The following is a 143,774-nucleotide window of genomic DNA, read 5'->3' on the forward strand; positions in this document are numbered from 1 at the left end:
CTCTCAGTGATATCATTGTTGTAGGAACAGGCTAAACTTTTCACATGGTCGGCGTGGGATGCTCAGTTTCAGAGTTCATGTTGTACTAACAGAAGACATAGAAGGTTTTTTTGTTCATTGTCTACAACCAAATGATGGAGCCAATGTCCCCTGTGTCTCACTGTCACAGCTGTGTCTCCTGTGTGTGCGTCTTTGAGCAGGATTCCTCGTCTGGTCCCATCTGAACTTACTAGAGGGTAAAGAGGCTCCCGCTTTGTTCCTGTTTCACAATTGCCTTCCTTATAGACAAAATTGTCTGCTGCCTGCACTACCCTCCTATATAATTGTCAACCAACACAAATGTGTGGCCATGGTTCCCTCTTGGTGAAAAACAAATGTTTGAGGTGTTTCTATTCCTGGACCTTCAGAGTTATAAACGATGGTGTCCTGTCTCTCCTCTCTGTGCATGTCATTTCCTCTGTTTATTCATTTTATGACTGTAATGAATCATTCATTGCATCCTGTATCAGTTAGGTGAAAGAAACACAATGAGTCACATTGGCTTCAGCAGTAATGAAAGCGATTGGTGTCAAATTACTCATAATTCTTAAAAATGTTTTAAGTTGTTGTTACAACTTTAGATTATAGTTAAATATTGAATTCCAACGTGATCACCGTGTTGGTACTCTGACAAATAGAGATAATAATAGTCTCATAAATATTATAATATAATTTAAAATTTTGACAGATTACAGCTTCTTCTCAGCCAGGCATAAGACCTCCTCGAGGATAGATTTCCTTTTCTCCTCAGCGCAGTTGTTTCAGAATGTGAATAATGCCACTCTTCTTCCTATAGCTCTCTCGGATCATAAGGGGGTTTTGGGTCATGTGTTAATTGGTTGTCTATCTAAAAAAGCGATTAGATGGCGCTTTAACTCTACATTATTGGAGAATGAGGCTTACAAATTACAGTTTAATGCTCAATTACGAGACTTTCTGGACATTAATGTGGGCTCGGTAGGAGATCCAAGAGTTCTTTGGAACACCGTTAAAGGGTTTATTAGGGATAATACCACACTATTTTCATCAAACATGCGCAAGGCTAGGGCTGCTACATTACAACATTTAGAGGCAGACTTCGTTAGGTTGGATTCGTTATTGCAAACAAATTACTCCAGACCGGTAGAGACGCAGCGGGACATTGTTAAGAAGGAAATAAACAACATTCTGAAACAACAGTCGGAGTTCTTAATACACAGGACTAGACAGCGTTATTATTTTCATGGTTCGAGACCAAGTCATCTTTTGGCGTCTAGAATCAGAACCAGTGAATCCTTTGCGGATATCCCATCCATCAGATCTAATGTGGGTAACGTCACAACTGATCCTAAATTAATCAATGAAACCTTCAGAACCTTTTATTCTGACTTGTATCGATCAGAGGTTCAACCTGACAGTGTTAAATGCAGTAACTTCCTTGACCAGGTGGACCTACCAAGGCTTTTGGAAGGTGATGCTGTAAATCTAGATGCTCCAATCTCATTGGATGAACTGAAGGGGGCAGCGTTGGCCATGCCAATCTCCGGGCTTTGATGGGATACCTCCTGAGTTTTATGTTACGTTTTGGGATAAACTTGGCCCGCTAATGTTGGATATGGTAAGGACATCGTTGGACAAAGGAGGTTTTTCCAGAGATGTTAACATTGCACTAATCTCTCTCTTACTGAAGAAGGACAAGGATCCCGTTGAGTGTTCTAGCTATAGGCCTCTGAGTTTGTTAAACGCGGACCTTAAGATATATTCAAAAATGCTTGCCAGACGTATTCAAGATCACATGCCTACATTAGTTCATTGCGATCAGACAGGTTTTATCAAGTCTAGATCAGCTGCCGATAATGTTAGACGCCTTCTGCATATAGTGGATGCCGCAGCGGGTAAGGACGCAGTTCTTTCGTTGGACGCTATGAAAGCCTTTGACAGGCTTGAATGGTCCTTTTTGTGGTCTGTATTGGAGAAAATGGGGTTTGGTAGGAACTTTGTACATATGGTCAAGGTTCTGTACTCTGAGCCTTCTGCTCAGGTTCTTACTGGTCAATTGTCATCTGCTTTGTTCCCTGTCTCTAGGTCCTCCCGGCAAGGTTGCCCCTTGAGCCCGGCGCTGTTCGCACTCTCCTTAGAACCCTTGGCCCAATTTATTCGCCACTCTGCCGACATGCAGCCCATTTCAGTTGGCCGTACCTCTCACCATCTGGCGTTGTACGCAGATGATTTGGTGGTGTTTATGGAAAATCCGCTTCAGTCGCTTCCCAGTCTGCTCTCCATATGTAGTGAGTTTGGTGATATATCCGGCTTCAAAATTAATTGGGATAAGTCTTCTTTGTTACCACTTAATGATGCAGCTAAGAAACTACAGTTCCCACCTAATATTCCAGCTTGTACAACAGTTTAGATATCTTGGAGTCCAAATCTTCCCCTCCCTTAACCGCATTGTTTCCCACAACTACTTAGAAATCTGGAATAAAGTGAAATCCGATTTAAATAGATGGACCAGCCTTCCCAACTCTCTTCGAGCCCGTATCTCTATTGTGAAGATGAATGTTTTACCTAGAATCAATTTTGTGTCCTCTATGATTCCCCTTGCGCCCCCTGTCAATTATTGGAAGGAAATTCAGTCTAGTATCTCAAAATTCATTTGGAATAGAAAGCGTCCTCGGTTAAAAATGGCAACCTTGCAGAGACACAGGGCAGATGGAGGATTGGCAGTTCCCAATTTTAGGTTATATTTTTACTCTTTTGTGCTTAGACCTCTTTTTGTGTGGGTTAATGCTGATATATCTGTATCTTGGCGGGGATTGGAGGAAGATATTGTTCGTCCAATGACATTGCAAGGGGTCCTTTTCTCCAACATGGCGTTTTGGCCCAATAGTTTCCTTCCTTATACAAACCTGGCGCACAGTTGAATCCCTTTCTAAAATATCCTGTAAATGGCACACATTCTCTCCAGTGTTCCACAACGAGAGGCTTATGATTGGGAGTAGACCAATCGTGGCATCTCCTTGGAGTAACAGTAATATCCGCTATTTAGGTGATATTTTTAGTGGTTCAGGTTTAGGTTCTTTTCAGGACCTGCGAGTCAATTTTGCCTTACCGGCCTTTTCTTTTTTCTTTTATTTACAACTTCGACATGCTCTTAGTGCACACAGCATTTCGCTACAGCAGGCTCTACCTGTTCATCCTCTTTATAGATTGGTTACTGCACGGACAGATAATAGGGGCTTGGTTTCAGAATTATACTCATTTTTCCTGGAATCTTCTTATTCTGACCTAGTGCTGGATAGGCTATGGAGGAGTGATCACCCTGATCTAGATCCAGATTTTGACTGGGAACAGGTGTGGACGAATATCAGGGAGGCTTCCCGCAACCCGGACCACCAACAAATTAATTTCAATTATGTCCATAGAACTTATCTCACACCACGTAGACTGCATGCTATGAAACTGATAAATGATCCGTCTTGCAGCCTCTGCAATTTAAATTCCCCTGGTACGTTCATTCATTTGGTGTGGGAGTGTCCACCGGTCGAACAGTTTTGGATTAGGGTGGCCTCTAAACTATCAGATCTGACCTCTGTAGCTGTTCCAGCTACTATACCTGTCCTGCTACTGACTGACTTATCTGGACTTGGTCTATCGAGGGCTGTGAGGCGGGTTGTGCTTGCTGGTATTACAGCCGCTAAGAAGCTGGTCGCACTGCGGTGGAAGCCTCCCCACTCTCTTGTCATTAGACACTGGATGTTGAGTTTTTTGGATGTTGTGTATCTGGCGATGTCAACTGCCAGAATAAATGGTGCGAAGGAATCTACACTGAATGATTGGCGAGCTGTGGCCAACTCATTGAAAGATTTATTACAATGATCATGTCCTGAACCTGTGCAATTCTTAATGTTTTCTGTATGTGCATGTGGTTGCAGGATTCCTCTCTTTACTATTTTGCATGAATATAACTGAGGGGGTGGGGGGTGGCACCTTTTGTGTTTTATTTTATTTTATTTTATTTTGTGTCTGTTCTTCTTTTGATGTTTTGAATTCAGCGGCTGATGAGACCAGTAAATGTTGAAGGTCTTAGATTTTGTGTAATATTGTGCTTATGATAGATATTACGGTAATATGTGCTGCTGAATCTTAACACTTTGTTGTATGTTATGTCTTTGTTGTTATTATCTGTTGTGTTATGCTAAATGTGTTAAATTCTGTCACATTTCAGTTAATCAATAAAAAAAATATTTGATCACAAAAAAAAAATATAATTTAAAATTGAAATCAGCTAAAAAAAAGTTAATATAACACTTTGTCAAAAAAAATATTGTTCACTTTTACTACTATAAAAGAATAATAAAAAAAGGATGATTTCCTGAGCCTTTTAAGTCCTAAATTCTTGGCCTTTAATAAACTGTGAACTATCTGAAACTTTCTAATCTGATTGAAAGTACTGAATCATGAATTGAATATACTTTGAAGCCTTACTTTCACAGCACAGATTGTTGCCTTTGAAATTTCAGCCTGATATATCTTCTGCTTAAAGAGCCGAATTTGAACATGATCCCTCCCCTCTGGACATCTCTCGTTCTTCTCTCATGCGTACATGACACCGCAGTATTAGAAAAGATCATGTCTGTTGTCTCGATCTATACTCAGCATCAATCATAGGATCTAACACAGATGAACAGAAAATAAAAGGTTTCTGTATCTTTATTCATTCGTTCAAGGATAGAGTGGACCACAAGTGCTTTGAAGCTGTTTTCTTATTGTGCACCTCTCTCTTCCCCTCTCCTCCTTCCTGTTCTTTCTGTCTCTCTGCTGGGGATGTTTGTTCAGCTTGTCACTTTGTCATCGCTCGGTGTCTGTTGCTGAGTGGTCTTCTGTTCCATCCTCTTGCTCTGTTAATCCCCTTTTTGGATGCACAGAGCAGAACCTCAAAAATATGCAAGGGTTTCCAGCAGTAGTTATGGTTATTGTTTACTCTCCCTCTCCTTTTCCTCTCCTTTCTCTTATTCCTGCAAAATACATTTTAATCAGAGGTTTTCGTCCACAAAAATGTGGCTCTAGATCACATACAGATGGAGCACAGTAGCCATGTTTTTCTGAAAGGAGAACTCCAGTGATTATATTGTCAGCGAACTCACAAGAGACAGATTAAAGGAAGAACAAATGGAATTTATGTTGTTCTATAAAGTTGTGTACCTGGTGCCTTCCTTCAGCATCTAGAAACCATAGAGGATAACAATTTAGCAAGCTAGCAGCTGTAGTAGATGTAGTCAATACAAAGGCACAATGACAGAGGACAAAGATGAGGTCCTTGGGAATATCAACCTTTTGTCAGTCATATATTGAAATGAAATTTCAAATAAAAGAAGAGACCCAGTAGAGCATATATCTCTGCCAAGGCCCCATAAATTCACACAAGCTACAAGAAATTGTACACACTCATAGATATAAGCCCGTTTACTAATCCAGCTTTTTTCATCATTATTTCTAGAGAAATTCCAAACTATTTGTAAAAACAGCACACCTCATAAAGAAAGTAAAAAATTCCCATGATCTGTTCCATTAATTGAATCAGCTCCAAAAGTAACAAGGTTCTTCCTTGGCCAGTGCTCCTCCCTTCGACTAAGTTTTAGTTGAGTCGGTTGCATATTCCTGTTAACAGACAATTGGCAATGAAAACATAACCTCCTGTCACATGTCGAGAAATCAAGATATCAGAGAAGTCTTAGGTCAAAGGTTGTTTAACGCCACAAGATGGGGGAGTTCATATGGACTTGAGGGCAGAATGTGGGATGTGATTGGGCAACAGCTCTGGTCTGGAGAAATGTAGATGAGAAAAAGGGGCAAATACACAGCTGTTAAAACTGAGCTGTTCACTTGCAGTGACAACTTTTTCCTACATTAACTTGCAGTTTCAGAAACCACTCTGCCTCTGTCGGTTCCTTGTGTCCGTGTTGTGCTCTTTCAAAAAGATGAGACGCATCTGCACCCCTCCCACAAGCTAGCTGATTAGCATTAGCATGGTCACAATTCACCCATGGGGCATCCTACCAGCGTGAGCGTCAACACTGGCATCATTACCAGCGAGATCTCCGCTCAGAGCCGTCTCTCTCCGACAGCACCTCTCTCCAGCTAAGCTGCGGAGCGTTGCTCGAGTGGACATCAGCCCTCTTCATCAGCAGGCCTCATTTGCACCCAGCTTAATATTCATTGTATAATTTGATCTGCTTTCACTGACCTGGATTATTGCTCATCTAACAGGATTCACTTATTATTTTTTAACCGTGCCTCTGTGGCCGTCTGTAATAGGATGAGGACGATATTAGAAATTATAAATAGATATATGGCTTATAAAATCGGTCTCTATTTCTGTGCGGGATTTGATCTGACCCAGGGCAACTCATCTCCATGTTTGGCTCATCCCCAGTAGAGGTCACTCCATGACACAGTATGATTAAGGCAATATACAGGCAGATTTGCAGAGATATTAAGAAGCCAGAAATACAACAGAACATATAAAGAGGCAGTGGGATTTGAATATAAAAGACGGAGTGAAGTGAAATGTGAAAGTGCTTGTTAGATAAGTGGATTATTGGAGATGTTTAGTTAACAGCTGCTGTGCTCCTGTCATTTAGAAGGCTGTTGCTTCCACTTTACCTTCACATGCAACAGTATAATTCCTGGCTTTCACGCAATCTCACTTCCTGTCTTTTACAGATAGTTGAGTAATTAAAGGGAAAAACCTGATTAAATGAGTGAAGCTCCACTGGAACCAGTTGGAGTGATGAATGGCAACGGGGCACTGCCGGTGGCCCACAGAGCAGACAGTAAACAGAGCGCGGGAGGGGAAAGAAAGAGGAGGGACGTATTAAGAAAGGGGAATGAAGAGCAAGAATAACACAAGGAGGAATGGTGTGGGGGGTGAGGGTCTTGCCACAAAGGACGAACACTAAAGGTCAAAAGATGTGCAGGGCCGTCTCCAGCAGGGGCTTATCTATTTTTGAATATCTGGATTAAAAAGCCGACTGGTGAAATCTGATTTGTCTTTACAGATTTGGGGAATTTCTCCTCTTCCGTGGTTTACAAAGACAGCCTCCTGCAGCTCTGAAATGAACACATTTTCTATGGATGACTTTACAGGATGAAGTGTGTAGTGCCCAGTTGTGTGCTTGTCATGTTGACCTCCCGCTCCTATCTGTTGAAAACGACTAAAGAGCATCTGTTCACCTCGCAGAGGAGGCCAGACACAGACCCACAGAGTAACAGCATCTTTCATCATCATGCAAAGTGCATCAGTGTCTGTCAACATGTTGATGCACTCTATCAAGTACTAGTCAACAACACTCTCACTCTCAGATATGCCGATTCTCGTGTTGTGTGAAATATTAAAAATGCATTAGGCGCTAAAGCAATTATGCTAGCTTTTGAATAATTTATACAGTATGTAATGAAGAGTTATACAGATTATTACAAACAGTTTAGTTGCATTTTGAAACCAAAAGACCCCACATGTATGGACAGGGTCACAAGGAAAGGATAACCACATTAACTTTCACATGTCCAGGTGGGCCTCTGGACATGTGACCACAGAGGACGCCTCATGGGAGACATGGCAGCAGTTTGACTTTGGTGATATTTACAGAGCATCCTTTGGGACTTTTATTTTTTTAAGTTGCCATTGCTTGATACTTACATAAGACTCTATCGTTATCCTTGCCCCTTTTCTTTATCTCTCCCTGTCTCAGTAAATCGTTTCCCCAGGGCCAGTCATTAGCATCATCTGAAGTTGCCATGTCTAACATCACTGTTTCGATGTGCCAATCAAGAGAGACAGTATCGCTTTGAGAATCCCCGCAGCCCTACTGGGAGAAAAGAAAAAGAAAAAGAAGACAGAGAAAGGAAACAAATTGTCATTGTTTACAGAGGATGCAGTTGACATTGCAGGGACTTTGTGTTGGGCGCTGGAGCAGGTGATAGTTGCGCTGAACCACACACACACACACACACAAACACACACGGCACACATTCACCCACACATAAACGGTGTCTTGTCGCCACCTCAGCCATCACTCTGAATGATGTCAGTCAAATTAATTGCTGTTCCCTTCCCGTGGCACGCTTGAGGAGGTTTCACAGAGGCAAGGACAGTCCGGGGCCCAGAGAAAGCAGGCTTTAAAGGACAACCCTGTGTGTTTTTGAGTGACTGTGTTTGCATCTGGGTGTGTGTGCGAGAGAGATAAAGAGAGGGAGAGAAATTGTCATCGTCACAGTATTTAGTTTGTCATATTTATCATGAGAATTAAGCAAATTTGATTTAAAGATCCATCATCGAAATCGTCTTGAGACTTGCTGCTCTATTCACTCTAAAATGTCCGCCCGGCTATTATGAATCAAAGTCAGATTTTATGCTCACTGAAGACCAGAAATGTCGACAGAGATAATCATTATCTTTAATAAGCAAAAGTTTTATGTCAAATCAGTTTCCATTTTCATTTATCATTTAAGAAACAGAGGACAGATCCGGGAGGGAATGTTCAACTGCTTCTCTTAAAATGAAATCCATGACATGTCCTTGTCTGCTCTCACTTCAACTACCTCACGCTCCTTTTCTCAATCTGAATACATGAGAGTGTGTACGTTTATGTGACAGGTGAAATCTTCATGTTGAAAAAGTTTATAAACCCTTGAAAACTGAAATGTAGAGTCCCCTCTGTCTCATCGTTTCAGTTATGACCCAAAATGGATCAATTATTTAAAGGTCTAAAAAAATCTTTAATCCAACAAATAAAAGAAACAAAACAGGCAGTGACTTGATTGTTGTTGTTCTGGGTTTGTACCCTCATGGTTGAATGCACTTATTGTAAGTCTCTACATATAAAAGCATTCGCTAAATGAAATGTAATGTAATGTAAAAGCAGTAGGAATAAAGAGGTGTCACAGTGGCTGCTCTACTTTATTGTACCAGGCTATTCACCACAGACTGGGCCTTTCACTTTGCTAATGATGGTAATATATAACCAGACTGAACACACACACACACACACATGTGAACACCAGAGTTTTGTGAGAGTGAAATTTTGAATGTGAGACTCAGCTGGTCCGATCGGGGTTTTACCCTTTCGATTCTGGTGTGAAATGTGCTTGAGGAAGTTTGATGTGTGGAGGTCAAAGCTGCACCGTCATACACACACACACACACACACACACACACACACACACACACACACACACACACACACACACACACACACACACACAGCGGACGTCATGAAACCGGACAAGTACACTTTTATTAAGCTGTCCACTGACATATTTCATCATGGCTGAAGCACACACTGTCATCTGAAGTTGTAATGAAAATAATATCAATGCACTGGCCACACCTCTATAACAACTGAATACTCTAAAGAGATTGTTTACAGTCACGTACACACGCCATCTTTTGTTTATGTCATTAATGCTCACTGTAGCTATACAAGATTAAGTCAGTACTTTAAACAAAACACAGTACAAACCAATCAGAGGTAATGGTTGATAACGATGTCCTTGCTTCTTGTTCACATTCCACGATGATACTTGTCTTGAGAGGATCATTCCTGGGTCTTATTTTCAGGGTTTCAACAGAAATTTGATGATATTACAGAGTTAGATGAGAAGTTTGATACCAGTGATTAGCTTCACATTAGCTTTGGCTGTGCTCTGTCAAAAGGTTTGATAAAAATGTACCAGCACCGCTAAAGCTTACTAATAAACATGTCCCAAATGATTGAAGTATAAATAGTAAGTGGTGATTTTAAGATATGTTTTTTGTGGGAAGATTTCCTTGACCAGGTGAAGTGATTTCCTGGAGACTTGTCACTATGAGGCAACATATTGTCCTCAATGTTAAAACCTTATTTTAGACCTGGGACCTTGGAACACATGACATCACTAAAAGAAAATAAAAACTCACAATATCAGTTACCAGCAGTCAGACAATCGGGATCCCAGGTTTCAAACTAACAAAATAAAAGCAACTGAACATTCATTCAACCAAATTAGTTTGTATTTCATTTTTTCCTTTTGCTTTCAAGGATTATTTGTGAAAAATACAGGACACAACGTAATAGGAGACACTCATCAATAAAACACTTCATAGCAGTGAAACAAATAATTGAGTCTGTTGAGGACAGTTGATTTAAAATTATACTGATAACATCTCATTTTGATGAGATATAAATAACAACTCTGAGACATAAATAACAGTTGCTTGTGGATGGAATTAACCCTACATGTACCTCTCTGTGAAAATATGATTTGGTTTGATGCTTTACCAAAGGGAACCCTTGCAGAGCCCCGGATGTTAACAAAATGATTACAAATATTTCCAGGTGCTGTCGTATAATTTGTCGTAGTATTCATGCTGAGTGCTGCAACTACACTGTATTTAGAGGGGCATGTTTTGACGCTGTTTGTGTTTGGGTACGTGTGCGTGATGGTATTGAAGAGAGCAGTGTCTGACAGCATTAGGGAGTGTGCTGCCCAGTCATGGGATTATCTATCCCAGAGGCATGTCAGCACCGCTGTACTCCCTGGCACAGCAGCGGAGAGTCTTAATCTCAACACCCCAAATCCCTCTGCTCTTCCTGGAGCTTCTACAATTTGAAGACGGTGTAGCGACCGTAATGAACATGGAAAGCTCCATCTGACTGTCTGCACAAAGGTGGGCTTCTCGCCGGATGCAAACACGGGTACATGGAGGGTCACCGTATCCTCCAGTCACGCAAAGAGTTCGCACAGAGAGCAGTGTCCTCGTTTGAAGTTGATAAGACCGGCCTCAACAGGAATGCTTGGACTCTTAGCATTGAGGATGAGTCAGTGCTGTGAGAGAGTCATGAGTCATTTCTTGTTTAGACTGACCGTCTCTATATTGTGGCCTCCTGGATACAGTCTGTGGCAGCCCAGCAGGATGGAAAAGGCCTTGCGGAAATCTGCATTGAAGGCGTAGATGATGGGGTTGAGGGAGGAATTAGCCCAGCCGAACCACACGAACACGTCAAACGTGGTGGAGTTGATGCAGGGAAAAGCCTCCCCTCCACTCGACTGCTCGCAGAAGGGCACCATGCAATTTAGGATGAAGAACGGAAGCCAGCAGCACACAAACACCCCCATGATGACCGACAAAGTCTTCAGCACCTTGGTCTCCCTCTTGAATGTCATTTTGAAAGAGCTCTCGGACTCTGCGATGCTGGATCCTCCGCCCATGCTATCATGTCTGTTTTTGGCACTTTCGGCTGCCCGCTCCAGGGCAGATATCCTCCTAATTTGTCTGTGGGCAATTCGGTAGATCTGGGTGTATGTTGCCACCATTATGGCGACAGGAATGTAAAAGCTTATCAAGGACGTTGAGATGGCGTAGGTTCTGTTAAGGCTCGAGTCACAGTTCTCCGGGCTGTGGTAAGTTGTAGCATTTAAACCTGAAGAGCCAGACGACCCGGTGATAGCTTTGTAAGATTCAGTTTGGGCCTTGTGCCAGTTGAGCTGCACTGGGATGAAGGAAATGAGGACAGACAGCGTCCAGGCTACACTTATCATCACATAGGCGACTCTGGGTGTCATCTTCCTTTCGTAGCGAAAGGGGCTAGAGATGGCCCAGTAGCGGTCCAAGCTTATCACACAAAGGTTCAAAATGGACGCTGTGGAGCACATAATGTCAAAAGCCACCCAGGTGTCGCAAAAGGAGCCAAATGGCCAGAACCCAGCAATTTCTGTCACCGCCTTCCACGGCATCACCAAGATGGCAACCAAGAGGTCTGACACAGCCAGGGAGATCACAAAAAAGTTGGTCACTTTTGTGCGAAGGTGTCGAAATTTGGTGACAGCCGCACAAACTAGAGTGTTTCCAAGCAAGGTGGTGAGGATGAGCAGCGAGAGGAAGCAGCCGGTTAGGACGCGTCTTGAGGGTGCCTCATCCAAAAACCCACTGTCGATGACAGCTGTGAAGTTCTTGAGATCCATCCCTGAACATGTGCAGGTTGGCGAGAGTTCCTTCAAGTCATACTGCGGAGTTGTGCTACATTATAACCACTCGCTTACAATCTAGAAGGCTGGTGTGTTGCAGCCTCGCGCAAAAATCACCATCCCTGCACGATGCATGCTGAAAGATTAGATGTTTGAGGCAAACAAATCCTGGGTTGGACATTTGGCCCCTGGCATTGTAAATTAGATATGACATCATTTGAGCTGCAGTGTTGAAGAGGTAGCAGTAACTTAATTCCTCAGTGTCTCAGTAGCTCCCATTTCTGCCCTGTTTGTAGGTCCCAAACAGCTGTAATTTGAGGTAACGGCTATTTAAAGCCAACAGCAGCTCTGTGGATTAAAGAAAGAAATGTGTTAAAATAGGGTTAGGGTTACCATTTGTATTGTAGTTTCTTGTTTATGTAAGACCTGATATGCATAGGCCACTTTTAAAGCCGATTTCATCGTGTAGTGACCATGATCCATTTTTAAATCCCATATTGTCTATTACTGTCACAGCAGGATCTTCCAACGGGCACATTGTAATTATTAAGACATGCCTCTAATCAAGTGTCACGCCTCCTGATTTCCATTACACGCCTTAAATGCAGTTAGTGGCTTGTTTAATCTTCATCATCAAACTCACCTCTTACTCACAGCCGAAGCCGGGTGTATTATTTCAAAATAAATGTTCCGATCGCCTCCATACAGTAACAACTTCACAGCGCAAAGTCCGTCCAAAGGGCACTCCAGGCTCCATGTTCGAGAGAAACAAAACCAAAGAGCAGTCCGACTCTGTCCTCGACGGGTTGCACATCGCCGACTGCTGTGCACGAATAAATAATACAAACACGAGGATTCAAATGTCACTCAGCCATCACCGCTCCCGATGCGTCCTCTTGCAGCCTCGGTGCGCGTCTGCGGCCGGAGACCGTGCGCTCCGTCGGCTCACAGTCTCACACGCACCGGCGCTCTGACGTTATGCTCCGTTCCAGAGGGCAAAAAAGAAGAAGAAGTGGTGAGAGCATGTGAATGTAGCCCCCCAGACGACCACTTCTCCCACACTGCTTTACGCACAGCATGCTCGTCTGCCTCTTACGCAGAGAGGTTGGGAAAATGCCACACAGTTCCAGGTATACCCGCCTGTCGTCAGCGGGGATTTCTCCTAAAATTTGACCTTATAAAATCTTCACTTTTAGTTCGACGAAATTAAGATGCTGGTTATAAAACTGAATCAGTGCAAGGGCCAAACACGCAGGGAAGTGGGTTAATGAGGCCACCTAATGGAGAAGGAGAACAATTGCGTCAGGAGAGGGAAATACAGTTGGATTCACTTATGTTCAGGAATATATTTAAATGAAAGAAATAGAAATTAAATAAGAAGACAGGTTTACGCCCAGGACAGGATATTATAACAAACACTCTCATTCTTCATCCACAAAAGTGCTATTTGTTTTCATGTGCAGAGCGGTGTCACCTTCAGCAACAGTCCTCTTTTCTGTCCTCTCTGACTGATGAATTGTGCACAGATTGTAAAAATCCTGGCAATATCTGTCAGCACATACCCCTAGTGGGTTTTTTGCAGCTCAAGCTGGTATCTCGCATGCGGAGCATCATGGGAAGCATGCCAGCTGTCACCTTACAGTGATGTAAGTACTTCTGACAGGAGGAAAAGAAGCAGCTTTTCCCCTTTTCCATCACAAACATCCACTCTATATGACATTCAATAGATGGGTTGGACCCACGAGACTCAAGAACTGATACAAAGAAGGAACTGACATGTATGTTCACTCAATGAACTCCCCTTTACCATATTTATTCCCACAACAAACAAGTAGAGGGGTCTAGAGCTATTTGTAAGTCCATAAAATCATACGTTTACTAGTTGTATAGATACAATATTCACAAATTACAATTAGCCTCATAGGGATTAATAAAGTGTGACATCCTCTGTCCTTTACCCCTCGACGAGAGTAAGGGAAAATTATCCCCAAAAATGCCATATTATAAAAGACACAAGGGAAATAGATGTTGTGTGAAAACATAGCACATAAACAAAATATCAATATTTACAGCATTTATGAGAAAAGACAGCATCTAACATAAATGGAGAGGTGCATCAATGTTTAAAGTATTTATTTAAAAGAAAATGTGTGACAGAGATGAAGGAGCAGTACCAACAATTGTAAAGATAGTGCAGGCAAAGTGGTGTAGCCAACATGTGGGCAGGCATATTGTATATCTAATAAATCTAGTTGTAATCATAATCCACGATCAGATGTCACCATGATCCACGATGTGGCAGCAGCTGTGATCCTGGATCTGCAATGATGGACTTTTACTTCTTGACTTCTTGACGAGTTTGCCTCTTTCATTTTGGTTCCAAACGTCGAGGGAACAACATCAATTTACCACCACCTTTACGACTAGCAGTGTTGTGCAAGTTCACACCTCTCATGAAGTAGTTCAAAGTTCAGTTCATAGAAGTAAACATGAATAGTTCACGTTCATAGTTCACCATTTAAATTCTGAACTAGTTCATAGTTCAGTTCATTTCATAGTTTTAAGGTGGAAAGTGAGAATGAAAGACTTAATCACTACCCCTTGCCTTTACTGTCGGAATCTTTATCAGACAGTGTGTAAAAACCCCTCAGATAATAATAAGGTGCATCGGATGTAGTTGCTGAGTCTGCGTCTCTTCTTTCTCTTGCCATCTGTATATGAGACCGAGAGCTGTTGTATTGCAGGTATGGCCTGACTCTTTAAGGAAAGTTTGTAGTGTGTGACATAGTGCACCTGGGTATTGTGGGAAAAAACGCTAAATGTGTGCGTATAATGAGAAGTGACGGAGCACCTAGAGGGGATGCGAGTGTTGCTCCTGCTGTATATCCGAGAAATAAAGTGGCCTTCACGATGCGGTCCGGACAGCTGGTTACCGGCCAGACAGCGAGCCAAGATAACCAGTGACAGGGGCGGCTCCTGGTACAGGCGACATAGGTGGTTGCCGTGAGGGCGGCACAGGAGACTGATCTATCATGACGTGACACATGCAATGTAAAACAATACAGTGACGTCAGACCATCATCCTCTAACCTCGGGACGCACCGGAGGTAGAAGCGCCGCGAAAAGCGGTCCACCTCCTTTCCTCGCCTGTTGTGAAATACTTGGGCTGTTCGCACCGGCAGCGTAGTGCCGGGAAGAACCGGGCTCACACACACAAGCACATAATCTCCTGTGGGGGGGCTACAGGCTTGCGTCCCCTGTGAAGAACAGCATCATTTACCCCTGAACCAGCCAGGAGAAATGATGATGATAATGAAAAATTGAATATAAAAAAACGCACATCCTGCGCAGTGGGAACAGTCAGGCGGCGGCTCGCACAGGATTTGCGCTTCCGCCTCAGGTGTGTCCCTGACGTACACGCTGCGGTGATAGACTGCGGTTAGAGTCAAAGATTAATAAAAAAAAGATTAAATTATCAGGCGCACAATTCAGAAAGCACCACAAAGTAGTCGAGGAGAAGAAAGACCAATAGAGGTAAGAATCAGCCCGATTGTGGACCTCATTAATGTTTATTTGTGTCTACATGACATGATATGCTATCAGTACAGGACTCTTTTGATATTTTTATTATACAATTTGTCTGCCTGTGTGTGCATCTGTATACAGTCCAAAAGTTTTTGTGGATGCATGACAGTTTGTGTGTGTATGTTGGGGGGCTCAAATATGAAATCTAGCCTAGGGCGCCAACATTGCCAGGGCCGGCCCTGACCAGTGAGCTGAGCTCCCAACTCGGAGCCGAGACACTGGCCAGAGAAGAAAACACTTGTGTGCCATGAGTGATGGGTAATGTAGGGCGAAGTCGAGTTGGTTTAGGTTAGTATTCCTTGAACCAAACGTGTGAGGCTCAATGAGAACATATAAAGAAGTGGCTCAGAAAAACTGGCAGCGTAAGAGAGAGCTGAAGTGAATCAACGTCCATTTGGTCTGTACTACCCACTTGGGGAACACCAAGATCTGACACGTTTTTCTGTATAGGAAAGTATTGAAATGTCCTGAGGGTCAGTGAACAGGTAGGGGTGTGGCACGTGACAGTTCTAGGCCAATGGCTGTAGGGTTTTGTGGGATGGCAGGCTCTCATTGGCTGATGAGTCGGCGTATCAGGGTGAATGAGGAAGGGGAGTGAAGAATACAGTGGTGGATGATAGAAGTTTCGGAGTTATGAACGAGAAGGGTGTCGTATTCGCTGGACTTAAATAAAGTTACACACAAAGAGAGAAGTTTCCTGTCGTCTATACGCGAGGACGCTACAATATGAACGTGTTCACCTTTCAAATTCATTATTTGTCATTGAGTTGCGTTCAGTTCATCGTTCTCATAAAAGTGAACGTGTTCAATGAACGCGTTCGTTTATGCACAACACTGACGACTAGTACTGTAATATGTAATTTGTTCATATATAATCCACACAGAAATCAAAAGCTTAAAAGGTTCATTAGCCGACTGCTATAGCCTTGTTGTGAATGGACGTGTGCTCTCCCTAAATGTATAAAGCTATAACCTCAACTTCAAACTGACTGTCTCCCAATCATAGTGTTCTGCTCACATCTTTTCTCCAAAAATCATCTCAAAGTGGCCTAAAAACCAGCAAATTAGTAACATATCAGCAGTTCTGATTTAAAATGAGTGTTTGATAATTGATTTTCATGATTTAATAAGATGACAGTTTGTTCTTGTCCTTTCCCTGGTATACAAGTCTTGGCCGCCAGTAAGGGTCCAGAGTTCAAAGGCCAGAGGTGAGACCAGGTATAGAAGAGCGACCTGCATTGCATTGTGGACCTTCTACAGAGCGTCTCTCCCCACTTGTCTCCTGTCTCTCTACACTTGTCAATGTTCAAAGCTACAGCTGCTGCTCCTCTGACTCACGTCCAGTGCGGTTCAAAGGCTCTCGTGCCAGACAGAGCCTGCTGCTGCTGCATGTACTGTTAGTTCCAGTTTCTTGAAAATACAGGTTGTCTAATAATCTTACTCTTCCAACAATGTGATGAGTCACTGAGTCACTTCTGCTATTCAGACAAGTGAAATGTGATGTAACAGATCTAATCTACTCCGACGCTTGTAAACGTTTTAATATTAGGGGGACATGTTTTGGCTTGTGGGCGTCGTCAAGGTCGTCGCCGCGTTTCGACATGTTTGTGTTTGTTCTGTGCATGGCAGGTGTTGCTCGAGTGACTTTGCTTTATGCACCTTGAAAGTGAAGTTCAAGTTTTGCCTCAATTCTGCTTCTTCTGTGAGATGTGACAAACAATGAGTGGGCGAATCTGTACCTGGAGAAATTTTCTTTTCACATCATCTCTCAGACACCACATGCGATCGTGCGGACTTGATCTGATAGGGATTTGAATCCTCGCAGATTCTCTGCGTAGATGTTCAAGTCATAAGAGAACTCTTGAGGGTTTTTGCCCTGATGCAGGATGATAGGTACCCAGCCAAAACACACAAGTTCTATGGAGAGGAAAACAGGCTGTATCACAAGCCCAAGCGTTTCAAAGCCTTGGCCCTCTCTCTCTCTGTGCTGCTGTGTTTGTGTGAGTGCACATGTGTAGCCTCATATAAGTTTGTGTTTTTTTCGTGTGCTGGCAGGCAAACGTGTCAGAACTTGATGTTCCCCAAGTGGGTAGTACAGACCAAATGGACGTTGATTCACTTCAGCTCTCTCTTACGCTGCCAGTCTCTATATGTTCTCATTGAGCCTCACACATTTGGTTCAAACAGGTGGTGGGGAACCTTGAGCCACTTCACATAGTGTCCACCTCACTTCCAAGACCTCTGCCTCCATCTTCCCTCTCACCTAGGCAGTAGACTCTGTAAGTATCGGAAGGCTATTACGATTTCAGTCATGAATATTTTTTTTTAAAAAGATGCATTATTGCTCTATTTAATGTGTCTTGTGTACTATTTATTGATTTTCTACTTTATATAACTTCTTCCTACTTGCTGGACCTTTTTTACCTTTATAATCCAAACAAAACTTAGCAGCAAGTCGATAGGATTTGAAATTCAAGAGGACTTACAAGCATTCCGTGAAAAGTGATTTATTTATTTCAAGAAGGCAGCACAATATTTCCAGAACAGAAATAATGTTTTTCACATAGTGACAATTAACGGGTCCGACTCAGAGTACATCCTATTAGATTCTTGATTAAAAAAGTTGCATATAAATAAATAAATACATTAATGAATAAAAATATAAATAATACTGATAAATAAATGAAGGACATTTTTTTAATTTAAAACTGCATAAACATGTGTATTGAATACATTCACTGGTCACCTTAATTTACGAGAAGGCTCTTATTAACAAGTGATGTTGAAGAGCTGAAAACAGACGAGAACCTTCATCTTTTCTTTTGGTTGTTGAGTGTCTTGAGGAAAGAAATGTACCACGCGAAGACCCTCGTACTGTTTACGTTCGTTGTGTTACAGTTGCTGTCAATCTGGAAAAAGAACAGAAAGAGGTTTGGAGTTACGTCTCATGTGGATACCCAGTATTGATGCAACATTCAGAGCTCTGTAACTTCTTTAAATTGGGGTTTTGGTTGGCTCACCTGTTGTTGTGGTTTCAGCTCCTTCAGGTTTGCCTCAAGTTCTTTGAGAACTGTGTAGTCCTCAAACACGTCAACATTGTTGAGCAGGTCCTTCAGCAGACTGGTGAACAAGCCCACACAGGAAGACTGAGGTGGACAAATCACAGGACATCGTTAACAGGGTGCATGCCTCCTGAATCGAACTCAACTCGAGTTAAGGTACAACACTCACCACATTTCTTGGCACTGGCACTACTAGTGGGCCAGACTGTAGGAACAGAATTTAATATCATTAGTGTACTTAGTAATGGTGACAACTTTAATTGACAGAAGATGAATTGAAGAGTCATGAAGAATGAATAATTAAACAGAAGATACATGAGAGCGTTAAATCAAATGAAGTGTGGATACTTACAGATGTGAAATTGATTTTTTTTTCTTTGTTGAGTTTATGGAGTTTCTTCAGTCTATCCATTATCTCCCTGTTCAGGTTGAGGTTTGACTCAGCGATGTAGCATAAATGCAACAGGATAACAAGGGCAAACACAGACTTAATCATACTGCAGGGATCTCAATATCTCTCTCTTTCTCTCTCTCTTTCTCTCTCTTTCTCTCTCTCTTTCTCTCTCTCTCTCGCGTTCTCTCTCTCTCTCTCTTCCTTCACAGCTTCTTTTGGTCGTCTTAAGTGTGACTACTGATGTGATGTGTCTCTGCCCATTCTTTATATGCACAGAAAAAGGAAGTCACTGATGTCAGCATCCTCCACCTACCTGGAAATACAAATGATCAGTCAAACATTTGACTGCTATCTAATGTTCAATTGTACATGAGACCATTTGAAATGTTCTTAAAATCTCAAATTTTATGGTAAATGATTTCCAACAAGCTTCGCTTTATTCTTCAATAAGATCTGACAGTAACATCATCTACATAAGTTGTTTCTAGAAAGATATTAAGCCTTTGTATTGGAGTTTTTACAAGAGACAAAGACAAACAACTTCAGGGGGGGTCTTTGACCAGACGAACCACAATCAAGAGCAAAGTAAATAGAAAGTACAGAGACCCCTCTCTACCTCATCCCCTCCTTAACTCAGAAAACATTTTCACAAGTCAGTATCTGTGGTCAAGAAATATTTTGTCATGGTTTCGTATAAAAGTACAACGTAATTATTAACTAAGGGTGAGCTCATAGTTTCTGATTTGAAACAGTGGACTAAAATATACGTATGATGAAATAGTTTATTTTTATTTGGTCAATCTTTGCATGTTGGGATATCCCCCTGCTCAAACTGTGGTCAGTGATGAGAGAAGTAAAGTACGTTCAATGAAACTTAATGAGGGAAAATAACCTTAGCCACAGGCCATGTCACACTGTATAATATCAGCTTGAAGCGCGTCTGATTGAGCAATAATGTGATGAATTGAGTCTCTGCAATGCCGATAGAAAAAAAGACCTTAGTGATTTTGAAAGGCAAAACAACAAAAACATAAAAAATAGCACTGACGTTTGTTATTATGGGTGATTATTATTTTTTTTTATTTAGGGTGTATCCCCTTTGGGAGACAGATGGTTGCCGTCCTATTTGAAGTTGCTATACGTTGTCTAAGCTAATTCAAGTCATTGAATTCGATTTTTCATGCAGATATAGGTCAAATAGTATGTCTTGCTGTGCAGTTAATTGTCCTTACAGAGAATCCTTTATATTCAATTCAATTTTCAAATCACAAAATACATTGTCTCAAGTCACCTTAGACACAAAGTGCAAGCACTTAATCTTCATGTTACTGGCATCTTAGGGATGGTAGGAGGGTAAAAATGGGGCTGGACAGAAGAGGGGGCCACAACATCTGTTAATTCAACTGCTAATGAACTAACATTTGTTTAGGTTTCTAGCCAGAAACCCAGCTGGGCTAACGATGCTAAAAGGAGGTTATGCTTGTTGTGTGTCGTAGTTGGCATGAACTGGACAAAACATAATGGAGAAACCCCAAGTTTGTGCCTAAAATAAGGCCAAATTCAAAAGCGGGGGGCATTGTAAACTTCAAACAGTTACAGAACAGCTTTGGGTCAGCGATCAAAGCCTGAAGGATGCTGGAGGTGAAACTGGTGTAGATCCTCCTCCATCATTTAAACCAGCCTGATGCCTCTGACCTCCCCATGGCGTTGCCACCACAGTGGACAATGAGGACATTTGCTGCTGCTCTTCCTCGCAGAGAGGGGAAAGTGGCGTTTTCGTTGCAGTCCACCCGGCCAAACAAACAGATGAGGCAGGCTGAGGTAAAAAAACATAAGGTCTCTGCAGCTCTCTGGGCACCAGGCCACACATAGCCGTCACCAGTGATCCACAAAATAACTAGGAGAGGAAAATAAATTTGCGTGATAAATTCCCACGGTAATGAAAAGTCTAAAGTTTACTGACAGACGTTAAATACTACTTTGCCCATTGAAGACAGATAATGTTACATCTGTTCACTAAAGTCAAGCAGCTAAGAGTAGGATTTAAAGTATATGCAGTGTGCAGCAGGTGGAAACATCTGACCTCAACAAGAACTGATGGACTGAAAGAAAAAAAACACTTGTACCACATATAAAAGGGGCTTTCTTTCTCAACAGCCATTCAGCGGCCAAATTCAGTCCACCACAGACTTGTATCAGTGTCAAAACCATTAATCTGCAGTGTTTGCAGCAGCAGTGTGGGACTGCTCTGAGGACAGGGCTGCGGATATTTGAATTTCTTGAATAGTAAAATAATTGCTTAATAGGTTGAAAAAAGGCCAGTATCCAAACATTTATGGCAATGATACAACGTTACTGTTTAATATAACATAGCTTATTAAATCAGACTCAATGAAATTGTTAATTAAGGGACATCTGACTGAACAACTCAACAACAATACAAACGCTACTATCACGTACATTCTGAGCCAGAGTCGTGGGAGATGGGATTGGAATGCAGTGGAAAAAATGAGCAACAACCTCTTGTCTGTAACCCCATCAGTGGATGAGGAGTTAGATAAGTGTGCAGAGGAATGAGGAAAACATCGCTATTCCTGTGGGCAAAACAGAGGACTTTTTTCACAAAGTCCTAAAACGGAAGAAATAATATATCTCCGCTCTGCCGTGACAATTCCAGGACTAAGTTCTACAGTTTAATCTCAGTCAATTAGTTTAGTTGATTTTACGTGTAGCCAAGACAGGGTGTGGAGGTTCCTTCTCGTTAAAAAGGAGGTTTGTCTTTCCACTGTCTCCCAGCATTTGCTCATTGTGTGAATTGCTGGCTTTCTCCCATAGTATTATATGGTCTCAACCTTGCAAAGTCCAGATACTGTATGTCGAAATTTGGCATGATGAAAATAAATTGATACTGAACTGAACCTCAACACAAGATATAATTAATACAGGTTATTTATTTTAAAAAATGTGCATTTCTTGTAGAAGCGATCTGCTCTATCTCTTACGATCTTTGTAGAGCTTTGACTTCCTGACTCACGCTGCATCATAATGTGTGACTGTGGTTAAAACAGTGTGTATCTGTCATCATGGAAGTTGCTGGGGTGCTCTTGTCTCTAACACCATCAGTAGATGTGCAATCAGATGAGTCTGCAGGTGTTACTCTGTGGACGACTGAGAGGAACATCACTGTTGCTCACGGGAAAAGCTGGGGAATCTTTTCATAGAGAGAAAGTCCCGGGAGGGCAGAAAGAATATATCTGTTCATATGTCAGCTGTGACGATTCCGAGACCAAGTTCCACATTTTAATCTTGACTTAGTTTAGTAGATTTAGACAATTTTACTACTGCCGAAAGGAGAGCCGCTAAAGCCTGGACCTGTCTGCACAAGAGTCGCTCTGTTCCGTTCATTTTGAAGGGCATGAGAGATGATGGGCCCCTGGACATTGTGGCCTCACAGACTCTCCGTCCTTACATTCCCCAAGAAACACACAATTCATGAAGTTGTCACAATCATTTCTATGTTGTGACTTCTTCAAACTGCAAATGTTTTGACGGAAAATGTAACTCTCCAGTATATTATATGACGCAGAGGTTCAGGTGTAGAGACCCTGTGACCTCAAGGGCCCATTCAGCAGTCCATTTTTGGTTCAGACTGTGGACAGTGGTTGTGACATCATCTCCCCAAACTGATGATTAATGCGGTTAGACGTTCTGCTCAGATGGGAAATGTTTTACCTCAGTGTGTGGTAGAGAGAGACAGAAAAAGACCTCTGCCGTGATGTGTGCAGACAGTATCGACTCGTGGAAAGCCTTGTATGTCTCGGTGTGTGATCTCTCAGAGCAATGCAACGTGGGTGAACCTGAGACTGCTGACTGGGCGAAAACTTTGGTCAACTTGGAAGAGATCGTGTTTGATAAAACATGAATCTTACATTTCCGTTGAGCTTGCCACATTCAAATCTTGTTTGCTCCACATCTTACCTGCGTGTTGTTTCAGAGTGCATACTGTGTACTGTGTGTTAGTGTGTCAGTGTGAGTCAGTGTGAGTCAGTGTGAGTCAGAAAGTACTTTTTGGGAATATTTGGCATAAACGAGTTTTAGCTGATTAAGCTGATTTTAGGGTATCATGTTCAAGAAAAAAATAAAACATACTTTGTGACAAAACCTTGACCTTTGACCCCCAGAATAGAATCAATTTATTCTTGATTCCATATGAGTATTTGTAACAAATTTAAGGAACATTCCCTCTAGGTTTACTTTAGATATCACGTTCCCGTGAATGGGACGGACAACCTGAAAATATTATGCCTCCTGCCACTGGCTGTTTTCGGCGCAGAGGCATAAAATATAATGGATATAAGAAGATGTGGAAAATGATCTTCTGGACATAGGTATAGTAATAGTATAACATTATATTGCGTGTTCCCCCCATGATGCATTTGTATCAGTGTGAAGGTGTTGTTTATCCTGGGATAACTCATGGAGGAAACAAATTATGATTTCCATCAAAACGGAAGTAGCAGTTCAGATGAACTGTTTTGTGTATGTTCAAATAAAAACAAAAAAAAAACTGTCACAGTTATTATATTGATCAATTTGCATCGGCATTGTTTCTTCCAGTAATAAAATTATAAAGAAAAAGGTTTATTGGCAACGTACACTTGAATTAAGTGATAAAGTAACAGGTATTCAGCTTTTGAGGCCAAAACAACAAAAACAGTTTTTTTTAATTAGTTACATTTTTGTTCATTGTATACACATACCTGTACTATAGAGTCCACTTTCCTATTTTTTTCCTCATATTATGGGTAATATGAGCTCCATTTACCACATACTTCTTTCAAAGTCATAACCACATGAATGTTTGTGCTCTTATCTCATTTTGATCCAAAGATGGAAAAGAAAAGTAGTTTCAGTCAAATGTGCAGCAACAGATAACAAACTCTGGATACGAAAATTGAGAGAATACAGTACATGCAGTATGAAGAATTGAAACATATATAAATAATACTTTTTGGAATCAAATTAAATATTTGGAAGTCCTGTTAATCTGTAAATGATATTTGATATCCTTGTGATTGCAGCAACTAGTAGCTTATGCTGCTATTACATCACTTCTCATGATGCAAGACAGAAACTGCTTTCAGGAGTATTTATGTCACTAAACAGCTGCAATGAGCTAAACTTCTGTTTTAACGTCATGCACAAAAGAGAAAGCCCCATGTCTTTCCTGTTTCTCTGTATTTCAGATGGTGCTCCACTGTGATGGGAGATTTTTAAAGCTGTAGTGATGTTGTCAGCCATTTTCCTTCAGTGCTTTCAGTGTAATGGTCAGTCCTCCAGCATCACAGAGCTGAAACTCGTCCACTCCATCATCATGTGGCTGCTGATGAGCCAAAGCTGGGGCTGGTTCTGCTTCATCCCCATCATCTTCCCTCTCCTCATCTTCCTCAAAGTCATCTGGATAGTCAGCTTGTTCTGAAATGTCAGGAACCTCCTGAAAGGCTGAGAGAGAAAGAGCCTGCTGAGTGATTGCCACTGTCAAACCAGAAAAAAAGATACCAAGACTGAAGGCTTTTGTGGTTGATCATAAAACAGTTTTTAGAAGAAACATATTGACAAACTACCAAATGTTGATAAAAGGGCACAAATGTGAATAACAAAATAATAAATAGGCTTGTGGCCTACACACGGATACTACAGAGCCCCTTAAGTCCCAAACGGGGATATTTTTCATCCCCTGCACCAAAGATATTTTACTAGAAATTTTGCAACTTCAGATGCACACAGTTACTGTGATGGAGAGCACTCAGCAAATCAAGTTTTATTATTACCTTGAAACAAAGTTATTTATCTTGTGATAAGGATAAAAAAATAAAAAATTTAAAGTGACCCTGTCAGGACCTTGGTGCTTTGTGATACAGCACATTTTATATAATTTTGGAATGCTTTATACTGTGTGATGCTTAAGTTTTATTTTAAGTTAGAAACTTTATAGCAGATTTTGATATATTTCATTTAGCTGACGCTTTTATCCAAAGCGATTTACAATAAGTGCATTCAACCATGAGGGTACAAACCTAGAACAATCCAGAACAAGAAACAAGAAAGTACAATTTCTTCAAAAAAGCAGAACTACAAAGGGCTATAATTAAGTGCCATTTAAGTGGCGCTAAACTGCACAAGAGGTGTTTGCTTTTAGTTTGCGGCGAAAGATGTGTCAACTTTCTGCTGTCCGTTTGTCAATGGGGATCTCATTCCACCATTTAGGAGCCAGGACAGCAAACAGTCGTGATTTTGAGTGTATAGCTCGCAGTGAGGGAGCAACAAGCTGATTGGCAGAAGCAGAGCGGAGTGAACGGGCTGGAGTGTAACATTTGACCATGTCCTGAAAGTAGACTGGACCAATCCATTCGCAGCACGGTAGGCAAGTACTGATGTTTTGATACGGATGCGGGTAGCCACTGGTAACCAGTGAAGGGAGCGGAGCAGCAGAGTAGTGTGAGTGAATTTAGGTTAAAGACCAGTCGAGCTGCTGCATTCTGGGTGAGCTGCAGAGGTCAGATGGCACTTGCAGGTAGACTTGTCAGGAGGGAGTTACAGTAGTCTAGGGGTGAGATGACAAGGGCCTGGACCAGAACCTGCGCCGCCTTCTGGGTGAGAAGGGGATGTATTCTCCTGACGTTGTGCAGCATGAATCTACAGGAACATGTTGTCACAGTTATGTTGGCAGTAAGGGAGAGTTGACTGTCGTTGCTTATAAGTAAACTACATTGTTAAAGATTAAACAAGTTGTTTCCTAGTTCTTTGGCCTGTGATCCCTGACAAAACGCTTTATTTTCTTAAATTTGACTTCAAAACGTATTTGTTGGTTTAATTTAAAGGCTCACATAAGTAAAAATATAATTTCACAGATAAGCAAATGACTGGGGAGGATCAAAACCTTCAAATGATTTCAGAATTACACATGAGACTGTTGTTTTTCATCTTTCCTAAAACATTAATCATCTCCCAAATTTATCATGTGACCCTTTGGAAGGGGGTGACCCAGGCTTGGGAATCACTGGAGTGAAAAACTCCAGAGCTGTGTGTATAGGGGTGTTACTGGCTCCATTTTGACAAGCTACAACTGTGAAAGGATACTTATGCTCTGGTGCATTAATAAAATACAATCTAATTGTGTAATATATAATAATAATTATAATGTGACGGATCCCTCTCTGTGGAGATCCCTAACTTGTGACTCACGCTGAGGTTTCTGCGTTTTCTTTCCTCACCCAATGACGCAAATGCCCGAGTGAGAACCTTATTCTAGACTCTCTCTAGATAATATCCAAATGAGCCCATGAGAGAACACAGCAGGAGATCCTCTGGAGGATTAACTGGAAGTGAGTTGATGATATTTTTCGAACACATGACCGATGAAAAACTGAAAAAAGAAAACAAATATCTCAGGATCAGAAAGTGGTGCTGCTCACAGACATGAGCGAATATGTCAATAGAGCTTTTGGCGATAAGTGCCGACACTGCTGTGGATGTGTTGTAAAAAAAAAAATGTGATCCCCACAGCGAAATGTATAGATTACCTGCTGCGTGTCTCATATGTAAAATGCAAACTCTGAAAAAAGCCGGACCTGTCCAAGCCTCAAAACAGCTTCAATCGCTTTTTACAGAGCCCAGAAAAGTCACCTTGTGTGGCTGCAGAGGGCGAGGTTGCTCAGTAAAAGTGAAGTAGTGTTGCTTTAATAGTACAGTATATTTTAACACTGTGGTACTGGCACTTAAATTTAAAGCAATAAACTGACTTTAACCACGTTTAAAAGATGTTTCAGTGTATGTGTCCAGCACTACATTACCAGTGGGCTCGGCAGAATCGCTCCTCATCAGAGACCCTGAGTCTCCGCTGCAGTCCTCTACAGAGGACAAACTGTCATCTTCATCAAAGTCCTCAGGATAGTGGCAGTCACAGTGGTTCTTTCCTTCGACACACAAATCATCACAATTCGCCTCCTCATCACTGATAGTGTGTTCTTTCTCTTCCCATAAGAGTGGTTGGCTGAGGATCTGTGACCCGAGTGAGGAGTTTTTTCCACCTGTATTAATGTCACAGCTCTTCCCCACAGGAGCAGAGTCAGTCTCTGTGTCTTTGATGTTTTCTTGGTGAATCTTCACATAGGCGCTGCTAAGTACACAGCCAGCACTCGGCCTGCTTTCTGGGTCAAGGCTGAGCATCCCTTTTATCAGAGAGGAGATGTCATCTGAGAACACGTCAGGCACGGGGTCATACTCCCCTCTGGTGATCTTGTATAACAGACTCATGAGGTTTGAGGCTGCAAATGGAGGCCTGAGAGCACAGAGCTCGTACAGCAGACAGCCGAGAGCCCAGATATCGGACTTGGAGCTGTAGGGGACATCCTGACAGAGCTCAGGACTGAGGTAGCTGGGCGTCCCGACACATGTGGAGGCCAGATCAGCTGTGTTGGTCAGTACTCTGGATATCCCGAAGTCCCCTAACTTTACTACACCTTGCTTTGTCAGCAGTACATTTGAGGTTTTGATGTCCCTGTGTAGTATTTTAGCCATGTGTATAAAATGTACAGCCGTGGTCACCTGCACAAACCACCCCATCGCAGTGTCCTCTGTGAATAGCTCCCCTGGTTTCCTCTCTTTTATTTTGTCATCTAACGTCCCGGCATCACAGTAAGTCATCACAATGTAAATGAATCCACCGTCGGGGCTCACAAAGGCGTCGCTGCATGTCACTATGTTAGGGTGCTCCAGCTTCCTGATGATGTCAGCCTCTTGGAAAACAGCCCTCTGGGTTTTAGCCTCTCTCGTCTCCTCCACTTTCACCCTCTTCACTGCGTGCAGGCTCTTCCGCTCCACATGCCTCATCAGGAACACATCAGCTGCTCCACCATGGCCCAAACACAGGACCTGCTCGTACTGCTCCATGTTTTGTCCGAAACCGTCGAACAAAGTTCCATGTTAAACAAGTAAAAACCATGTAGAGGTTATACAGGGCTCTACATGACACAGGAAAGCAGCTGTCCACGGACGTTACGTAACTGTTTGTGTTGAGTACAGTTGCCGTGGTAACCACCACTCTCTAACCAACAGTTAGAGAGTAAAGCTGTTCTGCTTTTGTGTTTTCTAAAAAGATATTTATCAGTAGCTCACAACTGTTTCAAGGTTACAGATAAATGTAAATGATAATAAGCAGAATATCATTATGGTTCCTTAGTTTAAGACTATATTTTGAAAAAAATACATATTTCTTTTGTCTTTCATGCTGGTCTTACATTTTGTATAATTTGTGTTAAATACGAATTTGCATCTTGTTTAGTGCTTTACACAACCTTTAATTTGTACAAGCATTACTGTCTTATCTCCTGATATAATATTCATCCCTATCTGTTATTTACTTACTTAAATGTAATTATGGTTTGGCTGTTATTTTGGTTACTACACAGTACACACATTGTTTATTATATGCATTTCAAAATTGTAAGAACTGTAACAACATTGTAAAATACAAAGCATTGTAAAGGTACAATAAAACTTGTAGACAAATCTCCTTTTTGTACAAATGCCTGCAGCTGACTCCCTTTCTTTTGATTCTCCTCAAAGTCCAGACTCTGCAGCTTTATTTATCAACCAGCAAAACATTATAATAATAGTTATAGGTACTAAAACCAAACCATTCAGAAACACTGCTACCAAGCCGGCCTTGTAAAACTTAGTTAAATTAAACCATTCATATTTTTCAGAAGGGGCGAGCTATATTGATCAATAAACAAGAAATAGTATATGAATGTGGTTATTATAAAAACAGTAATAACAATGTTTGTGTTAATAATGAAAATAATCGAACATAAAAAACCTTTGAATATTTCAAGGTTTGGTGGGCCCTGATACAATACACCATTTTCAGCAGTATTAATTGATGCTGAAAAAGTAATGTTACGTGCCTGCTAAATGAATCAATAAAGAAAAGCATTTAAAGTTGGCCACTCACATTAAAAAGACAGTCACAAATATATGACTGCGATATTATAGGCTGGCGTTGACCTTGAAATGAACTTGAATGTAGAAAGAATATAATTTAAAGATATTTTTCCTTAATTAGAGGTGAGCTGCCATCTTTACTTTTAATTATAATGTGATAATAAACTTTATTCATTTATCACTTTTCAAAACACAGTTACAAAGTGCTTCACAATTGAACAGATAACAAAAAAGAAAAGAACAAACATTAAAACAGCCCAGATAATATAGAAAGGCTTTCTCATATAGTACGTTTCACGGTGCTTCTAACGATATGAGTCCAATAATGAACAACATAAAGAATCTGGTATTTAAACATTACCTTTAAATTCACCACTTACTGAACTGCAGTATGGATGAATGACACTAGATGGCGATGTGTACATTATTTTACTGTAATCTACCAGTAATTCGCTGAAGAAGGAGAGTGGTTTGCGCTCTCTGCGCAGGTACCTGCGCATGTGACAACAGAGACAGAGTGAATGGTGGTCTTTCTCTGTGTCATAGCTCTGTGAATTACTCTTAATTAAGAGTAAAATGCCTCCAAAGGGTAAAGGTGGTAAAAGTGAGAAAGGTGAGTGAATATTCACTGTGTTTGTGTTTCCTACGTTCAAATCCAGCAACATGTATACGCTTGTAGCGTAAACCTGTCACACATGTTTCCAGTGAATGATGCCGTGTTGCTTGTTTGAACGTGACTGTGTTGTCGCTGTGGCTGAACTGTGTGTTGTGTAGGAGCAGCTGCAAAAAGCGCAGACGTGGATAAGAAAGACAAAGCAGCCAAAGGAGGCACCGCTGTGAAGGTAACGTTTGATTTTAGAGGTTTCGTGTGAGAGGAGGGATTTCCCCCTCCTCCTCTCTCCGCACAGTTCCTATTACACAGTGGCAGTGAGCTGACTGGAAGCAGGCGACAGTGTGAATGTGTGGTCGAGTTGAGTGTCGGTGCACTTGACACCTCAGGCAATTCTAATCTATAGATCTCCCACCCAGCACCGGACGAGAGAAACTGCACGTCGACACGACCACGTCACATTCCACTGTGGCCATGTGTTCCGATATTTGTGAAACCCCGGCCGCGCCAGTGTTTAACATGAGAACGTTATGGGTGCCGTAAGGAAGAAGAAGCCAACCTCGAGATATTCTGCACTAAAATCTTCTGAAACGTGACATTCAGACAGTGGGGGTCACCATGAACAAGAGTGACGTGAAATATCTGTGTCACCTCTCAAGGATTATAAAAAGCATGTATTTCATGAAAGCAGCTTATCAGTGTCAAAGCAAACGGCCATAATAAGTGTCTTTACACTTTCAAGGACTTTTACCGTAAGACTACAAATAGACGAGCATCCATTTTATTGATGTCCCCCCCCCCCCTTCTTAACGTTGTAAGGGGTGGTTATCAATCAATCAATACAGTTTTAGTCGTGTAGCCATATTCACAAATCAAAATGTTTCTCATATGATGTTAACAAGGTGTGACACCCTATTATCTGTGTAACCACTGCCTTTAAATCATCCGCACCAATTACTTCTATTAATATCAAAACTGTTCATCTGACACAAACAATCACATCATGGCCAAAGCCACTGAGGTCATATTTGTCCCCTATGCTGATGTTTTGATGTGAACATTAACTACCGGCCTGTATCGGCGTAATCATGTTTTTATGCCTTGCACTGATGCAATGTTCTGCAGTATATAATTGATAAGCTGAACATCTCCATTGATATTTAAAAGCTAAAGTTATTGTCTCCTACCTGTTGTTTAATCCTGCAGGTCTCTCTGTGCTCTAACCGTGTGTGTTCCTAGGTCCGACACATCCTTTGTGAAAAACATGGGAAATGTATGGAGGCGATGGAGAAGCTGAAAGCCGGCGTCCGTTTCAGTGAAGTGGCATCACAGTACAGTGAAGACAAAGCAAGACAAGGAGTGAGAACATGCTCTTATAATTAGTTGTTCAGTTTTACCCAGGTTCAAACCAGTTAATGCATGTATTATACCATCAAGAACTTCACAGTGATGTTCTTCTGTAATTCTATTTTTTTTATCATGTTCCATAGTATGTATGTGTTTAGTCGTTTATCCTGGGAGCTGAATTCAGACACTGTCTTTTGCTGAAGTCTGCTCTTCAAAACTACTGACATCTTCAATGGTGGTTATAATTATACCTATGGGATTGGAGATGCTGTTTATGATATACAGACAGAAACCTCAGTATGAGTCCTGAAGGGTAATAAATTCAAGACTGATGATTATTACTTTTTTTACAAACCGTGTTCATGGTTAGGCATTCCAATATGTTTTATTTTGAAACATCTCTGCACCAAACCTACATTAATGAATTCTCAGGCACTGGAAAACAGTTTTCAGTGCAGTTAAACATTTGTTGCTCATGTTCAGTCACTTAATTTCTGGATTGATACTCATATCAGGTACATATCAGGAGTAACTGACTGTTATTACGATGACAGGGTGATCTGGGATGGATGACGCGTGGATCGATGGTTGGACCGTTCCAGGATGCAGCATTTGCCCTGGCTGTCAGCTCCATGGATAAACCTGTCTACACAGACCCTCCTGTCAAGACTAAGTTTGGCTACCACATCATTATGGTTGAGGGGAAAAAGTGACTCAACGGTGGATATTGGAACACAGATTCTGTATTTTCAAATTATATTTTCTGATTTTCACCTCCCTACATTTTGCTAAATGTTAAATAACGATAACAATTCAAAACAGATGTTTGTAATTATTTTTTCCTCTGGGAAATGTACAGACAACTCATAATTACCTGGGTTTTTCTTTTCAGTTTTGATAATGTTTGCGGAACTTAAACCACAAATGGGCAAATAAATTAATTTTCACTCATGCAGTACAGAATGTGTAAGGTTTGTGTGTGTGGGTGTGTGAGAAAGAGCGGCAGAGAGACTTGGTGGAGGAAGTTTCGGCCTGCACAACTTCTGCTTTAAAGTCTTTCAGAGAGAGTTAAGAATTATACATCAAACCTTTTTTGTACAACCAATATTTGAAATGATGGCAGAGCCAGGACTGTTGATAAGATCATGTTTCTGTTTTGATTTGTTAAATAAGAGATAACAAAGAAAACTAACATTAAACATGGAAAGTTGTTCAAAATACTGAATAGGTTGGAGCCAATAATTATTTTTATTATCAATCAGCTGACTATATTCTCAATATCTCCATCAGTGGGACTGAGTACAAAATGTTGAGAAAGGTGATGTCATTAAATTGATAGTTTAGATATTCAGATCCCTGTTGTATAAAGACAAAGGAGACAAATTATTTAACAAAAACAGCAGATTATTTTTCTGTTGATCAACTGATTGATTAATCAGATAATTGTTTCAGCACATTTACCGACTGTTCAACGTAGCATTAAGTAGTTTTCTCATTTCATGTATTTCAACTACAATTCAAAAAGTTAATATACAATACATTTTGACTCATTGTGTGTGTACAATGATTTTAATATTATAATTGAATTATCTGGTTTCCCTAACTATATTACTGTCCCTATTAAGTCCCTGGTTATAAGTCCTGATCAGTTCGCCCTAACATTGGCAGGCGTGGTGACATCCAGACCTCCAGGTGGCGGTAGCGCTCAGAGGCCCCGGCAGCAGGGCCCGCACCGGGAAAAGGCAGCTGACGTTGTTACGACTTGCTGGATGATTGGTGAGGTAAGATGGCGGCGCCAGAGGAGCCAGAATTATCCCAGGCTCAGACTGAAAAACTCCTCCAGTTTCAGGTAGACAGCCTCAACACAACACTAACACGCGTCTGTTGGAAACTTCTCATGCCAACACTGTCCCGTTGACTCGATGTTAATGTGAACAGGATAATTTGTGCGTGTTAAAGCGCTTTTCGGTCAGTCAACTTCGGCACCGTTACCCCCAAACCATAACCGTCTCCTGGAGCCAGGGCTAACGTTAGCGGAGTTAGCTAGCATTAGCAAAGGTAGCTAACAAGTTAGCACAGTTTAAGGGCCATGGATGGATTTACAAAACGCACCGTCGTGTGTCCTACTCACATATATACAGCCTCTTCAACTTGGTTCATCAGCATCACTCGTGGTGCGTGTTGTTGATATTGTTTGACTTGACGTCAACTTGGCTAACGTTAGCTCTCCACTGACGCTTCCTGAAACAGTTGCTGAGTTCACACTAGCACAGCAGTCATGGTGGAGCTGTCACTGAAGTTTCCCAGCTGTTTTTGGACCTGTTCATTCAAACCATCATGTATATGCCGATGTGAATGATGCAACTTTCCTGTCGTTTGACTCAGTAGCTGTTGTAAAGCTCTCGAAGTCTCCGATTAAATAGATGGTCGACTTTTCAGCGCTAGCTAGCATGAGCCTTCTTGGGTTAAACATGTTTACTGTGTTTATTTTACGTTAGATTTGAGATAAGGTAGCTGTGTTACTATAAGGTAGCTAATCAACCATACAAATGACCCGATTCAACTTCATTTTTCACATCTTTGCCTTTCTGAGCAACCTGAGCCCTTGCTTAAATCATACTTTTTTCATGTTTAACAGGACCTAACTGGGTTGGAGTCAATGGACCAATGTCGCCGAACATTAGAGCAGCATAATTGGAACATAGAGGTAAAGTCTCAGATGCATTTCCGTGCATCAGTATTACATCTTTATTCTTAATATATAATGGGAACTGTGCTTTCTTGCTCTGATTATTTTTTCCTTGGCTTAATCATGATGTGTTTCAGGCTGCAGTACAAGACAGACTCAATGAGCAGGAAGGAGTTCCCAGTGTGTTTAACCCTCCACCATCCAGACCATTACAGGTCAATACAGCAGACCATAGAGTATATAGTTACATAGTGTCAAGGCCACAACCCAGGGTAGGTCTGCACACTTTCTCTTCGGTTCTTTAGATTTGTTTCACCTCTGAGTCATTTCTTTATTTCTAATTTATTGTTATTACACTAAACCTAGGAAATACCTGATATCTCACAATTTCTCTTTTAAAAAACTGCATTGACTGTTCTTTTCAGGGATTACTAGGATGGAGTTACTACTTGATAATGCTACCATTCAGATTTACATATTACACACTTCTGGACATATTCAGGTAATTCAAGCATATTGAGATATACATGTAGCTGCTTGATAGAGGATGGTAATTGACCGTCCAAGTGTCTTTACCCCGAAGGTTTGCCCTGCGGTTCGTCAGGCCAGATCCGCGTGGTCGCGTGACAGACCCTGTCGGAGACGTTGTGTCCTTCATTCATAGTTTTGAGGAGAGGTATGGTCGGGCCCACCCTGTATTTTACCAGGGGACATACAGCCAGGTACGTTCAGAGATATGTTGGCAGAAACACACACTTTGAATCAAGTTCAGTCATACAGCAAAGATAAAACTGCAGCATGTTGTGATTTTGTTCACTGTGATATGTGCAGGCACTGAATGATGCCAAACGGGAGCTCCGCTACCTATTAGTGTACCTTCATGGAGATGATCATCAAGACACTAATGAGTTTTGCTGGTATAATTCTTTTTTAACTACTATGACCTGAAGTGTTTCATTTTACCGGATGTCTGTTTTGTACAGTTGTGCATTTTGGTTTTTACTCATAGCACATTCTGCTGGTTAAATAGTTTAGCACATAAACTCTAAATTGTGTATATATTCACATAATTCCATTTTTTTCCCTAGCCATGTGCAGATAAAAAAGTTGTTATGATGTTATCTGTAAAAATATTTGTGCTGCTGATCTGTTTCTCCATAGCTCGACCTTATGTACAGAAGAGGTCGTTACCTTCCTCAACACACAAATGCTCTTTTGGGCGTGCTCAACCAGCAAGCCTGAGGGCTTCAGAGGTACGCAAATGTACTTATTGAACTTGTCATTTTTCTAGATCAGCTGTTACTGTGAAATTGTGTAATGTGATCAGGAAAAATATGCCTAGTAGCAATCAGACATGTTGGTGCATGCACACATGTATCTACTGTATGAAAGAGGGGTGAGACAACTCAAACTTTTCTTCGACCTAATGACAGAAAATCAAAGGTGAACAGATGATTATTTGTTTGTTGGAGAACAAAAATTGAAACATTAAACTGAAACTTTTTGCATCTAATGATATGAATTCCTTGAATGGCGCTATACAAATTATTATAATAAATATGTGACTTTATTTGTATGTGTAAGTGAACTGATCGTCTATAGTAATAAACTGCGTTATAACAGTTATATCTTGGTGTGTTTCAGTGTCCCAAGCATTGCGGGAGAACACCTATCCATTCCTGGCCATGATTATGCTGAAAGATCGCAAGATGACAGTGGTGGGAAGGCTCGAGGGCCTGATTCAGCCAGAGGACTTCATCAACCAGCTCACCTTCATCATGGATGCCAACCAAACATATCTGATGTCAGAGCGTCTTGAACGGTAAGAGAAGTCAGTGATGGATAATAAGTGACTGCTTTCCTTTTATACATTTCATCTAATGCAAGGCAAACTGGGAGCTTGATGTTTTAATTGAAGTTAAAATGTTTGACTTTCTTGATCAACTGACTTAATTCTCATTGTGAAGTTTAAACCCAAGAACAGTTTGTTTAATGTCACACTGCCCGAGTACCAGATTCATTTATTAGTTTGGAAAAAAATGTTTTGATACTTTTTAATTTGTCTTTTATATACCACATAAAATGCTAACCATGCCACTGTCTGGTAATTTTTTTTCCAGCACAATGTTACCTTTATTCCCAGACAGACCCTTTGAAATAGCATATTTGACACAAACAACTAAATCCAATATAGAAAATTATGTGGGGTTATTTTACATTAAAAACACAGACATGCTCAACGGAGCATCTTTTAAGGTGAAAAATTCAGGTTGGCAAACAGAGCGGATTCGTGTGCAGTTAATGACTAATGTTTTATATCAGGGAGGAGAGGAACCAGACACAAGTGCTACGGCAGCAGCAGGATGAGGCCTATCTGGCCTCCCTCCAAGCTGACCAGGAGAAGGACAGAAAGAAAAGGGAAGAGCAGGAGCAGCTCAGGCAAGAGGAGGAGAAGGTTCTACAGACTGCTCTTGCTGAGGAGCGGAGACGAAGAGTGGGTCTTATTTTCTTTTTACGTTGAAGATGCCTATACACATATAGACTTATAGATATAGATTTTTGATTTATAAATCTTTTCTGATTCATGTTGTCTCATTTTGTTGCGACTCCAGACACTTGAAGAGGAGAAGGAGAGGAAGTCAGAATGTCTTCCTCCTGAGCCGCCTGCAGATGATCCAGAGAGTGTCAAAATAGTGTTCAAGTTGCCCAATGACACACGAGTAGAGAGACGATTCCTGTTTGGGCAGTCTCTGACGGTGAGTACCACAGTCATCAAGACTCAGACAGCCCTGGACCATTTTTCTCATACAGTAGTTTTCTGCAGGTTCCCAATGAAATAAGATTTTGTCAAAGCTAAAACTGATTTTATTTCCAACCTTAATAATGTTGATACTGGTCAAAGGTGGTTTGACACCTTTTAATTTGAAGTTTTTTTTCATCTGACACAGACTTGGCTCACATGTGAATTAAGTATTTTCTTCTCAGATACTGTTCTTCGGTGAATGGTTTCTTTTTTTCTTTTTCAGGTAATATACGACTTCCTTTTTTCGTTGAAAGAAACCCCAGAGAAGTTTCAGATAGTTACAAACTTCCCTCGCCGAGTCTTGCCCTGCCTCCCGACTGAGGAGCAACCCAACCCGCCTACACTGAAAGAGGCAGGACTCAGCCGCTCTGAGGTCCTTTTTGTTCAGGACCTTACGGATGATTAATAGATGACATACCTCCTCTACCTGGAAACACATTTTCCTTCGATGCCCAACCGCCCTCTGCCCTTTTCTCATTTTACTTTTGTCAAATGGCCATATGCACAAGGGGGTTATTGAGATAAAATCATTACCTGGACTAATCAAAACCACCCAGCATCCAGTCCTTGTTTGGTTGTGTTTACAGGGTTCCCAGTAGCCTGGAAAATCTTGAATTTTATCAAATAAATATTTCTTCAAGTCCTTCCTTGAACTCATCTTTATATCCCTGGGGAGACAGAGGTGTGTTTTCCATCATCTGTACTAGTTAACAGTTAATTGTCTTTCCATACCAGTTAATGTCACAGCAAATGAATTAATCACCTACTTAAATGGTAGCATAGCTTTGTCAAAACCACAACAATTTTCCTAAATTAGTCCATGTCAACCGGGAAACTGAGGAAGGCAGGTTGTATTAACTACGGATACACACAGGATGCAACAGGAAGTTATAGACTTCTATGATGGCGTGAATCCCTTTTCTTTTCTTGATGTTTGCTCCATTTTGTCCTAATTCATCAACCTCTTTGCCTAAAGTTTACACACGCCTCCTTCAGTGGATGACGAGCACAGACCTGGTTTTGGTTCGGTACTGCTGTGATAAATCAATGTGGTCTGGAGAGCTAATGTACTACTTCAGGGAACAGGTTAATGGATTGGGACATGAAGGAAATATGGGAACCCTGTTTTAAATGAGCCATGACCTGTACATAAGTTAGATATTTAAATCCTCCAAAACTTACCAGACTTTTTTTCTTTGTTTTTTGACTCATCTGTCATATAATGACCAAATGCAGGTTGGTAACTATGTAAAGCAGACTGCCTCAAGCTGATGAAGTTTAAAAAGACAATATTTAACAAAGGCCACAGCTTTTACATGTGGCTTTATCTAGCATAGTACAAGTCTGCCCATAGTGTGCCTGTGGTTACTCATAAATGCCTGTTTTGCCTGTAACATCTGAATGGGCTCATGTAAAGATGTAATTTTCCAACTATAAATTAAAAACATTTTAAAAACATGGGTTTATTGAGAATGTACAAATTGCTTGATGTAAGGAGATCTATTGGAAAAGCTGCTTATTTTTTGGTCTGTGTGTGCTATGATTGAATGTGTAACATCATCCTAAAGCCATTTTTAGACAAACTCTGGAGAATGTACATGACAGTTGGGTCTCTCCACACCAGCATCAGCCCTTGTTACAAAAAACCCTTCATCTGTTTTCTACATATGGCTCCTGATATATATTTTTTTGTTCTTTCAGTTTAGCATTCCTTGTAAGAAATGTCATCACTTGATGGGATCAGTATCATAATTAGTGTTAAGTACAGCAGGTTAACCTTTAAATGAACTACGACAAGTGTGATATTGGTATACATCATACATTTATTAGTGAACAACCCTCTCAGATCCGCCACAACAATAAAAAAAAATATGATTGCACTACTTGGTAAAGCATAACTAGCAACTTTCATTTAAAAAAAGTACAAATCTTAAAAATTTCAAACAGTATACAGATGTATATATACATACACTAACTAGTTATGTTAAATGCTACAAACAATATGATTCCAATGGAATGAAAAATTATAACAATAAGAACCATTTCCTATATATAATATATATTAGTTGTTTTCTCCCCCCGCCCACCCCCCTCAATACAAACATGGAAAAAATGAGGTAACTGTAAATGTGCAAGTACCAAAGCAAAATATCTGCCTAACACAGAACACATGCCCCTGGCTCTGTTGGCGGGTGGGTAGACTGGTGTTCAGGCAAAGGACCCCTAGAGGCCAGGGAGAGTAAGAACAGTAAACCACTATCCCACCACAGCAAAAATCATTGGTAAACAATAAATGGCGTCTACGGAGCAATCAATCACAAATCCTAAATAAACTTTAGCTGCTCATTGGAACACATTTTTGCACCACGCAAGCTGTGAGATTATTTCAATAAAGCTTAACAGAAAGACTACAAGACTCTATTCTCATTTGCTGTTAAAAATTACTTCATTACCTAGGCCTTATAATGGGAGCATCTCTTTGTATTTAACAGGCTATCTGAATATTGTCAACTTAAATATTTATTTCAGAAATAATACTGCTAACATTGACATGAGTTAAGGTTTCTATATGTGAACAATACATTTTAAAATATTGATACACTGAGAGGAAGAGTCTGATAGGCAGGTACAGTACTACACTGAAATAAGTATGACAACACTATTATTTTTTTATTCCCTTAAACTATATTGATTTTCACTAACATTGTTTAGGGGTATTAGTATAACATGCTTCAAGAATACATGGGATCCATGACAAACTATTGCATTCACGCAAGTGAGTTTTCATACCTAAAAGCAGAACATCTAGCACCTTTTCACTATGGCTTTTGATAAACTACAGTAGTTTCAGAGCATGTTATTTTCAGTCGTTAGGGCAATAACAGTAACACAATGTATGTAAGAATCTCTGGATTCAAGACCAGCTATTTTTTTTTCTTCTTTTTTTTTCTATAAAATGAAGTTAGCGCAATAAAATCTTGTAGTCATTCAGTTCTATTACAAATGTGTGCAGTACAATGCATGGCAGTTATCAGCTGAGCGTTAAGATCCAGACCCCCAGAATCCAAAGCCAACTAGAGCTAAAAATCAGTTGGAATCTGGTCGACAAGCATGCATATTGTGCACCATTAAATAGGTCCCCACCAGATTTCCGAGATATCCTCCACTATAACACACCTGTTTAACTTTTTTTTTTCTCTTTAAAAAGTCATGCAAACACCTCTGAAGTAGATTTGGGAGTGAGTTAGGTAGGATAGTGTGCAGCTCGGCACGTTTAGAAATGGGATCACAACCTCTATGTCTCAACATATGGTTTGAGTACAAGAACAAAAGTCAAACAGGTTTGAATAATACACTTGTAATGAGTTGCAGTGTACATTGCCTCTTTTCAGTGAATATTAATAACATATTTACTGATCTTTTTTTCTTGCATGCCTGTCGTTAAATGATATAATATCTACTATTTCAGACAAAACAGAATATTATAATTGATTACATTAAAAGTATTTTTATGGTCTGAGGAAAACGACCAAACTAAATTCAGATATATCCTTTTCATGGCATCCTTTCCATTTCAAATGGACTGTTCTCCTTTGTTTTTTATATACTGAGAGGCCCTGAGTGATATTTTTTTAAACTTACAATATATGCCAGCGAATAGATATGTACACATAGGTTAATTCTCAAAGCTGTGGGTTTAACTCATTAAATGGCTTCTTTTTTTCTCTCGAAGGTGGCACAGACGTCAAAGACTCACATTCACTTAAGAAACAAAAGTAAAGTAAAAGGCAAGATCCCTTCACACGTAAAAGCAAAGGTTACGACCGCCTGTTAGTGCTTAACCGGGGCAGTTAAGAGACAAGAGTGAATCCAATGCAAAAAAGGTCATTTTTTGCTCTTCTCCCTCCCTCCCCAAATATATTCTTATTTTTTGTGTGAACACAAAAGCAGGGGACTAGAAGTCATACAGTGTTTCTACACCACTGAACACTCCAGCTCTGTGCCATTTAAAGGCGGCTTTGAGCACGGTGGAATACACAGACAGCTGGCGAAACGTGGAGCGTCACCAGTGACTTCTACAAGGGTTTTCAACATTCTTCTGTCTTCAAACGTTGATCTAAAAGCATTCACACTGAAGCTGTACATACAGTTGCTCTTCTACAACACCATAACCAAGGCCTAAGACAATGACCTGACCAAGTTACCAGAATATAACAAACACCATACACAAACATTGTTAGTGCACCAACTGTTTCCTTCAATGCATTTTATCTAGAAGAAATAACCATAAATAAAGTTTTTTTTTTTTTTCTTAAATGACACACTTTCAAAACAAGTGGAAATCACAAATTATTTTCAGGGTTAGTAATAGGTTTGTGCTTGTCAAGGTCATAAGAAGGCAGATCTGAAATCTTGAACAGTAGGCTATATCTGTATCGTGGATTTGGCTCAAAGACAAAGAAATTAAAAGCCCGGTCCTCCTATAGAGGGCAAGCAAATGTTCACGTCAAACTTGCCGCTCACTGCACATATTGCTTTCTGCACAGGCCTCCAGAGCTCTATGGCAACAGCATATCCTTAATAGAAGAGGACTCTGATCCTTAAACACAGTCAGGGTGGAACCACATGCAAGTCTTCCCTCATGGCGCTTTCTGAATAAACAAGCAGTTCTTTTAGTATGCTTCTGTGTGATACATTTTGTTGGCAATGCTTGATTAAAATATTGCTAGTCTGAATCAACAGTTCATGCAACTCCTAGCATGCTGCCCTGTATCCAGTGGTTACACAATGCATCGGGTCTGTGAACAGGACAAACATACACACACAATATGCACACGCAAGTAGACACTCGCCAGAGGAACAATGCTGACGTGGAGGGTGGATGTAGCACTTGTGCAGTTATGCCAGATGACCCTTAAAAAGACGCAGTCCATTAATCCATGACTGCTTTTGCACAGATCTGTGTTCCAAAGTGGATTATCTGGGGTAGAAGATAAACCACAGTTGCATGTTCCATAACCTCAGGCTTAACAGAATCTGCATTTAACCACAGCAAGTCACACTTTCACAAGAGCATTGGCAAAATCTAAAACAAATAAAGGGTAAAACTGTTGAAATGATCAATATTATTGCAGAACATACATTATTAACAAGAGAATTTGTCCAACACCTTACACAATCATGCATCTATGATGGTCAGGCGTCGTCTCCAAACACAGATACCCATGTTGAAGTATTCCTATTTATTTTCTGCTAATTGCACAAGGTGTCCAGCCTATGATCCTCCACGCTCCTGACTCACCTCCTCCATTGCAGGAAGCTCACTATTCATGAACACCACGACCAAATCCAATAAAGAAAAATGAAACCCTGTAAACAAAAGCAGCAAACAATGCATTGTAGGGAAAATCTTTGGAATCTGCAACGAGGGGGCAGAGAAAGAACTGGCTGGCGATCCCAGAACTCTGGCTATAGGCTGTAATAGGCAGTGGGTTTCATGAGACTCAGACCATGAAGCACAGCAGAGGTACAACAGGCTCCAGAAAAAATCCTGGATTGCTTATTATTTAGGAAAGGGGCGGGAGTGGTGGGTTGGTAAGCTATATTTACTGGAGGACGCAGGCAAGGTGGCAGGTGTCCCCAGCTTTGGGGCAGACTCTGGTGTGTGCAGCTTTCCAGTTCAGCACTCAGACAGTTCTCACTCCACCTCCCGGTGAACGTCAGAGGCATCGGCTCGGCAGATAGGACAAGTACGATTGGTCTGGAAGCAAAGCCCATACAGCAATGAGTACAAAAACACAGAGAACTCAAACAAGACAGACATTTTTTTTTTGTTCAAACGGAATTGACTTACCTTTAACCATTTATCCACACACTTGGCATGGAATTCGTGGTTACAAGGTAATACCCGAAGTAGCTGCCTACACTCAAAGTCACTAAAGCACACAACACACCTGAGAGAAAGAGAGGAAACCATTAAAAGGATGTAAATATACAGAATACAAGCGTTTTGTTTTACGAAAGAGGTGAGGAAAATGCCTTACAGCGTTTGTTCAGATAGATGACTCTCCGAGTTGAATCTGTAGGACGGGAGTTGCTCTATATCTGCTTTCGTGAGTCCACGTGGTTTTGCTTCACCCAACCTCTCTGCAAGATTCAGTAATGCCTATTGAGAGAGAGAGTGAAGAGAGAGAAAGAGACACACAAACTGATCAACTATCAACTTAGGGTGGGGATAGCATATTACTAGAAATTTAGGGTGTCCAGCCCAATTGTAAAAAAAACATCACACAGTTTTTACTGGCCCTCTACGTGTACAGAGCACATATGGGAGCATACTGTGTGTGTTCTGGGGACGGCGCTCACTGGCCAATCCCAGCCAAGGTTCATCTCTCACACTGAGCTAATGTTAGCTTGACGATATCTAACCTCAGAAAGGGGCAGCCGTCGACATTTTGCCAGACCTGCATGGACTGGGGAATAATGTTTTCCACAGGAGGGAGCCACCTGTATATTTCATGTGGCTTCACGCTGTTTAACTCTAACCACCACACTCACCTCATAGTTCTCCATCTCCACATCATCTACATCCAGGTCCAGACTGATGGCCGGGCCCACGGCTGTTGGAGGCACAGGAAGCATTGACCTGAGCAGAGAAAGTGAGAGACACAACCTGTTGAGCAAACTTCACTGTGATCATGAGCAACACAGACCAGCAATGAGCGGCTACTGCAGTCAATCACTGTTTCTGGCACTTTGTCACTCCATTGAGATGATTCAGGACAAGACGCTTTTAAGCCAAACTCAGCTGCGGTATTCTGACACAAAATAGTTAAACACTGAGGCCAGTAAACTAGTATTAACCATGAATTTACTTATGAGTAAGTAACTGCATGATTCATGCTTCTATATTTCCTAACCAGGTCCTTCCATGTACTCACAGGAAGTAGGGGAGGAAGCCTGGGTAGTAAGCTGGAGGGGGTGGAGGAGGAGGGAGCGGTTGCTGCAACCGGTATCTCTGTCCGTTCACTCGTCGGGGCAACATGTGGGGATATGGCTGCCAAGAAACACAAACAGATTCATGCAGTAGTCACCAACCTTTTCTTGCCCAAGATCACTTTGTTATTCCAAACATAAGTCGAGATCGTATATCCTGTTATCTTCCAAAAAAAATTTAGGAGGGTCATATTTGTTATTATTGTAATTTCTGTAAAAGGCTCAATGTCCTAACATAAAGATATAGGACGTTAGCGGAAATATTTTGTAAATAATTTCACTTTACATGCACACACAAGTATGTTATTTTGTGTTGTTAATATCCTGTTCATTTATAGTTATCATTACCATCGTTGTTGTTGTTGTTACTATTCATATTATTATTATTATTCTGTTTGTTGTACAATGTATCGGCAAATAAACCTGCAGCCAATTTAAGACCTTAAATTCCATAGAAACCCTGATTTATTTAATAGTTGTAGGTACACAGCCAATATCCCTGTGAAATGTCTGAGACGTTGTCTTACCACTCCGAAAGGAAGCTCCTGATGCAGAGGCTCTTGAGGAAGATACTGCAAGGGCAGAGAAGGAGGCAGCGCTGGTGGGTGATGAGAGGGAGGGTAGGAGAAGGTCGCTAGCGGGTGCTGGTCCCCTCTTAGGTCAACTTCATTCTCTACCCTCGGCAGAGGCTGAGAGGAGGGAGAGAAAAATAGCTATAAGACTATATACACACACACAACTTATATAAATGTGTATAAGATATCCAAAACTCACCATGCGGGGGTGCTGAGGCTGTAAAGGGAGAAACTGGCTCAAGGGAGTAAGGTGCGGCGGCTGGTGGGGGGGTACAGATGGGGTTGGGTGCAATACAAAATGTTCGCTGGAGATCAGGGGTGGAAAGGCTTGATAAGACACTGGCATATGCTGCATGGTACATGCCTGTATGAGCTGAAGAGTGGAAACAAAAGAAGGGAGGGACAAACATTATTTTAGTCCATTTTCTTTTAAGTTAATACCAATAATCAAACTCAATACTTTGAAAAAACCAAGGTCAATAAGCTCATTTTAATTCATAGTAAGGCAGTTATAATGAAAGAATGTTGTAGTAAACAGAGTCATTTACATAAAACCAAAGCACTGACAATATTACCACTACACCAAACAAGATGTTATTGTGAAGTCTGTTTCCACAAATAAGGAACTAAAAGTACAACCAAATGATTGTCACTATACTGTTGCAATTAATAACTGTGGCAACATCAAGACTATCAAAAAATCCTGCATAGTTACAGCAGCACTTTATTTCTTAGTGATGAACAGTGACAGATTGCATGGCTGGTATGGTATGCTACATGGAGGCCACTGACATTTGGGCTCTTCCCTTTCAAACTCACAGGAGGAGGAAGGCAGCAGAGCAGAGAGAGCTGTCCGCTGAACATTACCGAGCATGCTGGGAGCTGCTGAGTGTTGCACCCTGGAAGGGGCTGCCCGGTGTGGAAAGGAAATCCGTGGGTCGTCACCGTCGTAACAGTGTATGATATTGGAACTGGTCCCTGGTGCATCTTTTAAAAAAACAAAACGTGGGAGGGGGAGATGGGGTGAATCCACAATCTTCATAAAACAGAGACTTTATGACAAAGATAATTCATATACAACTGCACAACACTCTGCACGTTTTATATTACATCTGTACAAACATTTGTTCAGTCAGGAAAGCAAATCATATGTAATACATGCTCTAACTTCTTTCCCGACCAGGCTGTTCTGCTTCTTTTACCTGGTCATGTAGATCCACCATGATGGGACTGTGCTGGGGCAGGTGAGCAGCAGGGTGAAGCATGCGTGGTGGTGTGCTGGTGTGGCTGTATTGTCTGGACTCATCTAAAGGAACCTGTTGGTGATGCTGGGAGAAAAGCAGATGATGGAAGTTCTCATCCTGGACCAGGGAAGGGTGCAGCACAGGTCTGTCTCGTCTCACCCACTGGCGTCTCACAGGTGGACTGTAAGATTATTGGGAAGAAAAATCATCATTGCCAGAGACTGATCAACACATTATTCCTATTTCACACCAACCATACCAGGTTTATAAGCCTCCTTAAAATCCATTCTTGATTGCCTTGGTCAAATGTGCTGTAACGTTTTTTTAAATGGCATAAAGTAAAGTTTAGTAATTTAATTTAACAACTGCTTAGTGGTATTTTTTATTTTTTTTTTACATCTAAAAAGTATTTGCTATATGAGCATATATAACCAATTACTTGGATGTGAGGAAACAAGCAAGTCATATTGTTTAGCGATTGATTATGTTGAAGTGGGGGCTTGAATATTGTCTAACATTTTCTTATTTAAGAATAAAATGTCCATAATGATGTTTTGTCTTCAAAACAAAACTGCAATAAGTAAAGAAAGGACAGATTATTTCACCTTCTCCTGAGATGCACTGGGACGCTGCAGGGCTCTCCAAGGAACCTCCTTGGGTTTAAGGGGGCTGTTGGTGGCAGCCTATTTACTGCTATTTCCCATGGTCGCATTGGTGACGTCGTGCAGACGAGTCACACTCTGGGAAAGGAAACTGTACAGTGGAGGCCTTGTATGTGGCCTCTGATTGTCTTAACCCTGCAAAAAAACAAACATAATAAATAGATAAATAATCAATTTTGCTTCTTAAACTTAATTATAAGTTATATTCTTTATCCATCAACGGTCTAGTCACTCAAAAAGTTGAGAGAAATTCAATAAAAATCCTAGTTTGACGGCAGGAATATGCCAGTTAACAGATGATAAGTATATAATACTTAAACAAATAAAACAGGGGTTGAAAAAATACTAGTTACATTGTTCATCATTAATCTGTGAATCACTCAAGATACTGGTACCTTACTTTGGTGACAACCCTCTCCTTTGCAGCCCAGGTTTAACATCAAATGATGCCACTTTAAATTTGCCTAAATGCCATCAAATTCAGAATATAAGGAATAGAGAAAATGTTCAAGACCTTATATAGAGATCATATAGTCAATGCAAGTGGGAAAGTATTCAGGCAGTTATATGTTCATTTAATCAGATCCATCTATCATACATTTCAATGCTACATTTAAGTTTCAAAAACTTTTTTCCAGATTCCTTGTAAATGAGGTTAGATTGCAAACACTTTACTGCATCAGCCAACTTCTTCATACTTATGTGGTAAGTAAGTCTGCAAGACCAATCCAGTTGATTATGACACTGAAAGCTGCATTTCCCAAAATTACCTGTGGTAATTTCTCTGGATAATATCTAATTCTACTGTACTTCCTCTCTCTTGTAATCAGTGCAGTGTTTTTTTCTGCCTTGCACAATAGCCTTCCTTAACCTTTAAACCTATAAGTATGATAACTGACCTTATGTTTTTTATTATTTGAATTTTTTTTCTTGATTGCACTTATTGATTATCTCAATCGTCTTTTAAAAATGACATAAACATGAAACTACCCATCTAATACAGTCTAACTTAATTAATAGAAAATATAATTGAATAAGTAGAGGCATGTTTAAAACGCATAAGACAGCGTTATCATAAGACAAATAACATTATGTTGGCTATTGCAGGTCACCAGGCAGACAGACCGGGATCCAGGTCATGTAAAACTACATTTATTATACATGTAATGAAGAAAAGGTTGAAATACATTTCGTTATTAAAATCTTTAATTATGGGCATTACAATGTTACACTTGCTGAGGACCTAAATAATTGATAGGTCTATGATTAAATGGCAGCGTAATTAATACCGGAACAGAATAAATAGGGGTCGCTGTAGCCTGCCTGAACAAAAACATGGAAAGCCATGTGCTCAAGAGACAAAGCAACAACAAAAGATGTGGCAGGTCAAGCGGACTGCTCGCCACCACACAGCACAGGAGGCCACTCTGCAGTTACACATGTTATTACAAGCCTCATGTGGAGAAACACACACCCCGCTAAGGACACGAGGAACTGTATCGCCGCTTCAGCCGTTACTTCCTCACTTCAGGCGCTATTTCGACGTCCCCTGACCAAGCGCGTCTGCTAACTGGAGCCAAGCTAGGCTAACGCTTTGTCCAAACACAGCAGCCCTCAGCTGCGGCGAGCTACGTAGCCAGCATGCTAATATGAGGTTAGCACGTCTGCTCGGTTATCACTATGTATTTGCCCCTGTAGCTAACACAGAACCTCAGCCCATCATGGCAAGTACACGTTTAGCATGTGAGTTGGCTAACAACAGAGTCCACATCTTACTTTCTTAGCTAGTTGGCTTGCTCACTGAGAAAGGAGGAGATGGCAGGTGTTCCAGCCTCCGAACGTCGTGTCCCATCAATGTATCCTTGCTTGTCACCTCGTCTAACCGACAACCATCTCTGGACACTAACAGCCGTTGCCTGAGTCCCAATCAACCGCTGTTTCCTCCGATAGATCCTGACAATGTCCCCGACAGGGCTTCTGCTAGCTTGCTAACGCTAACCAGCTAACACAACGCCTCCAGCTGCAGCATATAGGAATACGTTGTCTCCGGAAACTTCCCAGCGTCCTGTCGGTTGACGGCTACGTTCGCCTGAGCACGAGAAACCGTTACACTCGTGAAACGACAACGTTAACGACACAGCAACGGAAAACATTCCTTGGCGCGTGTATGTGCCTTGAAATGCATTGTTATGGCTAAACCACGCCCCCTTTTCCAGAGTACCCAATCAGCGGGCAGCAGACAGCAGACACCCAGACTGTCTACTTTGCTTTCAAACAGTTCCTGTTGTTATTTATTTACTTTAAAAACAAAAAGTCCCCTGAAAGTAGACTAAACTTTTCAATTAATTCCTCTATAGACTTAATACATTTACAAAATAGGATGCATCATTATAGATGACGGCATAAAGATGGTATATAAAGCAATTACAGATATGGAACATATGTCAGAGTACTGCTTACAAATTTGTATAGTGAAAACTATTCTAACAAATTTATACTAAGTAATACTGACAGGACTGTACAATGAGACACCCAGGCTGTCACTGCTATTGGCTCCGATGTATCAAAACTAGCAGTTATTGTTATTTATGTAGTTTATAAACAACAAGTCCACTGAAAGTCAACAAAACTTTTCAAGTGAAGATTTTCTACACAGAGTCATTTTACAAAATATGATTCAGTGTTATATCCAGCTGTTATTAAAATAATAACCCCGTCTAAATATATATTTGTTAAAGTACTGCTTGCAAATAATAATTGATGATATTAGGTGACACTGTTTACAATAAGTAGCTCTAACTTTTGAAAATGAAAGTGCATTTAGCTGTCCATACTTTTGTACTGTCCATTCAAATTTTGAATGTAGGGCTTGTGATGTAGTATTTCTGTAACACAGTAAACGATGCTAACAGTTATTCCTCAACTGGCTGCCATTGTAAGCAGAATATCATCTCATGAGAAAAGGTGTTCTCAACTATTTACAAATACAGAATGTTTAGCAATCTAAGCATCATCAACCTGAAAAAGTTTGGGAATTTTACATAATAGCATATCTCCTGTGTCCAAACAAATTAAATGTGAAGTTGCATTAGATCATTCGTATCCTAAGAATGAATTAGTATTTGGTATTGTGTTATTGTAGGTCTGTAACTCTACTGTGGCCTGCCGGTCTGTTTGGACTGTCACTGGAGCCCACTGTGTCCTACTGTGAACTACCCAGCTGATTATGTAATATTGCACTTGCTTGTTCAAGTGAGAAACAAGCAACGAACATTTCCATTTAGTGTCTTAGCTAGGCAGTGAATGCAAGCTGCGAAATAGTGTGATGTGATGCTGAACTTGAGCAGTATCGAGCTTGAGCAGGCCTTAAAAATGCTTCACATCAGGCCCGGTGTGTCAAGTAAGTGTTCATAAATAATGTCTCCTTGTGTTTTGACTGCCAAGCTGCAAAGCACTGGGACATATCCAGTCTCATGAGCTGAGCCGCAAGTTCAAAAACAGCACCACAGTGAAGAGCTGGGTGAGGCGAGTAGCAGGGGTTTGCCACAGAGACAAGATGTAAACATTACAACATATCTCACTCGGTGGCAGCAAAACAAGGAGGGGCTGGAGGTAGAGCAGGATGACAGCCATAATAACCCGCTTAACCACATCCCGGTAAACACGCACTGCAAACCTCCACAAAACAACATCCAGGCAGCGATCAGAAAGAGGAGCAGAGCTGTTACCTGATTGTTAATATGCAAACATAAGATCACTGATATCTCCCCCGTGGTGTTCACATCTCGTCAGGCTAAGTGCGGCATCCCACGGTCAGCTGTTCCCGTGTGGAACATTCCGTGGGTTTCACCACTGCTGCGAAAAAGGTGCGGAACATCACACCGTCGTAATACCACGACCCTCTGTCTGGATACTGTGTGGGCTTGGGGCTTTGCGACCCCGTTGCTACTCCTCTAATCACCGCCTTTTCGCTGTAGGAGTCGGTAATCCGGCCTACGGGTGTTTAGAGTTTCTGCGGTTCCCCGTTACACCCCCCTGTCTCTTATTTCCAGAGCTGAGAGCCGGCGCCAGGCTGCCATTTTTACCGTAATACACAGACCAGAGCAGCTCAGTGTTGCTGGAAAACTCGCTGATTAAAAAGCGTTCATTTGTACCCACGGGGAGAAGCTTACTAAGACCCTTTATTACTAAGTAAGCCTTAATAGCGTAACATATGTTGTTACTATCAATTACAATTGTGCGATAAATGTAGCTGTATGTTTTGGTAAGTCCCTGTTCATACCTTGGGTGATCTGGTCATAATGATCAGCTTTAAGTTTATAGAACATGTCCGGAGTGATCACTCTCAATTTTCGAATAAACTGTTGGGGAATTGCTGCCTGTTACACAAGCTGAAACTGAATTTCTGACTTGAATTTGCTCTATGAAACAGCTGAACGTTGAATTGAGAGTTGGATAAACCGAAAAGATAACGAATGCAAACTTTAAAAATGTGAGTTACGTCATGTGAGCAAGGTTGAAGTTCACTGAAATATTTAATTCCATCGGAAATGCATTGGTCTGGTAGGAGCTGAATTAAGTGCATTAGCAGAGGAAAGTAAGTCCTGATACATGTTGTTAAATGATATGCTGTCAGAGCAAGAGGACTTTGATAAAGCAAATACATGTGTCGTTTGTGCAGATAGTGTGAAAATGACTCAGTTATGGCTGTTAACAGTGCTGTATTTACGTCTTTGCCTTATCATCCAATCAGACAACATCACAGTTTCCATTCAGGGCACAAGAAGACCCACCCCTTCCCGTGAGTGGACTGAAGTGGGAGGAGAGCGACTAGTGCCCAGCAGTTCATGTTGTTGTTCCTCCATTAATGTAAAATTCACAAGCAAAGCTGGATCTAAAACTCAACGAATCAGTAATTACGTTTAATCGATATTATGAATGATGTTATATCTGCTTGTGATGTGCTTGTTTTGCATAGTTTTTCACGTAAGAAAATGTGTACACAAAGAAAATTCCCCCAACAGCCCAAAATACAAATGGCTTCAGTCCAAAGGAAAATAATACAATTGTTGACTAGTTTCTCCACAAGGAGTAATATGGACATCACCTTTGTGAAGCGGAATGAGAAAGCGGAATGAGAAATTTTTATTACGTTATTTTTCGATCTGTCATTCTCTACAAAATCATGTTTCTTCTATTGCTAGCTTGTGTGGGTTACTTTTGTCACCTTGTCTATGTAAGACAACACCCTCAAATCATTCAATCATTTACATTACAGTCCGATTTTGTGCACTGGAATTGCTTTGGCATCGTTTTATTAAGCTCCACCCATCTATATTGGACATTCACTTTGAAGGGTCAGTAGTGGTTGAGCTGTATTTTGAATGTTGTTAGTTATAAACCAAAGTCTATAGGGATAAGATTAAGTACCAGATTCCAGGGATATCAGTCATCGATATCCAGAGGGAGTCCACTTGGATGCTAATTGTTTTATTGTTGTTCTAATTAGTTAATGCTAGTTATGCTACCATGCCGAACTAATATATTAAACATGGTAGTTGTCCTGTTAGCATAGTCACTGTGAGCATGTTAGCATGTTAGCATGCTTGTGTAACCATTTAGCTGTCACTGACTATTTAGTGGACATGTATATTTAAGGCTTTTATACTTTGTATATGTCTTAAAATGTCCCAACGGAAATAAATTCACTGGTTAGCGTTAAGTGGTTGAGTTTGTGCTTTTTCTGTGAGCTAAATGTCTGATAATGAATGAAGCCAATGGGCAGATTATATTTTGTGTAAGGCTCTTTAATTGGGGGGGGGGGGGGGGTCTCATTAGGGAGGTGCACAAATATGAACATGGCATTGGTCCAATGATTGCTTCTGATGAAGCACACTTTAGAAAGGCCGCATGGACACGTTGGTTTTCCTCAAATGAGGCAAATAGAATGTTGTTGTTGTTGCCATAGACAACAGAAGCAGCCTTTCAGACAAGAGGTCAGTTCACATGCTCCTGGGGCTCTGGTACGGACACTGGTGACCCAGTATGGCACGATGCCCTGAATCCCCAGTGGGCTGAGCAGACAATAAGTGGGAGAGGAGCTGGCTGAATTGGACTTATCTGTTAGTACTATCAGCAGCTATAATATGTCCATGTGCTAGGGCTAACAACAGGTGGATATTTTGCGAAGTTTATCAATTTAACTTTTTGCCCTTAGTAAGATGCTTTGGGGATTTTTGTTCAACAAGCGAGCACAAGGAGGAGGTGAAGTGTCAGGATTACTGCCAGCGCATTCGTGTATGTGTTAATCATTTATATTTACGACAGTGTGACGGTTATAACTGGGAGCAACAAGAGCCAAAGGTCTCATCCAGGCATCAGTAAAAGAGAAGTTTCCCTATGAACGTCTTCTGGTAAGTCTGACTGCTTTGTTTTATATTTGATTTATGCTTTTTGAGTGTTAGCGTGTTGCTTATAGAGTCTGCAAAGCTCTGTGAGGATCACAAAGAGAGCTAATGTACAATTTGCTGATATTGTAAGGACAGGGAATATATGTATCAATTAAAAACTGTACAACATAGGATACAGTTTGTATTGTGAGAGGAACAGATTCAAATCAAACAATTCTAAGAAGCGCAGAGCAAACAAAGTGATTATACCTCAGAAATTACAGCATTAAAAATCTGTTTATTCTCACATTTATTAAATACTGATCCTCAAAACATCAAAGCGTTCGGATTGCATTTGAAAAGCCTAAATGGCCTTAAGCCTTAAACATTCACACAAAGACTAAATCAAAATGATCATTTAATTTTTAAATGACGATTTAAATAAAATCAATGAATCTTTTATTCAAATTTTAATCTCCACCGAACCATCTATGTGAACCTCTAACCTTATCAGTGTTAAAGATTCGATCAGGGCGTAGAGCTGACACTGCTCTTCATTCCCTGTAAATAAAACTTTCCAACATATTATCCACTCAGTGACGTCACATCATAGCTATGATGCTAATAATCTGGGTGTTGTCAAAAGGGCAATATACTGTTAAATTTCAACCCACAGAAATGACGGCGTTTGATTCCTGTAATTGTTATATATCTGTTTGCATCTTACTTCCTAAAATGCTTTTAATGTTGTGAGTGTTATTTCCAGAGGATTTGGTATGAGAAAGGGTTGAAAGCCTCATATTTGAGAGGTTCAATTCTAAGCTATTGACTGTATTGGTCTCTCAGTTACCCACTTGAGGTGGACTGAAATGTCTTCCAAATTATAGGATCAAATTTTTGTCCAGCTATTTCTTGTTGCCAGTGCATGGATCTTCCTGACTTTGGTCTTCGTCTCACTTTTCATCTTACGCTACCAGCTGGGTGACATGGTTCAGTTTTAGATGTACTATCATTTTTCATGTCTCACAACATATTTTTAGTTGACATCTTGCTATGATTAAATATGCACAAGTAATAATTTCCAATTAAACAGCAATATGGTCACTGTCGTTGTGGTCACTATCTAACTCTTTTGCTTATAAGATTTATTTTTCGGTTCATTTTCAGTCATGGAGGGGATCCTAGGAAGTATTCTGCTGTTGAGCCTTATCAGCTTAACATATGGTGACTGTTCAGTTATGTTCTTTTTTTACATTTTCATCATTATGTATCTATTTACATCTCTACCTAACACTCATATACCGTTTCTGCAGCTAATACCAGTCCTACAATCCAGGAGACGACTTACCATTTGTGTGAAGACATCCCGCCAGGTACAGTGTGTGGGAAATATTGAGAACTGCCTTTATTTCAGTTTTGTGATATCATGCCTCCCAAAATACTGCCCATCTTTATATGTTCAAGTACTGTTTTTTTCTAAAGGTGGCGAAGCGTTTATTATACATGCAACAGACGCGGAAGATGATGTCCTGACTTATTCACTCATTGGGCCCAATGCTAGATACTTCAGCGTCGGCAAACACGATGGGACTGTAACAGTCGCAAATCCGCTAAATATCCCGGTATAGAAGGAGATATCCGTCAGTCATCAACAACATCATTTTATTTTGTGTGTATGGGTTTTGTCAATTTCCTATATTTGTCTTTGAATTTACTTTGTTTTAGGATTCTTTCCAAATGCGTCTTGGAGTTGAGGTCTCTGATGGTCCAAATACTGTAAGTGACATTAGTTTTAATCATCTGTTTCATATTGGTTTTGTTCATTGTATTCAACGATTGCATCTTGCTTTGTCTAACAGACACCAAAAGAGTTAATTCTAATATTTAAAGAGGCCAACAACAACCCACCAATATTCCAGGAGGGGTCATATGATAAAGTGATTGCAGAAGTAAGTCAAACCTCTGTGTCAATAGTTCTCTTAACCTTTTTAATTACTCAGTTTTTCTATAAAAAAAAATATATGTAAACATTATAACAATCCATCTTGATGTAAAAGTTAGCTTTCACTTAATGCTGAGAGACATGCCTGTTTTGAATAGAATTAGTTCCTTCTTGTTTCTATCCCTCTCTATTTCCTCAGAATACCGCTGTAGGCGCAACTTTGTTTAAGGTGAAGGCCGTTGATGAAGATACTGGAACTGCTGGTGTTATTAATTACAGCATCGATCAAGTGAGCTTCCTCAATAAATTTGTTTATTGATATCATATTCTGATGATCCATAAATATAAGGAAAGTTTCAAGTGCTCTTTGCTTTCTAGGTTACTCCAAATGAAGGATCAAGTGTGTTCAGCATCGATGCAGCTGGTAACGTCAAATTAGCAGAAAGTCTGAATTATGCTTCACTAAGCAGTTTCTACCGTCTTAGGATCAATGCAACAGTAAGTATCGTGCTTATACCGCTGAGTTTGGATTTGGTTCTATATATTGAGTCTTTATGCCAAGCTAAGCTAACCATCTTCTGACTGTAACGTCAGACTACACAGAAATATATCAGAGAGTGTCATCAAGCTTCTCATGATACTGTGCAACAAATGTAACTTGGGAAATTGTAGATTCCTATATAGGGAACAGTTCTTATGTTCAATATTATGTATTAATGATATTATCTATCTATCAGTCTGGAGAGCATACTGAGTTATGAGTTGTGTTTGTTATTTATACTCTGTGCTTCGGTCATGCCTCCATGCTGTCACAATGGAATTCTCAGTTTTTCACCATCATGCTTATTAGTAATGCCATCTATTATCCTGTGAGTGATCTGTTATTTAACTAATAATAATAAGCAATCAATGATCTATTGTATTGAATAGAAGCTTCTATTATATGTAGCCTAAATTTTTTTTGAGTTTCAATACCTTTGTGTGTTTCATTTCAGGATGGTGGGGGCAAGTGTCATTATGCCCAAATAAACTATTTCTCCAGTGTTGTTTATTCCTTCATTACGGTGGAGGACGTCGCAGATCTCGACCCTAAGTTCCTCGGTGTTCCCTATCTAGGGAGAGTTGAGGAGAACTCTCTGGTGGTGAGTGCGGAGGAATTTAATTCTGGGTAGATACAGGGTGAATAGTTTTATTGCCATTATTTCATTCAGTGCATTTCACCATTCACCTAAAAAGGAAACTAAGCTGCAGCAATATGGAGAATGGGGAAAGTGATGTGTTTTCTGAACATTAGAGCATATCAACCTTTTCAAGTAACAACACAATTATTAACCTGAATATGAGTGTAATATGTCTCCTTTAATGTAAGATCTTTTTATTTTCCGCTGCAAATCATGGTGTGATATGACACAAAGCCTCCATATTGTGTGTTCCATAAGCAGTTTATAGTTTGTGAGTAAATAAGAGACTTTCAGCTGCTTAAAGTTTCAGAAGACCTTTTTTCTTTTTCTTTGACAGGACAAATTTGTGTTTAAAGTGATCGCCTTAGACCAAGACATTGGAATTAATGATGTGATCAACTACAGCATTGAAAGTAAGCTTCAACAACCTGCACAAATTAAAACAGTGTGTTGTGTGCAGTGAGCGAGAGCACGTGATAAGTGGTTTGTCTTTCTTGTTTGACAGATTCGACAGCAGCTGGCCTGTTTAAAATCTCAAAAGACGAGGGCATCATTTCTGTGATGTCACCAATTGACAGAGAACTTGTTGGGGATACTGTTACCCTGACTGTAAAGGTACTGTAAATAAGTGAAGTAATAGTAATGAGTGTATTTTGAGTTCTTTGGGTTAAAAAAAAAACGTTGATTTAACATTCTTGTACCATAATTGAAGGAATAGTTCAACATTATGGATAATACATTTATTCTAGTTTCATGCTTGATTTGATGAAGGGATCGAAACCACTCTCATTCCAGTAAACTAAACATGAAGCTAACAGACAATTAGCCTTCAAATCCACCAATCCCAAGCCTGTGCTCATGCTAACCTGGAGACGCTGTGTTTTCCTGTTTGTATGGATTGAGGAAATGAGATACACCATGTTAATGAGTTACCATTTGACGTGGTGGCAGAGCTTCTTATCTGACTTTTTGAAAGGAAGTGACTGTGCATATTTCCCCAAAGTTCAAATCAAGATAAAATGTTAAAGCTGCAGATGGGAGAAAAAAAGAATGTGAAAATTTACAATGTACAACTCTGAGGCGCCACTTTTCCACTTTAAAACTGTCTCCAAAGACCCTACTTGCACTAACCACATCAATAGAAAAGTACTGCCTGGGGATTTCACAGCAACGCAGCCGGTGCAGCAGCTACGTGTGTATTTATTGCTAAACACTCTACTCTAGTATGAGGCTAGTTAGGTGAAATATCTAAAGGTAATTTCCGTCCGCTTGAAGATCATGTGAGACAACATGGACATTGTTGACATGGTGGATGAGCACATGGGGATGAAGAAAGGGTCAAAAGGAAATTAATTCTGCACACCAGAGCCGAGGGTGTGATGGCAAAGAACTCAAGGAGTGACGCTGAGTGAGGGGGTGACATCTTGACAAGGCTTCGCGGCTTTGTCATCCCCTCTGCGTGGTTCCTCATGAGAGAGGAGGAGGTGAGGAGGCAGAAAAGTCATTTGTGAAGAAGGTGCCGTCTTTGCTCGAGGAACCTAAGTTAAAATAATTTAATTTAAGGACAGAAGCCGGGTCTCCTCTCAATCATACACACAACACAACCGTCTCAAGAATGGTGTCTGTCTAATCTCACAGAAAACAAAACATGATTTTATGCAAATATTTGTTGAGGTTGAGTCCTTTTTTTCACTTCAAATTTATGTGTGGAAGTACAAAAATCTGTGAAATGAAGCAAAAACAGTAAATAAAACCCACAGCATGATATACAGTGCCTTGCATAAGTATTCACCCCCTTTGGACTTTTCTACATTTTGTCATGGTATAACCACAGATTAAAATTTATTTCATCGTGAGTTTATGTAATGGACCAACACAAAATAGTGCATCATTTGGAAGTGGGGGGAAATATTACATGGATTTCACAATTATTTACAAATAAAAATCTGAAAAGTGTTGAGTGCATATGTATTCACCCCCTTTACTGTGAAACCCCTAACAAAGATCTGGTGCGACCAATTGCATTCACAAGTCACATTTGCAAGTCACATAATTAGTAAATAGGGTCCACCTGTCTGCAATTTAATCTCAGTATAAATACACATGTTCTGTGACGGACTCAGAGTTTGTTGGAGATCATTACTGAACAAACAGCATCATGAAGACCAAGGAGCTCACCAAACAGGTCAGGGATAAAGTTGTGGAGAAATATGGAGCAGGGTTAGGTTATAAAAAAATATCCAGAGCTTTGAACATCTCTCTGAGCACCATAAAATCCATCATAAGAAAATGGAAAGAATATGGCACAACCGCAAACCTACCAAGAGGAGGCCGTCCACCCAAACTGAAGAGTCGGACAAGGAGAAAATTAATCAGAGAAGCAACCAGGAGGCCCATGGTTACTCTGGAGGAGTTGCAGAGATCCACAGCTGAGGTGGGAGAATCTGTCCACAGGACAACTATTAGTCGTCTACTCCACAAATCTGGCCTTTATGGAAGAGTGGCAAGAAGAAAGCCATTGTTGAAAGGGATCCATAAAAAATCCCGTTTGGAGTTTGCCAGAAGCCATGTGGGAGACACAGCAAACATGTGGAAGAAGGTGCTCTGGTCAGATGAGACCAAAATTGAACTTTTTGGCCTCAATGCAAAACGCTATGTGTGGCGAAAACCCAACACTGCCCATCACCCTGAGCACACCATCCCAACAGTGAAACATGGTGGTGGTAGCATCATGCTGTGGGGATGCTTCTCTTCAGCAGGTACAGGGAAACTGGTCAGAATAGAAGGAAAGATGGATGGAGCCAAATACAGGGAAATCCTTGAAGAAAATCTGATGCAGTCTGCAAAAGACTTGAGACTGGGGCGGAGGTTCATCTTCCAGCAGGACAATGACCCTAAACATACAGCCAGAGCTACAAAGGAATGGTTTGGATTAAAGAATGTTAATGTCTTAAAATGGCCCAGTCAAAGCCCAGACCTCAATCCAATAGAGAATCTATGGCAAGACTTGAAGATTGTGGTTCACAGACGGTCTCCATCCAATCTGACTGAGCTTCATCTTTTTTGCCAAGAAGAATGGACAAACCTTTCCATCTCTAGATGTGCAAAGCTGGTAGAGACATACCCCAAAAGACTTGCAGCTGTAATTGCAGCGAAATGGGGTTCTACCAAGTATTGACACAGGGGGGTGAATACTTATGCACCCAACAGATGTCAACTTTTTTGTTCTCATTATTGTTTGTGTCACAATAAAATTTATTTTGCACCTCCAAAGTACTATGCATGTTTTGTTGATCAAACGGGAAAAAGTTTATTTAAGTCTATTTGAATTCCAGTTAGTAACAGTACATAATGGGAAAAAGTCCAAGGGGGGTGAATACTTATGCAAGGCACTGTATATGAAAATTACACACATGTTGAACCTATGGTTTAGCCGAAAATAATGACACAAATGTTTACGAGTCTTTTTGAGTTGAGAATCTTGTGTATTTGAAAAAAATTATGTTAAGTTGAAAAAGTTAAAAGATTCTTCTCTGTTATGTTTTAGGCCACCGAGTCTAATCCAAACATCCATGGGACACTAGCCAGCACCACAGCAGATGTACTGATCAGCATCATTGACGTCAATGACAACGAGCCTGCGTTTTATAAATGTGACGGCTCAAGAGACTCCTGTGTACCAGCAAGCCACTTCACAGGAGAGGTCCTTGAACACGCACTGGGGGCCATATCCATCAACATGACGGTCAAAGACCCCGATAAGGTAAGAAATTATGACATTTAATACTTAAAGAGTCATATTCATGATGGAGCATGAATAATCCCTGTTGGATTTTCACAGATTTCTCGCACTAAACTAATTCTGGAGGGAAATGACAAGGACGTGTTCTCTGTGGAACCTCAATTTACGTCGTCAGATAGTATCGTTCAGCTGCTGGTCAAGCAGCCCAAACTGCTGGACTTTGAAGAGATACAGCAAATAGTTCTGCAGGTATGAGTTGAAAACAGGCTGTGACATGTTATTTTTCATTTGGTTATCTAAGGTGCTAATGTGTTGCTCTCACCATGTGTACAGGTGGTTGCCATAGATGAAGATAAACCAACCTTCAGCACCACTGCTACAGTTACTATTTCCATCAAGGACGCCAATGACAACAGCCCCACGTTCCCACATGACACATATAAGCTGAATGTGTCTGAGCACTCTCCTGATGGGACGATAGTGGCCAAGATCACTGTACGAGTTAACCTTATCTTATTTTTCTTACCCAGACAGTGTTAGAAACTCTCAGATAAGCTCATATTGTTTTTTTCCCCAGGCAGAGGATCCTGACACAATGGACCAGGGCAACATCACCTACAGACTTCTTCCAGAAAGCATGTATGTCTACACTCAAACCAAACTACATTTTATTGTGTAGTTGAGCGCAGCCTTGGTCTGCATTTTTTGTTTTCATGCTCCCTGACAACATCACTGAGTGCATCCGTCTGTATCTGTGTTGCCAGACGACTGTACTTTGACGTGAAGCCACAAACGGGCTCAATTTATGTGAAAAACATGACTCTGTTGGATCGAGAGGTCCGATCTCTGTATTCAGCGACTCTGGAGGCCATAGACACAGGCGGGAAGCCCGGCAACACAGTGCTGGAGATCACTGTGACCGATATCAATGACCAGAAGCCAGTCTTCAACAGAGAATCCTACCTGGCGTTTGTGGAGGAGGGGGGAAAGCTTGAAGTTAAGATCGAGGTAACAGTGACAGAATGATAAGAATTATAACACAACAGTTAACAGCAATCAAGTTTTTTTTCCACTTAATAGTACCAGAAAGTGCATTTTTTAACATTTTCATTGATTTCTCAGAGAATAATTCTTAGATCTTGATATAAATATATACATGAGTGTGTGTAATGTGGTGGAGATACAAGTAAAAATCTTGATGTATTGAATTTAAATATTGTTTCACAAGGGGACTAGTTAACAATGGGGATGTTTTTCATTATTTGTGCTATTTGTGATCGACATGAGTGATGGACTCAGTTCATGTATCAACAGCTTTGGGAGGACCAAAGTGACTGACTGGGCTTATGTATGAATGCTCGTGCAACATGTTGAAAACTGGCTTGAGTCCTGTTCTAGTGTGTGCCAGGCCTCACTACTGGAGTGATGCTTGCGAGCTTGTTCAGACAGTCAACTCAAACGGCCTCACTCTCTGATATTGTCTGTCATACAAATCCTCTCAATTTGGCGGCCTATTTAAACTGCAAAGATTTCCTATTCATCCCTTTGCTTGTGGATGCCTCTTCTGCATTGCGTCAGTACCACTGCCTTGTTGAGTCAGCTCCCCCTTTACCCCAGAAGCCACCTGCAGGCTCCAACAGACGAGTTCAAGATTGAAGCTTATCAGTATATCACAGTATTCATATACAGACACCAAGAGGATTGAATGGTATCATGGATGCAAAAGAATGGCCATAGTTTTGGATTTAGTGGTTTCAAGTCACATACAATTGTTTTTTTTTAGGGTGTCCACATGTTTCCAGGAATGTAGTTTACATTACAGTAGTAGTAACATTACATAAAGCATATTGTTTCCTAACAGTTTTCTCTAATGTGTCTCATTCGGAAAGGCGACTGATGCCGATGACTCTGATACAGAAAACAGCCAAATCGTGTATGGAATTATGCAGAGCAGGTTCAGTGACAACTTCACCATCAACCCAAACACTGGCGTGTTGACAAACAGAGGCGAGCTGGATCGAGAGGACCTGGACCCGAAGCTGAATGGGAGGATCGAACTCAACGTAACTGCTACTGACAAAGGAACTCCCCCATTGTCCTCTGTGGTCCCAGTTATCATCAATGTAGAGGTGAGACTTCAGAACTTCATACTAGACTCTGGTGCTGTGATGCTACTGATGCTGCCACTCCCTGGTAAAGATGAAAACTGAAACCATCTTCTTTTCCTGCAGGATATCAATGATAATGTTCCGCTGTTTGAGGCCTCGTCTTATAATTTCTCTGTTAAAGAAGGAGAAAGAGGTGAGTGTTAAAGTTAGCAAATGGATTTCAGGTGTTCCGAATTGTGTGACTAGATTTAATTTTGTATTTCTTTCCGTTAAAATCAGGTGCATACGTGGGCTCTGTCTATGCTGAGGATTTGGACCAAACGACAGACTTCAATCGCATTTCTTTCAGCATAATCGAAGGAAGCTTCGGCAGCTTCATCATTCGCACCTTTGCAGACGAGAGGGGCTACAGGGGGAACATCACTGTGGACCCGGACATTGAATTGGACTACGAGAGCACCCGGAAGCAATTCAGACTGAGGGTCGAGGCAATAGATCTTGAGCAAAAGACAGCTGTGACGACGGTGGAGGTGTACGTGCTGGACGTGAACGACGAGAGGCCTGAGTTCACGCCGACGGGGCCTGTGACGGTGAAGGAGAACACCACTGTCAGTGGAGCCATTGGGAGTTTCACTGGCCAGGACAAAGACGGAAATCACTCACTGGTTTATGAACTGGAATCCATCAAATGCAGATGCAACGGCTCTCTGATACCCTGCAACTGGTTTATCCTCGATCCAACGGGGGAAGTGAGACTGAACCTGTCGTACACAGTGGACTATGAACAGTGTGACCAGGCGGTGATCGAGGCCCTGGTGGTGGACGAGTTCACAGAGAAGGGGGAAAACAACAGTGTTACAACAGGTCAGAACTGGGTTGTACAGCGATAACGAAAGATAATCAAATCAAAGCAGTAAAAGCATAGTAAAGGCATAAAATCATCAAACACACACACTCTGTTCACCAATGTTTTATTTTAATCTTTTTCAGGAGAGCTGGTGATCAACATCGTAGACATCAACGACAACGCTCCTGAATTCATTCCCTCAGATTCTGTATTTGGTTTGTAGTTATTTTACACTTGTGACAACTTAAAAAGGAATTCTGGTATTTTTCAACCTGGGTGCTATGTTTATAAATGTGGGTGCTGTCGTGTTTGTGTGAATAATCTTCACAAAGACTGTTAACCGAGCATGGCCTGCCGGTCTGTGTCCCTACAATAACATTCCGCCAGGTACAAACATACATTCTTTCAGGTCCTATCGACTACAATATGTTTCATGCCTCTGGCTGAGGAGGAAGAGCAGTCTTCCTATAACCAGAAGGTCTCAAATTAACCCTCATAGAAAAAGTGCTGCACATAGATATACTGCATACTGAATGGGTGAATTGCAGTAACCTGTACTGTAAATTGCTTTGAGTGGTAAATCAGGACTAGAAAAACGATATATAAATACAGACCATTTACTATATAATATATAATATTCAAACATATTATGTACAAAAATACCACATCTACCCTTTTTAGAGAACATAAGGTAGACTTCCTTTGTCTCGTCAGACCTCAGGGTATTATTCATCCCCTTCTTTTTAAAGATGTGGTCCTTTCTAAATTCTGTAAGTAGGAACTATCCATGACACAATCCACACAGATGTTGGCGCTCCCCATCAGCTCTTCTTCAGCAGACATGCTCAATGAAGAACAAGATAAACGATGAACTTTCCCAGCTGGTTGACCATCCCGAGAAAGCTCCTCAACTCACTAACATTTGTGGGCTCTTTCATTTTCATGATGGCCTCAGTCTTCCTTGGGTCAGGGCAAACACACTTGTCCACATTCAGGGTGATGCCTGATCTTTCCTGTCTTTAGCCATCATGCACTGGAACGGTTCAAGTGCTTAGGCAAGTCAGTTGGGAGGACGATCAAATTGGAACTGGCCGAAGTGGGTAATAAATGTGGTGTACCTGGCTGATTCTTCTGTAAGACAGACGCACCTTTTTGCCATCTTGCTTGGGCATGACCACCATTCCAGCACACCGGTTAGTTGGTCCAACCACACAGCTTCTGACCCCCAATTATTATCTTAGCCAAGATATCTATTTGAGCCTTTAATTAGAGCTGAAAAGCTCTTGTAGAGGACATTTCATAGACTTTTGCAGTTGCCCCACTAGATTACATTGTAGCCAGCGGATGTGATCTATCGAACCGAGAGTCATTTATGTACACACCCACAATTATAAACAAAGCTATCCTTTAACTGGGGACTGTCTGTTCTAATACCCCTTCCTTTCCCCTCTTTAGTTGTGGTGTCTGAAAGTGCCAGTAAAGGGACGTCAGTTGCAGGAGTCACTGTGAGTATGAAAGGGATAAAATAACTTATGTGATTTCAGCTTGTTATAACATATGTAAAATGACCTCCAAGCATTCCTGCTTGTATCTCACACTGCTCTCAGGCTATAGATGGTGACTCTGGAGTTAACAGGCAGATTGACTTTAAAGTAACAGCAGTCCAGTTCGAAGACACCAACAATCTCACAACTAACATGAGATTGCTGTTTGAGGCCGTCACCACACAGCAGAAGGATATTTATGTTGGGATTATTCAGTGAGTAAACAATAATCCATCAGCATCATACAAGTTAGTACAAATCACTCAGCGCTCAACATGTACTGTATGTGGATGCTCTCACAACTTTTGGTGCATGTGTGTGAGTCAGTGTTTGGGTGTGTGTGTGTTTGGGTTGCATTTGAAGAGACTGTTAATATCGATAGTTGAAGAGTCAGTTAAAAAACTATACAGTGATGGATTTTCCCCATAAGACACATGAAAAAGTCACTACAAAGAGATTCAGAAAGTATTCTTTTTGATTTTTTTTACATTTGAAGAAGTGGTCACCAGTTAATTTGAATTTCATTGTACTTGGCTGCAATGTTGTTTACCCCTGAAACTCCTGAAGTGTTTTGTGGACTCAGACACTTTACCCACCCCTCCATCTGCACAGTGGTCAGTAGATAATGCGTGAATTATCATTTTTGGGTGAACTCTCCCTTTAACATTAAAATTTACAACAGAAACAAAACAGCCAGAGGTGACACAAACAGTGAGATACAAAACAAGACACCAACAGAAACAGAATTTTATAGCTGAAAAAGTCCCTTAACCATAATAAAGTGAAACAACAAAAAACAACCCACATAAAGACAGAAAACAACAATAAAGAAGGCACACACAGGCCTTTACCTGTCTGTACTCTGTCCACTCTTATGTATTCTTCAACTTTCCACAGAACTACTGAGGGACTGGAAATGTCACTGAAGGGGAAATATTTAGTAACGGTGACTGCAACTGATACTGGTGGCATGTCCAGCAACACCGTACTGGAGGTGAGGGAATGAAATTAAATGAGGCTTTTGCTTGTCTGTCTTTGTAAACACCAGAGTGACAAAAACTGCAGCCTGTATTTATACTGTTTGTTATATTGCAGATTTTCTCAGTTGATGAATCGTATAAAGTCGAACTTCAGTTTACAAGAACCGTAGAGCAAGTTGAACAGGATCGCGATAAAATCATCAGGTAAACATATTCTTCTGAGGATGGAGAACTTAATACTGTTCCCATTAATGGCTGAGTGTTTTCTCTGATCTCTCCATGTCCAGGTCTCTCACTACTGCCACCAATGCTGCTGTTGAAGTTGTCTTAATCAGGCCTGAAACTGAAGACACATCCAGGCAAGTTCTAGGCTAACTTCACATCACTTTATATCAGAATACAGTCATAAAACACTGGCTGTTGTCGACAGAAACTCTACTTGTCGACATTCAGTTTTTGTCCACTAGGTGGGGCAAGTCTGCCTGAAAACAGTCATATCATGGGGGATCCCTTATTTGATGTTGGTAGTTGATGATAAGGATTTTAGATTTGTAAACCTAAGTGCAGTCTTTTAAGTGTTTTGTCCTCTCAGAGCTTCACCTATCACTGTGATGGTGGCGTATTTCGTCTACTCCAACGGGACAGCTCTCACCTCCAATGAAGTGGAGAGGATGGTCTCTGGTCCTGAGCATTATCCTGTACTGGCTGACCTTGGCCTCAGATACATTGTAAGTAATCATTTTAATTATCGTTATTATTAACAAATTAAATACAATTTCTGTGAGCTCGTTATACTCTCTTGGAGGTACACTCTGAAAAATAAAACCATCAGTAGGTTGTAAAATCTGAACTAGATGAAAGCACACCTACACAAATGTGTCTTTAAGTTAGATTTAAAAGAGGATAAGGACTTTGACTCAGGGAGATCTTTCCAAAAGAGTGGGAGCCCTGACAGAAAAGGCCCGGTCACCTCTGGGTCTTCACTAAGGACGTCGGGTTACAACAGGGCATATGTGGTATCAAAAGATCTGAAATGTCAAGGCTCCAGTTTGAGCGTTTTTTAGAGATCTGATGATAGACAACCTTCTCTCTCTGTTATATAAAAGTTTTACCCATTCATAAAAATGTCCACTGCACCCTTTCAAAAGCTTCCTCTGTATCTAACGACAAGAAACTTGTCTCTGGAACCTGTAGATGAAATAAACCTGTACAACTGAATTCTGACTATATCTTAATATATTAGAAAAAATAATCAAAAGTTATGGACTTATTGCAGAACTCCAAGATTATTCACAAATAAAGATGAAACAATGATAATTATAGTATGGTATAGTTTTTATCCTATTATGTTTGAAGTGATATAATGTTAGATCTGACAGTGGGAGGTGTATTAAAACCTCATAGGTCTACAGTCAACAATATAATAAAGACCGATTTCTTCCTTGTGTTTCAGGGGCAGCCTCCTACGACCGTAGTAGCAGTAGATACTGTGAAGTACGTTCTGTTCGGGATGGTGGGAGGCCTCATCATCGTGCTGGGGATCCTCACCACCTCTCTCATGTGCACCCGCAGAAAGTAAGAAACAAGGGAATAAAGTTAGGGATGGGCCAAAAACATGCTGTCTGTCCCGGCAAAGACCAATGTCCCATAGTTTTAAAAGTATTGTGAGAGGTTTGGTGTCAGTTGACGTATGCGCTCGGTTCATATTACAGCTACGGGAGGAAGCTGAAGGCCGCTAAAGCTATGAATTCTGCGTCCATGATGACGTCTGACAACCAGAAGGGTGGCGCTGTGGTGCCTGGAACCAACAAGTACACCATGGAGGGGTGAGGAGACAACAGCATCTCAATAACAAAGGAATATGAACAATGAACAACAATGATCAATAGGAAATATGAGTTACCTCAGATCCTTTTTATATTACTTAGCTCTGGGGGAGGGGTGTCTGTGAAAAGTGCTTTACAAATGACATCTGATTGATTGATCGACTCTTCCCTGACAGAGCCAATCCAGTTCTCAACCTCCACATGGTCCTGGACTTGGACGAGGAGAGCTCAGATGTGGACAAAGTCAGGTAAGGATGACCCTCTTGACCGCCGTGCTCATCTCCATCTACTGATGGTAGTTATTTACGTGGAGACCTCGGTTTGACAAGGCGGTGGCCCACAGTGACACGCAGCCTCTCTCTCGGCTCTCTGGTTAGTTACTAGGACGGTTTCCAGGAGAACATTTTGTCACAGTCTGCTCACGGCAGCATGTTGTGGCACAGAGCTGGTTCCAGCTCCAACAGTGTCATGTGACCTGAATCTAAACCAAACACCTCTACAATGATTTGAGAAAAGAAACATTGTCTTTAGGAAATGACTGAGTCTGAGTTCTAGGAATAATTTGATATTTCTTTTTTCACTTAAGTCTCAATTCCCTCGACCTCACTGAAGACATGGGCCTTCCTGGAAATCATATAAAAACAAACATGGTGAGATAACATCTTAAATTTGTTAGAACCTTTTATTAAACAAATTGTGTTCTTATAATATGAATTGTTTCCTGCTCCTCATCAGCTGATGATCGAGGAGGAAGAGGAGGAGGAGGAGGAGTACAGCGGACCACCAGAGTACATTGAGCCTCTGGGTGCAGCGCTGGCCCAGCGGGGCCAGAAGAGAGACCAACCTCATGTGGGTTACAGTAACCCGGTCTTCAGCACCACAGATCTGTGATGGAGAGAATGAAGAGAGAGGCACCAAGCTCAGGCTTCAGATGGACACATGTTGCTTCTCTGACTAGATCGACCAAATAACTAATCAAACAAATAGAGCCTCGTCTTGTGCCTGGCCAAACAGAAATTTCCTTGCTGGTTGTCGTTTTCCTATCTTGCGCCGCGTTTAAATAGTAAATGCAATTGCACCATGTTGTTAGATCTTTGAAATAGAGCATTTAGTTTTGCATTAAGAGCTTATCTTTATATGATTTTGTGTTCTGACCAATAAGGGAAATCATGTCTCACTATGGAAACAATACAATGGACACCATTTTACTATCCTATACTCTACTCTCTTTTTTCCTAAACAATATTGAGTATTACAACTTTCATATCATTCTGTTTTAGATTAAATTGAAAAACTTATAGCAGAGAAGAGAAAGAAAACCAAATCAGCCTTCCAGAATCTCGAATACAACAACATTAACAATGATAATAATAATAATAACCAAATGAAGATGATCGTGTAAAGAAAACCCATGAGAGCAAAAAAAAATTGTGAGAAAATAAAATATTAGCTCAATGTTGGAGGGATATATATGTGTCAATAATTGAAATAGACCTTGACAGAAAAACTTACTCCTGATCTGGACAGAGAGAATCCAGAAAAAATCAACAGAAAAAAAACAAAACCATTATTTGTTGCACACATACGTTTATTTTGTTCGTATATTAAGCGATGGATTAAAAATTGTTCGGTTTGCTTTGAAACTAACTGTATTATAAGATATGCCAACACATTGTTATTTAATTTTTTTGTCACAGCTGATGCTCCCAGAAAGAAAATCAAACAAGAGGTACACATAAGAATCTAACATCATGTATGAATGAAATCCTGCTTGTCAGCCTCAAGGTTTGACCTCAGGAACGTTCTGTTAAAAGAGTTTTATCTGGGTTCAAGACACTTGTTGCAGAAATGAAACCTCATGCAGTGACACTTAGTGACGTCAAGCAGCAGATTGAACGGATAATTTCACTGACATCTAAATGAATGTATTACAAGTGCAATCTGTGAATAAAAGCATTTTCTTCCAGTGTGGATTTCAGCCCACTAATGTATGAACACCATCATCACTGACACTGTAACATCCTCTGAATCAAAAACACAGTTTCATCACAAAATTTACAACTGAATCACTCGCCATGGCGCTAAAATACAGTCAAGTGGTAATAACATGAGTCATTGCTTTTCCAAAATGATCCTGATTGTGCTCGTCACCAGTACAATTCTATGCTTCGTTCATAATAAAAACAAGCCATTGTGCCGAATCTAAAAGCGGAATATAAGTCCTACAAAAAGCCAGCGCTGATGAAAGGGACTACTCTCACACACAAAGCAACATTTTGAGAAATTCAAATATCCACATGTCTGAAATCAAACGACCCAGAGAACATGCTGACGGAGCAGGAGGTCATCAATCACAATCATAAGCTGCCTCTCTGAAGTCGTCTCTGCCTCTGTCGACGCTGTTCAGCTCTGAGCTTGTTGGCAACCAGGAGAAGGATCACTGGTTGCCATGGCATCACATTGTCTGAGGTGCATAAAAAGAAGAAGCAAAAAAAAAAAGTAGCAGCTAAAATGACTCAGTGGACGATTGAAAGGTCCTGGTGAAAAACACGAGAAGGAATAAAAGCTAACGATGACATAAAACCCTCACTTTTCCAAACATGGTCAATGTGGCAGGTTTTACGGAGAGAAGTCCCAGAAAAACTGTGAAAAAGCGAAATCTAATAACAGAAGAATGAAAACAACCCTTGAATGGCTGACGTGTGTATTCAATGCTTTCGGGCTTTTTGTCTTGTGTGAGGACATGATTCTCTTTTCACATTTTCAAGACCATGTTCACGGCATCACAGCCACACTGACCAGATGTCACGTGTTTTTTCTTCCCCGCAGCCAGCTGTCACTTCATCCTCGTGTCACTCGTTGGTGTGAGCTCTGGAGCAGCAGTGGGGCTGCTGCATGTTCTCCATCAGCTGACGGAACGGGTTTCTCCGGCGTCGACTCCCCTTCCCGTCCCGACTCCCTCTCTTCCCGGCCCGGCCTTTGCCCGACCCTGAGCCAGACCCGCCCTGGGAGGCCTCTGAGGGGGGCATGGCCGAGGGGTTGAGAGGAGGCGGGGGCGGCATGGACGGCTTCTGCTTCTTCACCTGCTTCTCCAGGTGTTTCTGGATGGCTGAGCCAAGCACGGCCACTTCCAATACAGCTCCATACACCTCCCACGTCATCCCTTTATCGTCCCAGCTCACCTCCTGCACCGGCTCCTCACAACTCTCCTCATCCTTCTCCTGACAGTTTATTGATTCTGTTTGGTCCTCGTCTTCTTCTGCTTCCTTTTTCTTCTCTTCAGTTATCTTCTCTTCCTCTTTACATTCTACCTCTTCCTTGACTTGCTCGTCTTTAACCTCTTCCTCCTCCACTATCTTCTCCTCCGTACATGCCTCCCTCATGACCTCGGGAAACGTGGTGGTGATGGGCGTCCTCGGGGTCATGGGCGCTGTAGCGACTGATCGAAACTCCACTTGTTGATCCACCTGCATCTCAGCATTTTTTGTCCCTGCACCCACAGCCCCACATCTCCCAATAGAGCTTGGGAAGTAGAAGGCAAGGTCCCCCTCAGGAGGGGTCATAGGGCTGGTGGCCACAGACTGACACTGCACCACCTCCAGGCTCACCTGTGTGCAGATGCTGTGGCAGCCGAAGGGAGCTGGAGATTCAGGGACCGGAGGTTTTGTCACAGACTCGTCACGTACATCTTTATTTTCTCTGCCTTCTGAACTGTCAGGTTTCATTTTGGTTATTGGTTGTCCACTGGCAAGATCAGGATTCTGATCAGGAGCATCAACCCCTGTGGAGATCTTCTCATCTCCATCGCTCTTGTTTTCACCATGTTCCTCATATTCATCTATCTTGACCATCTCTGGCTCAATGGAGTAAGAACATAACTCATTATTGTCTTCGTCTTCCTCCTCATTGTTGCCATGGTGGGTGACCAGGATTGTAATGTCCTGATCCATGCTTCCCATCCTCTGCTGCTTACTCTGCTGATCACTACCAGCCACAGTAACTTGTGACTGTGTGCGGCTGGCAGAGCTGGAGCCGTCATTCCGCTCGGTTGATTTGGCACATTTCAAAGCTGAGGTTATCTCTGACTCAGCTTCTGTCAGACTTCTTGTCACAGGGAAACTCTCTTGTGTGCCGCTCTCCCTCTGATCCTCTGATCCTTTCACTGGCTCCCCCCTCTGCACCATCTCCCTCCCGGTCAGTTCGGGGAAAGCGGTGGTCGACGGCGTCTTTGGGGTCATGGGGGACGTGGCGACGGAGCAGAACTCCACCTGCTGACCCACCTGTAGCTCGGCTTCTTTAGTGTCAGGGCCCACAGCTCCGGATCCCCCGAAGGAGATTGGGAAGAAGAAGGGATGGACGCCCTCGGGAGGAGTCATGGGGCTGGTGGCGGCAGAGCGACACTGGACGACCTCCAGGCTCACCTGCGTGCGCATGTGTTGCTGTCCAGGAGGAGCTGGGGAACGTGGGTCTGGAGAAAGAGGGTTGGAGGGGTCTGTGGCTGATGGCACCAGGATGGTCAGAATTTCTGGCTCCTTTTCTCTGTCCGGACCTACACTACCATCCTCAGACTTTTCCCTCTGAATGTCAGCATCTCCGTTCTTCAGGGACTTGGTACAGATTGTCATGTTTGTAGGATGAGCGGTTGTTTCATCAGCTTCAGGTTGTTGTGTCGGAGTGGTGGCATCGGTCTGTGTGCAGTCTTTCATTTGTGTTGAGTCAGGGTTCTCTCTATCCTCCCCTGAAAGCACTTGATCTGTGGATGTCGGGCTCTCACCTCCCTCCTCAGTGTGGCTGGTGTTCGTGTGTTGTTTTGGCTGATGGTCCCCTCGGGCTGTTGACTCTTGACTTGTGTTTAACTGAGCTCCCTCTGGCAAGGCGCCGTCATCCGAGCCACCTGAACGCTCGCCCTCATCTGTCTTGTCGTGAGGCTGGTGGTCCTCTCTGAAACCTCTCATCTCGTCCTTAAGACTTCCCATCCTGTCTCTGCATTTAGGTCGTACAAGTGCCTGCAGGGGAACAACACAGCAGTGATGGTTCCATTCGTAATCAGTGACTGTAACAACAAGCCTCAGCACGAGAGGAGGAGGGAAATCATTTTTGTTTTTGCGATAGACGCAGACGTGCAGCACATGTTACATCACTGGTACTACTTGATCGACATTATTCATGTTTATTTAAGTCGCCCCACGTAATCGGCATACTCACTTTTACTCAACACACCATCACACTATTATTCAGATTTCTGAGAACATTTTACTGATTGATTATGATTCAGACCTTTCTGCTTTAAAATACATTTAAATTCATAATCACATACACATAAAAGCATGCAGAGGAATGCAGCATAGGGCTCTATTTTCTAACCACGAGAGCAAACACGATGAAATACACTGTAGGAAATCACGAGTCAAAGACCTACCTCAGCAGTCCGAGTCAAAGTGGAGTCTCCCCATGGCTCAGTCTCCGATTTGGGTCAAACGTTACAAATCTCAGCGCCGATCGAGACCCCACATATGTCCGTACATCTCCCCTGTTGATAGGAAGTGATTTGCAGTGGCTAAAGGTTTGTCTCTAGAAGAATCTGTCTTAGGCAACCCTCGCTCTTTAAGCTGTGGCTGTGTCTATTGAAAAGCTTCACATTTCCAGTTTCCCTGGAAACCACGGTCGGGTATTCTGGCAGTGAGTGGTAATGTAATGACAAAAAAATCTCTGCTCGGCTCTCTAATCATCAGAAAATCATAGTAATTAACTGCAGGTTCTCATAGCAACACAGAGGCGAGTGTGAGTGCAGAGATGAACCTGTGAGTTGGCTTTACTGGAGACAATTTTTTAGAAGAGTCATGAAGTGGTGATGAAAGCTAAAATCGGTCAGTTTGAAGGGAAGTGTACAGTGGGTTGATTTATCTTCTTTATTTGTCTCTCTGTGTGTGTGTGTGTGTGTGTGTTTGTGTGTGTGCGTGTCTGTGTGTGTGTGTGTGCGTGTGTGTGTGTGTGTGTGTGTTAATTTGTCTGACCACTCTCAGTATAAATAAATCACAGATTATCATAATAAAAAAAAAGCAGGCTGTTAAAATGAACACCAGATTTAGTTTTGTGATGGCAGATTATCAAAGACCCATTTCAGGACCATGGGACGAATGCAAACTGAATTATAGCAGAAGATATTTGTAAAACATTCTATTAGTACTGCTGCAACAGTGAGAGCACAGTAAAGACAACAGGGCAGTTCAGCTGAAGGAGCCGGGAGGAAGCTGCGCTGCACCTCCCACACAAACAAACTCCTATAAACCACCTCGTCTTTCACACTCCGCTCCCCCCCCCCCCCCTCTCAACCCTCTCCGCTTCACGACACACATTTATTTGGAGCCTCTGTAATTCTGCTCGCCTCCGGTAAATTGTCTGGAACCGAGGATTTTTTTTTTTTCCCCCTAATTTATTTGGGAAGAATCTTTCTGTTCTAGGTTTCGCTGTATGGTGGGCTGCAGCCCGGCCAGAACACTGCGTGCTGACAGAAGTATGCTCACCATTAATTCAAAAGGCCTCCACCAATCCCCAGCCGCCTCGGGAGTGCTGTTGCCTGGCAACCGCGTAGTGTGATGGAGGGAGGTGTAGTGCTGAGGGGCCAAGGTAGAGAGCTCCGATCAAATTCTCATCAGGAGCACTCAGCCTGCCAAAGGGGCCGTATTCTCCGCAATGTGTCGGTGACCGTGGTGCTTCATTGATGAGTGCTCACAACAACAGGCATACACACATACACACATACACAGCTTCTGCAGCAGCCACCGAAAGTGTTATATCACCTTTTACAAACCTGAGAAACATGTGATATCTGTTTTTATTTCCGAAAATAGTCACATATAGTGAAAGAGCAAGAAATACAAATGGGTGATGGGGAAATGTGACAGGAAAACAAGAATTTCTCAAGATTGCCTTTGGAATGTTAGCTGTATGTTGAACACACTGTATATCTTTTGTCTGGATTTCTGATGCCAACACACTTCTATTCCAACAATTGCTACTTGTCTATGACCTCTGGATGAGCAGGAAAGTTGGCTCCAGCTGGAACTGTTCATATTTATGAATTATTTGGTTTCCAGTTTGTGTCCAAACTCCTTGATGGTGTCCGTGGCCTTGTCCGCAGCCTTTCCTATGACTGTTTGGGTCTGTCTGCTGGCTTCTGTAGCAGCTTCGAAGAGTCAGAGTGAAGCAGAAGAGACGTATTCAGTAGTTTGATTAAAACTATTAAACTTTTGTCATGTCTCATACTCAAAGTAATAAACTCTTATAACATTCTCAAGTAACCTTTTCATCCTCTGACAACCTGAATCTGTCTTTTAGCTGTAGCCTGCTGAAAATTAAATTTCTACTGTCGCATCATAATAGTTCACAGACAGAGCAGTGGACCCATTACCTGTGTTGGCTGTTTCTTTGGAGGAATCTGCCACCTGCTTCACAGCTTCTTGAGCTGCCTGCACTGAAAACACACCACAGGGACATACAGTGACTTCAGGGGAAGAAAACTACAGCAGCTGGCAATTTTAAACATTTGTAATGGTTAAAAACAACATTGAGAAGTATTTTCTATCAGGCCGAAGTTTTTTTCTTGTTGCTGTAGTTCTGTACCTGCAGTGTCTGTGACTCCTTTTGCAGCCGAGTGGCTTGTGCCTTTCAGGTTCTCAAAGGACTTCTTAAACGAGGCCATGGTCTCCTTGTCTTCGTCCCTGTGGGGTCCACACATCAGTCTGAGCCGTCAGTGTTGGGAGCTGCTGTTTAATACCCTCTGTTTGGGGCCCAGACACCAGCGAGCCTGCACGTTCCAGCCGGATTAACTCAGACAAAAACCCTCCCAAAGAGTCCTCATTCAGACTGGCATCCCAACTATGGCAGCGTCCTGCCAGGAGCCAGAGCCCACTCAGCAGATTCTACTAAACCCTGTGGTCAATCACGCAGACAGGAGCGTGCAAAAAGAGAAGCATGCACAACAGATCCTCATTGAGATCAACACGCAGGAAAACAGAAATGTTCACAAGAGGTTTCAAAAATTAAAAGAATGGTCAAAGCCAACAGAGTTTAAACGCGATCCAACAACACTAAGCAATGGTCTCCTTTTTTTTTTTACTTTTTATTTACAGAGGAATTGTATTTCTGGCTTAACACATAAACCTTAATATTGACAAGTCCTGCAATTTAAAGCACATTTTGATATGACAACCATTATGATTTCAAGACATAATATATTGACTTGTTAAAATCTTCAGTACACACAAACACACGCACACACAAACATGTATACTCTGTCCATTTCTAACAGATAGTTTACTGGAATGATTTCACAAGCAACTGTAAAGATACAATGTAAAAAACTCTTACTTCAAAAACATTCAAAGAAATCTCCAAAGAAATGCATAAAGGAAAAGACCCACAAACAGGCTTTGTTGACACTTAGGGGATATTATTGTAGTCATATCTGCTTGCAACCGGACATATTATTTTTCTTTCTCCCAAGGTCTCATTGGAAGATGATGAACATCTATTGCACATTTCTAAATACACGTACACACAAGTACAAAGTCACAAGCCCTGGCTCTAGTCTCATTTCATTGGGAGGGAATCAAGGAAATGAGACGGAGAGGAGAAATCCTACACCTCAATAGATACTTACACCCAACACATTACATTAATAACATGACATTTACAATATATAATAATAAAAGATTTGTCTTGAAGGAAGAACATTTTTCAGTGGGAATGCTTGTCGTTTTTGTTGTTTTTTGCAACAGGGGAATGATCATAATAGGTTTAAGATTTGTCCTTTTTATTATTAGAAATATTATTGTGCTGCTGGTTGGATGGTGGGTTGGACTGATGCTTTTACGCTTCTGGCTCGTAATCCTGGCTCCCCTGGTGGAAAAGAAGAAGAGATTTCTCAGTGACAGGAAGGTCCCACAGAGAGGCGCTGCAGATTAAATTCATCAGTGGGAATTTAATTTCCTAATCACACACAATTCAAATTGAATCAGTTAAAGGAGACAGAGAGCTTATGGTAAGACATGATCGCTCTCTGTCAGATAATGATGTCACTCCATCACCGCTGAGCTCCTCTGCTGGTCCAGTGTCACCGTGTGGCCTGCAGAGGGCAGCACCAGCCTGCACCAGCCTCAATGGCATATCGTGAGCACAAGCCCATCATTTTTGTAACCCTGCACACGCCTCCCCCTCCTCACACATGATCGTACAAAAGCATAACACAGCTACCATGCAATTAAAAATAGTCTTGGGTCATCTGTATGAAACACGTAGAGAGGAATTTCTTTCACATCTCTGCATCCATCGTGAGAAGGTTTCACTCACTCAGTGCTCAGCCTCCATATTTACAGCAATGCAGGGAGACCCTGACATTACCCACAATGCAGCGAGGCAAAGCGCGTCATCACCACACCCATTCAGACGATGCTCGCACATTGCTGGTGTAGCGAAAGATGGGGGAGGGTAAAGAGATGCGGAGGAGTGGGAGAGAGATGGAGGAGGACACGGATGATACGAGCTACTGCCTTTGAGAAAATCACTTGTTATTTGCCTCTCAGCAAATATCCCCATTTTATTCCTTCAAATGGTTAAAGAAATAATCCAGAGATGGAGGCTTAACGTGGAAATGAAGAGAAAATCCGAGCAAATGCACCGAATGAATTGAACATTATCACGGATGATGTAAAATTCATTCGAATCTGAATATTTAAAAATTAACCACTTATATTATAGGTTTCTGCTTTAAATCATAATATACACTGAGGAAAATTTTGTATTTACAATTAAATCTATTTAAAATCTCCTTTCAGAGCAATAGGTTCTGTACAGTTTGTCTCGCCCCTGATAGTCAAATTCCAAAAATAGCCATCTGTGTCAGACTCGCATCCTTCCTCCGCACACACACACACACGCCACACACACATCTAAAGCTCTGTGTAGGTAGGTGGTGCTATATTCACTGTACTCGCTATGTGGCAGTCGGCTTGTTAAACCCTTTTTATTTCCAGAGGCGAGAAGAATTACCTCAGTGGGAGCGGCAGCGTTTGTGTGGGACAGAAGTGGAGGGCAGTGTGGAGCGCCATTGACATGCAATACAGATATAAATGGGTGTAACCCTGCAGAGCTGCTGAATGCTGATGAGTCTCGGTCTACTGTAAGTGATCGGACTCATCCCTGCCTGAGGACTGCAGCTTTTTCTTTTACAATAAACAAATAGCTGTTGATCACAGTGCTTAGTTCAAACACTGAGACACGAGATGCTTCAACGTAGAGCAGACATGTGCATGTTGTGTCGTGCAGGCTGATTACCTGCTGGCTCTCGTCATATGTCTCTCCTTCTGGCTCGAGCATTGCCTCTCCCTGGCCCTCCATGGCCTCCTGTCCATACTCCTCAGGCTGCAGAGACAGAGAGAGAGAGAGAGAGAAGGGAGGGTAAAGAGAGGAACATCCACAGTAGCGCCAGCACATAAACATGCATCTAGTTTAACGTATATATTCTAAACCTGTTTCTCAGATTGGGATTCTGTTTCCTACCCAGAATGCTGTGGAGATGATGTATCTCCATGATCTTAACTATTCATTAATTTATGTCTCATCTTTCCTGTCTGTGGCACTACATCCAGAATACATTATTTTATTATACATTTATTGTAATTCATCAGAACAGAGCCTTTCTAGAAACAATAATTATCAGTAAAAGTTCCTCCAACAGAAGCACTGAGGTAAATAGGGCAACACGCGTTGGACGCTATTTCCAGCTGTGGCCTCTGGTGGGTATTTAGAACAGTGGGATTAAATAAAATTCAACTACAGTGCGTGTTCGGGTAATGAAGGAACAACGTTGAACTACACAGCGATGTGTTTTTAATAGTTTCTTGGGAGCAGTGGAGCTCTATAGCACAAACTAATCAGATTCACCAGGCACCAGACAACCCTTGTTAGCGGGTACATGTATTTTGTGTTTTCTTCTTTGACTTGATATTGACAGTTCTAGTTTAAACTGTGCTTTATCCCCTTGTGAGATCTTTCTGAAGCAGACAGTTCCCCATCCTCGCTGCACCTGCTTCTACAGGCCCTGAAAACAAAGCCAGTGGGTCGCCGTTGTGTATTTTTAAACCCAGCCCTAATCAAGTCAATTAGGTCAGAGAAGAAGAGACCATAATCCTGAGCTGTATCAAGCTGGTGTTACTGCTTTAAGTCTGCCAACTCGATTAGCATGGCCTTAAATGCTACACAATAGGAAACCTGCACTAAGACTAAGATCAGACGGATCGTTGCCTGAGAAAAAGTCAACATGAAGAACGTATGTAATTGTATCCCAATCCCAACAGAGGGGGAATAAATGATGTATCCCACTCGTAAAATGTTTGAATTCAGGAGACATGCAAAAAACAATGAAAACATGTTCACACCAAGTAGCACAAATCTCTCTAAAATAAAAAATAAGTTACATGTTTCAATTATTTAGTTACATATTTTAGTTTATGAAGAAATATAAACTGAATTCTAGTATAAAAATATGTTTTATATTCTTAAGAATATCTGCCGGCTAGACTGATAAAAGTGGCTGTACAGTCCAGCAAGAGCTAAAACTGCACCATTAATCCTGCCTTTCCATGTTAGTGTATGGGACATGGACCAAACTAAGTACAAATCAAATTTTTCTCAAAGATGGTTTCTGTCATTTTAGGTAAACTTATGTATGTTTTTCTGATTAGTTTGGTTTTAATTAACTATTTGATAAAATCAGTGCGACACATCGTGATTTACAGATGAGACTGAACCGTGATTGGTCAGGCACTTGTTTGACGAGACCTCCACTCTGCAGCTCCATCCTCTGACCGCCACTGTGCCGACTCCAAATGTGCAAGATGGCTGCATTCGTATCCAGGATATTTTAGCTACAATTCTGGATAATGGGAAGACGTCGAGACATGTCTTCCATTTTCTTACACAGTCTATGGTGTCAACTGTACTATATTATCCCAGATATAGATGCTGCCATCTTGCACTGGTGAGATCATTTGGAGCCACAATCTGAGCAGAACTGATCCTGAAGGGAAGTCGTGGTAGCAAGGACCCACTGACTGTCAGTCTCGATCCTAACGTCTCACCCTGTTTTTACAGACTCATAAAAACCAGATTGATCAGAAACACGATCACTTAAACAAACATCAGTGTGATAAGAAGTATCTAAAATGACGAGAACCATTTTTGGAACTAAAAATCTTTGGTGTGCACTTCAACTGCTAAAATAAAGGAGGCGGGGTTTACAATCTACACTGCAGTAAGACACCAGCAAGTGATTGAGGTGTTTGGCTTCACTTTTTGGGGAGCTGCCATGTCATCCATCTTTATAATACAGTCATCGCTCTGCACATGAGACAACAGTGTCACAGACGGTTGTCAGGGTGTTGAAATGAGTAGTCGTATCACTCAGACTGTGTCTTCAACAGAAGCCTGTTAGAGCAGCCTGTCAGATTTACTAGATTAGAGGGTCCAGCTCTGAAGGATGAAGCCTTATACAAGACGAGGAGCTCTCTGTTTCACCGACAGTCTGACAGAGATGGACAAAATGTCAACGCACTGACAGCACACGAACACTGCATTTAAGCTAAAGAGAATTGGAGGAAAACACTCAAGGTTTTATGTTTCTTTATCAATTTTCTGCGTTCGTGGAGAGTCGGATCTCTTCAACCTTTCTCCTCACATCTCAGGATCCTAGTGTGTAAAGTGCAGTGACATTTACAGAGGTTATCGGGGGGAGGCAGGGTATAGGATGAAGGCTGTATGTTGAGGAGAGCTGATAGTCCCACAGGGACCCTGATCAGGTCCTTTAAAGGCGCCAGAACAATGAAACTGGTCTGATCTTTATTATACAAGCGGACATTGTGCAGGCAGTGCAGAACAGCTATTCATCCTCAAGATCCCCTCCTTAAAAAAGACAGGGGTAAAACAAGGTCTATAAGTATATTATGTATGTTATCTTTATTATCTCATGAATATATGTAAAAAAAAAAAAGAGGATTTGTTTTCTGTACAAAAGCTGCTAATCAGAAAATAATTATAAAAAGAACTATATTATTATATGAGATATAAAGACTAAAATAGATGAAGTTGCAGACTGTGTTTTGGAACGTCACACAGTTTGATCACCCGTATAAACTTGGCTCTGCTACTCCAGTGATCCTGTCCAGACTTTAATGAACACAGCTCACAAGAAGATGCCAAGTGAAAGTGAGATCTGGAACTGGAACAGATAACGGGCCTTTTTTCCTTTTAACTGCCCACGTGACAGAGAGCTGTGGAGGCACCGTGTCGTGTGCACAAACAAGAGAAGGCTCGGTCCTTTTGCATTATTACTACGAAGCCCATTTTCTCGTAACTTCCTTATTGGCATGTAATTACAAGGGAAATGATTTATGTATATATTTTTTTGTGTTTTCATCCGTAGCTTTGGAGGAAGTTTGTTTGAAAAAAATAATCCTGTTGATATCATCAAGTTTACTTCAGATAGTGCCTGAGACATATGATTTAGTGTTTGACTCATCCCTGTGGTTAAAAGTAAAAGCACAGATTTAAAAGATTCTTTTATCTTAAGTCAATCTTACAGAACATGTAATGCTGAATTTCTCAAGTGTCCCATTGTAAAAAACCTTCTTCTTCTCATGTGTTTTAAATACATTTTGAAGTTGTTATTTCCCTTCCCTATAAAATAGTATTTTACAGTACAGTTAATTGTGTGAGCTATCTTCTATAGTTATGTATGTTTGCTGCTGAACTGCCGGTTGATAGATAGCTCTTAGTGCTACTGTTGTCATGCTGCTCATGTCTGTCTCTGCTTATGTCCATCTTAACTTCTGTCTGCTCTTATCTGATTTTACTCATATTTGTTGAGCAAAGCTGGTTTGAAATTTACCCTTTGTCATGTCTGTGTTTGGGTGTTGTTTGTTTTTCTCTATTACTATTGTCTTCTCTTTATTTATATCACTGTATTTAGCTTTTACTTAATGATATTGTCTACATCATGATAAGTGTTTTATTAATTTCATTAATAATAATAATACTACTACTGATAATAAGGCAGTAGATAATGGTTGTCACGTTGTACATACGTTCAAGTCAGAGGGGAACTCGTCCTTCTTCCCCAGACCAGTGGCAGCTACGATGTTCCCCATAGCTCCAGTGGTCCTCTCCGCCACTGTAGAGTCACACACACAAAAATCATAAACTCACAAACACACACGCTCGTAACATTATCTCCACAATTCTGCAGACGGATTAAAAGCATGCACATGATCTCAGACCTCTTTGGTTTCTCTACTAGATTATTGTCCATATTGGCCACTTACGCTTTCCCCCTGCAACACACAAATTCTCCCTCCCCTTTTCCCTATGATGAATTTGCCATGAAGTTCCCTTTTCCTGTAATAAAACTACCCTCATGGCTACAGCAACAAAGTTAACGTTTGAAAAACAGAGGTAATAACTCACCGTTGCCCACGCTGTCTTTGGCCTTGTTACCTGCAGTAACAGAGAAAAAGAGATGAGTCAGAAAACGTTCTGCTACTTTTTGAAGATCACTTATGATTTGACATTTCGATGTCCATTGAGATTTTATTCTTTTGTGCATTTGAAAGGGTGTGGATAAAATAATTCTACACTTTCCCAAATCTTGAAATACTGTAAGTCTCTACAGTCAGAACATCAGGTTCAGACTTAATCTTTCGACAAAATACGTTAAAATCTTCTCTATACCTGATGCATTGATGTTGAAGCACATCAACGGCTGCTCAGTTAGTTTTCAAATGGGTCAAGAAAAAATCTGCTGAAGCAAGTATCATAACTCTAACCATGCAGCTAGCCACAGCTTTGCCACCACAACCGCGTAATCCCAGCAGGGAGTTATTAAACCTTGTGGCCAATTTCAACCACAGCCACCAGCATTGTTTAATTCTCCGACCTTTGGCAGATCCCATTCATCTACACTGTGCTCCATCGAGCTTTTTTGGCAATCTAGTGTGTGCTCAGATGTCCTGATCACTCAAGCCATGTCATCCTATCTGCTGTGCAGCAATCACGTGCCTTAGTGGTCCCAGAGGGCCTTTAAAAGCCAAGTGAGGAGAAATGAAATGATGATGAAGTGCACAATCGTGACTACAAACTGCGAGGCTAAAAGCAGAACACACATCCAAGAGCTATTTAAGCACAGACATGGATAGCTGCAGTTCTTATGGCTGAAAGATATAAGAATTACAATGAGCATGGTATTGTATGTATTTTATATACGATAATCATAAATAGGTTTTAAGCGTCTTTGGGATTGTTGAACAAAAACAACTGATTCAGAGATGATTTTTAATATATGTGTTTCAAACTCATTCACGTGTTTATTTAAAAAAACTAAAGTGGCAACATTTAAAAAAGTCTTGTGCGATTTCTTTTTAAATTTCCAATGTTAATTATCGCATATTGGTTCATTTTACAATGACATGATGCACCACCGCACACCATGAGGATCATTTCACATGTAAATTATTACTGTTATCATGTAAATTATTATCCCCTAAACATTGACTGATTTAGTATCTAATCATATATTTGAAACAGTTCATTAATATTATGGTTATTTTGTCATGTAATTTGAGGCTGAGGCTGTTGTAGAGAAGCACTGACACTAAATATACTGACACTGATGTGACTGCAGGTTTTTACAAAGTAATTACACTGCTATTAAAATAGCACTGTGTAAATACTCCAGCGTGACACAGTCGGGCACATAAAGGCTCAGTGAATGAAACTGTTGTGACAATAAATGCATCTAGTACAACAGGGCTGAGCGCCTCTCCTTCTCCTATCGCTGGGCTCAGCAGGGTGGGCGGTCTGCAGCAGCAGCAGCTGTCAAAAGGTGGGCCACGGACCTATCAGATCACGCTTACCCCTCCTCCAAGAAGGGCCTTCAAGCAAATCAGAGGGTGCTTTCTAGGGCACCACCACCACCACCACCACGCTAAACAAGCAGCATGCAGGAGCACACAGATGCCTTAGAGACGGTCTGTTCCCTTCTCTGTGTAAAGCAGGCAAAAGGCAAGATGAGACGTGTGGCAGCGGCGTGGTGCTCTATATGTGGGGGGAATAAGAATCCATCTTGTTGCAGACACATCTGTCAACATCACCTGGAATATTATCCTTCTCTTTGATGCATCCAAAGCAGCCAGCCAACAAATCAATGGGGCTAGCATGTAGAAACCACCAGCAGGGGGTGTCACTGGAAATCTGCTCCCCCACCATCCTGACAGTTCACCAGCTGAAACCACTGACAAATGAAAGCCTGGCAGGGTCCAGGGCCTCTGTCGGGCTCTGGGTCTCCTGAGTCACCCGGCCCTCCTCCCACCCACCACTATCTCACCACCAACAGATGAACTGCAGGGTAACAGGCCCCGACAGCAAGTACAGAGGGAAACATTCATCACAAGGCGCTGTGTGTTAGTATCAATATATATTTACTGAAATATATGAAGTAATGTCAAAAAATTTGTGGAATGCAACATATTTGGTCAACAGAAAATTAATCAGCAACAATTATTGATAATTTATTATTAGTTAATTGACGTTTTTTAAGTGTTAATGCAAAGCATCACCTGAATCCATGCAGCCTCTGAAGACATTGTGCTGGATTTCCTGATTTTCTTTATATTATTACTTATTTACACTGTAGACTGTTAATTGGACGAAGCAAGCCATGTGAAGATGTCCGACTCTTACCTGTAGTGAGCATTTAAAACATCCTAATGGTTATGTGAATAATCAATTAAATAAACCATAATGTTCATATATACAGCAGTTATGTTAAATCCTGAATTATTGGCCAGCAACACAGATCATTTCCTTCAAGTGAAACAAAACAGACACTGAACTGGGGCTGGTGGATCTTTTCTATATGATACTGGTTTTTGTCACTTTCTATTTTAACCTTTTCCAGCTGCTCTGTCAGGCATCTGTCCACCTCAACACCATTTGTGTGTTTTTTTTTAAAATAACGATCTGAAGCAGCACACTTCGATTCGGGTCAATGGTCTCAGCCACATAATTGGCAACTGCTCTTTGAAAATCTAGACACTGATCCGTGTAGATCTGTGTATGTTGTTAGATTACAAATTAGGCAGCCTTTGGCCTATGCCTCCAGGAGGTGATCAGGGGCTTAGACTGTTTAACAATCTGCTGCCAACCAATGCACGGACATGTGGCAAGAGCTGCTCCCAACATCCCGCTGCCCCACCCCCACCCCTGCTCCAATCTCCTGCCTTTGGCCCAGTCAAGTGGGGCGAGAGGGCATAAGGACATTCGGAGCCTTACATCACATCATCTACGTAAAAGAAAATGACTTTCTCTCCCAGAATCTTCTCTCAAACCACCAACAGTTATGATTCTGGTATGATGAACTACGCTGCATCAGCCTGCATCAGTAAAATAAGATATTTATCAGCGTTTTTCACGGCAGACATTTTGACAGCTCACAGAAAGAAAAGCACATGTTATATGATAAAATGGATAATGGCTGAATTCCATTTAGGGCCCCCTGTGTTGTTCATGCAGCATCACTTTCTCACTGGGACACTTGAGCCGTCATCGTTAATGAAAATCAATGATACCATTTTAAACTATAATGAGTCGACCAAAGGAGTGCATTCAGTGATTTTATTACCATATACTGTGAAGTATCTGTCATTTTAACCTGCACATTTAGTCCGATGAAATAAATATGATAATACAGAAGAAACTATGAAGGTCTATGGTCACCTTTTAGTTATTGGTAGGATTTAGTATTCTAGTATGATTTGGTGCTGTCTTCTCCATTTATTGAGACCTTTGTTCTGCCTGCAAAGGATTATTGCAGATTTCTGCTATTTATCAAACAGATGCAGGAAATTATTGTATAATTTCACCATTTGCTTCGGGAGATATGGAAATGCTGCCGGAGTTGAATCATTACACATCCTTAGTTGTTGCTGCTCCTGCATGAAGCGGGAACATTAGCAGGTCCTAGTCGGCTCGTGTGCAAATAGTCTTACCTACAAACATGACTCCTTCTTTGGTCTTTTCTGCCGCGACCGCGCAACCCTCCTTGGTCTTCTCTGCAGCCACAGCCATCCCCTCCTTCGCTTTAGACAAACCCTTCATAAACACATCCATCTTGGCCGAGCTACTGTGGAGAGAGAGAGAGAGAGAACACAAGAGCTGCCAGTCACTTTAGCTGATGTGCACATGTGGTTTTCATGGATCACACTATTAATACGACGTGAGACCATACGTTATGGGAGAAGAGGACAACACCGCCCCCTGTGGCAGATCCTGACAGCTGCAGTCGATCAGGCTGTAGTAACCCCCCCCCCCCCCCCCCGTTCACTCATGCATTCAACCCCCTTTTTTCACGTCCCCGTTAATGCATGAAATATTCAGAGGCACAAAGACTTGAATGATTTTGTTAATTGTGGGGGTGCCCATGAATTATTGCTCGCCTGTAATGCTACTCTCGGTGGCGGTGACATGACGGGACTGCGCCTGGGCCTCTGTTAAAGAAGGGAATCAACAGCACGTTAGTGTGTGACTGGAAGGTGTCACTGACACAGCGACGCTGGGGGAAGGGAGGCACGATGTCCACTGTAATATATTTATATACACATGTATACCCATTTATTAAATATATAATATAGAACATTTACATGTATAGATATAAAGATATATATGCACGCGTCGCGATTTTTAGCGTGGAAAGATGTGCATGTGATAGGAGCGTGTCCGATCGCGCGCACGGACACGTTTGGATTAAAAACTAAAAAAACACGCCCGGCTGAGGGGGAACAGCTCGTACCATGTTCAAACGTCAGGTACCGATCCTGCACATTGTCATCCTGTGATGTCGCAGGTCAAACTTTACATTACTACATGTCCACCATTTGTCACGTTTGCACCCGTGCCTGCACGACAGAATACTTTGAGCTCATGTTCCACCAGAAACCCGAGCACACCCAGACGAGAACACGGACCAAACCCACAGTGTACGTTTATCTTTCAATATAGGTTCAGATGCATTTTTAAAGCGGGTTCTTCCCATGACGACGCTCCCATGCCATGGTCCTCAAATGGTGGTGACCTCTATATGTGTAAAATAATTAGAGGGACATAAAGTTGAAATTCAAATAGAGGAGCTCTTACCGATGTTCAAATTGCCTTCCACTTGTCCCCTTATGATTCCGTCGCACAGTCGCGTCTTCACTAGCGTCTAAATGGGAGATATCTTCAAATGATCACTAGGTGGGCCTTCCTCGGGCTGATCTCCACCAACAGGGACGGCCCCCTTCACGGTGCGGCTCAGTCTATCACGCCCCCTCCCTCCCCTCCTCGTCCTCTCTCTCCTCTCACCATCACTAGCTCCACTATCGATCACCCTAAGATCAGATGTCAACTGGTTCGGGTAGAAGATGCATTATCGCATCCACTTTGCCTCCTTTTTCCACTGTAACTCTTATTCCAGGTGTCCGCGTGTAATGTGACTGTAAAGGATAATTACTGAACTATAGTAATCCAATTGTGTGCAATGATGTCAGTTTAAGTATCAGCAGTATATCTGGGCATTTAGTGTAGCTGCAACTATTATCTACGATTATTATCATCTCCTATTTGTATGTACTTCTTTTGAATGAAGGAATATTATATTTGATTCGGACCATTTGCATGATGGGTTCTTGTGGACTCCATTTTGGATCGAAATGTGCCAGCGACACCACACATTGCTTCTGTTACTCGTATGTCTCTGTATTGGCTTTCACTAAGAAATAACATCCCCATGCTGTGTAACTGATAGGTTAATTTATCTTTAATTTGACTGTCTTAAATAACGGACCCTATAGTGGACATTTAAAAAAAAAAACCGTCATCACTATTATGTGTAACAGTCTCAACTGCATGAGCGTGATGTAAGGGTGATACCATTCTGTGGAAGACATGGGGGAGGATTAGTGTAGCATGAAGCCATGTGAGGCTGTGCTGTGTATAAATCGTTAGACCAGTAAGTTAAGTAACACTTAACACAGATTCACACATAATCACAAAAACAGTTACAGAAAAACAATCATTTAAGAATATATAGGTTGTTTAATGTTCGTTGCTGGCCTGAAAAGAAGGCGATTTATATCTTGCGTGTCGAATTACAAATGAACACTGCGGCTACGATTCGCGTGACTGGTCGTGTATTATCTTATTATGACCGCATCCTCGGCCAATCAGAGCAGTTGATGGAGAATAGTATCGAACGTTCCGTGATGTCGCTTTCTCTGAAGTAAAAAAACGAGCAGGAACTAAAACACGAGCCTCAGCGCGTTAATACGTCTTCTCTGAATACCACAGGTCTCCTCCACGTCTCACTGATCCCCCCTACCCTCTCTTTCTTAACCCCCTCTGCCTGACGTATGTACAGTGACGTCATCCTCGTTGTAGTGGGCGAGTGATTGCGAAATCCCCCGTCGCCCAAACCCCCCTCCTCTGCAGTTGAGGAACTCCCAGATAGCAACATCCCCTTGAATCCTCCTGTCTCGTCTCATCTGGTCTCGGTGGGCATGACAGGCCGCGGGCGTGGATGTGTCACCGTCCTGAGAGGAGGTAACCTACATGTGCAGGACCACCGTGATGTGCGACAAAGAGCAGTGGAATGCAGCTTCCTCTGGGTGTTGTGTTGTTAAACAATCACAAATACATTATTTTCCGTCCCTCCATACATGACGTATTCCTCAGAGTCTAGTCTAGTGAAGCCGGGAGCTGTCCATGGTGCTGAACGGAGGCCTGACTCTGTCCATGGTTCTGATCTGCTCCAGCCAACACTTCACTGCTCTGCGGGGAAAGCTGCAGGGTGAATGGGGTTCATGTCAGTTTCTGTTATAATACTTTACACACTGTACATACTGGTATCTTTTAAAACCTGCTATCAACTCAGGGTGATGAATTCACTGGCTTCGTTTCCCAACTTGCTGCTTGTACTTGTAGGACACCTCTGCCCTCTTGTGGTGCTTTGTAGTAATGGCATGCAAGGTGGCGGAGGAGGACGACAGCGCCGCAATGGCAACTGAAATGATAGAAGTATTGCCAGTAATGGCAGTTGATGTGGGCAGGCATATGCATATAAAATACATGAGCTGTTTATGAATGAGACCATATGATCATGTTCTAATGAAGACAGAGGCTCTCATGGCTGGTAGCAAACATGGAGTTATCCATCTACGTCTCACTCACCTGAGGGGTGAACCTTGTGCAGGGAATAATAGGTCCAGATTCCACGCAAGTGTCATGTTTTGTGTGATTTGTTTCTCAATATTTATATAATATATAATATAAATATAAATATAAATATAATATAAACACATGAAAAGTAATGGTCTCTATGCTCTCTATTCAAATCCATGAACCGAACCCGGTGCCTGCAGGCCAAAGCAAGGCAAGTTAGCACATTTCAACAATGAGGGAATTAAAATGCTCTACATAAAATATAAAAGGGATCATGACAAATTTTAAAAGCAATAAAAGACATCACAAAAAATAAGCATTCAAAACAAAATTATAAGAGTTATATACAGAATAGAAATAAAAAAAACCACGAAAGCATAAACTACCAAAATCAAATAAAAGTAATGATTCTACAGGTTTAATTAAACTAATTTTATTAAATTTAACAAAAAAGTAAATAAAGAGATGTTTAATATTAAATATTACGGCAAACAATAAATAGCTCCAACATTTAGTTTTTGTGAAAATTTTTGAATATCAAAATCACCACCGTTAAATAATCACAATGCAGTTACAGCAAAGTTCCTTGTCAACATGAGTGGGTGTTTGTACAAACGATTTAATGTAAACATTTATTTCATTGGAAAGTTCTGTATAAATTAAATCGCCTTGATTAGATCCCAGTAGCTCAAGGAACATTCATATTAAAACATCCTTAAAGTTTTCCATAATTTCCTTAGCAGCAGTTACTCTCCATCACACAGCTTTTTGTGAAATGTTTTGGACATTTTCTTAGGTGGGATGTATCCATATTCTGGAACTAATGAGTTGGTTATTATTTTTGTAAGAATATAATTAACAGTACATGTGTTCTCAGTATAGATAAAAAAACTAAAACTTTTACCGCTTAACACAAAACTAGCCAAGTTACGTCTCTTTTACTCTGTATGGTGAAGAAAAATGTTCAGTACAGATGTTTTAAGAAAGATTTCAGATTTTCTCATCGGTGTTCGCAGTGGTGAATAAAATGATTAACAAGATGAGCCTCAGTTGTCCTCACTTGAATATATGAGTCTATCACAGTATGGATCTGTCCACAGAAAAGATTATTCATCCAACTCACAGGTCAAACAAGTGCAATAGAAACATCTCAGTATTTACCATATTGCTTGGGGGCAGATAATAAGTCGACTTTACTAAAAATCAAGGATTATTTTCTAAAAAATTAAGTCTGTCTCAAGGTTCATCTCATCCCAATGCTAGACACAGGAATGGTAACTCCCAGTACAAAACATAAATCCTCCCAATCTAATGCGTTCCAGTTTTAAAAGACATAGAAGTAACAAATTACCTGACACTGAGATCAGAACAAGAGAAAAATGCTGTTTCCATGTAAACCATTGGCTGATGTCATGCAGAGCTTATAATGAAGACCATTCCTTCTCCTACACTTTAACAATGACTCACCAACTCACCGTGTCAATTTAACAGCTTATATTATTATTGGCTTCAGCCAGCTACTGTTACATCACCCTTTCGTTTCAGGTTTGGTTTACAGGAACAACAATTCTCTCAAACATGATTTCCAGGTTTAGTTTAAATCACATCTTAATCATCACAGCATTTACAGACACATTCAGACTTGTATTAATTTAATCGACGTCACATCAGCGGCTGAGGTGAATAATGATGGTGGGAAAACATGCTGATATGGATCCTGAGATTTAAAACCTGTGATGCTGCCACACACACACACACACACACACACACACACACACACACACACACACACACACACACACACACACACACACACACACACACACACACACCTTTAAATAAAGCTAGATTTAAGCTGTAGTGTTAACCCAAACGCACACACAGCAAGTCACAGTGGAATAATTAATTTAGTTTCTATTTATCTTTTTAGGGTTTTCATACAATTAATCTTTGTATCATTTGCCTGAGGCACTTTTTCATTTTAAAGAGATTATTTTATATTGATCACAGCCATCATAAACCTTGAACATATAAATGTAGGTTCAACAAACATTTTTCAGTTTCAGTGGTTATGCACTTATGCAACTTAAAAAGAGTCAATGAACAAATAAATAAGTTTATTTAGAAAGAGTAGTTTCCCAGTTTATATTTTCACCACCACAAAGGAGGTTGGATTTTCACCCCTTCATTTATTGTGTGGATTTGGATCAGGGGGCAGATCCAGGATTTGTTTTCACTTTCTTTAAGAATGTGAGGATAGGGCGTTTTCCTGGATTTCTCAGAGAATAATTCCTGGATCATGAAGAAAATAAGTTAAGCATGCTCAGAGGACTGATATTGATGAGTGTGTGCATTTTGGTGTAGAACCAATCTAAACTCCAGATCTAGTAAATTCAAATGTGGTTTAGTAAGGAGGCTTTTATGTTTGTGTTATTTGGATGTGTTTTTTCTTCAGGGAAAACCAGCAAAGTGACCTCTTAAAAAGTCCATTACATTTCCAGTTAATCACAGTTGGTCTTGGCCCTGATTGGCTCCCCTCAGCGAGAGAACCCTCACACTCCTCCAGTGAACAGGGTTGTAATGAGCAGCATCTTGTAAAGCCTCCTCTCAGCAGGTTCCGTTTATTTGAATTAGAGGAGCTCGTCGTTTGCTGCTAATAATGGTCGATGGTTAGGACTGTGAGAAGTTGGTTTTCCAATCCATTTAACAAATACCCTTTTACTACACCGCATTAACTTGCACAACACGCTGAAGGACACAGCTTTGCCTCTAAACTGCAGCATATTCATGGAAATGGAATAATATCTGTGTATGTTTTGTGGAATATAAGCTCATCGCTCCACACCAGAAGACGATTGTGCTGCCCAGGAGTTTAAGAGTGAACGAAGGAGACCCTGCCTGCTCCACAGACCCAACAGGCCCAAATAAAGGTGATTAATCACAAGTTATACCCTGGGAAATAAATTGTGAAATAAAATGTCAGTGTGCAGTTCCAAAATCGCCAACACAGTCAGATTTCTCAGCCTCTGTCGAGTGGTGGTCTTCCTGCCCCCGGTGAACCTAGTTTATCTATTACGGCTTCTTTACAGCCCGAGCTCCTTCATGATGCTTTTTCTTTTTACAGATCCATTGAGTGGAGCCAGTCAGTCTCTGCAAGCTTTTTATAAGTCCAATCAATCTGAGTTATAAAATCTTGACATGGGCTGAGGCCGCGGCACAGCTGAAATTTACAGCTGTTTAGATTGCAAGTCATTTTCCCGGAGCATGTGCATACACACACAGCCTTGTGGAGCTGAGTGAAAATAAAACCCTGCCTGTGAGAGATTTCAAATCTGAGTTTTACTCCCTCTTTGAAGCAATCATGAATGACATGCATTTACTGCATCAGACGACTTTAATGCTCTTTACTCGGCCATAAACTGAGAGGTTGGTGGGTTTGCTGCAGGTCCTCGAGCAGAGAGCATTCTCAACACTTTTAGGAATGATGAATATTCTGTAAACTGGAGTAGCCCTGACAACCTGTAGGTGGCAGCAGAGACTGTTTATCTCCTCGAGGAGCGTGATTACTATTCACAGCACTAACCAGGGTACACATCAACCCAGGACGTACATGAATCGATTTAGTTTAATGTTTACCACGGTTGCTCAGAATGAAATATTTACTTGTGTATGACACTTCTCCGCAGCTCGAGAGTGGCTGTTATTGGACGTTGCGGGATGCTGCTGTCATCACCTTGAGCAGACTCAGCTCCGGGTGTGCGTGTCTGTCTGTGTGCACGAGTGCGACCAGCACCAGTTCAGCATCCACATCCAAAATGGCCCAAGAAGAAATGCTGTCTCACCATCAGGAATCTGCAGGAAAGGAAAAAAGGAACATTTTGTAGCATGTGTGAAAGTGTTTCCATCATACACACTACAGCCTGTTGTCACTCTGACTGTCCTAATGTCTGCTGCTCTCACAGAGGAGATTCGTGCTGCATTTGGTTTTGGTCATTGAACACGTCTGTATTTGTCATTAAGGTGACACCGTGACCTCTACATATCTCTGAAGAATACACCAACGCTTTTGATACTGTGTGTTAATTTATGTAACGTTCGTTGTTAACATATTTGTTTTTATGATCCTCTGGATACATTATACACAGTGAGAGCAAGTCTATAGTCTGCAGATGGAACTATCCTGTGGCTATAATATTACATGTGATGAAATTAAATGCATTATGCAAATTGTACATACAATGTGCTCAGAGCTATATCTCCATCTTCCTTATGCATGCAGACTTAATGCAATGGATCTGTGTGATAGCACTTAAACCAATGATTGAACTCGATATACAGCACCTGAATGGAAGCCAAGCGCTACAGATTAACAAAATGACATCCAGGAAGCAATATTACAATTATGTCATGCAATCTGTTAAACTGTCTCAGGGCTGACCAAATGAACAGAAGGACAATTTATGGTTTTCGCGCGTGTCTTCGTCTGTCTGCGGATTTGCTCCTTACAGGAAGAGGTTTTCCATTTCTTCTTTATTTGTTCATTTTTGGCAGTTATATAACCCTCCCCAGCTGGCTGGTTTCCTGCACAATTGACTGCTATTAATGTTGATGCATAATTGCATTACATAATGTGTTGTGCTGTGTTTTAGAGGAGTCAAACAGCTGTGGCTATTGGTTGTCTCTGACGAGTCCAGCACTCTGCTCTCATACACTGCCAGACGACAGCCTAATCATAAACGGGAGCTGTCACAGGTCATTGTCAATTCTAAGCCATATCAAGGGGGCTTTTGTAACTGCTACAGCACTTCAATATATATTTGTCAATGAATTGTACGATTTTAAGTCCAGGGAGATTTGATTAATTTACATGCTTTTATCAGACCGTCGCTAATTTAAACACAGCAGTCGTACAATGTCATCAGCGACAGGCAGAGAAATCAATCTCTGTTATGGAGAGAGAGAGAGAGAGAGGGACTAAGAGAGCGAGAGACAGACAGATAAAGAGAGAGCGAGACAAAGACAGACAGACAGACAGACAGACTGAGAGAGAGAGAGAGAGAGAGAGAGAGAGAGAGAGAGAGAGAGAGAGAGAGAGAGAGAGAGAGAGAGAGAGAGAGAAGTGGAAGGAGAGGTGAACATTTGCTGCGGCTGTCTCTGCCCAGAGGTTCCCCAGCAGATGGTAGTGCAGCATCGCAGAGGAACTTCTTTCCGCACAGGATGAAAATGGTGCAGGAGACGAGCTGTCTGAAAATGAACGCTGCAGATTCTGAGGTACGAACCATAATGGGATAATAGGATAATATCTTACCTACACTCATCATTGTGCAAGGCAGCACATTTTGAAGAAATGACAGAATCATGAATGACAGCAGTATATCTCTCAACATCTCCCATATGGTGTACCCAGGGGGACGATTAAAAGTGGAGCACATTGATAGCTGCGGTGCAATGAATGTATGTGCGTATGGCTGCAGTTTTGAATCCAGTCACTTACGTAAATGAATCCAGGATGGAGTGCAATCATAATATTCAAACTGCAGATTAAACACTTGGTACGGCGGGAGCAAAGGCATCCAGCTGGGTTGGCAGAAAACAAGGATCAGAGCAAATATCAAATGTGCTCACATACCATAAGTCAAACGTGTCCACAGGGGCTTCATTTGCATTACAAAGAGCATATTTTACAGGAGGGTTTGTGATTTGGGCATCTTCAGACGTCGCATAGTGTGTGCATGTGAAAAACAAGTAAACTGATGTCAAAATATAAAGCACCCTCTGCCTGGTACAAAGGCTGAAAACACTTCCCTGTTTCAGATTGGGCCTTTTTTCAAATTTACCCCGCATGTTGAGGCGAGATCAAACTGGCGGATTCATGAGAGTTTCTCTCTGCCTGTGCCCCGAAACAAAGTCGGTGCTGTATTGCATGTCATTTGGGAAATATGTTGGCTGCCTCTTATCTCTACACTGGATGGGTGCAGATTCATGCTCGTAAAAGTGCTTGAAGAAAGTGCTGTAAGGGAAGTTTGTCACACTGTAGCACAAAAGAGGCTGAAAACAGCAAGTGGCCGTGGATACATAACGATGCAGCATCTTATGTGCCCACCTAAATGCACACACAAGGCAGGTTGTCATGCTCTGATGACGGGAGCTCGAGGCAAAAATTCATTTAAAACAACACAGTCGCTTTTAAGGTATCTCTCTCATATATGTTCTGACAAAATCTATCAGTGCTGAAAACATCAGCCGTTAGTTCTGAGGCAGAGCCGAGTTCTTTGAAGTTGAGCAAAAGGGGTCTCATCAGATAGGAGCTCTATAGACTGAGACATCCGGCATTAAAAAAATGCCGTGATTGGGAACCTGGTAAGCTAATGAGTTTGCACTTCTATCTTCTCAATTTGTACAGGCTTTTGTGCCAAGACCTTTGAGGCTTCTCTGTGCCAAGTCTTGTAATAGTGTTCACATTGTTCGCCTGAGAATTGGACACTTTTTTCTTGGAACTTAGGGGGAATCCATTTCTCAACTTTTTTTTTTTCACATGGGAAAGACAAGGAGGCCAGAAAGAAATCGCTGTGAAATATGGATTTTGCTGCAGGGACATTACAATCACAAAGAAATGGCAGCGACATATAAAGATTCCTCTCTTACAGTAAAAGGCTCCAAACACTGGATTCTTCACAACTGCATCTGAGCTGCAATGCGGTGTAACAAGTCATAAGTGGTTCTTGTGTAGGACTCTGGAAACCATAGTGCACCCCCCCTTGTGTCAGCCTAGGAGACTGAACTCTTGCACTCTTATAGGCAATAACCATCAATAACTATTAGCTTTTGGCTCCTCAAATAATGTGTGTATTACAGTCTCATTTTTCCTGTCAGAGATTTTGCTACAGATGTGAAATTATTTAAGGCTGGCTGTGCAGTGGAGCTGCCTCCCTCCCTCCCTGCCTCCCGCCCTCTCCCTTTTGGTTTGTCTCTGTCTTAGCAAACCACACAACTATCTGATAAATGAGCTACAAATGAGGGAGGAGGTTTTACACTTGGGTGTTGTGGAAATGATTGGGAGGGCAGTGACCACAGTGCTTATTTAAGCTTAAGATGCAGGCTGTGGAGATTTGCTGGGAGCAGATCTAGGGGCTGGTTTAGTCTTCAGGCATGTCCAATCCCATCCATTCAACCATTAATGCCTGAGAGTAGACCAGAGGAAACATTACAGCCCTCAGATCAACTCAGAGGCAGCGAGTCCAGAGTCCCTCTCCTCCTCGAACTCCCTTTTCTTTGCTCAGTAAAAATTCAGCCTTATTCATGCAAGACAGCGCCGAGCTCTCTCCATATCCTCCTCACTATTTCAACACAACTGTATGCCCAGCACTTGATAATTATAGTTACCTTCAATCTGATAATCAGCTGTCTGAGGAGTGTGGGATAAACACACAACTCTGGACACACAGTGTGCATCATGCACAGTAATTCTATGAGGCTCAAGGTTGTCGTGCTTATTGAATATATCAACTTAACCACTGATGTCATTGATCAAAAAGCCAATTCCAGTTCTATTATTGTGTTAGAGGGTAAAACAATTGCCAAATGACTTTGTAAGGGGCACTCACTTGGTAAACAGATCTGAGATCCATTAAAGCCTTGGAGATTATCAAGCCTCAGTCCAACAATTTGTGGAGATTGCTCTAAACACCTTGCTGGTGACCTTCCTCATCCAGTTGAAAGTTAGTGGGAAACGTGGCAGGGAGCCCGCCGGTGCCACAAGCGCCCCCTGCACTTTAATTACACCGTGCCGCAACAGCCGGCTATTTCCTCGTCCAGCCATGTGTCTCTGTCGATACCTCGGACCCACTTATATAGTCCAAATGTGCCATAGGCTCAATAGTCCCCATGATACTGCCGGCCACACTTAATCAGGGTATCTTTGCTCCATGATGGATACAGCATAGAAGTCCATCTCATTAATATTAATGCCAGGGCTTTGTTCCATGCATGCTGTGCTTTGTGGTTTACTGTAGCTGCCTCTCTCTGACCTCTGAGTGAGGAACGGGGATGTTTTCCATGTGCTTAATCATAATGCACACTACCTACTGCATTGATAGGTTAATGTACCCGGGAGGATCAATGCAGTCTCGAGGACGTCTAGCACACCAGACATTTAAAGGTTCGGGGAAAGGCTTTAACAATGAGTGCAGTCTGTCTATGTTAGGATCTCATTCCGGTTTAATTAAATAGGGTTGTGCAGGGTCTGGTGACTGGTGTGATGAGTTACTGTAGATAATTGGCCAAAGCAGCTGTTCTAAAGAATGCAAATCTAAACAAGAGCTCATTAAAAGCACATAAACAATATTTTTCTGCCGATTTTTGAAAACTTATTCCTAAAGATCAGATTTAGTTCAATACTACCAAAAAACAAGAGCCATAAATGAATGTTTATAACCTGTGGGGTCCTAAATCAGATACAACTCAAAGCTGTCTTGAAGTAGTTTCCATCAGTTATGTAATGTTGGACTCATATTTAGAATATCTGAAGATATCTGAACCCGTTCCCCGAATAACTGACTGGCAAAGGATCAACAGTCGAAGCATTTTTTACTGGTAATTTCCATAAAACTTTACGTAAATCTGCTTGCTTGGGAAAAAAAAGAGAAATAGGCCTTTTGCCTGACACAGAAAACTCTGCAATAAGGAAAAACAAGTCAGAAACTATTTTTAACTCTCTGTGTGAAGAAAATGTTTTCAATTGGGTATTTGTAGAGGGCGTATATGGCCTTCAAACATGAATAAGTGTTTCTTTAGTGCTTTTATTATTTAGTAAAATTACACTGGTTTACAGTATGAAACGGAAAAAGCTTCTGCATGGATACAGAGAAAAACATTTGCTCCTAATGAATAAATAATGAGAGGAAACGAGGTGCTTGCATTCGTTTGCAAAGCAGACATTTTCACAGAGTTTTAAGCCAAGGAATTTGGGGATCATTTACCTCACGAAGTGTTGTGCTACAATATGCAGCCAAATATAGCTGCACGTTGGTGAAGAAACTTTAAAAATGCAGTGTACTTGACAGTAAATGAAATGGAAGACATTCTACAACCTTTTTATTTTTAATGGTCTGGTACTGAATCCTAATGTAAACCAAGAGGAGTAGGTTTTTAAATGTAGGATCTAAGATATAGGATCTAAGCTGGTAATATAAATGTATATAAATGTTTTACAAACAAGAGTATTCAATTCTTAACTGTATATCTTGCCTTATAAATATATATATATGTGTATATCATATTTATATTCATGACTACACTATTGTGACACTGTTGTTCCTTTCCTGCAGCACAGCAGATGAAGACTGTTCTCAGTGAATTTACAGAAGACCATTGAGCATCTGCAGGTTTGCAGACCAATTGTCTTTTTTATTTCCCAGTGTCTGGCAAGCCACAGCAGAGCTTTATGGTCCAAGAACTGGAAAGCTGCTGTCTTTTCTTGGTGGAGACCTGAAAGCAAACACATTTGTGTGCCAGTGACTGGTTTGTGCGACATGGTCATTTATCTTTAGAGGATAAGCCATATTGAAAAGGCGACTATAAAGAGGTTCAATGAGATCAGTCACTAAACAAGCTCTGCAGAATAATAATTAATATGCAACTCGAGGACTGTTTCTCAGCAGGGGTCCCCACCTGTGGTGAGAGAGCAGAAATGCCCCCAGCAGACATGAGTTAATTTACCTTCTTAATTCATTAAATTATTGCACGTTCTCTCAGCAACCGCCTTGTTCCTGCACCTCGGTGCAGAGAAGTATCTGTCTATCTGGAGAAGAAACCCAGATAGAGCAGGTAAACACCCTGACATCCTTTTCTTGGCTAGTATGTGAGTGAGCAACGATCTGTCCCACATGAAACATTATTTGTGACTATGAAGTATAACATCACTTAACGGTAAGACTTAGGGAAAAAAAACTTAATTAGCGCCTCCAGAGAGCAGAAACAGATCCAAGATTTCAAAGGTAACACTCAGCCAAAATCTCAGCCAATATATTATCTCTCACATTAGTGGGTACTCCACTGCAAGACAGCGCTCTTTTCATTTAGAGATATACAATATGGCAGGCGCCGATGAAGAAATGTAAGTCCTGGTCGGGAGCCCAACCATTTTCCATGTTAAATTACCCAAGCTGCCATCAAGCTACTCCTACTCTACTTTGACCAGAGTCCACCAGGTATCACACCACCATTATGTATGTATGGCTGCATTTTATATCAGAGAGCAGAGGGAGATAGGATCTTTGTTTTCCATTAGTATTATTTTTAAATGGGGAAAGAGTGATATGGTGCGTGACGAGCATTTCAAAAAGCTGCTCCTGAGGCTTAGGTGGGTTTTAAACTTGTGGAATAAGATTGAGCCATTCAGCTCTGCGGATCTTAATTGGCATGTGATTGGCTGTCATGAGACATCACAGGAACGCTGGGGTGTTTTTTTAAACGATGCTCGCTGTGTGCAAACACGTGGATCCAACAGAGGGCAACATTGTTCCTCCTTCGCCATAACAGGTTACTTGGCAATCCACCAGTGAGGTATGGGTGCATCGACAGAAACCCTCCAAAATAAAAAACAGCCATCAAACACAAGGGTGGGTGATGACGATGTGACTAATTGTTGCCATGGTGATCTGGCCTTTGAGATACCGTCTGACGGTGAGCGAAACAGGAGGCAGCCACGTAGAGAGCACGGGAGAGGATGAGAGAGAAAAGAGGCGGACGGGAGGAGATGAAGAGGGTGAAAAGAAAAGGAGCGCTAATGTTCCATGTGGGAGAAGAGGAAGGAGAGAAGTCACCTCATAACGTAAGGTCAACTTGATGTCCATTCATTTGTTCAAGAAATGGCCTCCGTCCATTGAGACCATCACTTCTCATTCTACAATTACGAGTGTTCAAAATGGGTTTTAACCGAACCGCGGTCAACATCACCAAGGTTATTGCAAGTGGTGAGGGTTTGCTCTCTCTTATTGTAGCTCTGTGATATCTGAGAAATACCACAAATTGCACTGACAAAAGAGCAGAGGGGTTCTTCTACCTAAGTTTAATTATGTTTATTCAATTCCCCTTACAGCGGGGAAATGTAAGCCTATCCAAAATAATTACAGTCCTCGACAAAAAGCCTCCTCGCACTCGTCTTCCAAAAGTCAAAAGATGACATGCTCACGTGTTGCTTTTTCAGAAAAAAAGAAGGATTTCCACCTGCCATGAGCAGCAGGCTGAGGGATGCACTTATCCCCTCAATCACATTTTGCAAGGCTTTGTCTATACGGCCGAGGTAGCATGGCTGGCGCGTGTGTGCTGTTTGCTCGAGCGGTGTTACCCAACAGCGAGTGCCGAGTCAGTGTCTGCTGTGTTTATGTTGTGCCAGGGAGAGACGCCTGGCCACAGACTGTTGCATCAGCTTTTCCTTTTGTTTAACAGGACAATGAACACTGGATGCTCGTAAAGGCAAGACAGAGAAAAACGAAGAGGGAGAAAATAGTGTCACGAAAAGGAAGAGGCTCTTCATTTGCACTGCATAACATCATCTCGACAAATTGTTAAAGATTAAAAAAAAAAAGAAAAAAAAAAGAATCAGACTAATCCAGTTTTCCCCATGGTCAAGGTCAGCTCTTTAATAAGGCAGATATAAATCACCACGGGGTCATATTTCCCCTCGGTGCTATCTGAGACCCTGCGGAGCTGTTGTGTTTTGTATTATCACATGGGAGCTGCCAGTGGTGTGGCACACTACGCCGAGCTTTGGCTTGTCACAGCGCTGTGTGTCATATGACAACCTGCTACCTGGCAATAGTTTCCACCGGGGCTGAGCGATAAGAGCGGGCGCTGCAGATAAGATGTCTCGCGGTCTGGCTGTAGCCACGAGCCTGTTTCATTTACAAGGCAGGCGCTGAACATTTTAAAAACAGTTTCAGGAGTCTTGTTCCACAGCACACAACACATTCTTTACTCACAGCAAGAAATAGCCTTTGTTGTATGTTTGGATGTCACCCTACAAAAGTGTAATAGATGGCCGGAATTTTGGAGCTTCCATCACTACAATCTTTTTCAGTGGCGACTTGTGGATAGCAGCCTGCACTGTACGTGACTAACCGTCACGCCTCTGACTCCGGTGTGCCTGATAACGACGCACGGATGGGGATTTGTCCTCACTCCCACACGGGCTGCTGCTAAATGACAGTGAAGTGACGAGTCCTGACGATTCTGACATGATATGTGTCGAGCAAAAACTCGTCAGTTACACTCGTCACTGTGCCACTTGTCACGGAGCTCCCGCTACTCATCGCTGTGCCTGTCAATGCACTGTTACAACAAGAACAAAAATAATGATCCCAATTTCCGTTCCGACCAATTTTATTTTCTAACTGGATCTCCTCCTGTTCTAGATAATATAAAAGGCCTCTATTTTTCTAATAGAGGCAAATTGTTGTTTTTTTCACAGCCACATTGTGCTTGGAGAGAATACTGTTTTTGTCATGTTCTGTACTCCTGGGTACGCTCTCTGCTCTCCCCTTGTGTTTACAGGACAGTTTGTTTCTGCAACAACCTCTCAGCAGGAGTGTGTTAAATTAGTGGGGCGTGTGTGTGTGTGTGTGTGTGTGTGTCTTTGCAGGCCAGTGTGGGCAAATGTGCACCAGGCTGTCGTCCTGCGTATGTGCTCCACGTAAGCTTAAACGAGGCAGTTGCGATGAACGCCACGCAATAGCAATCAGCTAAGGCTTCATTAAAATGTAAATTCCACCCGAGTCTCTTGTGAGTCTTTACAGTGCTTCCAAAATAACTGCACAGAGGCCTTCTGGGGACTTGTACGTTTGATCTAATCTCTGTCTTATTTGAAACCTCTCTCTCTCTCTCTCTCTCTGTGCAAGCAGAATTGGAGAGCCCCATCTGATCTGGGGGGAGCAGAACACTTAGAACCGATGCCTGGCCGGCTTTCAGGCCCGACCGCTTTCACTGTTTATTTGCTTTTCAAGAGCAGCACAAAGCTAATTAGACAGCTGGTGTTGAGCCAATTTGTGCCCCTCGGTCTGTTGTTTACCCAATTTTATTTTTGCATAATTCAGACGTGATGTTGACATTGTATGATGCCGTTATGCGGTCACAAGTGGCCGCTTGGTGTGTTTTCCCTCGCTGCAGCCGTGGCGGCGGGATGCGGGGCGGAGGCGAGGAACACGGGTGTCAATTATGCCCCTTTGTGTCCTAAACACTCAGCCATTTACAATTAAGACACATACACAGTAAATACCACACAGACATCAAAAGAGAGTGAGAGTGGTGTCAACAGACGTCAGTGGGCAGAATCGAAGCGGAAACATTTAGGTTTTATTTTTAGTGTTTGATATTTGTCTTAAACATTAGTGCCCACGAAAACTGAATTTAAACTAATTTCATCTGAAAAGTTTTGCACTCACTGTATCTGTGCAGAAGAACTATCGAAATCGAATTATCTACATTAATGAAAGAGATGCTTTATTTATTTCTGTATGATGGTCATATAAAACATTGTACAAGCAAATCACACAGCTCTGATTCTTACTTTTAAAATTAAAGCGCTGCGTCAGTATAGAATCATAAAAACCAACATCATTAAAAAGCTGCTTCATCAGTCTACTCTGAATTCTTAAGACTTGACACTTGTTTTTTGCAAATATTCAATATCAACATTGAATATGTTTGCATATTATAGATTATTTTGATATCATTTTGATGTTGCTGCTTTTGCTTGATTAAGCATCTACAAACGTCTTCCGTCTCTGAATTTTTAACTGTGTATGATATACCATCGTAAACCGATGTGCCAAATGATTAGATGTCTTAAACATGGATCAAAGGCATTCAATGAGAGTTGGAAAGGGAAAATGATTTGCTTGATTTCTTTTAAAGGTGAAAAACAGCTCAAGTGTGACTCTTACACTCTCGATCAAATCGATGCATATTGACATGTTACATCCGTCCATCCTGTGTCCATTGCCTCTCATCCTGCTATGAGTCTCTTGAGCCTACGGCCTATAGGTGTTACACACTCTGTAGGGCACAGGTCACCCGTTTATCACAGGGCTAACACATATAGGCAAACACATTCACACATACTTTACACACACACACACACACACACACAACCACACATCCACACACACTGTTACATTTCCCAAGACGTGCAGGTTTTGGACTGCCAGTGGAAACAGGAGCCACAGGATCAAACCCACGCAGATGCAGAGAGAGCATGGAAAGTCCCCACAGTAAAGCCCCAGCTGGTCAGGTCGGGGTCCTGCTGGGAGGCGAGAGTAAAAACAACTGAGCTTCTTCTTTGCATTCATGCAATAACCAACACAGACAGATAAGTTCCTCCAAATATTTTGTCTTGAGGAACTTTTACAGACTCTGCTGGTGGTTGAATGCTAAATGTACTTTGTGAGGTCAGATATGGGTAAAAGCACATGACGCAAAAAGAATCCGACTGAGCAGCACACCCTCATCCATCAGAGTAGTTTTCATCTTTCTGTTTGACTTATCTTCAATAGATTTCTATAGCATGGATGAGTTGTTATGTTGCTTTTTTCTAAAAGCATTTTCTGGTGACAGCTTATAGTGGAAAAGCAGAGTATGTACTAATTTATGACAAAGGAGTCATAAGGAATATTACCTGTCACGTCAGATCATATATATGTTGCTTTCGAATAGGATAAACCTTCACATTTCTTTTTCCGCCTTCTCTGTGACAAACTTGGCAGAGTCCTGAGTGTGTTCGATTAGAGGAGGACACCACTTGGGAGTGATACAAGTTTGATGATGCAAAATCTGATCACAAGCAGTGATGTTGTTTAGAGCTTGTTGCACTTGTCCCTATGCCCGAGTGACACAAAAAGTATTTTAAGCGGTTTGAAAATAGTACAAGAATACAAAGCAACCGTCTCTTCCGGAGCAAAGTACAAGATTAGTCCATGCAGTCGCCATGATGTAAATGAGAGCATGGCATGTTGTATTACAAAATTGCATTTTAAATGCAATCTGGGGGAAATTTTTTGAATAAGAAGCAGGTTTATTACTGTGGACCTGAGAATTAGTTTAACAGCTTTCAATCATGTTGTAGTTCAGGTGAAGAATCCTCCAGATCAGAGATGCATGACAGCGAGAGAGTGAATGCGAAATGTGAGGACTCAACATATTGAATCACATAAGACGGCCTGCACACCGAATGTATGTTCTCCTTATAAGAACGGCTCTTCATACAGCATTAATATACAGTCCTGCTAGGCTTGACATTATTATTCAATCCTGCTAGACTGTATATTGATACAAGACCGCTGAGTGTTTGAGGTGCCAGACGTTCTCGGTCTAGAGATATGTACTGTCAGATATATGAATCCACCTACCACCACCACTGTCTCTACAGTGGTTCCGTGCCTCGAGCTATCATAACCGGCCTGTATGAGGCCGTGGTCGGCAATGTAAGATGCTGTTTGATTTCTTTCATGTTATTGTGTTGTCGTGAGGGTGTGAGGATGTGACAAAGTACTTTGGTTTTTCAAGTACTTTGTTAGACAAGCTAAAAACAACAACAACAATGCATTCGATTATAAATATCAATATGACAGTGTGGAGATTATTCCTGTTGCCTCAGAGCAAGACGGCTCACCATTACCCTCAAAGGATAAGCGGTAGAGATAATGGGAAGGTGGATGGTGGAGTTTTTTCCATTTATACTGGCCATCCCTGTTTAAGGCTTGCATTAGAATACGAACACTAAGTGGATAACTAGAAAGTCCCTCAGAGAGCCCATATCTCCACCAAGGCTGACACACTATCTTACCATGTTAAAGAAAGTGAAGCAGATCTCCTCGTTTAACCAGATTCACAAATTTCAATGGGTTCTTTCTCGGGTCGAGCCCCACCCCTTGGTTGAGTAGTTTCTGAGTGAGGCAGTGGTCACACAGATGCAAACATCTAAAGCGTGAACCTTTGCCTCCTTTGTACTTCCAATCAGTACAAGCAAGGGGGTAAATTAAACATTGGAAAATCGCTGTGAGGTTTTCGAGGACAAACCGATTTTCCGCGAGAGCCATTATAAAAACTTAACTTTTATGGCAGTGGTAAAAATCAAGCCCACATGCCACCAATAGACTAGTTCAACCAGTACCAATAGTTTGTTTTGACCTGTTGAGCTTCAGGAACCAAAGAGCTGCTTCTATTGTGTGTTTTTTCTTTTGAAGTTACATCCCCACTATCATGTGAACTGGGTCAGTTTCGGCCCTGTGTTTTTTAAGGTCTAGTCCTTATCTTGAAAAATGTAATGATGTCAAGCTGACTTCAAAATGACCGTTATAACAGCAACAATGATACTCTAGCTGAGCGCTGCTTAACAAAGATAAAAATATATCCGCTATAAAGATGAAATATTACAGAGAATCACATTCATGCTCACACACCCACTGAGACCGTCCTGCCAGACACCACGCTGCTGCTGGCTGGTTTAGAAATTGCGGAATTTGTGACAACCAAAGCTAAATATGCATCGAGAGTTTCTCCCCCAGTGGAAAGCTCAGTTGTATGGAGGCAGATCAAGAAGAGTCTTTCTCTCAAAGGGTTTCGTGCTGCAGACCACGAGAAGCTTTTGAAGGCAACTAAAGTGCGTCTAGTATTCTTTCTGTGATGTGCAGCTCTTTGTTTGCTGTGGAAATACTACCACTATTGTATTATCCATTAAACCTAGAGGACAAACTTTTTCTTTATATAAAGACAGACAATTGTAAAACAAAGATTAATGAAGCCTAGTCCTCATTATGTAACGTGCTGCATGGATACACTGTAGCGTGAGAATGCTGGGTTGACTGTGCGCGGGGCTAGATACTGGAGGTGTAGTCTCCTGTCAGCTGTCCCGCTGAACCAAGTGAACCAGTCATGTTACTATGTTCGTTTGTTTTCGTAGCAATGTACCACACTAACCGAATTAGCTTCACATCTCTGCACTCCACAAACCCTGAGTGTTTTCTTAACTTGCTTATTATTTTTCAGAAATCCAAGGATCTTTAATTCAGCAGTGCTGAAGTAAAAACTAAGGCGAGCAACATTGTTATGTATGAGCCACTAAGTGTGTGAGATTAAAGAAGGAATGTGAAGAGTAAGTAGTTAAATAGTGAATAACGACTGCCCCGCACCATCGCCTGCTTGGATAAAAGTTGGCGTATGAAGCCGCAGAGAAGCTTCAGACAAGGGAGTAATTGGTTTCTTTGGGACATGTGGCAGGGTGTCAAAGCAAAGGTTACAAGAGGCCGCCAGACATGCAGCTCCCCAGCCCACAACACCAGAGACAATTGTTATGAATGCCTCATTATCTCCCATACACATCTTGTTTATCATTTCATCGATATCAGTTTAGCTACCTGGTAGCTTGAAGGAAATGAAGGCCTGCAGATACTACACTACTGGAAAATTCCCTTCCCTTTCTGCTCTAACTTTTGCTTTTAGCTTTTTATCTAAGTGCATACCATCAAACACATGATCAAACGGAAACAAAGTTAAAGTTCAGTGCAGATGGATTCAGAGGACATTCGAGAAAAGAAAAAGCAATAACCTAAAAGTAAAAATGCGTGCACTGTTCTAAATGACGGAGTTTGCTGATTTGTTTACTCCGGCTCTTGATGTGTATGCGAGTGTATTTTCCTTTCATGCTTCTCATAGTCAGACTGAGTGATATGAAAGCTGCGTTCAGACGGCGAGGTCTTTGTTTAAATGTGACTCTTTATTTCCTTTGTCAGGAGGACGTCAGATCGCGACCCCTCGTTTCTGTCAGTCATCCCTTCAGCCCAGAGGGGAGCAGTCTGTCTCCATCACGCGGGCCCTCCATCTACCGCTGTCCTTTTGTTTCACACTCTATTCATAGATCATGAAAAGAGAGAGACGTCTTTCACATTTCTCTCTCTCCGTCTTTAATCCTATTTTTGTCCTCGTGTGGCTTGATTAAGTTGTCATGTGCGAGGCTGTTACTCTTGCAGCCTAATCACAGCGTAGTTATTATCGAAATCGATGCATCTATTTCACACACACACACACACACACACACACACACACACAAAGAGCACCCCAGAGGAGGCTGCAGGTAGGGTGTTCACATCTCTTATCATCAACAAACAAAATCAACGTGATCATGTTCCCAGTTTGCATCCTCTTATCAAAGCAAGGTATACTGGGGCTTTGTGTGTCGCATTTTAAAAATACCTGCATGCATCTATATTTGCACACGTGTTCCTGTGTGTGCGCGTCTGCCTGGTTGCACCGTATGCCTGCGTGAGCCATGTACAGTATCTGCTCCCAAAGTACTTAGCCAGAGGAGCTGTCTGCTGTTTGAATAAGGGCAGTCACTCACCGGCACTAAAGAGAACATTCATCAAGCACGTCCACAGCTTACACCTGTTTCTGCTGCCGAAGACAGACAAGCTGGGACGGCCGCGTTTTTGCCACATCACTCGCTGCGGTCTCCCCCTCAAGTGTTCCTGAGGGGCCCGTGCGCACACACTGCTCCTGAAGCTTTTCGCATTAGCTCCCCGCAATGACCATCACCATTTGCAGGTAAATAAAGCTAACCTGCCCCGCTGTGACAAGAGGCGAGGGAGCGGTAGTTATTAGCATCCCCCCCCGAATCCTAAATTCACCTGCATCGCGGCTAGTGATGCATTTCAAACAACATTACAGCATCATCATCCCTTACGCTTGACTTCACCGAGGAGGATGTGACCTCACAAAGGGCCAGGGGTTTGATACAGTTGTTGCCGCTAGCAGCAGGCGCCCATGCCTGCTGCTCAGCCTTGTTAATCCCGGCGACTATGGCGCGGCTTAATTTCCCTCTAATATGACAGCTGTGTTCTAATCATGATAAAGGGCTTCCTGTGCTGCGCGAGGACCCAGTGGCCTCACCTTGGAGCTCAAAGCATTGCACCCTTTCAGTACTCTGCTGCATCACACCTAATTGCCTAACTCTATTCTGACATGGCCACTCAGTGGAATTGGGCCTCGCTGGCTTCACTTATCACACTGCGCTCTTTGGTGGGTAGGCTGTGTGTGTGTGTGTGTGTGTGTGTGTGTGTGTGTCTGTCACTGTTTCTCGTTGCTCGCTTCAGTGTGTATTTCCTTCCACAGTCAGGATACGGGCATTATTATTGTGATCCATCAGAGGATGTGCGTCACTCCTTCATATGTTCCTTCTGCCCGCCTCAGTTTTTTAATATTACACTCTTATCTCCTTGGCGCCCCTGTTGTCTCCGTAGTGCAGGGAAAAAAAGAGCTCCTTCACTCCTCTCACATGCAGTTCACATTCACGGCCTTATCGATTTCCTTTAAAATTGTCTTTGCAGAAAACAGGAAGACCGTGGGCTTCAATATTTCCTATTCTCTGCAACACCTGGTCTGGGGTTGCTAGGTAACACGTTGCAGGGCTGTGTTTGATGTGCGTGTGCTCTTTACAAATGGCTTTGATCCTTCGCACACTGACAGACTCTGCACACAGTTACCTTTCCCCTGGTAGTTTTGGCACCTCATCACACCACAGAGACCAAAATGTAACTGAAAGCTCCCAAGTGAAATGGAATACCAACCTTGTTAGGCAAAGTAGGGAAGGGGAAGCTGTCCAGAAAAGTTTAAGGTTTAAACTCTTTTCATTAAGAACGCCACTGGACAAGCCGGGCGGTGCATCCCAGTCATGAAGTCATGGGATAGACCGGACTGCGGCTCTCTGAGAGCAACCTTATGCAGTGCACTTATCAAGGATGAAATAGATTCTCCTTAATATAATCAACATCTAAAAGGATCTCTACGTGAAACTCTTGTAATTAATTAAGCCTGTCGTTGCAATCAAGACATACAGGTCCAGTATGCTAATCTCAGCTTCCTTTAAATCTAACGAAATGTGGGATCCTCAGCGTGAGAGCTTACCATGTTGCACGTAAATCATAATTAAGTAAACACTTTCCAAAACACTCCCAGCATGTCATTTCCTGTCTTACACCATAACATTTTATACCGTCAGTGTAGTAAACTCCCACTCCGAGCACATGAAAATGCATTGTTCAGGGGGAAAAAATCATCTTTTTATAACTCACTTTCCTGACAGAGGAACCAGTCAAATTTATTGCTCGAGAAAACACACGTTATGGCATCTGTTTTGAAGTTAATGGGTAAAGTTTTACGAGAAACCCCTTCTGAAGATAATCAAATCTTTTTAATGCATAATTCACAAAATTTATTTCCCGTACAGGCACACAAATCAATATATATTGCCGCTGTAAACAATGTCAGTCCTGAAGATCCGAGTTAATGTTTCATTTTGTGTAAAACGATTTATCTACTGTCCGTCACAGCGAGGAAGCTGAGTTACTAATGTCCTGCGATGAAACAAAAATTAAAGATAAAGTACGAATTTTTATGATTCCCAAACGCTTACTTTACCGCAATGTCAAACCGGGTGAGCTAACCTGAAAAATGCGGATCATATGCCTGAGTCAGAAATGAGTCATCCTCATTTGCCGTTTCCACACAGACCTGCACGGCACTTTTAAGATTTGGGCCAAAGAAGAGACAGAGAGAGGAAGAGAATGTGTAGGACAGCCGAAAGCTGGGGGAGCGCACGGCTGCATTCGAGGTTGTGGGAGGTTATTACAGGTATGATTATTTAGTTCCGCAGGGCAATTGGCTCAAATGAGGGCTGATAGCTTTGGAGGGCAGCAAACAGCTGGAGAGCTCATCACTGCCAGCAGCCATATTAAGACCATTTCCCTCCCAGGTGCATCAGCTGCTCTGATCCGTGATTAAAGCATAACTAATGAAGAGTTGATGAAAGTAATCAGGTGCCACTGCATCTGCAGACGCTCTGGAGATGCTGGAACTGCTTCCCGATAGTTTAATAGAAATTATTTTTTTTAGTCCAAACAGGATACATTTTTTTGATAACTTGTATTTAGATTTTAAAGTGGAAATCCAGGATTCAAAAACAAAGAGTCCAAGCTACTCATAGTGTCACTTTAAAAGACTTATAACAGCACAGTGAGCTCATGTATCACAGCCACGTGACTAAGTGCTAATACTTTGTCAATACAGCGTCACAACAGCATCACTCAATCTTATTTAGCCATTCACAAATGTAGCCCAGCGACCAATCAATAACTGGCGGCTCAGCAAAGCAAACTGTGTCATTTCTTTGAGCCTCTGTGAGAAAACGTTTACCTTGTCTTCAAACCCACACCAGCTGTGTTAGTGCTTTCAACCGCTGACAGCTACAGCACATAGCTCCGCCAAGGCTAACACCCTTTCCCACTGTGTTAAAGAACATGAAGAACAATTTCTGCATCCGCTCCGAAAGCGAATCGGTTCGTCCTTGGTCATGCCCCACCTCTCCACAAAATTAGACGGAAATAAATTCAATAGTTTTTGCAGAATCCTCCTAACTAGCACACAGGCAGACAAACAACTGCAGATGAAAACAAACCCTCCATAGCTGAGGGAATAATGGCAACATGTACTGCACCGTGGGAACCCGCATGCTGCAATAAAGTGGTCAAAAAAGTTAATGGCGAAATTCACACTTTTCACCCTTAACAGTCACTATCACTATCTGAATAGTTTTTAAATGTGTGCAATTTGCATGTTGACATTATTTTTATGTCAAGTGAGCGAAGAAGATGGGGAATATTTTCATGCAACTGCAGGTACAAGTTTTATCATCATTTCTGTAGGTAAAACAATGGCCATATTCAATCTGAGACGACAGAACAAGTAAGTGCACCAGTGTCTGCATAGAGAGACTGATTGTGTAAAGTGGTAAACTGCCGTGCAAGATTGAAATTAGTTAGTTTGTATTTAGTGAGTTTGTATTTGGCTGAAATCCAGGTGGGATCAATGTTTTAAAGGTAACACCTCACAAAATTAAACAAAATGATGTCAAAGCCTGGTGGAAATGAGCTGACATAATCTCTCCTCAGTGCAATATGTATGAGAACCACTGACAGCGGAAAAATAAAATTTGGCCCAATGCAATACACAGCGTGGGTGTTCGGACCCCTGAGCATCTTGTAATTGCATTTCATAATGGTTATTTCTTCCTCCTCACTCCTTTCCCTTGCAATATGAAAAAGGTAATGAAGACTGCATGGAAAGCATATTTACTAGCTTCAAAAGCTGTGTGCGATTTCACCTGGAACCTGTGATTTCAGCATGACTTTGATGGAACCGAAAAATACAGACATCCTGTCATCTGGCAGCTAGGGAGCCCACAGCGCCCACACACACATGCACACACACACACACACTTTGATAGTAGCGATAGGTTTCAATCATCAATCATTTCTTCGCTGAAGCCTCATCAGGCTGTCACTTGTTGTGCCAAAAAACAATGAATGATGAATTACTGAATTCAATTAGGTGACAGCAGCTGTCACCCGGGCTAGTTAAACTATTTGCAGTGCTAATCCTGAGAAAGTCTTCACCGTGTCTGCGGGTCTGTTTTTCTTTTTCTCTCCCCTAGTTCTGCTCGTGGTCTCTGCTCCTGTTGACAAATGCGACATCATTGTAGAGGACAGGAAGCTGAATTGCATCTCAAGGCTGTTTCCATGTAATATTCATTGTCAGCTGAGAACACAGCGGCCTTAAGTTTTAGATCAAAAGCATTTCTATTCAGCAACGAGGGAAAGCGCTTGAGTGTGGAGGAGGAATTCACAAAACGCCTCGGTCTCTCTTTGATATTTTAGTTTCCTATCAGACCTTTGCCTTTGAAGGAGTACAGTCCATGAGCTGTCATGCTAACACCAAAGAGCTGCATCTTTGGGGAGTTACAGCATTTAGTGGCGTAAACTTGTCTGGATCATCAATCAAGCCTAGCGTAACTTAAAGTGGGAATATTTTGTTTCATGTCCCGCGCCGAGCCAAATGTGCATTATGTCTACATGAGGCAGATGCATTAATCTTCTCTCCTGCCATAGCATTGCTTGTTTAATGCCATTTCTTCACACAGTCTCGCTTTCTACAATCCTAATGCTGTCAGCTGTTCCACCAGTAATGTAGTTCAATGTGTTCAGCAGAGATGCTCAGGTGAAAAGGTGTTTCAATTGTGATCTACCGCAAGTAATCAATGTTAATGAACAGGAGCAATTCAACCCAGAAAAATGATAGAGACTAAAAACCTCACGGCTGCAGCACTCCGAGACATATCTGGAGCATGATGACGTGAAATGCAGATTTAGAGTGATAAATCATGGTTTGTATAATTCATGAGATTTTTATTTCATTTTGCATCACCATATGTGATACTGATATTTTGTGCACAATGTCAGCAAGCTATTCACTGTCAGCTGTCACTGTAGCTACCGGTCCTCAGAGTCGTCTCGCTGACATTTTCAAGAGAATCTCATCTCCTTTGCCTCCAGCTATACGACTTTCTAAATTTAGGCTACAGAATGTGAAAATCCTGCGAATTATAGCTTTAAATGAGCTGTTTCAGACTATTACCATTTGGAGGATATACGCACACAACTCCAGCATCCGACAAGAAATGGATTGAAATCTTATCTTTACAGATACAGTAATGCAATAATTTCACTCCTCCTTGATAGTGCTTGATAAATTATACTTTTCTTTTGCATAAAACTCCTACGTAGGAGTTGACATTACAGATTCAATGGTCTAATTTAAAACTCTGATGATGAGATAAAGCACATTCATTTCATAACCAACAGAATTTGTCTTCTACATCCATTTCACCCTCCCACACATGTGCACATGTTGAAGTGATATATTGAACTCCAACCAGTTCATTAAATATCCATTCTTAATTTCCTGAGCTTGTGCAGATAGCCAGCTTATTACATATTTAGTTGACTCCTCTGCTGCACAGCACAGAAATCCATCTGCAGGGAGACACCAAGTACAGTAGCCAATGTGAGGAGGACCCCCCACCACCACCACCACATTTATCAATGTTTTATTACTTTTCTCTCACAATTGATCAGGAGCTCTTTTGATTAATACTCAGAGGACATCTGTTATACATAATACTCAAAAAGGCATCAGGCACTGATGATGAATAGTTTATGAAATGTTATTGTATAAAGAGAAACAAGCTCAAACCCAAGCTTGTGGTGCGGAAGTCTCCAAAATCGGATGAATCCGTCCACGGATCCTTTACTCTGGTCTGTTCACCTATTTTTTACACAACTATAAACACACTTTTGCATATGTGCCCTGTACCACTGAGCATAATTTATTCATTTTTCCTATTTGAAATGATGATGAAAATGCTGTTTGGTGGGGTTCAGAAAGAAAAAATTCAAATGAAAGAAAATCATCAGAGGCTCTTTTTTCAGATAGAAATCACAGCAATCACACCAAATGATGACATCTTCTTAACAAACCCACGTTTAAGCTCAGGATACGCAGTGCAAGAGAAGACATAGCTACACACATGTTTTCTTTTTTACTTTGTGCATGAGATCATTTTAATTTGAAATGAAATATTTATTTTGCGATCCAATGGCAAACAGATTCTATAGCAGCAAACAAGTTTAGTGTTTAAATTCTGTGAATACCAGCATTGAAATCACATATACATTTAGAAGTTAAGCAAGGCATGGCAGTGATGTAAAATGACTAGAGCTGTGAAATGATTACAATTTTTAATCAAATTAATCACAGGTTTCTATGGATTAATCATGATTAATCACATTACCGATTTTCTCGGAATATTTTTGTGAAAACAAGATTTATGACATTTAACTTTTCTTTTGTGCTGCAACTCAACAGTTCTTCAGCAGTTGTAATTGCTTTTCCATATGGGACATTAATATAATCTTCATCCTAAACAGAATTCGGGCTCCTCAGCCATTGTGTGGTTGAATAAAACTTTTTTTTTTTTTTTTTAAATCAAACAGAAATTATTTGAGCTTTTTTGTCACACAACCATTAACCACACCATGATACAATCTAATGCCTCTAAAGGCCCTCTTAGCTACTCGTTCTTTAGCCAGTTGGTGAGGCAAACTAACTTGTTCAAATTCTCTGACAGTAAAGCTGACCGCTTCTTTTGCACAATGTGTCCTGCGAGTGAGTCTGGTTTGGCGCATTCCACTTGAACGCCCCTCGCCTACCAACACATGCATCGCGTTGCGGTGGTTAGGCGGGTATTGCTACGGTGAAACGATAACTTCTCGCAGAGTGTGCATATCACCTTGGTTTTACTGAATGTTCGATCTTTTTTTTTTTGGAACACGATCTTCCCGTCCAGAAGGTCCTCAGGTTCATCAGAATGATGTTGTTTGTTTGTTTGAATGGCAGCTGCCGTCTGACTGCATTAGAGCGGCGACTTCGGCGTCGCTTCCGCGTCCGGTGTGAACCCGGCGTAATGCAGAGGCGGCGGAATTGGAAGGTCCTTCTGCGCATGCGTTAAATGCGTTAAAAAAAAACACGAATTAATCCTGTAATTTAATCATAACGCGTTAACGCGTTATTTTTCACAGCTCTAAAAATGACATGAGTTTTTTTTTCAGGAGAGGCCTCGCTGTAATGGGAAGACACATGTAGAAACAGCAGATTACACGTCGAGAAATTCAATTAACTGATGGTAAACTAATGTGGAACAGGATGCCTTATTATGATTTAGATGATGGAAAAAGACAGTCGGTTCTTCTGAGCCGCCGAGCACACCAAGGTCTAAAGTACTGATGATCCTCGAAAGTGTTAGATTGATAGGCTACTTCGTCCCTGAGTGAAACAGACCATCTATAACAGCCTGAGTACAGAATGTCCCTGACAGAACAATAATCCTTGAAACCTGGGACAACCTGACTTCTGCACTGTAGCACCAAATAAATGCCTCAGAACTAATTGTTCTGTGAATATTCCTTATGATTTCATTTATTTTACTTTATCTTATTGGGGGGGGGGGGGGGGGGGGTGTAAGTGTTTGTGTTTGTGTGTGTGTGTGTCTGGGAATATCCGTATTTTTGTGGCCCGTGTAACATGCTTACTTGCAGAGTTTAATCCTGCAATTCACCAAGTCCTGGGGGATGGCGAAGGGCCAACTGTTGTTGCCTCTCACTTCTTCCTCTGTGGGGAAAGTGGGGTTATGTAGATAAGCCCACGTTCCACTTTGGTCGGTTCATCCGGTGTAACACAGACTGTGAGGGGGATATAAAGTAATGCCCTGACAAACCTTTGCAGTTCAGCTGAGGGAAGAAAAAGAGGTTAATGGGAACCCATCACATTTATAAGCTCTTATCTAATGACTGTGTTAGGGGGAAATGCAGTTATCATCAATGGCATCTCTCAATGAAAGTCATTTGAATAATTTCAAGATGCAGTTTTACGCCTGCCAGAGCAAATGTGTGTTGCCAGGCAATCTGCCGTCCTAGCACTAAAGGCTGTCGTAATAATATGCAAAATCCAACGGCACAAGAGCTGTTGGACAGAGCTTGTCCTGAGCTGGATTTACAAAGCAAGCAAATAGCTGATTGCATGAATCAAGAGCCAGGTATGTGCCTTAAATACGTAATGCATGCACAGGCTAGTCAGTGACCTTTGCTCCTGAGAAGCAGAAGGGAGGAAAAGATGTCTACGTCAAAAGCAGCACCTTTTTGAGACAGGTTAAGAGCTTTATCAGTGCACACAAAATCAGGACATAAAATCATTTACCCTGGATGGCAACTGGTTCAGATGGGATGAGCCGACAGTGCATTAAAGTCAATATCTTGGTAAAGCAAAGACAAGAGCAGGGCAGTTTTAAGATACCATGAGATGACCTGCTGAACCCACCAGTTCAAAAGGGGACTGATTGTATATCTACCAATAAGGACAGATCCCAAGAGAGTGAAGATGACAGTGAACTGGTGTTGACCAATGTGAGGCTTTCATCCAGGCTCTGCCCTGGGTGACAATCTATCAATACCAATGAAGTAGACACAAGATAGCTGCCAAATACACAGCAATATCATAGGCTGGTAAACTATAACTTGCGGTAAATTATATCCTCAAATAAAGTTGCTATTAATGTGTCAACATGTATGAAACCACCCTGTTAAGTGGAATTGAAAAGCAGCGGTGACTGGTGATAGAATGCAGCAACCTGTCGTGTAGAAGCAGGGGGATCAAAGAAAGACATTACTTACACCACATCCGGTTAGCCACCTCTTTTTCTCATAATAAGAGAGGGAGAGGCCCCGGGTGTAAGCTCGTCCTCACCACTTGCCGGCTGCTGAATCTCTTAATCGGGTGAGACCAAACTCTCTCTTGTGAAAGGGTGTTATTGTAAAGAAATTACAGAATTTCCCACAGTTCCGCTTGAAGACGCCATATCTTTGAGGGTCAGCTTGCAATGAATGTAACTCAGTGACGGCGAATGTGAATGGAAACAGAGTGTACCTGTTACCAAATAAGAGTGGGAGTGTCTGGGGTGCAGCAGGAAAAGTAAATTTACTCAAGTGCAATTCTTGGATACTTGAGTATTCCTATTTCTTGTCCTCCACACTTGAGAGAGAGAGGGATATATTGCATTTTTTACAAGACCACTTTTATTCAACAACCACAATTCCTTTTCAAACTGAGCTGTTATATAATAAAATATGATAATCCTAAAATAGTACATATTAAACTAGTATGATAGTAAAATAGTTGTTGTGAAAATTGTACAATCGTATTAACAATAATATAAAACCCTTAAGAAATTATATAATAGTAATAATGACATAGCCTAAATGACTCCTCTTTAAAGTGTTTAAAAACACATTAACAATATGTAGCTAATGTAATTATGCATAGATAAATACATAAATTATATACCATATATCATAGACATTTTTACTTTTTTTTACTAATTTGTATATCAGTATTCATAACTAGTTATCTAATGATAATCTATTAAAGTATTAATACAGTTATACCACCACTGCGAATAAAGAACATTTCCCCTGCTTTTGCTGAGCAGATATCTCCATAGTTTTTATGTAAAAATAGTCCAGCTCTGTCAGTGTGTGCCTGGATAAAGATAGCTGTGCTGAAGCCAGACTGAGGGAACGACTACGTGAGCATGACAGGTCTTTAGCTGTGATTTTGATGGGTTTGTCAAATGACTCTCCAATAAATCCAACTTTGTGAACTAGGCCAAGAAATATAGTGGGAACTCAGATTAGCAGCAGCTTTAGCTGATCAGTGAAAGTTGAAAAATATTTCAAAGTTCACCACAAAGTGAAGTTAGGAGGGGAGGAAGTTAGCACACTCCATGTTTGCCGCTGCTCTGGGCGGAGGGAAGAAAGCCGAGCTATCCTGAAGGAATTCAGACTTCTGTAGCGCGGTAGGACAAATGGAGGCTGAGCTGCCATCTGCAACTTATACGGAGTCCTGCGTGTTTCTTTTTGAGCGAGGTTGTCTAAGCTCTCTCATCAAAGGGATCACAACCTGATGCAAGAAGGCCTGTCATCTGAATTGGGATTGAACGTAGCTGTCGCTGTTGAAGCAGGTTGCGGACTGTGCAGAGGCTAGCCCGGTCAAAAGAGGTGAGTGTAACTTGTCCAACATTTGACTACAAGGGGAGCCAGTTCTTTGTGCTTCACAACACTCACCCCTCTCATCCTGAGAAAGCCAGCTGCGGTGTTCAGTGCTTTAGAAAGAAAATATCAAAGCACTGCTGTAGGTATTTCTTTCCCATGTGGATGCAGTGGCAGTGAGAGGAGGGGTAACCCACAGCTAGTTGGCCATTTGCCAGGCTGACACAGACCAGGCAGATGGAGAGTGTGCCCGATGAGGAGAGGTTGAGGTAACAACCTGAACACAAGCTGCCTAAACCTATCTGTGCTGCCTGCCCGGCGAATCCTACAAAATGACATTGCTAGCTGGCATCAAACCTCTGAGCAGAGCCGAGCCCCCGCAGCAACAAAAGGTCAAGATCGTGATGCCAAACTCGCACTTTAAATCCTCTTTATCTTGGTTTTATTAGTGGATTGTTTACAATATCAGAAAGTAAAGAGCCTTTTTCATCAGAGCCAGAGGTGACAACTGTGCAGAATGTAAAAAATATTCAGTTTGTTACTGTGGCAGACCTATTCCGGGCCATAAAGGGACCATAATTCACACAAAGGGATGATTATAAGTCCATCGATACACAATTCCTGATTCAGTAAGGTGCACCTTGAAGTCCTTCCTTGTTCACTGTTAGCTCTGTGGCGTTGAACAAAGCCACAATTCATTGAATATATTGTGAAACTTGATCCTTGTTGAATGACATTTCGTACTTCAAAAAACCTTGAAAATAAAAATGGTAACAAATGTATTGTTAGTTTTGTTATTTCTATTTTCTTAAAGACTTCTGACAGGACAGAGGCACCCCTTCAATCCACCCATAGTTGGTTATGATATCACTGAGAGGCACTGAATATTCTCACATTAAAAAGGCGGATAAATGTATACTTCAGATCCTCAAAAGAGTTATGGCTGATTGAATAATTGACTAATGACTGCGGCTCTATGTTAAATCAGTCCAGTCATTGCATCATGACTAAAGAGTATTCTTTTTCATCTGCTCCAGGATATATTGAAGATATATACTCAGTGTATATCTATAATTTGTGGTTAAGCCTATCCACATATCTGCCTGGGAGGAAACTCCTTTTTATCTTTTCCAAGTATGTGCACACACTGTGCACATGCATGCATGTATGATGCTCCTGTGGGTTAGAAAGCTCTCTTTATGACCTGGATTATGAGGATGTAATATTTTTGCCTGAGAACAGGTTCTGCTTCAAATGAGCGATTTAGCCCTTGGTAGTTGTCAACTGTGCTTCTAAAAAAGCTTAATATACGTTTACGACAACCTTCTCCTTTTATATACTCCGCAGGCTGTGTATTGGAGTGAGAGTATGATTTTGACAGATGGAGGAGGAAAAGAAAAATCTGAAGAACTTCCCTTGGGGACATCTTAATGGGATTCATTTCATTCTTTGACTGCATTTCTAAACAGGGAGAAATGCAATGAGCTGACACACCAAACATTATCATGGCGAGTTTAAAGTAGAGTTAAGCTCTTTATGCGTACATCTCTGAAAGGAAGTTTCTTTGAATCCCGCCCCTGAACGCATTCATGCTATCAAATGACCATTGTCTCTCTTGACTCTTCAGATCTCATGTTACACCCTAACAAGTATGTTAAGTCACCATCATCATCAAAGAAAACCTTTTTGCGTTCCTTCCCCCTAAAATACACCCATTTATTAGTCTGCTAACCTTGAGTTGCAACAGGAAGCAAGAGTTGCATTTTAGGGCCCTCATGGAGGATATCAATCAGCCATAGACGACTAATAACTTGTGCAGCATTTATCTCCTTGTCAGAAAAGGGAGGAGAGAGCAATGATGAAGGGAGACAACCTCTAGCGCTGTTCGCATTACAGCATGGCTTTCCACAGCCCTCGGGCTAAAAGGGAATGTCAGGGGGGGGGGGGGGGGAATCTGAAAGGAGCAGAGAGTGCGGGGAATACCGACGGCGACTTGAGACGTCATGCCAAACAGTGAACAGAGCTGAGACCTTTGGAAAAGTCACAGTTAACTTCTGACTGATTCACTTCATCTCCATCAGCATTGTTTATTTATGTGGCAGATGGGTTGCATAAATTTCATTGTGGCCCTCACCGTTATAAACCTAACTCAATTAGCCAGCCGGGGTGTTAGCAGACACTGGCTGGATCCATCGCAGCAAATCATAGTGGGCAGATGGGCGGTATTTTTCATTTTGGTGGGCAAGGCTCAAACCCATTATTTTTCCTTGTTTGTGTGAGTGCCTGACTCATTGAATAATCAGCATGATTAATAAAACCAGTCTCCCCAGGCATAACGTTTTGGCTCAAGCTGTGATGTGGACCCTGGTGTGTCTCTGGAGGGATTCAACCGCTCTCGTTCACTGTGTTTTCATGTGCCGGGTGAATTCCTTATGTTTTGATTGTCAGACACTGTTACGAATAATGTGACAAATTTATCATTCATTCAAATGAACTTGTGTTTTCTCCACCTTACGCCTTTTGTCCTCCATTTCTCACCCCTAATTACTCCTTTTCACTCCCAGGTGCGTATTTCTCTTCCCATTGTCCAATTACCTGTACCCTGCTTGATCAATCCATCCTTCACTTTCCAACATTTCTCCCTCATTTTAAATATTTCTCACGTCTCCACTACATCTACATACCAGTATCCTCTCTCCGCCTCCCCATCCATCGCTCACTTCATATCTCCCTCCTTCTCTCCCCGCCAGTGAGCCCACCCTGGCAGCCTTGGCCCTCTTAAATGCATCATTTCTTCCAAGAGATATCCTTCTGCACTGACCTCTGTGCTAGCTGGCTGCCTGCCATCTCCACTCAATGGACTCATCAATCCATCTTGGTTCTTGGATGGCCTTGATTTTATTGTCTCACACAGCCCTCTGTCGTCCTGTTCATCTCTCATCCTTAATGTCATCCTTTCAGATTTTAACATGTCTGCATTTTCTGAGCACAGAGCATTTGATTACATTGAGCTGGAATGGCAGAGTCCAGGTGGGCTATTGTTGTCAAGTCCTTGCAGGGGCATCGGATGTGCAGGCACGGATTTACCATTTTTTCAGAGTTAATCATTGGATTGCGGAGCTGCAGCCACTTTCTAACTCAATTTATTTTCCCCCTCATTATTACTGATGATTGATTGGACGTATTAATGTATTGATGCTTTATGTTAAATGGCGCTTGTATATATTTATCAATCATCCAAAACCACAACATTGTTGATGAAAAAAGTTGATTCTATGTCTACAGATAAACAGGGAAAAAACTGCCACATTTTTATTCTTTCATTGGTGAGTTTTGGAAAGTAACTGAGACTTTAATACAAAAATTTGGTAAGCAAGAATTTAAGTTAAAAGTAAAAAATGTCTATTTCACAAATCCGAGATCATTTGAAACTGTGTTATACCTCCTTAAAGTGCTTGGACAAGGCAAGGAGAATTATCAGCTACAACTTAAATACTTTAGTAATCAGTAGACAACAAATGGTTGCTAAAGAATTGAATGCTTAAATATATAGTTATCACCACTTCCTCCCATTCTCCAGAAATTAAGCTAAAATATCACGAATACGAACGGGGCCTTCGTATTCGTGATATGTTTTTTAGCATCCACTGACGTAGAACTTATAAGACATATGTACAGTTGGATGCACATCGGTGGGATATGAACTACCTAAAATTACAGAAACCATCTTTGAGAAAAGATTACTTAACGTTGCACTTGAACTTTTTAGGTTTTCCATGTCCCACCCATTAACACGGAGGAGGCAGTATTTATTGCCTATATTGCAGTCTGCCACCAGGTGGCGACCGAGATGTATGAGCATTGCTGAAGATTAACACACAACATGGACTCAGTATGCATTATAAATTTCTATCCACTTTCCCTCTGACTGCTTGTTCAACTGCTTTCTTTTCCGTCCGCTCTGGGTGAGTGGGGTCGTGAGGAGGATGAATGAATGCATGACCATTTTACGCCTTGTTCCTTATTTGCCTTCAGGAGGCAATCGCAGATCAATAAGTACTCTACCACACTACCACAGGAGAAGTTACGGGCAGCTCTGGGAGTTTTCTATAATATATGGACATGCTAAATGTCAGTCATGCTTCCACAGCTCTCCAAGGCCATTATGAGCATTTGCTCGGCACTATTTATAGATAGCCTCAGCCTGTTTAGTCATGAAACACCTGACCCTTCAAATCAGAGCCCACTGAGTTGCACATTGGAAACTTGCTTGTATCATAATTTCCTGACCTCCACAGCAGCAGCATGAGGCAAATGAAATAAAAAAAAGGGAAAAGTGAGGAAAATATAAATCAGAAAATGGCAAATGTGTCCCTGTAACCTTCACCTTTATCCGCCATCAGTCTTTCATCATGTACTTGACCTGTCCCTCCTTCAAATACGCCTTTTCCGTCCCCCTGAAAGTCCCGTAGCTCCTGGGAACGCTGCGTCACAGTTACAAACTGAGAAAGACAGCTCACACACAGACTCCTTTTTGTGTTTCTGCCTCCGACTGAACCCTGAGGTTCAGACCTTACTATCCATATATTCTGTTTTCCCCGCGACCCCACTGTGCTGAGCAAACCTCAGAGACAAGGAGCAGAGACGGAGGGCACTTACTGCTTTCACACTTCGAAGAGAGCCTCCTTTTGCTTTTAGCTTGATTCAAATCGGGTTCACTCATAAAATTATTTAAAATGTGCTCTTGACATTTTAACACCCTCTACACTCTTGGGTGGAAATGAATGGCAATAATAAAATTTGCATTTTACAACAGAGACTTGGATGTGTTTTTCTGAGGGTTGCATGAAAAATCTATGAAACACTTCAAATTAAACCACAGTTTGCTCCAGATGCAGGGCAATGGTTTTGTAATCATGTTGCTATTTTTTCTGCCTGCAGAGGCAAAATAGCATTTAATTGCTAGTGCAAATGTACATCTGTATGCCTGTGAATATAAATGAGACTGCCAGGCCTCTTGTTCTCATGGTAACAAGTACAAGTAGGAGGTGATGTGCTGATTGACCTTGGTGGTGTGGAGCTTCTGTTCCCACATGAATTTAGCAGCAAGGTAAAGACTCCAGGTGTCTGCACGGTAACAGGTCGGCCGATTGTGATGGCAAACTGTCAAATGTTCCTGTTTGCATCAGTTCATTTTCTCTGGCTGCATATAAATTTGAGGGAAGTCTAAATAGTTTATGTAATGAGAAAACAAGTCTGTCACAAAAAGAAATTGCATTCATTTCATTCACTGCACTTCTTATTAGGAAATGACTGCAACCATCCAGGTGATCCTCGTGTAATGTTTCAGTTTACACAGGCAATGCATTACAATGATACATGGAGCAGTGTGTCGCTGCGGCGGTGCGTCATCAGGCCTGTGGGGGGCACTCCAGCACTGCCCCCCTCCGCCTGTAGCTCTCCTCCCTCTCTCTCCACTTTTTCTCAGCTCTCCCGCTCCATTTTCTTCATTTTCGTCTTTGGGCTCTCTGTTTTCTCTTCTGTGACTCTATCACTCCTCTCTCTCTTTTTCATACTAATGCGCTCTCTCATCACTACTTCTCTTTGCTCTCTCTCTCTCTCTCTCTCTCTCTCTCTCTCTCTCTCTCTCTCTCTCTCTCTTTCTCTCACACCCTCTCTCTCAAGTTCTTCTTCCTCTCGTTCCACTATTTCACTTTTGGTTGACACTCGTTTTTTCTCCTTCTCTCCCTCTTTCTTCTCTGTCCCTCATGCTCATTTCGGATGTATGTCTGCCACTTTTTGTTCAGGATTTTCGGCTGATACTGAAGGCTCCACTATCCCTTCTGCCTCGCTCATCGACATGAAATAAACTGTACACACATATAACCCCCAAGACATTAGTAACTCGACCTTCTCTCTGTTGGACGTATTTCTCATTCATTGCCTTTCCATATTGCAGCATGGTATAATTAGTCTGGCTTTCCATAGAAGAGCATTATCAGGATGCTGTTAGATGCAAAAAGAGAAAGAAATAATGGGAGCCTGATGACACAGGACATTCTTTTTTTCCTCCCTGCAATTTTCCAGGAAGCGATAGTGAGTTTGACGTCAGCTCATCACTCATTGCATAGATTCTTTTTCATTCAACACGTTTAATCCTCGGGCAGCTCTGAAAAGATAACTGGCCATCAAATTAAGGGGATGTGCATTTATGTGAAATTGTCAGAAATATAAAATATGCCGGATGCTCTGGGAGCATTCTTTTTCTCTGTGATGCAATCTCTCCCGGTATAAATCCATGCTGCTCTTTGGATGGACCAGAAATAGATGGGAATATTTTATCTTTTATTTTTGCTTTGTTTCAAATCATTTGTAGATTCATAAACAATCACCCAGCCATTTAATCTTGTTGGAGCTCCAGGCTTCAAACTGTCTTCTCAAGTAGACAGATATTTATCTAAAAAATGTCACCATGCCAAGAGTATTCATTCATGCCAGGAGTTGTAATCGAGTTGACAACATCTGCACTCCAGGGATTAAGTGAAAGAACAGCAAAATGCTGGGACAGATTGAACAAATTATACTCAATCACCCTGCCTGTGGATAAATAGAGCCGCTTCAAAGTTTGATGTGACTTTCCTGTGTGCACACGGACTGTCAGCTAAACCTACAGCATGCGATGTGTTTCATTATAACATTATCGATTTCACCTTTGTCACAAATTATAATAAAAAGCAGGCCATGTCAAAAGATGGTAATTAATGATTAGCCCTTATATGTATTACTTTGTCAGGGATTGACCGATAGCTGCTTGATGGCTAGCGGCCATGACCTTGACAGGGGAAATTACCACCGAGGGGGCAGACCAAGGAGATAGGTTGTATAAAGCAACCATTGCTTAATGACCGAGTTACATCATATCATTGCTTATGGCTTCATGACCCACGAAACACAGAGATGATTAATTTTAAACCACGTTTCCAAGTTTAATTTGACCAGGATCCACAGTCCACTGTAAATAATTCAGTGAGTCATCAATTATCTATCATTTCAGTTAATAATTTGATTGGTTGAAATATAGTACCCAACAAAATTAAAGATGAGGGACATGTGGTGGTCGGAGGTTGAACTGTGGATTGGGTGTAGCACATAGAACGAGGTGGTGCCTCTGTGTAATGTGAGTTGCATGAGGGTGTGTGCTAGCCACCTGTAAGGGCTGCATACATTAACTCAATGAGCAATCTTTTTCCACAGCTCTCTATAGATGGAGAGTAGGTGCTTGGCTGTAAGGCTATCTGGTAGCTTATCTGTTCACGGGATCACGCTAGTGCTATCTTCATGTCAGATGGGATTGAGAGTAGAGATGTTAACAGCTTGTGAGCATTCATGTCACCAAGACAGTTGTATTATTAAATCCGCCCTCCGGTTGAAATTGAGTTTCTAAACATGTTAACATGTCCCCCTGGTGTTTTTTGATAAAAGACATACTTTGGGAGAAAAAAGCATTCAGTGCCATGGCTGAGTATTTCCACTTAAAAATGGCAGTAAACGATTGCCAGTCCAGTCTGCCAGGGTCAAAACCACATAGGCAAATTCATAACAGATTCATATTAGTTTGAATTCAGATTTTTCATAAAAGTCAAGCTTATAATAATGACACATATTGTTTGCAAGTCGCAACTTGCAATCTATAAGAACTCGGATATGATAAAAACACAAAATTAAAACAGAACGGAACAAGTGAACAACTTCTGAATAAACACAGCAGCTCATTGTTTTTTTTAAACACCATTACCTCTCTTTGGGTGTAAGTGCCATTCATAGGTGGAGGTGCGATGTTTTAAGATTCCCATGGCTGCTCAAATTAGCACAACAGTAATTGTGTGACACTGGGAAATGTGTCCCACCTGAGCAGTTGTCTTCAGCATCTGGGTCAGACTAGTGCTCAACTTACTTCAAAGCTAAAGTATACTCGTCTTGAATGAAAACAGTAATATCAAAGTCTTTTGTAGTATATTTTATGTTTTCTTTCTAACAGCTCAAAAACTGACCTCTCTTCTCCTGCAAGTGCTAACTCTGCCCAACACATTCAGTCAGATGTAAATTGTCCTTGAATGAAGCCTGACGGTTGTGCAGGATTAGCTCTATTCGTTTTTGTTTGTTTGGAGATATCTGAGAATTAGTTGAAAATCCACCAAAGGAATCTTGTTTTCTCTTTCGATTAAAACATATTTATTAATACATTGAACAATTACCTAATTTATTTGGATCGGTAGCAATAGTGGGCCACACACAGTGTTAATGAGGGAAAACTGGCAATTTCTGTCGCACCACTTCTTTGGGACCGACCAACTATTGATTGATTACACACTCAACAATGATTTACTGAATTGATTGAAATTACTTGATATTTGTCATGAATAGATTTATTAAGAAGAATTGGTGATCATTTCATCCTCATATCTCACACAGTTTCTACAGTCTAGAGACAGTTGTGTAATCTGAGCAGTTTATGAGAACAATTTATAATGTCTACAATAGTTCATTCATTAAAGAACAAGACAGGATAAGTGGAGACTTTACTCCTCTGCTAATTTAGACAAACTCACCACAGAGCTGTGACTTCATTAACGAGACGCTTTCGCAAATCTGTAACCTGGGATTTGATACAACCCGATCCATCATTAATCTGTTTTCACAGGAACAAACAAGAAAAAAAGGTATATCTATCATTTTACCATGTAAATCATCATTAACTACATACAATGCTCAATTCGAAAAAAAGGAGACCAAGAAAATTGAGATGGGGGCATCTCTTCACCATTGTTAACATGGACAAGTCCCAGAATACGGATCAGTGGGAAAGCATCATAGGTGGATAATGAAGAGAGGGATTATTTTGTCAAAGCTTGGATCAACTACTAATACACAGGCCTGTACGCGCCTGGTAAGTCACTTAGACAAAAGCATTTGGATAATATTTTCAAGTTAACACAGTGCTTCATTGTCGGTTAATGGATCACAAAGTTTATTTCAAACAGCCTCAATGATGGATGAGAGAGATCGTTTTCATGTCTGTAAACTGCAGAAATGATTTTATACAACTTTACATCACGATAAACAATTTCACAAGCTTTTGGCTTCAAGTATATGCTACAGCACCCATTGTACAGATGCTGCTGCCTTTAACAGTCAATAAATGTATAAAGAAATCTTGATACTGGCAAATTTTAATAAACTTAACAAAATGTTTTTTTGTTTTCTAGTGTGTGATTAGTTATTCCTCAGCTGAAGCCATTAATTTAGTCTGAAATTAACAAGTATACTGTATTAGGCATGCATCTACACGTCTCGCACACACAAACGCACACACACACACACACATAAAAACACACACACACACACACACACACACACACACACACACACACACACCTTTGGAGTGGATGGGTAAGAGGTGGTAGGTACTCTCCAGCAGACAAGTATAATCTCCTTTATAAATCTGTACCAGAGCTGCTCTGCTCCAGGCAGCTTATCCACAGTCCAGCCACATGAGTAGGAGGCTCTTGTACAACAAAATGTCACAAAACCAAACATTTACCAAAATGCAGCTTTTTCTTCTGCCGTGTAGCATTTTCCTTCAATTATATGGAATTTAGGTTGGAGTGGAAATTACAGTGGGAGGGGGGAACCCCTTTTCCTGGGACTCCGTTCGTAAATATTCCTCTTGGGGATTTTTCAAGCATTTCTCTCATAAATCAAACCATACACAGACTAATGGATCACATTCTTAGACACGGTGTTAATTCAATTTTGTAGTCTCTGAAAGGTGGTTTAATTTCAAACAAGGTTAAACCACTTCTCTGCATTTTTATCATAAAACCAGCAACAATCAGCAAATAAATAAACAATTGGGGGCTCCTGCATTTAAATGCTTTTGGAATATATTCCTCAAGGAAACCGTAACCGCACAGCATTTAACTGATTGTCTTCTCGTTCAACACTCCAACAGTTTCCTCCATTAGTGCTAGGATTTCTCTTCTCATGTGATCTGTTAAAGTGAAATCAATTATCTGTGATTAAAACAACCCAGCAGCCGCCGGTCCCCAAAGCAAGAGGTGATTTAGAATTATCTGTCAGCTATGTCAGAGAGGAGATGGCAGGACGCCATCCTCGTGTGGTGATGAATATGGCGGAATGGAATAGAAAAAGCAGGTTCTCAGACAGAGAGAGAGAGGGAGAGAGAGGGAGAAGGGATATTTCTGCTGCACAGAGCCAGAAACATCTGTATTTTTGTATGCTGCAGTCCTAAAACTATGCAAGAAAAATCGAAAGCGAAAGTTCATCATACTTATTTTCTGTTTACTCTGCCACTGCTGTGAAACGACCCTCCCTGAGTTCACCCTGCATCTATCATACGAGGCAATATTCCCTGCTCCTCCAGAAAAGGTTGACCGGCTTCCACCCATCCTCCTCTGCTTCGCTTTACTGAAATTGCAGAAGCCAGACTGTGCTGTCATTTGTAGCTTGTTTTGAGACCCAAAAAAAAAAGCCTTCTGGGTAATATCGTTTGAATGTGACCAGCTCAAACAGACTCCCAGAACCAACAGAAGTGGTCAAACAAGCCTCACACATTATTGTGGAGTGCTCCAAATAGTCGACATTCTCTGCAAACCCCTGCAGCACAGTGAATCAATGAGCCACAAGTACATAGAGATTGTGCCAATGTCTCACCACAAATCAAGCATTTATGGCTTCGTATCAACACATTTTCTTGTCTAAATTGGATGCGGAGCCCTTTAAAATCTGGAGACGTTGGTCAGTCGGGCTTCGCTCTCTGTGCGATCCGAAGCAAACAAAGCATTTTCATTTGATGCACAACTGATCAAACTGCACTGACTGAGAGCTGAACAAAACAAAGTTCTCTAACTCAAGCCTGGTCATATTTCGCATGTCATCTCCATGACAACAAACCTGTGGTTATCCACGACATCAACTCTGAATCTGTTTGAGCTGAAAGATATGAGGAGTGGAAAGGAGTCGGGGTTCCTTCAGAGTCTAATTGAGAGATATTCATTTCAGCGGGGCTCTTAGCTGTCCTGCCTTTTAGATGAAAGGCTGGGCTCTGCAGCCAGCAGGTAGGCTTTTACACTGCTCATGGTTAGCTCATTAGCTAAGCTGCCTCCCCCAGACCGAGCCGGAGCTCTGAAAACATGCCAAAAAATCAAAGTCAGGACCAGCCAAAGTCACTTCATTGGCAACCGGCTCTACAGTATGTTGTGTTCACACCATGATAGCTGGCGCAGATATGGATGCTGTGTGTCTGCTCAACGCCTAGTTGTGAAAGCTTAAGGCTAAGTTGGCAAGATTCACTGATGTAGAGGATCTAATCTTGCATGGTAGAATGTACTGATTTTGCTATAAGAACATTTTCCAGCTACACATTATTTGGTAAATTGAACTTACATGTCTCTGTACAAGCCTGCTCTCTGAGGGATCATGGGCATTTCTGACCATCTCTGTGATCTCTGGCTCTTAAGTTCAGCTGTGTTATCCGACATTGTGAACATCTCTATAGCCGTAAAGAACGTTTTGTTAAAGGTTAAGTTTTTCTAGCAACAAAATAAATCATTTTGCATTTATTATTCCCACTTTAAATAGACAATCTCCATTAGGGGAAACACAAGGAATGACCGCTTGATGGGTATGGCTTTCCATCTTCTCCTCCCTCAGAACAAAGAGATTTGTAAGACTGTATCTAATTTATTTCAAATGCGACGCCTCGGATTAATAGACAGCAGCAAAACAATTATAAACACACAAGTGACGGCTTTTTTTAAATGATTGGTCTCAATGAATATCCAGGGTCAACAACTCAATTGGCTTTTTCAGCCCCTGAGTGCAAATGCGAGTAGTAGATTAGCTTTGCAGACAGCAACAGGGATGCGAATGATGTTTTTAGTCAATTATAGACTGAGTATAAATTCCATAAGAGACAACATAATGTCAAAGTTAAGCCAGTAGTGTTGTGGATTGAATTATAGAAAGATGGTAATTTGTCCAGCTATTGGGAGCCTTTTAATTTGCTGTCTTAACATCATTTTTTATGCAGTTTAACAAGGTGATGCTTCTGTCTGTGGGTTTCCATGAGTTTTCACGAAGTGTGCTTGATATTCTTGAGACAAATTCCCATCCATAACATTTTCAGCCAGGCACTGTCTGACCCGTGGCCTGCCCAGGACAATAACAAGTTCTCCTGTGCTGCTGAGGCCGGGTAGCCACAGACAGCCTTTGTGCTGTCTCTCATTATCAATTTGGCTCTTCTTCCACTTCTCTCCTGTGACGTAGCATACGGAGAATCTCTGTGCTCTCTGCATGCTCCCTGGATGTCACTAGATCTGGGATATGAGCCGAGCAGTTCTGCTGAGGGGTCCCACTCATTTCCTCCCAAAAGTAATGCATGCAACCAAAAGCAGCGGGCAAGGAGTAAATACTTTCAATACAAAGCCTTGGATATGGTGACTCACTCTCTGTCAAGCCTTACAATGTCTAGACGTTATCATGATGCCCACCTTTTATTCTGGTAGACGAAGGCACCGCCAGGACTAGAATAGCTTACTGAAAAGTGGCCAAGAGTGATGGAAAAGTCTCACCGGCGCTGTGTTTGTATTGTCAAAACAGGAAGAAAAATTGCTGAAATGTAGGAGCAAAAAATAACAGTAGCCAGTCCTAAAAGAAGGAACATTATGCGAAAGGAACAGCTCATTAGCTGCAGTGGTTTTGGATGTTCAAAACAATGTGTCACTACACGTTTGAAAATGACATCCTGCTGAGACAAACAGACAACATTTCTCTCCTGTCGCTGGGCTGAAGTCAGAGGAAACATTGAGCCAAACAGAGAGCGTAATCTTCAAGACGTCAGTATCTCCCTCCCTCTGGAACCTGTTTCTTCTTTTCTTTTCAAATAATGTAAGCACTTTATCTTTATGTACACATGCAGTGTGTATAGGCTCACGTAAGAAGCTTTAATTCAGCCCATTTAATTTGACTGAGGCAAATATCATTTTATTCAAAACAAACAAGGAAATAAATAAATAAGTCCATCGGACTAGTTCAAAGGAGTGCTTTCTGAGCTCGGCTCACTGATTGAGGAACCTGTAAAGGGGCCCCAGGAGATGGTGGGTTTCACACACCAGCGTGATTTATGGTCTACCATAACAAATCAACAAGTTTAACTTTAATTGTTTTCTTTGCGATGGGAGGTGGGGTAGTTAATACAGAGCAATGATTGATGGCACAGGGCACCAAGTTTGGCTTGGTACTTTGTCTTTTGGAGTGCAGCTCAGGAATTGAACCAGTTGATAGAAACAATTAATTTGAGCGAGGATTTTTTTGATTTAGGAAATATGCTGGTTCTACAAATAACCTGCAATTTGCACCATTGCTGCGTCACCGAACACTTCTTGGTCTTCGGGTGTTTTATAAATGAAAGGCCTCAGTACTTTTATTTTCTAATTCACACGGGTTTACACCCGTCTCCATTTAGGGTTACTGTGGGAGCACTTGCGTAAAACTTTATCTGAGACATTTCATGTGGTTTAATAAAGTTAGCCCGTGTTCAAGCTACATTAGCTTGCTAATAATTGAGACAACCGTTTAATTAAATGCTTTGCTGATGATGCTTCTCTTGGAATAGTGGCTGTTAACCATTAATCAGTGGGGCACACCTAATTTACAAGGACAACAGAGCAGGAATGGGTCCTGCACAGGAGAGGAAATGGTCACGCTGTTAGTCTGAATCACCCTAAATCACCATTACTAATTAGTGAAGCTAGTCACACCAGCAGCACTGAGGGGGCTGTCAGGCCCACTATATCATATCTATATTTATACAGACATACACATTAAAACCAGTGACTGGTTTTAATGTTGTGGCTGATGGCTGTACTGCGATTACACGTGGTCACAGGATAAAATAACATTGCCATAACTGTAAATAACTGTGGCTGACATCACAGCTGATCAGCACTCCATAGATCATAGTGCAGCCTCTGTGATAACTGTCGCCATGTGGTCTAGAGGTGCCGCTGAGTGCTCCACAGAGCAGCCCCGCAGCTCCTGCCAGTAACTCAGGGCATGCCAGAGTGGGTCTATTTATTCTTTGCATTTGTTCCAGCCTTCTGGCGACTGATGCAATAGAAGAGATGATTTATTTCTGTTGATTATTGAATCATTGAGGAAGAAAAAAAGCTGTGCACGGAAAGCTACACATGAGTTTTAATTAAGTTTGGACAAAAACTGCTCTTTCCTCAGTCAATTCGTACAAATGACCTTCGTTGTGAATTACAGAAATGAAATATGATGAGCACAGCTTGGGAGCGTGGATTCCACACCCTACAGAGGGGTTTGGAGAAGAATGATTATGGTTCTGTGAGTGAGGCTGCATGGGAAGTTGCTGTTGCTACAATGGCTACACAGTCCTGAAACTGAAAAGACAATAAATCAAACATAATTGATTGCACTACTGTCTTGGAGTGTTTTTGCAAGCATCAATCACATTTACAATGAATTACAAGGGCTGCTGTAACTGCTTATAAGGCAGAACAAACTGAGACTCACCCCAACAAACAAATTATATTGTGTTTGGTGCGGGGAAGGAGTAAAGTTCATGAAGTTCAGATTTAAAAATGGAGAAGAATACAAATGATTGATGCAATGAGTATCAGTCACATCATTTGACTAGGAGGACTGGTCAGAAATCCCACATTCTAATTACAATACAGTATATAAACAAAACTGAAAAACATCCGTTTTATTTCAATTCATCAATTCTGTTATGACTTCTCAAATAAAATTCTTAGAGCTTTTTTCATAACAAAAGCACAGCAAAGCTTTACATGTATAGAGTGTATAGTGTCTTTCAAAGAGATGCTTGAGAACATTGTGCCCAATAGCAAACAAATCAAGCTATTATATCAATAATGCAACAGCTGGTGCTATTTTCTTTCTTTGTGAAAGTTAGAGCTGAAGATCCTTGTCACTCCCGAAGCAGTATGATGGCCTATATATATTCAACAGCCAGCATCTGGTTAAGTATTGGTTGTGTAATCCTTCTAAAAGACAGACGAACAGACAAATGGTAACTTACTACCACTTTACACAAAATGTGTAACATTGACCAGGAACAACACATTGGATTACAGAATTCACAAAATAAAGGTTAACAACACGTGAATGCAGCCCTCACAAGATGAACCTGGTGGGATTAGCAGCCTCCCTCACATCAAACTCACACTGAGTTCGGCTCATACTGAGGCTCGACCATCTTCACTCCCAACCTCCTCACTTCAGATCCATTACCCTTTTAGGTTCTTTCAGCTCATTGTTTTGATTTAACATCCCACAACTCTCCCTAACTACATTCATTTCCAGCCCCTCAGGAAGCAGGGTTTAGCAAAAAGCTCTTAAGGAATCTAGATACACTACCTGTTTAGTCAACTACTTTAGTTGTTAACTTTGTTAGAAACTATCTGGTGACCAGGGTGCAGCATTTAGCAACCAAAGAGCCTGGTCTTTCCCTCTTGAGTTTGTAGAGCTCAAATAAGAAGTAGGAGAATGATTATTTTATTATTTACTCTAACACGTTAAACAGATGAACGGTCGGTGAAAGTGCTGATCTGCTTTTTGATTTCCTCTCTCAGTCCTTCACTCTCCCTCTGTTCCCTTTTTAGTCCCGACCTCTGAACAGTCTTCCCTGCTCCAAAGGCTCACCCAGGCTCCCTTTGTGATGTTTAATGATGCATGCAAATGCAAATAAACCCATGGACATCTCAGAATATTAGTCCTGGACCCAGAGGGAATGAACAGCGCAGGGCAAACACACTTTTCCTACTCCCAGAGAGAATCATTTTTTAACCCCAGGTTGGAAAAACACATACATAAAATCAGTTCCGCAGCAGAAACCAATTACCCCTCCCTCCGCCATTGGTCTGCACAACAAACTCTTTCATTGATCTGGTGATAATTACCTCAGTCACATCATAAAGCACCTGGAACAGATTGGTGGCTCAAATTATTGATTACCCCTGGGCTACCCTTCGTCGTTCATTGTATTGCCGCTATACATTACTTGATGAGATCTGCTTTGCCGTGCTTTTCCCCTTGCATTTCTCATCGTCGCTGTGGCGGGGGACACATTGACAAAGGGTTTTCGGTGGTCAAATCCACAATTTCAAAGTCATTTCTCATTTTCTCCCAGGCTTTGGGTTATCCTGTGTGCCACCTCAAACCTGAGGTTAACTCGCAGAACAGTCAGCTGGTATCCGCGTCTCCTACCCAGCAACACCAAAACTATATTAATCTCAAACGGTTTGGATTCTAAAAGTGACCTCCATTCCAGGTTGTGACTCGGGGCCTGCCCTGGCAAGTACCAGCTGTGTGTAATGCTTCGTTACACACGTTCCTTGCAGCATGTCAGTACGTGACCCTGAAACTTCTGCCCACTAGCCACGCATGCGTCCGCTAGCCAAGTCCCCTACCACAGTCACAACAACGGTCTGACCTCCACTGAGGCTAACGCATTTGGTCGGCAATAAATAACGAGGAATGAATTTTTGGCTCCAGCTACTTTTCCCCTCGATATTTCACAAAGCTCACTCAAAGGTGCCTGTATTATTTTACAAGCCTTAATTTTTTATGGATCACGGTGGCAGCCTGTCATAAGTCTCCCTCAGCTTGTTCCCTTTTAAAAAGAGAACAACAAGATGGCACAGAGGAGATGTTCTGCTTTGTTACTGAGTCAGTCTTAGCTTTGTGCTTGTCTGGTTATCAGAAGAACAATGGCTCCTGGCATTTCCCCGGATTCCTCTCTCTTCAAACACGATGAAAATACAACAGGAGCTGAACCAAAAATGGCTACACGACTCACAAAGTGCAGGCTGTGGGTATAACTAGTATTTTTGTGTTTGTTATTTTTTGCAAACACGGTAATCTTTGAAGCTGTTGACTTGCAAACGAAGGAACTCATTTACATGTTGGCTGGATGACAAATTATTCATTTTTATTATAACATTTCTTAGACGGTAATGGACTCATTAAATACCACAGGATTAATCAGCAGGTCAAGCACAGGGAGCAACTTTTAATTAGTAATTCCTCAACATGTTGCATCTGCACAATGGGTCAATAATAGGAGCTATTCCCAGGATATGTAATTATTGTGTTATGTAAGTAGGTTGCATTTTGCTATTAACCAGTGAAAAACAAATATCCGGTAAAAAAAACATGTTCACTGAGGTGTACTCCCCTGTGTACAGTAACAAGCTAATCAGATGAATAGTGTATACTAAATATCCGCGGATCGGTTTTGTGTATTAATGCTATCCTTACAAGTGCCTTAATTAGACGACTGAAAGATACCACATGATTTTCACTCTGCGAGCATTATTCTTTAAACGTATTCAACCACAGACGTCACATTGAGAACTGGGACATAATCTTACATCCAACACAAAACCACATGATTAGCTGCAGAGAGAGTGTGTGCAACGTCTGTGAAAACAGAACAAAAAGCTGATTTACATGAAAATGTGACTCATTATATGGGCCTATAAAAACACGTGTTCCTTTAGTTTACCATAATGAATAAGAGGATCACGATTTACGAATAAGCAATATTGGGAAACATTGTAAAATGATTAAATCCTGAATCATAAGGAAACATGCTCTTGAGTTTGTTGTTGATTAATCTACCATCAACCATTCATCAACACTAATTCTATTTTCGCCTCCGACTTTGCAGCTTCTCTTACTCAATATTGGAGCGAGTTAATATCCGAGCACAGGATTTAAGATGATCTAGCTCTGAGGGGAGAGTGCAGCTCTCTCCATGTGCGAGGTAGCGCCTGCAGGAAAGGTTTGTGAGGACAAAGAGCTCACCTTATCCATCTGCAGTGAACCAAACTGGCTCTGGGAAGGTGTTCAACATGACCAGGTGGAAAGCGCCTGACACAGACATACAGTAGCTCCCCAACGCTATGTGTCACTGTAAATAACGTTTGTTCCTTCAATGTGAGAAGTGGACAGGAGTGAGCACCCAGCCAGTCCTCCTCATTCTCCTCTAATTCAGGCAATTAAAAAGAAAGGTTGTGTGGAAACAGATGGCTCAACTTTAACTGTGTTCTGACTCTGGAGGCAGAAAGAGACAATGTACCATTCACACATTCACTATATATGAGAGGCAGACAGTAAACGGCCAAATGACTCAGCTTTATTCAATCTAAGAAACAAAAAGTGTATTTTTGTGCAAGTAAAACCCTCTGGGGGGGGGACAGTTTGGTCCAGAGTCTGCATGATCATATTTTGCATGTTAAACTTGTTGCACACTTGCAGGTTGCACACAGCAACACTCTAACAAGAAGACAGTTTGATCCCTCTGGGTATACAGCATTTGAGAGCTTTACATCTTTCTGTAGGTATCATGCTCAAAAAGCTAAAATACTGATATTCAGCTGCTCAGTCTCAAAGCTGAAGTAGTGTTCGATGGAACTGCTTTTCCAAGGCTGAGTTTTCTTTAATCATTTACTGCAGAAGGAACTACTGTAGCCTACACAAAACAACTGAAGAACAACTATAAAACTAACTGAGGGTGCGTCTGGGAGAAGAAAGGGTACGTTTTCAGTGCTCAGGGACAGGACAATTAAAGTAGAATAAAGTCTGCTGAAGTTAAAACAGCCTGCTGAACCTCCCTGGAGTAATGCAGGAAGCTTGTGTAGGCAGTAAGGTGAGGAGAAACGGCAAACAGAATGTTGTCACACTTTCACTCCCTGCGGAGCCCGGCTAAAAGGAGGGGAGACATGGATCTGGAAACAGTACACTGCCTCCAGCTTCTGCTGTTTTCTGTCGCAACGTTTGTGAAATTCCTGCTGATGGGGTAATTATACTGGAAAATGTGCTGCTTTTCCGTGTAACTAGCTACTGACAGTGGTTAATGTGCAGCTGCATGTCACGTCATCCACGATATTGTACTAAACCAACACATCTGTCAATTGTGTCTATTTATTCTTCTTCGTATTATTATATCATCATCATCAGTATTATTACTTTCCCCAAATTATGGGTAACAAAGCACTTTCCCTGTGGGGTTCAAGTTTTTCAGATATGTGTTAACAAATTGAGCAAAGCTAGTTGACCTGACGAGGTGTTGTTCAGCACTGGGACTTGTTTTAGGTCAGTGGAAAATGTGTGTGTATTTTTACTCCCACATCTGACCGCAATGTACATACAGACGAACTCGGTAAACAGTATTTACTCCAGGGATTTTGTGGGGGGCGAGTTATTTTTAGCCGACACCCACTGGTTGTTAAGGTTCAGTGAGCCTTTTGAAGAAGAGAGAGCAGAGTATATGCACTGTGACAGACAATTTTGTTTCAGCGTGGTCATCATTTCACCTAATAGCACCGCCGCTATTGGACGGATGCGAGATGAAAGTCGTCTCCCTACTTCAAAACCTGATGTAGAAACACTGTGCCTGTATGCAGAATGTTAAGAGGCCCGAAGGAGGAGTTTTTCCTGAAGGCTTGTGAAGTTGTTTGGATGTGCCTTTGGGGGAATGTTAACTTTTCCAGTTTATGGAGCATTTGACAACACACACTAGTACTGCCAAACATGTTTTTAATGGTGCCGCTTGGGCACTTATGCATCGAGTAGGATCACATCATCTGCTGTTAAAGAAAGTGTGTGTATTTATTAGGTTGTGTGTGTTAACTCTGGGAATTTCTGTGAACAGGCCACAGCTTGCTATGAGAGAGACTATATGCACCTCTACACTCAACACAACTGCTTATTGCATCCGACTATACAAATCAAACTGTCCTGACAAAAGCCTGCAGTTAGTAGAACTCCACAAAGCTGGTAACTGCTTCATCACAGCCACCAGATGGTAAATCGATGACTAGACGAGCAGCCACAACGTGTTTTCAACACTGCAGACAGTAACAAATTAAAAACATTTATCTCCACCACAGGATACTTAACCTGACAATGATAAACACACATCTGCTTCGTTCTGTTCCAGGGAATATGACACTGTAGGAAAAACAAAGTCATGGTCTCAAGTGAGGGATGTCTGAAAGGTAAAAGATGACTTCACTCAGTTGGTGGATATTCTCTAGTGTCACATTGTAAAAGAGACATTTTTAAATTTTAGGTAATTTCAGCAGCATACAGCTGCCTTTTGGTCCACAGTTATAAATCGTTGGTCAGTGACATTGCAAAGTTCAAAGTAACCTATTTAAAAACACTCTGTGGGATAACATGAGTGTATAGCTGCTTTGAGACATGTGCTGAACACCAGACATTTTCCTGCAATATTCAAAAGGGGCGACAAGTGAAGAGCAAACTGTTCCAGTCAGTTGCTCTGGACATTATTTTCCTGCCAGCCCCTAAGTAACATGTTCAGAAACATCCCATGGAGCGAGTGGGCGTGATGATGACATTGCTAACACGTGGTGGACATGAAAGTGGAGGAGTATCAGGAAAAAGAAGCACCATACATGTAGACGATGTCCACAAAGTCCTCCTGCATTTTACCTACTGCTGTGAACAGTTTCCTGAAAACAGCAATGTTCAGAAGTTGATGCTTCTCCGTGTGTGAAAAAACAAACATTTTGTGGCATTTTAACTTCTTTATCTTAAGAGAAACATTTGGAACCAAAAATACGAAAAGTGTGTTCTATAAAAATCTTCTCATGTGTTGTTGAAAGTTTTGCGTACAAAATCGCACATATTCATGAAAAAATGCTTGATTGAAGACACTTCAGAAGCAGTTTTGTTCTCTTCTTTGCAAAAAGTCAGTCTCATGGAGTCCTAGAGAAAAAAACCTTGCCACAAAAGCAAAGAGGAGTTTTAAAAACACGTTTATCAATAATGAAAGGGAAGTGTTTAATTTAGAAGCTGAAGCCAAAAAGGCATTTTCCGCCATGTCCTCCCTGGAGTGCCTGGTGCGAGGAGAAGAAAAACAGGCTTGGATTGCAGTAACGGAGGCAGTGATGCTGTGTCTGTGTCCCCATGAAGTCTTCCCTTCTGCTGATGCTAATTAATACAGTAGAGTCTCATATGGAAATTAAGGCAGTGCCTAATCATGTCTATGACTGCAAACAAGGCCAACTTTAAAGCTGCTCTGAGAGACATAATGCGATCTCATTTTTTACTGCTGTCAGCCACAGAGTGAAAGTACAGAATCACAATATCATGTCATATCTAGTTAACACATCAAACGCGTGACAACCGAACAACTTCAAACTGAATACATTGAAGGTAAGTCCTCTGAACCTCACGGTACCAGGTGCTGTGTCTGACCTGCATTTAAACGCAGTAAGACTGACTTTCATTAACCTTCTCAGATTAATTAATAAGTCAGCTGTTTTCTCAGTGAAGTCAAGTTTGCAGCATGTTCAGCAGAAAACCGGCAGACAGGGTAAGAAGCTGTGACTGGTGAGGGAAGGAGAACTTTGAGGCCGTGAAGACTTAGGAGCTTAAGGAATGGATGGATGGGACAAGAATTTATAAGTGCAGTGAATATTAGATCTCCATTTTCAGAAGGGTATCAAGAAACTATGACTCCGTTGTTTTGAGCATATTTGATTTTTAATCTCAGGCCCACATTTTAAGGCAGCTCTAACAAGAAAATCACTCAGTAGGGCACACACCTCCGCCATGGCCCAACAGTCCCCTTAAACTCAATCAAGCTGCACCAAAATTGTACACACTCACAAAAATCTGTTCTCTAAATATGCTAGATTTTTTTATATTAACATCCATGAATGAGAGTGATTCTCTGAGAAAAGAGTGACAATGTTGAAAAACACCCTATCACGGTGAAAGATAGTTAAAGACCCATAAGTTCCATGGAAATCCATTCAGCTGTTTTTTTTTTGTTATCTTGCATAGAAACAAATAAAGAAACATACAAACAGAAAAACAATCTCCTTTGCAGAGTTGGACTAACTTGATCCTAAGTGACACTGCATTGTTGAGGATGGACATGATAATCAATAAAAGCAATTTTGAAAAATGGCAGCAAAATGTAGATATTACATTTGCAACATAATCACAAAACATAAACAAATATTTTGTGATCATAATAAAATAAAACTATCTACTGAGCTTGGTAATTTACACTTAAAGGATTTTTTTATTTGTGTGGATAAATTGCGGATTAAATACATAACACTGACACTGATATTTAATTCCACTAAACAAACACCAATTGATACGCTGTGTGCGCAATATGCTGCTAATTCAACAGTCTAGCTCAAATATGAACCATTTTGTATTGATTGTGTTTCTAACGTTCCAACATTTAATCAAGGTTTAGTCATATCATGTTCATACTGGGGAATTTTTTGCATGCGAGTGGTAAGAGGTCATTTTAGATGTGTAACCTATAAGATCTAATTCGTAAACCCAATCATTGCCTGTAAAATTTGTGTATTCATCTTAAAGCACAGATTTGTGTGTTCAATATGAATGGGACTCTGAGTCACTCAGATCTGGAGCTCGACACCTGGTTACAGAACCGAAACCAAAGTGTTTGCGGTGTCTCCAGTTTGACGAAAATCCTAGTAAATCTTAATTAAAGGAGGATTGAAACCCAAGGACCAGGGGCTATAAAAAAAGACATCCTTTGGTAATATCTGGGCATTACTCTTACAGTTAGAAAAGTAATTTGGAAGAGTCGTTTATTAGTCCTCTGCCCTTTCAGACAGATATGACCTTGCGAGCCCCTGTACCGGTGGACCAGCTGCAGTCCATGATTCATTTAACACCTTCTGGGCCTCCAGAATCACTGCGGGCACAGGCGCTGTTGATTAAGCGCTTTGTGGAGAAATTCCTATTTAAAGCAAACGCCACATGAAAATTATTGATAACCAGCCCCACCAACACGTTCCTGAGGAGCCAAGATGGGGAACGTTTGAGGGATTCACTTCAATTTACAATTTACTCTGCAATCATCACACTGTTTCCTGCATATACAGCATAATGTACGCAACAATTCTGTAAGAGGGTGGAATTAAAAGGAATCTGAGAAGGCTACTCACAAAACGATATAAATGTCATTACAGTGCATTCAAGCAGGAAATCTAGTACAGGGAACAGGAGATTAGCCTCTGGGTGGGAACGCTCCACATATGACCATACGAGGCTAACAGACTCAGTGGGTGAATGAATGATGATTGAGAAAAACTCCACTGAACTATTTTTATGGCTCTGAATATTATATGAAATGTAGCAAGGGGTCTGCTCGTCTTTGAACTAGGCCACAGTCAATTTCAAGAGAACCTGCTGTACTGTCTGTGCTATGACTTGTACTTTAGCACATCCAAAGAGGACGAATACAAATCCTGACTCTGAATTAAAAATTAAGTGGTTAATAGCTAATATGAGAATGATTTGGTATGAAGGGGACAGGGATGTACTGGTCTGGTAGCGCCGCAGGCTGGGTTTTGGGTCTCTGGAATACGGGAGGCCTGTCAGGGAAAACAATGGAACCAGATTGAGATTGGTAATGGCGGCAGAGCAAAGCCGGTCGAAGACTTGGACCAACGTGGATCGAAGAAGGGAACAAACAAGGATTGAGGCAAACACCGTTTGTGGATCGCTGCATCACAGGGAAACAAAGCATTGCCTTGAAAGGATGCCGGGTAAGAACTGGTCGATGGGACATTCTGGAGAGGATTTGAGAGATGAGAAGGGATATAGAGTTTGTACTGGCATGGGTGGAGTAGACGATGAACTGATGAGCTTCTGGCCCTGTCCAGACCTGGTATGAACAACTGTTTCCTGTTATCCAATCACAATTGGATAGACTTAAGTATTAAATGGGGCTGGTACAAACCAAGATGCAATGGGAACGCACTTTGGATCCCATCACTCAGTGTGGGAAGCATGTGGCCGTTCTATAAACTGCGTGCACAAAATGCAACATGGGCAACGTTGAAGCAAGAACCACTAACTCAACCAACGTCCTGTGACCTGCTACGTTTACATAATGAAACCAAACAATTTTAACGATTCTCATTGTTTCTAATATATTGATTTATTTGTGCCAACCAACAGTAACTTAAAAGTGACCACCACTTATTGATTTCCTATCTTAAAAACACGTATTTCGTAGAGTTGCAGAGCAGAGCATTGATTCTCTCACCCTGTCTGGCTGTGCTCTCACACGACACACAGGACACGCTATAACTGATGCACGTGAAAATATTGACTGCGTTTTTTTCTAAAAGGAGAGAAGTGAGATCTGATCACAGGGGACGCATGTGGAGACACATTCTGTTTCCAGGTGTGAGCAGTTCACTTATGTGAGCAAGTTAATGCCAAGTTTGGAAGAGACGTCAGTTGTGCAGGTGAGTAAACAGAAGAATTACCAGGCTCACACCCGAAAAAGGAAAACTCAAGGAACAAGGGGAGAATAACCAGACCTTGACAGTCTGAGTCTGACGTGAAAATAGAAAACTGTCTAAATGTATTACTGTAAAAAGTAAGGCTGTAATTTCTTTTGTTATTTGTATTTACCCTTTGTTGTAAATGTCTTTCACAGCCCCGCTGTCAGCTCCTGCTGCTCTTCCATGCTTCAAAAAATATCTTCCATTTCACCTGCAGCTCGTACTTACAGGCACACTGCACATCTCGGATTCAACACAACATCACCAGCAGCAAGTTGATGGGAGCAATCCATCACGTAGAGTTCAAGGGTTATACTCCAGGTCTGTGCTTCACGGTCATGCTCCCAGATCTAACACCTCGTCCCCCATCTGTCCTAGACCCTCCACAAGTGTCACTTTGCATCTGGCTGGCTGACAGCTGTGTTTATTAAAATGCACAAGGCTCTCTCTGTTCCAGCTCTTTTAAAGGATAATACTAACATAAGTGGGGAAATGATTATGTTCATGATGTTGGGAAATTTCACATGTTTAGTGCACACTCAATAGCAGCTTTGACATGTTTATAATAACAGCTTTTAGCATACTGTCCGTGTGTCTCTGGATGGTGATGTTGGTCTGATGCTTGGTTGAACTGGTGGATTTGGTCCAGATTGACATATATTAAATCTCTTTCCTGAATTGCCATTCAATTTGGAGCAAACATTAATTGGGCCCAGTGCACAAATTCTAAAGACACTGGTGATGCCATCACATTCTATTTACTATTCCTATTCTATTATAGAGTGTTTTTCTTTATTCTCAAGTAAAACACTCTACTATCAGTGACGCTCATGAGATTTACATTTGTGGTTCCATATAAAATATCTCAACAATTATAGATGTAATGTAATTTAATGTAGTTAGAGACATTCATGACCCTCAAGTGATGAGGCAAACAAAGCATTTGTTTGTTAGTAAGCTGCATTTCGCAAGAACTATTGGACAAATTATACGAAACTTGGTGGAAAAATGTATTATGGTTCAGGGGGAAATTATTTAAATTACATGTAATGGGGGGCGGATACTTTTCTTTTTTTTTTTACTTTCATTAACATTGCAAGATTAGTATTTTTTCAAATTTTTGTTGATTTCTCAGAGATAATTCATGACTCTTGATGAAAAATGGGCCCCATATAGACCTGGGCGAGATGGAAAAAAAATTGTATCACACTCATTTCCCATCAGTCGATAGCGATATATTCACAATATAAATCAAATCACTATTTCTGCTTCAGAAGGAAAAAAAGTCTGTCTTTGTGGGAAAATGCTTCCGACCAATTTGCAGTGCAGCCTACTCTGCTTCTTCTTGGACTATATAGCTCAAAAATCTCCACACTAACCGTCCTCTCACCCTTCTTCAACAATGCTCCTCGTCTTTTGAGCCTTAAGGCTGTGTTTTCCTAAGTTTCTCTTTTAACTTGCTTCCGAATCTTAATCCTAATCTCATGAACTCAAATTTGGTTTCATTAGGGGACTATTTGACATTAGTGGAGGAATGCTCACTCTTTGTGCCATTTTAGTTACCAAATGTAAGCTTGCTAAGATGCTAAACTATGTAAGTGAAAATATTTGTCGATATAATACCTACTAAACAACGTTGGCATTTAGCTCACGTACCACTTCGCCCAACTGTAAGTATGGATGTAATCTTTAAAGTCATATGTAATACAGTATGTACAAGTGATATCCGCACACAGGCTGACATTTACCACATGGCTGGAACTGCATCGACTTTTTCCAAGAACATTTTGTCTTGCTGATATTCAAAGGCTGCTGCCTCATTATAAAAAAAATATATATACTATGTAGGGTTTCGCTCTTATCACTATAAAACAGCATTACAACCTTCAGACACGGTTTGTAACAGCCTCACTACATCTACTACTACATCTTTCTCTGTTCTTTTATGAATTCTGGCATTTATTTGTTGAGGACTTCTGAGATGAACAGTTCAGCACAAACAGATCTAAGAAATGTTTATCTCCGTCTGTTTGATTAAAAATTCACATGCTGGTGGCTTTATAGCTACATACTCTATGTATGAGCCTGTGACTGTGAATTGCAAATGTCCCCCACATTAGAACACTTTGCTGCAATTATATTACGAAATCCACATCTGAATGAAAAACTAATGAATCACTCTTTGATGCTCCAAGACTGGGTGTGCAAAGGGTTCGTACAAGCAAGTATACACGTGCTTGTGTGTCTTCTAACACAATTTTGTTTTCATTTGACTTAAAGTTAATGTTAACTGCTTCTGCAAGATGTCATAACCTGTGCAGATGTGAGTCAAAACCCACTAGTTTTTTTTACTATGCATACAAAAGAAGCAATGAGTGCTTTTGTTGCCTTATATTGTCACAAGTCTTTGCTCTTTGTATTCAGTCTACAGATGTCAAATCTTTTTCAGTTCTGTCAGCAACACAAAGCTGACAAAACATTTAGCACAAAATCTTTTAAATCATTTCTTTACAATCCTTGATGAACAATCAGAGCACAGAGAGCAAAACAACACAATTATAATCTCATCTCAAGACTTATTTCAGGGGGATTTTTCCAATCAGTGAGGCTTTCTGAATAATAATGTTGATTTGAGGGAACGGCTCATGAATAATACTCATGTTTGGGTCAAACAGATTTTCAGAATGAGATTATAGATTTAGAGGTTGGTGTCAGCAACAGAGAAAAGACTGTTATCAAACACTGTGTTCTTAACAACTGAATGTCTTTTAAAGGGTAAATCAATAATCACATTGGGAGAAATACTGCTGCTACATTGCTCTTATCTGTGTTTACAAGCACTTCAGTGAGTTGATCATTCTCAGCAGTCGGCTATGGTTTGATTTCTGATACAGCAGAAATAAGAAAACCTCAAATCTGCTGTCCT

The 143,774-nt window shown here is 41.4% G+C and overlaps 8 protein-coding genes and 1 long non-coding RNA gene across 17 annotated transcripts; 4 read left to right on the forward strand and 5 right to left on the reverse strand.

Moving 5' to 3' along the window:
- Nucleotides 1-9,294: 9,294 nt before the first annotated feature.
- Nucleotides 9,295-12,931, reverse strand: drd1a (dopamine receptor D1a). Its single transcript, XM_053429390.1, has 2 exons — nucleotides 12,668-12,931; nucleotides 9,295-12,372 (listed from the first exon to the last, which is right to left on the reverse strand). Exon 2 carries the CDS (start codon nucleotides 12,019-12,021, stop codon nucleotides 10,903-10,905), a length of 1,119 nt encoding a protein of 372 aa, XP_053285365.1. The 5' UTR covers nucleotides 12,022-12,372; nucleotides 12,668-12,931; the 3' UTR covers nucleotides 9,295-10,902.
- A 4,786-nt stretch (nucleotides 12,932-17,717) lies between these two features.
- LOC128446367 (uncharacterized) lies at nucleotides 17,718-24,954 on the forward strand. Its single transcript, XR_008339569.1, has 3 exons — nucleotides 17,718-17,888; nucleotides 18,648-18,827; nucleotides 24,312-24,954. It is a non-coding gene; the product is annotated as an uncharacterized LOC128446367 (long non-coding RNA).
- Nucleotides 24,955-26,868: 1,914 nt separating this feature from the next.
- On the reverse strand, nucleotides 26,869-28,116 carry nek12 (NIMA-related kinase 12). The gene has a single exon (XM_053428326.1). It carries the CDS (start codon nucleotides 28,015-28,017, stop codon nucleotides 26,869-26,871), a length of 1,149 nt encoding a protein of 382 aa, XP_053284301.1. The 5' UTR covers nucleotides 28,018-28,116.
- A 1,408-nt stretch (nucleotides 28,117-29,524) lies between these two features.
- Nucleotides 29,525-31,978, forward strand: pin4 (protein (peptidylprolyl cis/trans isomerase) NIMA-interacting, 4 (parvulin)). 2 transcript variants are annotated; one of them, XM_053429391.1, is made up of 4 exons: nucleotides 29,525-29,683; nucleotides 29,845-29,912; nucleotides 30,920-31,039; nucleotides 31,582-31,978. In XM_053429391.1, the coding sequence occupies exons 1-4, from the start codon at nucleotides 29,647-29,649 to the stop codon at nucleotides 31,738-31,740; spliced, it is 384 nt and encodes a 127-aa protein (XP_053285366.1). In that variant the 5' UTR covers nucleotides 29,525-29,646; the 3' UTR covers nucleotides 31,741-31,978. The 2 variants fall into 2 exon arrangements, with proteins under 2 accessions (XP_053285366.1, XP_053285367.1); XM_053429392.1 differs by having other exon boundaries at nucleotides 29,851-29,912.
- Nucleotides 31,979-32,732: 754 nt separating this feature from the next.
- On the forward strand, nucleotides 32,733-37,977 carry faf2 (Fas associated factor family member 2). The gene is made up of 11 exons (XM_053429386.1): nucleotides 32,733-32,876; nucleotides 33,666-33,734; nucleotides 33,854-33,988; nucleotides 34,142-34,218; nucleotides 34,300-34,438; nucleotides 34,548-34,633; nucleotides 34,878-34,969; nucleotides 35,361-35,538; nucleotides 36,039-36,210; nucleotides 36,329-36,472; nucleotides 36,743-37,977. Exons 1-11 carry the CDS (start codon nucleotides 32,814-32,816, stop codon nucleotides 36,923-36,925), a joined length of 1,338 nt encoding a protein of 445 aa, XP_053285361.1. The 5' UTR covers nucleotides 32,733-32,813; the 3' UTR covers nucleotides 36,926-37,977.
- A 345-nt stretch (nucleotides 37,978-38,322) lies between these two features.
- rnf44 (ring finger protein 44) lies at nucleotides 38,323-50,081 on the reverse strand. Of its 3 annotated transcripts, none has more exons than XM_053429388.1 (11): nucleotides 49,725-50,081; nucleotides 45,940-46,131; nucleotides 45,293-45,515; nucleotides 44,910-45,077; nucleotides 44,290-44,463; nucleotides 44,043-44,204; nucleotides 43,461-43,576; nucleotides 43,078-43,165; nucleotides 42,564-42,685; nucleotides 42,374-42,473; nucleotides 38,323-42,280 (listed from the first exon to the last, which is right to left on the reverse strand). In XM_053429388.1, the coding sequence occupies exons 2-11, from the start codon at nucleotides 46,044-46,046 to the stop codon at nucleotides 42,218-42,220; spliced, it is 1,323 nt and encodes a 440-aa protein (XP_053285363.1). In that variant the 5' UTR covers nucleotides 46,047-46,131; nucleotides 49,725-50,081; the 3' UTR covers nucleotides 38,323-42,217. The 3 variants fall into 3 exon arrangements, with proteins under 3 accessions (XP_053285363.1, XP_053285364.1, XP_053285362.1); XM_053429389.1 differs by lacking the exon at nucleotides 49,725-50,081 and adding an exon at nucleotides 47,773-48,222 and having other exon boundaries at nucleotides 44,958-45,077; XM_053429387.1 differs by lacking the exon at nucleotides 49,725-50,081 and adding an exon at nucleotides 47,773-48,222.
- Nucleotides 49,299-68,521, forward strand: cdhr2 (cadherin related family member 2). 6 transcript variants are annotated; one of them, XM_053429379.1, is made up of 33 exons: nucleotides 49,299-50,260; nucleotides 50,750-50,908; nucleotides 52,324-52,409; nucleotides 53,553-53,609; nucleotides 53,699-53,758; nucleotides 53,868-54,007; nucleotides 54,111-54,161; nucleotides 54,245-54,334; nucleotides 54,527-54,616; nucleotides 54,706-54,825; nucleotides 55,323-55,469; nucleotides 55,846-55,921; nucleotides 56,014-56,123; nucleotides 59,056-59,271; nucleotides 59,350-59,499; nucleotides 59,584-59,745; nucleotides 59,828-59,889; nucleotides 60,015-60,258; nucleotides 61,140-61,379; nucleotides 61,482-61,551; nucleotides 61,638-62,222; nucleotides 62,349-62,420; nucleotides 63,661-63,710; nucleotides 63,813-63,964; nucleotides 64,647-64,743; nucleotides 64,845-64,933; nucleotides 65,017-65,088; nucleotides 65,322-65,457; nucleotides 66,183-66,304; nucleotides 66,442-66,555; nucleotides 66,732-66,803; nucleotides 67,142-67,205; nucleotides 67,291-68,521. In XM_053429379.1, the coding sequence occupies exons 4-33, from the start codon at nucleotides 53,555-53,557 to the stop codon at nucleotides 67,444-67,446; spliced, it is 3,864 nt and encodes a 1,287-aa protein (XP_053285354.1). In that variant the 5' UTR covers nucleotides 49,299-50,260; nucleotides 50,750-50,908; nucleotides 52,324-52,409; nucleotides 53,553-53,554; the 3' UTR covers nucleotides 67,447-68,521. The 6 variants fall into 6 exon arrangements, with proteins under 6 accessions (XP_053285354.1, XP_053285355.1, XP_053285353.1 ...); XM_053429380.1 differs by having other exon boundaries at nucleotides 49,299-50,187; XM_053429381.1 differs by lacking the exon at nucleotides 49,299-50,260 and adding an exon at nucleotides 50,271-50,593.
- An 886-nt stretch (nucleotides 68,522-69,407) lies between these two features.
- LOC128445506 (G protein-regulated inducer of neurite outgrowth 1) lies at nucleotides 69,408-71,531 on the reverse strand. The gene has a single exon (XM_053428239.1). The coding sequence runs from the start codon at nucleotides 71,529-71,531 to the stop codon at nucleotides 69,408-69,410; it is 2,124 nt and encodes a 707-aa protein (XP_053284214.1).
- Nucleotides 71,532-75,426: 3,895 nt separating this feature from the next.
- sncb (synuclein, beta) lies at nucleotides 75,427-85,921 on the reverse strand. Its single transcript, XM_053429429.1, has 6 exons — nucleotides 85,798-85,921; nucleotides 84,654-84,787; nucleotides 81,076-81,105; nucleotides 80,697-80,782; nucleotides 76,891-76,977; nucleotides 75,427-75,456 (listed from the first exon to the last, which is right to left on the reverse strand). The coding sequence occupies exons 2-6, from the start codon at nucleotides 84,772-84,774 to the stop codon at nucleotides 75,427-75,429; spliced, it is 354 nt and encodes a 117-aa protein (XP_053285404.1). The 5' UTR covers nucleotides 84,775-84,787; nucleotides 85,798-85,921.
- Nucleotides 85,922-143,774: the final 57,853 nt, after the last annotated feature.

Source organism: Pleuronectes platessa, chromosome 8 (genome assembly GCF_947347685.1).
Source record: "Pleuronectes platessa chromosome 8, fPlePla1.1, whole genome shotgun sequence".
Lineage (NCBI taxonomy): Eukaryota > Metazoa > Chordata > Actinopteri > Pleuronectiformes > Pleuronectidae > Pleuronectes > Pleuronectes platessa.

Bases quoted from the DNA above. Each gene is read 5' to 3' on its own strand.
- cdhr2 (XM_053429379.1), top strand. From the start codon at position 53,555: ATGGAGGGGATCCTAGGAAGTATTCTGCTGTTGAGCCTTATCAGCTTA. The intron at 64,934-65,016 runs GTAAACATATTC...CTCCATGTCCAG, and splicing joins GATCGCGATAAAATCATCAG to GTCTCTCACTACTGCCACCA. The intron at 67,206-67,290 runs GTGAGATAACAT...GCTCCTCATCAG, and splicing joins ATCATATAAAAACAAACATG to CTGATGATCGAGGAGGAAGA.
- sncb (XM_053429429.1), bottom strand. From the start codon at position 84,774: ATGGATGTGTTTATGAAGGGTTTGTCTAAAGCGAAGGAGGGGATGGCT. The intron at 80,783-81,075 runs GTGAGTTATTAC...GTGACTCTACAG, and splicing joins CAAAGACAGCGTGGGCAACG to TGGCGGAGAGGACCACTGGA. The intron at 76,978-80,696 runs GTATGTACAACG...CTGTCTCTGCAG, and splicing joins AGTTCCCCTCTGACTTGAAC to CCTGAGGAGTATGGACAGGA.
- faf2 (XM_053429386.1), top strand. From the start codon at position 32,814: ATGGCGGCGCCAGAGGAGCCAGAATTATCCCAGGCTCAGACTGAAAAA. The intron at 33,735-33,853 runs GTAAAGTCTCAG...GATGTGTTTCAG, and splicing joins AGCATAATTGGAACATAGAG to GCTGCAGTACAAGACAGACT. The intron at 36,211-36,328 runs GTGGGTCTTATT...TTGCGACTCCAG, and splicing joins CTGAGGAGCGGAGACGAAGA to ACACTTGAAGAGGAGAAGGA.
- rnf44 (XM_053429388.1), bottom strand. From the start codon at position 46,046: ATGCGACCATGGGAAATAGCAGTAAATAGGCTGCCACCAACAGCCCCC. The intron at 44,464-44,909 runs GTGAGTTTGAAA...TCCACTCTTCAG, and splicing joins TCTGCTGCCTTCCTCCTCCT to CTCATACAGGCATGTACCAT. The intron at 42,281-42,373 runs GTAAGTCAATTC...CTTTGCTTCCAG, and splicing joins GTGTGGATAAATGGTTAAAG to ACCAATCGTACTTGTCCTAT.
- LOC128445506 (XM_053428239.1), bottom strand. From the start codon at position 71,531: ATGGGAAGTCTTAAGGACGAGATGAGAGGTTTCAGAGAGGACCACCAG.
- nek12 (XM_053428326.1), bottom strand. From the start codon at position 28,017: ATGGAGCAGTACGAGCAGGTCCTGTGTTTGGGCCATGGTGGAGCAGCT.
- pin4 (XM_053429391.1), top strand. From the start codon at position 29,647: ATGCCTCCAAAGGGTAAAGGTGGTAAAAGTGAGAAAG. The intron at 29,684-29,844 runs GTGAGTGAATAT...TGTGTTGTGTAG, and splicing joins AGGTGGTAAAAGTGAGAAAG to GAGCAGCTGCAAAAAGCGCA. The intron at 29,913-30,919 runs GTAACGTTTGAT...GTGTGTTCCTAG, and splicing joins AAGGAGGCACCGCTGTGAAG to GTCCGACACATCCTTTGTGA.
- drd1a (XM_053429390.1), bottom strand. From the start codon at position 12,021: ATGGATCTCAAGAACTTCACAGCTGTCATCGACAGTGGGTTTTTGGAT.